General features: G+C 39.3%; 4 protein-coding genes across 6 annotated transcripts; 2 read left to right on the top strand and 2 right to left on the bottom strand.

The window, feature by feature from the left end:
* The first annotated feature begins 16,270 nt into the window (after positions 1 to 16,270).
* AGR3 (anterior gradient 3, protein disulphide isomerase family member) lies at positions 16,271 to 22,622 on the top strand. The gene is made up of 7 exons (XM_062495479.1): positions 16,271 to 16,376; positions 18,278 to 18,341; positions 19,649 to 19,701; positions 20,346 to 20,422; positions 20,681 to 20,744; positions 21,732 to 21,815; positions 22,573 to 22,622. Exons 1-7 carry the CDS (start codon positions 16,271 to 16,273, stop codon positions 22,620 to 22,622), a joined length of 498 nt encoding a protein of 165 aa, XP_062351463.1.
* A 26,297-nt stretch (positions 22,623 to 48,919) lies between these two features.
* Positions 48,920 to 52,202, top strand: AGR2 (anterior gradient 2, protein disulphide isomerase family member). The gene is made up of 7 exons (XM_062495467.1): positions 48,920 to 49,049; positions 49,384 to 49,447; positions 49,524 to 49,576; positions 50,563 to 50,636; positions 51,012 to 51,075; positions 51,475 to 51,558; positions 52,153 to 52,202. The coding sequence occupies exons 1-7, from the start codon at positions 48,920 to 48,922 to the stop codon at positions 52,200 to 52,202; spliced, it is 519 nt and encodes a 172-aa protein (XP_062351451.1).
* Positions 52,203 to 57,620: 5,418 nt separating this feature from the next.
* Positions 57,621 to 73,353, bottom strand: TSPAN13 (tetraspanin 13). The gene is made up of 6 exons (XM_062495454.1): positions 73,291 to 73,353; positions 61,381 to 61,548; positions 60,257 to 60,337; positions 59,350 to 59,463; positions 58,903 to 59,013; positions 57,621 to 57,695 (listed from the first exon to the last, which is right to left on the bottom strand). The coding sequence occupies exons 1-6, from the start codon at positions 73,351 to 73,353 to the stop codon at positions 57,621 to 57,623; spliced, it is 612 nt and encodes a 203-aa protein (XP_062351438.1).
* A 17,668-nt stretch (positions 73,354 to 91,021) lies between these two features.
* On the bottom strand, positions 91,022 to 127,977 carry BZW2 (basic leucine zipper and W2 domains 2). 3 transcript variants are annotated; one of them, XM_062495427.1, is made up of 11 exons: positions 127,752 to 127,977; positions 121,421 to 121,597; positions 120,223 to 120,326; positions 117,112 to 117,177; positions 110,500 to 110,635; positions 106,482 to 106,591; positions 104,494 to 104,664; positions 103,962 to 104,108; positions 99,687 to 99,825; positions 93,128 to 93,250; positions 91,022 to 91,478 (listed from the first exon to the last, which is right to left on the bottom strand). In XM_062495427.1, the coding sequence occupies exons 1-11, from the start codon at positions 127,807 to 127,809 to the stop codon at positions 91,450 to 91,452; spliced, it is 1,260 nt and encodes a 419-aa protein (XP_062351411.1). In that variant the 5' UTR covers positions 127,810 to 127,977; the 3' UTR covers positions 91,022 to 91,449. The 3 variants fall into 3 exon arrangements, with proteins under 3 accessions (XP_062351411.1, XP_062351419.1, XP_062351426.1); XM_062495435.1 differs by having other exon boundaries at positions 99,789 to 99,825; XM_062495442.1 differs by having other exon boundaries at positions 99,687 to 99,740; positions 104,075 to 104,108.
* Between the last annotated feature and the right edge of the window lie 16,202 nt (positions 127,978 to 144,179).

Here is a 144,179-nt window from a genome sequence, read left to right as displayed (position 1 = left end):
ATATGAGGAGAAATAGCTCTCCATCCAAACTGACATGGACTTACTGACTGGCACAAAGTCTTTGTCACTTTTCAAGGTAAATCAGGTTTCTGAGCTTAAGACACAGATCTTGAGACTGAATGGGTTGTACAAGTAACATCCCAGTATATAATGGAAATTTCTATATTTATTCAACACTGTAGTGTTATGTTTCCTGAATGCTGCCACATCTTAAAAGATATGCAAGATGGTTATACTTTCTGCGCATAGAGAAGTATGTGAAAAAATGTTTGTTTTCCATATGCAAGAACTCTATGAATTGTTTTTCTCTAAATGCCTTCAGAGTTCCATGACCACATGTGAAAATGTTTCCTGTCATCCCTTTATGTTTCCTATAAAAATCCAGTATGCTATGATAAATGTCAGGAATGAGACCATATAGTTTCAATTATTTGTTTCAAGAAGATGTCTTTTCAATCACAACTTCATACTTAAAGGGCAGCTGCTTGGGTCACATTACATGTCAAGAGGCAGACTTTGTGATTGCTGAAATTTTCTGTATGTGTAAAGTCTCAGAAGGCAAGGAAACCCAGACTGCCTACATAAAAGAGCATTTAATTGTAAGAATTATTTCAGATACATAGGATGGAAATCTTCATAAGAATACCCCTGTACTGGACCATTTATTTTCATTTGATAGATATCACTGTGGCTGAGAGCTCTGTGGATCAACAGTTACACCATTCCAATGTTCCCAGTAGAGACAAGAGAGGATTAATAGATGTGATTTCTTCATGGCCAAAGGCAGCACCTTCTAAATTCTGTGATGCCTCAAGGACAAGAAATAATTTAGGATGAGGTTGGTTTTTTTGTGGTTTAGACAAAAATTTAGGGAAAACGTAAGCAGCAGGCCTTGTAGATGGCCATGCACATGTACTTTTACTTTTTCAGTTTCTTCCCTTTCAATCTAAAATGCTCATTCTTGGGGTCAGAAGGATCTGGAAGGCATGCATCACATTAGAGACAGGAGACACCCGTGTGGTAGAGCTAGGAAAACTTGCTGAGGCACACCATATAAACTGAATCTGCCAGCCAGACATGGATTTGTATTACTTAACCTCTCTTAGCTCATTAATTGAAATAACCTCCTGAGAAACTAGGATAACACACCCTGGCTGTAGAGCTTGCTGGTGAGGTGTCTACAAAGGAAGGAAGGCTTCATTTCCTGCCTATAGTCTCTAACAGAACTGAGGACATCCATGAACGAAGGCTCTCCTGCTTACTCAAAAGTATATTCTCTGTAGACTCACTGTGGACTTCACATTAGCCTAACAGTCCCACAAGCAGAACTCTTCATTGTCTATTTCTAAAACCTCTTTCTCACCCTGCCCAGATGTGAGGTGTTTCTGTGAAGCTGAAATCTCTCCCACAGGAGCAAGTACAGTCCTCCTTCCATAGCTTCCTTTAAAATTGCTCATCCCTTCATGCAATAACTTAAACCAACAGCAGTACCAGGGATCTCCTCCACCTGTGAAAGAATATGGGAGACCTGACTGACAGTAACCAATGGCATTACAAATCAACTCAAACTTTAAATCCCTTTATTTAAAATTAAAATAATCCTTCCTTCTCTTGTAATTAGAATTTTTCTAGAGCCATCAAAAATGTTGCTTTTTGCAACACAATACTGCCGTAGTTCTAAAAAATAAGCCCTATATAAATATTTTTAGACGTACCTATACTTGATTTATCATCAAAAAAAATTAGGGCACCTTGTGGTAAATGCAGATTGGTTGATACAGATTGTGGTTTGTAAAAGCTCTCTTGCACATCCTGTTCCCTGAACCAAAGAATGAAGCAAATCTAGCTGTAAAAAACTTCAAACAAGTTAACTTTTTGTAGTAGGAAGTGTATTTCTATCTGGGGTAAGGCAAAATTGTCTGCACACAGAACTTCCAGGCAGCACTCTTTTCCAGAGATTTCTGAAAAATACTTTGCCAGTTAATCTCAATCTCATTAATTCAAGTCTTAATTCTTTTCTCTTTGTTTTCTTATACTGTTCCTTACCTGCATTGTATGTTAGAAACTCATATATTTATACAGTTTGTATTTAGACAATTGTTTTTATCACAGCCATTGGTCACAAAAATACAAAGGAATAATTCAGGATGACGTTTCCAATTATGAGGGATACATTAAATTAATTAAACATTTCACATGGAAATTTACTATTACAGTTCATCTCATATAATAAACAGCATAGTGAAAATATTACTGTTGGTTTCTTCAGGTTTCCAGGAGTTTCCCTGAAACTGAACTACAACATCAAGTGCCATAAAAACTCCCACGGACTTTACATCTCTGTGTCAGAACTGTTCAGTGAAAGCACTGATGGTCTAACACTGACTGTGAAACAAAACTATAATTAGAACTGACAGACATTATCATCATGACATGCATATCATGAATGTATTACAGTGAATTTCCCAGGGGCAAGAACATACCAAAAAATACTGAGACACCATAACACATACATGGGTATTTCCAAGGTAATTTATGAAAGTGATAGTTCAAAAAGCAGTGGAAAACGCAGTTCCTGAGACCATAACCAAAAAAGTATCATCACATAGTCACAGAAAGGGTGGCTCAGGCAAACTTGGAGGAAATTATTTAGGCCAATATTACACAACAGAAGATATACCCACAGAAATGATAAAATACTGATTAGCTGGTAAAATGTAACATCAATATTGAAAGATTTAACCAATTCCTTGGAAAGCAAAATATCAAAGTCACAACAACAGAGATTCAAAAGATATTTCCAAATGTCAGGGAAAAGAGGCATGTGAAGCAAATAGTAAATATGAAAAACACCATGAAATAAATTAGACAAATGAATGAAATAAGAGATTACAAGAAATCTACATAGCTTTTTTTTTGCTTTCTTTTTTTTTTTAATTCATAGAAGTTGGTCATAAGTAACCTACCTTAGGTCTTTATTTTTAATGTAGAAAAGATGAATCATTATCAAGATATTCACACATTTTAAAGATGTTTATAGAGAAGATGCAGGAAAAAAAATAATTTTGAAAGTGACATTCTCAATCATTTCTTCACTGATGAAATTATGTTAGAACACTAAGCAGAAGAGGTAGATACCTTTCTTAGTGATAATTATCACAGAAGAGGTTCACATGTCTGCATTCACAGCTATAAAAGATATTATTTTATGTAGTAATCCTTTCAGATTGAGAATAAAAATAATATTCTCCCTTCTACCCAGAGGCAAGGGAAATTCATAGCCTAATCTTTGCCTGTTGTGGAAATGACTGCACCGCCCGTGCTTCCCTCAAACTACCAGCTTCTCTAGTCTGGGTTATTCCTACAGTGTCATGTGATGGTGAAGAAGCCAGTGCTACATGTACTTCATCATTCAGCACCTCATGGCCTCCTCCACAGCACAGGTGATCTCTCTGGTGCAGGATGAAACTCACACTGAAACAAAGAGGACATGGGTAGAGACTGGGGAACAGGAGCCTGGTGCTGTGTTTTGGTGTTGTGGTATTGCAGGCATTTCAGAGTTGGGAGTGTTGTGCAGAAAATAATGTGACAGCTGGGAAAGCATAAAGAAAAGAACACTTGGAACATTTTTGTATTCCAAACTAATGTGCATTTTGAATAGGCCTGGAGAGATGGCTTGAATAACCTGAGTCAGGTTAACCTAAACCATCATTTTTAGAATTAATTAATGCACTTGGGGAGGAACTATTGTTATTTATGCCTCCACAACACATATATTACAGAATCACAGTATCATCTAGGCTGGGAAAGGCCTTTGAGATCTCAGAATCCAACCTGTGACCTCACATTACCTTACCAGCTAAACCCTGGGAACTGAGTGCCTCATCAAGTCATTTTGAAACATCTCCAGGGACAGTGACTCAACCACATCCCCAGGCACCCCATTCCAATGCTAAACCACTCTTTCTGCAAAGAAATTTTTTCTAATACCTAGCCTAAACTGCCCCTGGCAGAGCTTGAGGTTGTATGCTGTCCTCTGTTGCTGGTTTCCTGGGAGAAGAGAATGACTCCCACCTGATTCAAACTGATTTCAGGCACTTGTAGAGAGCAATAAGGTCCCCCTGAACCTCCTTTCCTCCAGGCCAAGCAGGTCTGGCACCCTCACCTGCTCTTCATAGGGCAGCTGTGTTATTTCAACACTGTATTTAGGTACTATGAGTTTGTTTCTGAATTATTTAGGAGCCTCTGTGACTATCAGCAGAGTATTGACACCCTGGCAATGAAGAAATCTGAAATTTGGCTGGGGTGTTTGATATTTTTATTCTCTTCAAGACCTTCCACTATTTCTTCTGCTCTATGCAATAGCTTTGTCCAAATGCTCCCTGTTTATTTTTCCTTTATGTAATTTCTCAGTGGTTTTGAAAATACTCATTATTTGCTGTGTGTAATGATTAAGAAATAGATCAAGTTACATTATTGTCCCTATTTCACAGATAAATAAATAAAATTCAGACACAAAACTCACCAAAGACATTATGTGCAGTATTTTCATAAAAAGCAAAAACTAGAACCAAACAGTAGTGGACTGGATGAAAAAATGCCATGGGAGACCTGTACAGATGCAAAACCAGACAAGCTCAGCACTCGGGGTAGCCTGAGATGACTTATTCTACAAAAAATTCCTCTTTTTTTTTTCTTTATAATACCTTTATTTATACATTTGCAATGGTATTTCTCTCAGTACAGTTAGTTTACTAGTTTCAGTTATGCCTGCTGAGGTGATTTTTTCCAGGTTTTTCTGTTCTTTGTCATGTTAAAAATGCTTTTGAGATTCACCTCTGGGATAAATTCTGATATATATATATATACTGTAAGATATTTATTTATTTATTTATTCACAAACTCATTTTCCATATGTGAGACATGACAATGTCACAGGTAATTTTGAGAGTTTCCTACAGATTATGCCATGGACAAAACAGAAAAACAGTTTGGTTCTTCTCATACCCAAGAACTTTTTTTACTTTTAGGGCACGGTTGTGAAAAGAGCATGTTTGTGGATGTGATGTTGCTGACTTGAGCTTTAAATCTGTAATTGTGAACTGCTAAATCAAGCTGAGACATTGCCTCTAGGTCCCTGCCTGGTTTTAATTGCATAGTTTTATTCTGTGGTTGTCCTGTTCTAACCATTTCTGCTTTTCCACTCTGAGCATTTCTGTTGGTTGTTTGAGTGGGGTGAGGAACTAGATATGTTTTGTTCTGAGTCTAATTTAATGTGGTTATATTTCTGGAGTTTCACGAAATTCCAAAACAAAAAGATGCAAACTGCTGAACCTGGGATGAGCTAACACACTTCAGTGGGGAAGTCTGGAGGCTGAGCAGCTTTAATAGCAGCTCTGATGAAAAAGACTGGGGTCTTGCTTGGTACTATGCTCCACATGAGCCAGCAGTGCGTCCTGGCAGGAAAAAAAGCTAACAGCATCCTGGACTGAATTAATGAGAATCCTGCTACTGGGTATTCCACTTTGCATGGCATTTGCTAGACAGCATATGTAACCCTGTATCCAGTTTTGTACCACCAGTTACATGAAAGATGAAGATAAACCTTGTCAAGGGTATGTAGAAAGATCCTACCAAGAGTCACGAGCTGGAGGAACTGACCCATAAGGACAAACAAGGGGATTTGGGCTTGACTAGCCCAAGGAAGAATTGTGTCCGGAAGGACCTAACAGAAATTGTTGAGGGATTGGAAGAAGGAGGCAAGATTTAAATTGGGGGAAGAAAATGTAAACTGGAACAGAGAAGGTCCTATCTGGATTCAAGGACAAAAGAAAAAGAATCTCTGAAGATAATTAAACATTTAATTAGGTTACCGAGAGAAGTAATGGAAACCCTTTCTTGGAAGGTTTTCAAGACCCAACTGGACAAAGTCCTGAACAATGTGGTCTGAATTCAGTGTTAAATCTGCCCTGAGCAGGAGTTGGACTAAAGACCTCCCAAGGCCACTTTCAAAATGGATGTTTCTGTATTTAAATACCACTAACAAGTTTGGAGTAAGTTAGGAAACAGGAAACACATTTCTCTTTAAATAATTGAAGAAAACATTGATTTCTCCATTTTAAAATGTCGACTTTGGAAAAAGTCAAAATACCATGACCTGAGAGCCAAGAGAGTTTTATAAAGATGAGAGGAAGATAAACAGGCAAGAAATTGCTAGGTTTTAGAGTATCATCCTGTTACTCAAATGCAATCTCAGAACTATAGCTAATGTGGTTTCAGTGAAACATGTTTGGTATAGTTCAGGCACTAACTGATTTTTGCTGTTGCTGTCATGACTGTTGCCTTTGTTTCCTATTTAATTTGGTGGATTTTGTCAAGAGACCTCCCTTCAGTAAGAGCCCAGGGTCAGCTTTCTGTCCTTGAGGACAGGTTCATCCTGGCAGTTGGTTGCTCCGGAGACTCCTCCACCCTGCTCTCCCTCTGTCGTCCACAACAGAGACATGTGGGATAGATTTCCCTGCACAGCTTTAGTACAGATGTCCATAGTGCACACTTCCATATCTGAGCTGGTCAACTTCCATTGAAATGCCTCATTATCAGTGGAAACACAAAATCTTGAGATCTCTACAAACCTGTTTTAGACTTCTTTATTGGAAGGCACCTAATCACAGTGCATTTGCCAGAGGGAAAAATCCCCATGGCATTTGCATCATGTTCATATTGGAACAGGGGTTTTCATCCCACCTGGAATAGAAAAGCATGGTCAGTTGTGATGTGGCATATAGCACTCTCACGCTGGTGAGCTAAACTAGAATTAAATCTACATGCAAAAGAAGAGGCAAGAATTTGTGGACCACCAGCATTCCCTCACATGGTCCAGGTCCCACTGATGATGGGCTCTGCCCATTACCTCTGCAGTAACACTACACTGCAGACCTTGCTCAGCCTTTGTTCTAGTTTGTGGTCTTATGACAAACAACAGACATTCTTTCCAACAGTTTCCAAAATTTCACTATTTTCCTTTTCATCATGGAAATGCAATGCGGTAGAAACTGAACAGAACCCCAGAGTTGTTGCAGCCCACACCACACCACACCACACCCCACCACAAACCACACTTCCTGTCACATTGCACAAAAAATCTTTCAGCCAAATACCAGTTACAATATTTTACATGTATATGCAACAATAACATATTTTTCATTCAATCAAGAGAAAAAATGAGGTCACTGGAATCTCTAACATCATCCTTTGTGCAGCATCATCATCATAAATAACAAAGAACTGTCAGGTTACACCTGTCTAATGATACACCTCACTAATTCAAGCAAAAGGTTATTCTTTATTCTGAAAAAAAGAAAAAGCACATGTGGTAATATACCACAGCTGGAAGCTGTTATGCAGGCCTTGGAAATGATTGTCAGGAGGATATCAGTTAAACAAGAGTATGGTGATATCTAGGGCATATAACAGATTCATTGAGGTTAGGCTCAGTATTGGTAACACGGAATTTTGTGTTTCAGGTTCCTAGATCCTTGGGCTTAAAATCTGTTATGTAGGTTTTGGGTTTGAGATACAATTGTTTTTTGTTTGTTTGTTTTTGGTTTTTTTTGAGGTCCAACATTATCTATTTTGATGTATGTGCTGAAGAAGAAGGCAGATGTAACAATATCTTCCAAAGATGTGACTGGAAAGATATCTAAAGAGGCTAACATCAGCTGATGGGAGCCAATCTCCTAGGATGTCTTCATCTGGTACCTCTCATCCTGATCCAATCTGGCTTCTCCAGATGGTGACTCAAAGTAGATTTAATCTATATGTTTGCAGTCACCTCTGCTCCTTTTCACTGCCCAAAGTAGTGGCTTTAGGGAGACCAACTGCTTTAGGCTAGGCATAGCCTGAGTGAATACTCCTACAGAGGAAAATGCATGATGTTCCAGTTTTCCCCACTGGCCTCAAGGCCAGCTCATCCACATCTTATAAAGATTGTATAAGATGGAAAAGGCACTCATATAGAAAATTCTTTTCACAGAGGCTAGTGGCAGATATTTCTGCTCAAAGTTTGAGCCTCAGAAATTGGCAAAAACTCTGGAAGAAAAAAGATATGGATGTCATAGGATAGATCATATTAAGATTAGTCATTAGTAACCGGTATATTAAAAAATCTGTGAGAAGCAAATGTGACTCAAGGAGAAGTAAGACAACATATTTTCAGAGAGAGAGTTGTTGCAACAGTAGTTGCACAGGCCCATGTGTGAGACCATATCTGTAACATAATGGTGCGCTCTGTTCGGGAATTCTGTGAACTCCTGCTAGAATAGATGCAGAAAAGGGCAACTAGATATGGTAAATTAAGAAATTCAAAATCCTTTCTTTGTTCCATCAAAAAAAAATATCAAGCTGAGATATTATTTCTCTGCAAACATACTTGAGCGCAAGAGAGACAGAGAGACAGAGAGAAGCAGCATTTGGTGCAATGCTGGCAAAAGAACATTTGATCAGAAGTTGCCAAGTGTAAGTTCAAGCCAGTTAAATCAGAGTTTCTCCAAAGGAGTGAGTTTGAGGCAGGCTTGAGAAAGAAGAATGGCACAATTCCTAAGTTATTTTAATGCATATATAAGCAGGATATTATGATGTGGCTGCCTCCAGGAATGGAGGACAGCACTTGATGACTCAGTCCAATATCTCTGTCTGTCTCCTATTAATCCTTGGCTTTATAAAAACAACAGCAAGAAAATACTGTAGCTAGAAGCTAATCTGAAGCTAGACTTTTTTTTTATGCATCAATTATGTGGGCTATAAATGTAACAACAGAATAGCAAAAGGTTATACTTGGCCAGGCTAAAAATATATTCCACACTAAAAGCAAACTGTTACTCAGTGGAAGCCATACTGTGATAATTACCAGTTTTAATGGCTATGGAGATAAAGAAAACCAAGACCTTGGATACCTGTCAGTACTTCAAGATACTCCCACATGTTTTTACATGTTTGCCATCTCCACTTTGCCACTCGAAGTGAAATAGTTTTCAGTTAGGTGAGGCTAACTTCACCCTGCTTTTCAGATGTGAATTGTAGAAAGAGGAGGCCATAGCAAACCATACAGGTTTTGTTTGCTTTGAGTATTACAAATATTGTTATTCAAGTTTTCTGTGTATACTAAGTATGTAAATAAATATATAATACTGAATATAAAAAATATCTGTCTGGACTGCAGTGAATGAGCTCAGCTTCTTAGCTTTAGGGGAACAGCTGAGCATCACTGGAGGGGTTGGTGCAGGCACCTCAGGCTGCAGCTCTACGAGCTGCTCAGGTGAGCAGTTCTGCATTGTGATGGCCAAAGGTGCTAGAGCATCATGGTCTGCTTAGTCAGTGAGGAACGATCTGCTAGAGCCCCTTTTCAGCAACTGGCTGCTGGAGATAAACATTACTGCACCATGACAGGTCCACATCAGAAGAGAGGCTTGTCTGGCTTCTTCAGGAGAAGTCTGCCTGGACACTTGCCAGAGACCTCAATCTCACATTCTCTCATCCAGCAGACACCCTCAAGAACATGCCTAACTTTAAGCATATGAGTGGCCCTGTGGACATCAGTGGGGTTGCTAATGTGCCTAAAGTTAAATATGTATCGTGTGCTGTGCTGGAATGGGACCAAGGACTCAGAAACTTGGAGGATCAAGGTTTGGCCAAAGAACAGAGAGTATAAAGGGAGACAAAAGCTGAGCGATATCGAGTTGCTATCATGCCCCCTTGCGTCAGTCCTTCAAGGAAGAAAGCCCTGGAATATACCCTTTAACATAGTAAAAGGAATACCTGTGCAGAAAGCCGAAACACTGGAAGATCCTGTAAACACTCATTTTGCAGCTCACAGTGTCTTTTGCTTTTTACATGGCATTGCATTTTAAAACAGATATAGTGATGTCACTGCAGGAAAATATTGCAAAAGCACTGCAGCAACAGGATTTCTTTCAACAGAGGCCTGGTTGACTCACTCTCACAGCTGCTGCAAAGTAGTCCAATGTGTTTCTGGAGAGCGTTCTTGCTTGTGAAGTCTTTATTGGGACACTCTGACTGCAGGGAAATGCAGCCGCTTTTCATTTCTTGTGGCAGTCAGAAAGTTTCATTGAATATTTCTAAGCTCTCAATCTCTTCCAAAACACATGCTGAATTTCCTGGCTCTCTTCCTTATAATCTGGTCTGGGTTTCTACCCCTGTCACCTCTCAAATTACTTTATGAACACATATATTAAAAAAAAAAAAAAAAAAAAAAAAAAAAAGAAAAGAAAATGAGAATTCTGACTTTTTCTAGATTGATTTTTAATTTCTTTTTTCAAACTTGGTTAGTTTCTATGCGCTCCAATTTTTATGTTTAAATTATCTGTATTCTGAACTTATCACTGGAACATAGCAAAGTTGGAACAGAAAGAGTTGTCCTTTTGCTATTAGTAATGCAACACTGCCAACTAGAGGAACTGGTAATGATCAAATTTTTGTCGTGTGGAACCCATGGATAAACTTAAATGGATTGCATGCTTATAAATGTTAAAAGATCATATTTGCACTAGAGAAGTCCCACCCAAGTCCTTCAGCTACAGTCGTACTTGCATATAATTTCCTTCAATAGGTCCTTTATAGAATCCAAGCACCACATCGCATCATCCGGAAAATCTCAGATAAAATCAAGTCAGATAGCAAATTACTTTAGGTTCTGCAAAGAGTTATGGAGCCATTTTAACAGCTTTTGGAAATAAACATCCAGAAGACACTGCAAGTATTAAAAAAGACCTTTAAAAATGTACCATTCACAGCAAAATAAATCTGGGTATTTTCTTAACTCATGATTTTAATAAGGCCTTATCATTTATCATTTATCATTTCTAAAGAAATTATAGTCTACTCAGGTGGTTTAAAGCACAGTTTTTGTATAGGTTTTCAGCTCTGTAAGGTGGCATACACTCTAAGGATGGCGTTTGTCCACAGCTGAAGGAGCAATAGTGAAAATAGAGAAAGCACGTCCTTGACCAGAAAGCTCAGCTACCTGTCCCATGTGGTTCCCTGATGTGTCTGTGGTGGTTAATTCACTGTGTGAGAGGGGCCAGTGCAGAGCTGTCAGTGCTTGTACTCCAACACAGTGCTGCCCCTCCTGCTCCCCACAGTGCCCAGAATGGTTGGGCACAGCAGCCCATAGCTGCCCAGAACGCAGCAACAGGGAGCTGGAACGGAGAAGGACAGGGACTTCTGCAGGTCCTCATGCCAGCCCAGGTCCAGAGAAGCCCTGGGGAAAGGCCCAGGCACATGGAGTGTGGGGTACCCCTCTTCTGAGCTGGCAGTGTGTGTGCCCTGGGGTGCACCAGCAGCTTGGGAGCCAGAGTAGCTTCCCAGGCTTTGCCTGACATGGCTAGAACCACACTGGCAGAGAAAGATGTGCTGGTAGAAGGGCAAGTCCTGCCTGCCAGGGCTCTCACATCATTAAATAAACAGTCCAGAACTGTTTGTACTTTTGGAAGGAAGGAGCCAACAACATCTAGTGCTGGTTTCCTTTTATTTACCAAAACACATTTATTCCGTAAATCTCAGCAAAATTCATGAAAAATAATAAATTGCTTTTTTCCCCTTACAGTCTTCAAAGCTTTGTATCTATAAAAAGTTCTGGGAAATCCGAGAAGCCTAGAGGACAGGAAAATTATCTCGTTGAGAAGTGGGAGCCAAGAGACAGTAGTGACTCACAGAGGCACAGAGCTGCAGAGCAGCTGAGAGCGAGGTGTCAATGAACCCTGGAACCAATTTTCCGGGGGCTGTACCACAGGGCAGTTTAAAGATGAGGGGCCAGTTTCTAAAAAATGCAGAGAAAAGCTCGGAGGGGTTGGAGGTGACAGTACTGGAATAAATCGAAGGCTTAGAAGTGAAAACATGGGCATTGACCTGGGAAGTAGAGAACACTGTTTGCAGCCAGTACGAACCACTGTAAAAACTAATCCAATAAATGCTTTTCCAGTTATATTCTTATGCTTATGTTCCATAACAATGTCTTCACAGGAATACAAAGCTAAAAAGGTGCAATGGTCAAGCGAAAGCAAACAACTGGCATGTAGATAACACTGGAGTAGTTTGTTCACTCGAGCAGTACCTAGAGCTCTGCTTTTAGGGAAGGGGGTGGGGGAAAGTACATCTGCTTTGAATCAGCTTGTAATACCAGAAGAACTATTTCCACAATTATGACTGTTTTGAAAGACGCACACACAGAAACAAACCACCATGTCATATCTAGATCTCTTTAAATTATTTTATTGGAATGATCCAGAAATGGATTTTTGGCTGTCAGTCAAGACTTAAGCCAAATGGATATTTGCAGGGTTTTCCCACTTATTCCTTTTACTGTTTGGCAGTGAAAGCTAATGCTCAGCACTCTAAGCCCCAAGACTAGTTCTCTGCTCTTGTACCACTGAGGCCCAGACTAAATCCACACCAAATACCTGCGTTAGGAGCCAGAAGTACCTCCCATCCATAAAAATACATGTTCTGCAAAGTTTTCTCATATTGTTTAGTGTAAAATTTGTTAGGGCATTTGTGGTGGTGCATCTTCCCCCTCCAGGCCACACTATGACCTCTCTTTGTGATCTCCTAATTAATTTTGTATTGATTTGCAGAGGCACATTGATCACGTGTAAAAGTCTTTGTCAGAATTGCCAATAAAGATTGCAAGAATGATGTTGAGCTGTAACTGCCACAGGAGCTGTGATCTCATCCTTGCTTACACAGGAGCTAAGGCAGAGTTGGACAAAGTAAGAGCTTCATAAGCAACTTCATTTGTACAGCATTCTGTAAAGTAAAACTTAAAAGTCAGTTTCACTTTTCATAAATTGGCTACACATAAGAATACTTACCTGGATCTGCTGCATGACTCACACAAAAGCAGCAGCTTCAGATTCCGAGTGCCAGTTACTCTGCAACATCCCCCTCTCTCTAGAAGTCCCTTTTTCACATACTTTATTGCTGCTTTATTTTGCCCTACTTTTGGATAGTTACTACATTTCCTAATTTTGACTTAGATATAACCGTGTATACACAGTTAACCCATAGTTGTTGCTCTAAAACTAATCTTTAGAGTGGAGGAGAAAAATGGAAAGACTTTCCGCCCCCTTTACCCTGGAGACTAAGCTGGCCGAGTTCCGTGAGTGGGAGCACACTAGTTAAGTGAGTGAGTGCACAAGTGTGTGCTCTACACTGCAGATATTGGATATTTGGCTGCTAACTGCTGCTTCACAGGCTGGTGGTTTGACTGCCAGGCAGCACAGATTGTGCCTGGGATGGAGCTCAGGCTTCATGCTCCGTTCATGTGTGGATGCTGAAGAAATGCAGAAGAAATCAAGGACAGGCAGCTGGTAAGACCCACTTAGCAAGCAGTGACTGAATAGGAATACTGAAGGCAACCAGCTTGGTTTTGTAAATTATTACAGTCATTTTCTTTCAGCATTAGACTGCAACACTGTCTTTTTGACCAGGGCTGCCAACCTCTCTGGCAAAACTGACAAAGGCTGAAATTCTGACTTTCAAATATAGAAGCAGATTGCTGAAAGTGATCCTGCTAAAGGAAACTTGCAGGGAGGTCAGCACTAATTTCAGTCTATTTGATTGAATATCTACCCCTTACGCCTTACCTGTGCCATGAAAAACACAATACCTCAGAGCTTAAGAACACAAGATCTCAAAATTACTTGCATAATATTGGAAAAATTCAATATTTCTAAGAAATGTAAACATACAGTCCATTTAAGAGGCAAAAGAGGATTGCTTCTGATTCCTCTGCAAAAGCTATTCAAGGAGGAGGAAAAAGATGATCCAGTTCATTCCTTCTTTGTGCAAAGGTGATGAATAAAGTATTTATTCATCACTTGTATTTATCAAGTTCAGTAAAATTATATCAAGCATCATGTCCAAAAAACAGATATTTTTAATTTACAACTCCCAGGAGTAATAATTAGGTAGTTTAAACCATAGTTCTTAAATAAATAATTTTATTTCCCTCTCAAAAAAAAAAAAAGTTTGTTTTATTTGTTAATAACACTTCTCTACACAAAGTAACCCTTGTGTCTTCCTATTAGGTTCATTCCTATCTTCAAGCACCAGTGAACTCTGCCATTCTCGGGGAACAAAAGCACCTCCAGTTCCAGCTTTCATTGGTGGTTTCTTTTTTCACTGGACATAAGCCAGATTCAAACTGTTTGAGGGGGGAAGTATCAGACACACACAAGCCACTATTTATTTCCAATCCTCATACAAGACACCTGATACAAGCCAAGATGAAGAGAAATGCTAGGATTCAGTGTATAAGCATGGGAACTTGCAAGAGAGAAAGTTGGAGGTATGGCAGAAAAGGAAGGGGGAGGGAGGAAACACATTATTTTGGTTTCCAGCTCAAAGGTTACTCTCATTTTTTCCCAGGTGAATGTGCTGTTATTGCTACACAGAGGCCTGGGCAGCTCAGGTGTTCTCTACTTAAATCACTGATTTTTAACTATAAAATTCCAGGAAAAGGACCTTCAATCAGGAGAATTGGTCGCTGCTGGTGAGCAAGTATTTCTCATTCTTAACTCTCCTTTAGTAAAGCAATGAGGTTTGGTTCACAAATGCCTTACAAGCCTAGGTATACAAAAAGAAAAATGATAGATGCATAGAGATTAGCTAGCAAATGTTTGTTCTGGCAGGGAACTGAAGGCAATCTATGAGGTGTTGGCTGTCATTTTTTTTTCTCTGAATCAATTAAATAACTTTGGATCATGTAGCATCAAAAAATACAGAATATTAAATTTAAACTGCCTCCATGTGCAGTTTCAAAGCCCTCTTGATTTTCTATTGGATAATAATCAAGTATTAAGCTTTAGATTATTCTACCTTTGATTTAAAGAGATTAGCACTTTTTTTTACAAATACATCATGAAAGACTACTTCTTATTACAAAATGACAATTTTTTCTTTTTCCTAGCTTTTGCATATTTTAATGTACAACTTTTTCTCCAATCACATGAATAGAATTAATTTCTCCAGTTGAGATTGCTAGTTATTAGAAATGGACTTTCAATTTGTTCACAAGAAGTTTAACTGCTAACAGTGATTCTCTGATGTGAAGAGATTTATCAAAACAGTACTTTTCATGTCTCTCATTCCTAAAAAGTATGAAGCATTTTCTTTTGCAAGTGGTCAGGGTTTTAACTCCATTCTAATATCAATTTTAAATGCAAGTTAGAGATTTTCTTTATCAGTACAGCCCAATAAATTAGGAGATTTATTTTTCTGTGGGGCAGGGGTGGAGGGTCATTGTTATTATTGTTCATATGGTTTGGGGGTTTTTTGTTTAAGTCAAAGTAATTTCACAGTGGGGCATCCTGGTAGGTCCTAAAGCTCAACTTCTGAAAAGTGGAATCTCCAGGGAGATGACTGAGTGGCATCCTGGCCTACATGCATTACATTCTTAAACTCAGTTGAAACCCTCTGATATCCAGCTGAATATCAGATCTTTAAAGTGACTGTACTGGCAGAAAGTAGACTTATCAAATAAAAAAGATTTGGCTTTGTAATGCTTTTTCTCAGGTCTTGCTTTTGTTCTCTGACTTTTATCAAGGTCAGAAGTAACTGAATTTCTAATAATGATCTTGGTCAGGAAGAGAATACTGAACCAGCCAGAAACACAGATTAATTGTTTTATTCAGGAGTTGAGCTGAAATTCAGTGTAAAAGATGCAATGGGAAATGGGGAAATTTTTAAGTGGAGACTTAAAAATTACCACATTTTCAATATTGTAGATGTATTTCACTATTTAAAGAGTATTATACTTTGGGCAATAAATGCCAATCTTCCTACTTAATTAAGAAGGATATTATGAGACATCTTCTGACAAAAAAAGCCCCAACATAAAAAGAAATACAAATCCTGTGCTGTTACATTTCACTGAAATTACAAAACCTGGATCGGTGTCTTGAAATAGTTGTGATCCAGTACTACAACATTGTACTAGTTCATGAGAATCACATGAGAACACTACCCTGCAGCCTAATTTTGACGGCTGAAAGTAGTGTTGCGCAGTAAAATTAAGCACCTCCAGTTCACATTTGCCTCACAAAGGTAAGCATTTCTAGAAATAACCTAAAGGATCTCTGAAGTACAGATTGTTAGGATGCCACTAATATATTGATTTACACTGTGCCAGGTGACAAATCCATGTGACTAAAGCTGTTTCTTTGTTTTCCAGTCTCCTGGCACTGGGAGGGAAATAATGCTCCATTCTACATTGGCCTTGTCCCTTCTGCTAATTGCCGTCACTTCCAACCTTGCAATGGCAATTAAAAAGGAAAAACGAGCACCTCAGACACTTTCAAGAGGTATTGCATGTTCACTGAATGTAGTTACCTCCTTACCTCACCATATAGATCAGCAAATATTTTTATTTTGAACGTACATTTACAGAATGTGCATCTATATATATGTGCACACATATATATTTATAAAACATACATAGAATGCACATATGTACTTCCTGAGGTGTGTTTTATTTAGTTTATTTATTTAATTAATATATGTTCTTATTTCACATTTGACTACATCAGTTTATTCTTAAACTGATTATTCTTCAAATATTCTTCTGATATTTTTCTTATTCTTATGTGACTGAGGGCCTCATATAACCTGCATAATTTATGTAACTCATAGTGATCTAACAGAAGCAAATAACCTAGAACGGGTCTCTCAAATCAAGATGCACATGATGTATCAGTGAAAAATATTCTTTCATAGACCATTTAAAATTGTAACCTACCATTATTATTGTAACCTAACATAACATCAGTTGCTATGGAACAAATTATCTATAGACTCATTTTTGCACACAGAAGAGTTTGAACCACTTTTTCCTGCATGACTTTCTTTCGGCATTACTTTTTCTTTGCTCTTCATCAGATATCCACTGCAAAGAGTGACTGTGTGTAATTCACTTCCCTGTGGTGCATAATTTTCAACCTGGATGTTAAATAAAGACCCTGTTTTAATTTTTTTTTAATCTGATCAGTCCTTAGATATACAAGCAGGAAAACAGCTTGGCAAGCTCTTTTTTCCATCCCCATCTTTCTTTTCCTTTTGGGACTATTCAACAAAAAAAAATCTCCATCTCCCTTCCTAACCTCTTCTGCAGGCTGTGCATATAAGCCTGCATATTTCACAGCTCACCTGTTTTCCCTCTCCTTGCAAAGTTGCACATTTTTCAGAGGTTCCATCTGAGCCTAATTACTCAGAGACCACTTGACAAAATCATGCAACACCTGGACTAGCCTAAGAGAAATTTCAAAACACTTCTTGTAAGCAATATTCATGGGGAAAGGTTATTATCAGTCGGGGATGTATTGTCTATTTTGCCTAGATCAGGATTTATTTTTTCCAGTAAACTTAAATGGACAAAAAAGATAAAATATTTTACATTATGTCAGTTTTGGGGGGAAAAGAAACCAAACCAAGCAAACTACAAAGCAGTCGCAGAAAACAGATGCAACTTTTCTAATTCTGATTTCAGGCCAATTGGGATGCCTTGAGCACTTTACCTGTAATTTTCGCAGACCAAAGGGAAATTCTGATATGTGCTGAAAAACTCCCCTTGCTGACTCCTGTGTGTAGTTGCCTGCATCAGGAGCTGGCAGCATCCAGGGCTGGGAAAGCACTGGTCAGCATGCCAGAGTCCCACCCTCAGCCAGACAGACCTATGTACTGGAAGAAGACATGATCTAGAAGCATCACAAACAATTGTCCTATGAGAAATCCAACAGCAAATCTGGGCTGGTCCAAGCACTGTCCAGACAGCACAGAAGACGCAGAGCTTTAACCTGGTCTAGGACCAGAAATTGTTCTGCAATTCCCATGAGAGTTGCCATGAATGGAGCCACACTGCCTAGGATGCAGAAAGTACTTGAGTGGTGATTTAGGGACCTCTGAGCATTTAGAAAGATTAACAAGTCTGTCAAAGGACTTGAACTGGATACACAACCAGATGAGACTTCTTGGGGGGTTGGGTTGTTTGGTTGAGGTTTTCTAACTTTTTAGTGTATCCTTCAAGAGATATTAAATTAGCATATCCACAATGTTAGAGAACCTTCAACTAAAAACCCCAAATATTATTTGCATACAAAAGTTGATACACATGAATAAAAAAGAAAAAAGAGGAAAAAAAAAAAAGAAAAGAGAATTTATTATTAGTTACTTGCCTGGCCAGCAGTTAGTCTCTTTGTTTTATTTCTAGGGTGGGGAGATGAAATCACATGGGTACAAACTTATGAAGAAGGGCTTTATCAAGCAAAGAAAAGGTAAGAGTTTAAAAAGTAGTGTGTAGTAGCATGTAGTAGTATGTAGTAGCAGGAGACAAAATTGTTACTATATCTTGCCAGAATACACAATAATTAGACAGAACAAAGAAACACCATAAGAGGTGGTCTGCAGACCACTCAGTTAAATAAAAACAAACAGTCTATAAACAAAAGGACTTGTAAGACTCTTATAACTCTGAAGTAACATCATGGGTCAATAATGTAATGCTGTCATTTCTTTGCCACAAAGAGGGGTTGTCATTTAAACTATTAATCATAAATAGATACCATAACTTTTTAAAATACATCTATTGTGTTTTAATATCATATACTTCTGATTACTTCCTTGAATCTATTACATTTACTCTTGCATGGTGATCTACTGCCTTTGATGTTTCCCCCAACACTTTTATTAGCTGGAATATGTTCATGATATATTTTCTCACTATCTTAATAGAAATGGAAGTTCCAAACTCATTCTTCTCTGAGACTCAGCTGCAAATATATTTAAGAATTAATAACAATATAATTATTTCAATATCTTTTGCAGTTTGTTGTATATCAAAATAGTGTAGCATGAGCTATGGCTAAATTTAAGGCAAATTATTTGTAAAACAAAAGACAATTAATTTCATGTATCCTGTGTGAAAATGGTTAGAAATTAACAACTTCTGACATTGAAACCAGACCAAGAATTAGTAACCAATATGCTGAACAGTAAATACAGTTTTAAAAAAGCATGTGAGAAAATGCACAGAATTTATGTTTTGACATCCAAAATATAAAATTTTAACACTTTAACAAACTATTTACAGAAGATAAGTGATATACTGTAATATATACCTGTTCAAGAAAGCTTAAAACCCAAGAAAATTTTCGTGGAAATATTTGATGATAAACCCAATCTTATAAAACCTATTTTGTTCCAATTCATATATATTGTTTTTATTTTCTTAATTCTGGAGAAATTCACAACTAAGCAGCATTAAATACTTATTTTGTCTGATTACTTACTACCTGGGAATGAAATTATGGTGGATCTGTTGTTTCTTCCTTCTAGAATCTCTTACTATTGACAGCCTATTTAGACGTAGAAACTGTGTTTCTCTATTTCTTTCTTTTATGAAGTGTTTATGTGCTTTTCCTCGCTCAGAAATTTCTGTGATTTTTTGCAGGACTTCTATATGGTTTTACTGTGGGTTAACATAAGATTAAATGCAATTTGCCTTTTTCAGTCTGCTAGTAAAATCACCCCTCTGAATATAAGTCAAATGACCTAACTACATCTTTCATTATTATTAATAAAGTAACAAGCCACTGATGGTAATTCATCATTTGGAAGACTGTCAATACTGCCAAGGTAATTTTGATTTTTTGTGTGTGTTCAAATTTTGGGAATACTTTTATAAGAAACTGAACCTATCTATATATTTACATTACACTGACTGAAAATTATTCAGAGAAACAGGTAAATGGAAATGTATCTGAAAAGTGAAAAATTTATTACCATTATTTACAAGAACTCCACTGTGAAACTACACAACAAAGAACATGAAAAACTCTCACTGCTGCTGTACTGCTATCCAAATGCAGCACTGAGTTTAAATTAAGAGGCAAAGATTGGCTACTGACTCATTGAACAGATTTAATATTGTTTAGCTCTCCTGAGATGGTAACTAAAGAAGGAGGCAAGGACAGGGCTGCTGAAATTGATCTAACAAGAATTTTCTGAGAATAATGCACTGTTGTCAAGCCAAGACATGGTGTTCATTGAGACAACAGGCTCCATAAAAGAAGAGAGCTTCCATTTTCATAGTCAGAGGTTGTACTGCCATAGGCCAAAAAGCCCCCAAAAGCAGTGATAGAGCCTTTAAGTGTCCCCTGAAGAATGTGAATCAGCAGAGACAGGAACAATGTGTCCCAGTCTCTGACAAATGTGGTGCCCAAGCACAGATGGAAAGGCAGCATTTGAGATGGATTTCAAAGTGATCCTGTCTTTTCTAGCACTGAAGAAAGCCTTTGCAGAAAATGAAGAAATACAGGAAATGGCCCAAAATAACTTCATTATGCTGAATCTCATGGTATGAAGGGTTTGGGGCAATTTGACTGGTATTGTTTCATGGTCTGTTCTTTCTCTTTCTGTTCTTGTTTTTTCATGCCATTTTAGATAATGTATCTGGCATTTTAGTTATTTAAGTAGAGGCATTTTTGTGTGTATATTCACACATGAGTAGTATCTATTTTTTTTTTGTCTTCTGGTACAAGGTTATTCATAAGTGGTACTATTTCAGCAATATTTGTAGAAACATTTTAACAACTAGCCTTAATTTTTATACCAGCATGAAACCACAGATAAAAACCTGTCACCTGATGGACAATATGTGCCTCGAATCATGTTCGTAGGTATGTAAAATATTTATGTATCATCCAAGTTGTTACATATGAATTATGCCACTGTCATCCTGTGGGGATCTTAAAAATACTCATTTTGACAAAAGAAAATCTCTCTGCCTCTGTTGTATACTTTGGCTCTTGTTAACTTCCTCAGATTGCAGATATATCCTGAAGGGTACTAATTTGGGCTTGAGAGCAAGATGTTTAAAAGTCTGTTAATATCTGGGCTTTTGCTCTAAGTGCTTCTTGCTAGTGCTGTTACAAAACAAAATTTACTGAAAAAGTCAAATATCTGACTGAATGTAGATGGGTATAAAGTGGACATTACCACAGAATAAATCAATAGTCAGTGGCATCTAAGGATTTATTCCATTGTAGAGCTGACTTCTGGAATGGACCAAATTAATTATGCCCCAGAGTGCCTGTTCCTTCTCACTCTCTGTATAGGGAGCCTGGAGTGATTAGCTCTGTGATGGCATTCCAAGTTTGGCCCACACTCAGACAGAGCAGCAGTGTAGTTACAGCAAGCAGTAAATTAATAAAAATCTTGGAAGGGTAATTGGGAGAAGAAAGGTCCACAACAACTTGTTCCCACTCTGGGAACATTAGGAATCAGAAGATTTTCATTCTGAAGGCTCTAGGTAAGTCATGCTATCTATTGCCATAGATAGGCATGACCCCCATTATGTGTGCATCTGGTCAGATTAACCTCTTCTGATGTAGCCTGAGAACCTGGAAAACAGGATATTTTTCTTTAAATGCAAATGAAATGCATATATAACCTATCACTTAAAAATAGCTGTGTAATATAAAAGTGAGCATTAGCTTTTGTTCAGGAATTCTCCAAGCAAAGAGCAGTTGTTTGGAACAGAGCGTAACGGCCTCATAATTGCTGCATTGATGAAATCAGAAACAGGGCTGCCAAAGTAATGTCACGCCACCATCCTCAGCTCTTGTGGGAATGGAAGGCAGTGTTTAACCCAAATACTTTTTCAGACCCGTCTCTCACAGTAAGAGCTGATATCACAGGAAGATACTCCAACCGGCTTTACACCTATGAACCACAGGACATGATGTTCCGTAAGTGCCCCTTTGCCATGTTGCTTTGCATTTCACATTGTGAACAGCCAGATACCCCCATCCTGATCACTTGTGCTTGAGAATCCATTAGGATGTCAAAGTAAAGAATAAATACCGTGTGAGAACATTTGCAATAAATTATAATGGTCTAACCTGTTCTAGCAAAACAATCACACACATTGTCCCATTGAATTTATTGGGACTACTCAAGTAAGAAAAATTGAAAGATCATGGGTGAGAACCTTCAGGATCAAGATCTAAGTAGTTTTATGGAGAATGGTGAAAGCCACTAAGCTCAAAAGTATTCGACTGCACAATATAAATAGAGAGTGGTGGGAGGGAATCAGTGAAGAAATGCAGGTGGTTGTGTCCGTACCCCTAACAGCTATATTTCAGGAAGGAATGTGATTTTTCAGGTTGAACCAGTTCTTACTCTATGCCTTGTATTTGACACGAATGCAGTATCTCACCACAAATACACACATCACATCTCATTACCAGGCTTGCTGTTGAGAAATGAGGGAGCTGAAAGGATTCTTGTCAAGTCCCTTAAGTTAAACGCTTTGATTAATGAATTTTTTACTTTCTGTTTTAGTATCAATGACATAATTTTCAAAATGGAAATCTCTAAAATAAAATATGTGACCATAAATCAGTTTCAGTGTGAATTACTAAATCAAACTAGGTGACTTTTTTTTCTGATTGTACAAATGCCCTTCTAATACCTTTTCACAGTTCTTTTTTATTTTTCTTTCAGTAATAGAGAACATGAAGAAAGCACTACGTCTCATTCAGACAGAACTGTAACCAGCAACAGTGAAATGACCATAACCTCTACGAGGTGTGGCTGCACCTTTGTGTCTCTACTTGCAAACTGAACTTTTATCAAGCAGATTTGGTATATCAGATTTTATAAGAAATGCATATGTATAACTTGGAGAATAAACATAGAAAGACTAAAGCATCTGTTTAGAAAACAGAAGGAGAAGTATATTAAATGATTTGAAATTAATTATGTAAACAACTGAAAATTATGGTTTTAAGTGCAGCAAATTTGAGTTGTATTTTAGCAATCTAACTATGACTGTTAGATCAGCTATGACTTCTGAAGAGGATTTATAAAAATCTTTTTGATGTCTATTTGCAATTTATTACATGAGTTAATATCTGCTTCTTGCCTCCCCATTTTAACTTTTATTGCATGAACTTTATTAATTGTCAATTATTAGAAATGTATTGTCTTTACAATCAACGTGATGTTTTTATCCTATGGGGAAAATGCTAGAAGTAAAAATTAACTGCAAATCTCATTCCTTTGATTTGTGCTGAGCTTTACTCATTTATGTTTTATCTGTTCCAGATATGGCAAGATTTCCCTGTCTGTGGTCATAACCTCTTTTTGAGCACGCCAGAGATACTCTGGAGAAAGGAATGCAAACTAGCTGCCAGGATGACCCATGGCAGCCATTCATCTTCCTTTTCTCCAGGCTAAACAATCCCAGTACCCCGGCCACTCCTCATGAAGCTCTGTGCCCCAGACCTTTCACCAGCCTCATTGCCCTTCTCTGGACATGCACCTGCCTTATTGGCCTTCCCCCAGCTCTCACCCATAAACACTCAACCCTGTCATCACCATCACCCAGCTCTAGGCAATCAAAACTCCCTAAAATACAGAGCCACCCCACTGCCTCCCCTCCCTTGCCTATCCCTTTTGAAGAGTTTTTAGCCATCCAGTGCAGCACTCCAATTGTGCCAGTCATCCCACCATGTTTCCGTGATGGCAACCTGTTGAGTTTGTTTTGGGTTTGTTTTTTTTTTTTTTTTTTTGTTGCCAGGGTTGGGATTAAATGCACAAGATGGCATTTTTTGTTCAGACTCAAAGGTTCTTATCTATATCAGTCTTACAAACCATGAGTTCTACAGTACTTCAAGCTAACAAACTAAAAATGGAGCTCTATTTCTCTCTCGACAAGGCCTTCTAAGGGTAAATTGTCCAATTAAGAAATGCTACATAATTTTTTTTTACTTTTAACCCAATAACTAGCCACCCGTGGCCCGCAATGAGGGCTTTTTTATTCAATTACACAATATTACCTAAGCCCATGAAGAAGAAGGTAAAGAAGAAGGACTACCTTCCACCTTTAAACCCCATTCTTATTTTATATATATTACTTTATTCTAAAACCTCAACATCTAAGTTTTTTACTATGTGATATTACACAATTTTATTTAAACTACACATTCATAATCCTTGTTTTAATTATTCAATTTTGGAAACCTTTTCCACAGCCCCAGGTCAAATGCAGTGTCCTCCTGGGGGACATTGCCTGTCAGCACAAAAAGTCTAAAATTCTCAGTGACCAGGGTTCTAACAGCAACCTACACCAGTTTTCCTGCTTCACAGTGGCTTCCAGTTCTTTCTCTTTGCTGCCCATGCTGTTTTCATTGTTTAGATACACTTCAGCTGGGCTACTGATCCTGCCATCTTTTTGAGGGGAGAAGCCCTAATTCCTAAATGACCATTCCCAGGCACTTTGTGCTTTCTAACATCAATAACCCTTGTGCCTTTGCTGCCACATGCCTCTATCCTCTACCTCCACTGAGAGAGCAGACCAAAGAACCTCACTAGCACCCTGTCCCTCAAACATTTGCGTGCCACTACCAGACTTAATTCCAGGGAGTCTGGTTTTATCCCTTTCTCTCTTCAAATCCAGTTTAAAGTCCTTTATTCCATTCATAAGCAAAGAGGTGGCTGTCAAGAATGCACAAAGATGGAATCCCAAAAGATTTGTGATACAGGACCACAGTCCTGTTCTTGATCTCAGGAAAGCTTAACTTCATAAACTTTCTCACCTCAGTGCTATAAAAAGAAATAAATGGTAGAATTACCACTTATTGAAATTGTGGAAGAAACAAGTAATTCAAACCTTAATCCTGGAAGGTTACTGTTGTTCTGCTTATTTTTATCATTTGATATTGAGCTAGCAGACAGGAAACAAACTATGTGAAGTAAACAAAATAACCAAATTTTCAGAACAATGCAATGATCACTGACTTAATTGTCAGATTAAAGCTAGCATTTAGACTTACACTGCAGTAAATGTCATTTCAACATTTGAAGAAAATCCAGATTAATTTCCAAAGGGATTATTGATAATGTTTGCATCTGTAACCTTGAACAGTATTTGCTGCTGTGGAAGTTTGTAACAGTTTTAACAAACCACTCATTCAAGTAGAGAGAGTAGCCACTTTCTAGAGACATCAGGCACATGAGTTACGCTGTGTCAGATGACATCTCTTTGCAAAGTAAGTAAAGGGGATTTCACCTTCTTCTTTCCCTTCTCAAATTCTGGTAAGTACCATGCTGCAATCTGTTCCCAGCCATAGCCTTCAGAAATGGGACTAAATCTTTGAGATTCTTAAACAGTCAGATTGAGTCCATTTGGTGGAGCTAGATATTCAGGTAAAAGACACCCTGTATGCACATATTTTTTATTCACAATTTAGTTCAACAGTCATCCTAATTTTAGAGCTGTTACTACATTTCTGTCTCTTTGAAGACTTTTTTGCCAGGTAATATTTCTGCTGGTGGAACAGAAACTCAGATCTCAGATTAAAGTCTCACTGCTCTAAGATAAGATAGTAAGCCTGTAACCTGTTCAATAACAGACATAACATGATTCTTTCCCCTCTTTTCCCCTGAAATGAACAGCATGATAATCTGCTCCCTCTTTTATTCCCTGCTTCTCTGTTTGCACACCACACAAATGTATCCACAATGTTAGTGGGGCAGATTTTATTTAAACTCTTTACTTTCCATTTTCTTAAGGAAATAATTGGAAACTGTTCCTTTTGTTCCTTGGTTATCTGGAACTAAACCAACCAGGTTGGAGCTGAAGGAAGAGAATAAAAGACTGAAAATGTGAATGTGAGAGCAGAAGTAGTTTTACACAGAGTAAATTCAGTCACAGTATAAGGATCAATAGATGAGAAAACCTATCTGTGTAGACCGTATAACATTTATACAGTCTATAATTTATAGGATTTATAACCTGTATTCTCTATGTGTAGATGTTAATATTCACATGGGAATAATAAGGCATCACCTGTGGAAATCCAAATTTTATACAAAAAAATTTCTCTGAGTTTTGCCTTTGGTATGAACACAACATATTCTGGGAAGCAAAATTACTGCCACCTTTTCACATATCAGTCTCTACTTTACTGTCTGGACTTATCTGGTGTAATCAGACCAAGTGTAGACAAACAAACGTGGACCTAACGTCAGTGAGGTGAGGCTCAGGAACTGAGAACTAACAGAACAGGATCCTCCCTGTGTATCCGTCTGAGCACAGAAAGGCGTTCCCTTTTCCAGGCAGATGGCTGATCTATTGGTCTGTGGAGCTAAAACATTTTCCCATGTGCAAATATTTGCACCTGACCAGAACAAAAGGAAAAGCACCATACCTTTGTGTACCCTGGAGGTGAGAGGCTGTGGGACACCTCAGCACTTAAAATGCAAAAGTAACTTGGTCTTGCAGAATAAGACTGATATAATTAGGTTTGTTTCATGTGCTACACCTGTTCTTGCCAAAGGCTGACACACAGAAATTTCCAAATGCTGAGGTGTCCTCCACAGGATCAGCCAAGTCACTGATCTGCTTCCTTTTGTTTGTTCCTTCTTTCAAATGGATGTACAGATCTACAGTATAAGTCAGAAGGAAATAAATAGTCTCCATGGAAATTAAAAAGTCCAAAAGCATCAAATAGAATGGGAGGAATATTTACTTTTCTGCCAGAAAAATCTACAGAATTTGCAGTCTATCTACTAATTCCTTTTCCTTGTGCTTAAGATGCTCATGCAATTCATCACTTCCATCTTTGGTTGCTCCCATGTATTGTAAAGTAACTGACCCCCTAGTCACTAAAAATGCAACTATTTCAGCAGACTGTTTTCTCTTATGAGGTATCTGATATTTGCTGATCCCTTTAGAATCAGAGAAGACACACAAAAACTGCTGTTTACCCTGTTTTTGTGTAATTAGGAGAAAAACCCAAATAAGATGAGCAGAGTCATCTTTTAGTTCATGTTGCCATATCAAGAGCTGCATTTTGAAATTTCCCTATAATGCCAACTCCAGCAGACTTTCATCAAGCCACCCTTCGTACACATCTAAGCCTGAACAGTGAGAAAGAGAAAAGATACCATACACAATAACTTTTCGTTTATAACACTCAAAAGACAACACTTCACGTGGAGCGTGTTGGTGCCCAGACTGTGTTACTGTTTTAGGAAAGAGCCTAAAATGGCTTCAAAAAGATCTACTGTGTCTTCTGATACTTTTCTGAGGTATCACTCATTACTCCTCAGCACACCCTGGCTACATGTCTCCAGGTGATTGTTTGTAAAAGGCACACCAGAACCCACCCTGCTATTTAGCACCCAGACAGCTGCAGAGACAAGTCCACGGATGTATAAAAACCACCAGCCTCATTGGTTATGATCACATACAGAGAAGAGAGCAGTGACTGCCTGGAGGAGAAGCTACACCCCATGGTGAGGAATATTGCATAGGATGGAGAGACAAGTAGCCTTGCTCTGCTAAGGAATGTTTTGCTTCAAGCCTACAAGTAGTTGGGGCAGTGATTTTACGCAGCTCTTGAGCATTTTTACCAGAGCATAAGAGCAGAAGAAGAGCATTCATCTTCCAGACTTCCATTGCTTCACTTGGAAGACAACTCCACAACTGATATATCAAATTGTTATGTTATCAAACATTTTCGTATATATATTCCTACTGAGGAGCATTCTTGCCCTAATTAAAAAAAATATTCCCTCAATGGCTTAGTTCTCAGTAACTTGTATACTCTTGACTTTGACCAAAAAAAAAAAAAAAATCCTAAATCCCATAATGAATTCCCAAAAGGGAATGCAAAGATTCAGAGCGGCAGTTACCCTGGACCTGGAGATTAAATCTTTCTTTGCTTGGAAAAATGCCCTTTCTTATTTACCTACCAAACAAATTAATACATAGGGAGTCATAGTCCACTAAAAAAATGTATTGTGGGCTGTCCTGCATTCTTGACTAAAGATAGGACATGTGGACCAACTCCATTAAAGAGAAATAAACCTTTAGTGTTTGTTTGGTTGTTGTTTATAAAGGCCGAGAAACAGCTTTGTGGATATCTCACAGAGAATTTTAAATGAATAAGCATTATTTCCTGTGCTATTTCTAGAAGGCAACAGTGCAAATGTGAACCTATCTGAAGTGTCTATGTGGCAGCAACTTTATTAACACCATCAGGTATGACCACTAGGGATACCTTCAGGCTGCCTTTCCTGACCAAGTGTGTTGATGGCCCAGATGGAGACATGAGCTTGTACAGCCCTAGGTACAGCTATAGGGCATCTCTGGAGCACAAAGGACCAAACACCTTAAGCTCTAGGCAAAGCTGTATCCACAGGCAGGTGTGCTGCCTGAAGGTGTCCTACCTTAATGGAAGCAGCATTAAAGTGACTGACAGATCCTTTGGTCATTTACCCTGAAGTGATCTGCAGGAGCTAAGGATGTTTAGATTTCCATATTTTTATAGAGAAGGAGCTAAAACACAAGCAGGTTAAGATCACACAAAAAGCATGTGGCAGGTCATGGAACTGAGGGTGTCTTTATCCAGCTAATATTAATGGAAAGAGCAGCAACTAACCAGCACTGCCTCTTTCTGACTGTGGAATCTGTTCTATCAGGCATTTGAATTCCTCAGATTAAAGGAGAAAAGGCATTTTGCTAAGAAAAATGAAAAAGAGCATCCACTATTTTGTAACCAACACATAAACCATAGAACCTTTCCTTCCTCCACTGAAACAAATCAAAGGATACATGTCCTTTGAGAGGACGACTCACCAAGAAAAGTCTCCCTGCTATGTAGTTTCATAACATGGTCTACTAAGCCATAAACCTAAAAGCAACATTGTCTTTGAGAAAGAGTGAATTCCCAAAATAATTCTGGTAAACATAACTCCACAGTTCTATCTAGAGTGCTAGAGGTTTTTTAGTAGTTACCATGTCTCCAGGTAAATCTGAAATTCATTCAAAGAAACTGTGGTTCCAAGTCTGACAACAGCAAGCATTGCCAGTAAATACTTTGACGTGACACTATATGTATATTTTAGTCATGTAGGGTCAATATGTTTGTGGCAGTATGCTGATAAATCATGAAAATATTCAAACTACATAGGGACTACAGGGGCAAGTTGTCAAAAAGATGTCAGGCTCACGGCCACATTTTGAAGCAGCAAAGTTGAAAAACAAGCAAAATCCTCCATAAAAGTAATTATAATAATTTAAAACTGTGCAGAGAAAAAATAAAAATCTTACATACTTGTATGCACAATTTGTGAAGGTATTGGCTTTGCTTGCTAAATTGGGAATAAAAAATACACTTTTAGGGGTATTTCACTTATGAAACGGTAGATTGCTTTGAATGCTGATACAGGGGTGGGGGAAGGATAGGTGACAGGATTATGGCTCCCATCTCCTTTGTGGGTAACCAACACAACTGAGTGCTTCTCTGTACAGCCTGTCCACAGACAACACAGCATGGGGAGCAAATGGGAGGAATTAGATGTCTTCATGCAGTTGCTGGTCTTAGTAGGACTCTAATGGATGATCCAAGGCCAGCTTGGATGGGGTCCTGAGCAACCTGATCCAGTGGAAGGTTTCCCTGACCATGGAAGGGGGTTTGGAAATAGATGATCTTTAAGGTCACTCCCACCCCAAACAATTCTCTTATTCCACAGAGTGTGGATAGAACTCAGCCCCAACAGCAGCACATATTCCTGACATGAACCCCTTTTTGGCCATTATGCTCCTCACAGGGTACTTGAGGTGAGTGATTACGGCACAAGTAAAATGCACTCTTCCTACTCAAAAATACTGGCTCTGCCCTGATGAAGGGAAGCTATGGTAGCTGTCATCATCATTGTCCTTTGCTCATTTTGACACATTATTAAACAGTAATCATAATCCCTTGATTGTTATGAGCTTAAATTGACCTTATATACTGGCTAAAAGCTAGTTGGGCTTGTACAAATTAAAGGGAGAATCTCACGTTTCAGGGGCAGAGTATCCACTACAGCATAAAGCAGGTGGCAGGAGAAATAAAGCCTTGGCACTGTGTCTACCAAATATGAAGCTAATTTCTATTTGGAGGGCAACAATTGCCTCAGAGCAGAGCCCTGGCTTTCAGTGTGCACCAAGCTATAGAGTCCTGAACTTTCCTTACAAGTTCTTTTCTCTTATTTTTTGAGTATTACTCCAAAATCAGATAAATTGTAAGCATGAAGTGCTTTGGTTTGAACAGAATTCCTTGAATTCACCGCTGATATCTCAAGGGGAGTGTGCACAAGCACATGAGGAGCTATCACTGCCTGTGATTTACCTACACATCAAGTGCTTTCATGCAACGCTAATACATATTTGGAACGTGTTGTCTCTCTTGTATTAGGTGGCAGTATTTTTAACGACTGATTTTATTACTTCTAAGAAGGATATAAACTTACTGTATGAAACATCAAACATATTGCCACTGTGTTTCTGCAGCTAAATTGTGAGTGGTTATAATCCCTTGCTATAAAAAGCTTGATATAGAAAGGCTGCCTCCTCCTGGCATATGTTGGTTCTAATCACTTCTTTATGCACCTCTTCAGGCAACAAAAAAACATCTCTAATTATCCTCAGTTACCAAGGCATTTACTGTGTGATCATTACAGAAAATTTTCAAACTCATCTCCTGTATAAGACAGACTCTGTGAAATCAGAGTAGAGCAGCAGATAGGAATAAACTTGTTTAATAGAGAAACGACAGCTTTTACACAGTTGAAATGACAATGCTAGGCAAGAGTAGATCCTGAATGAAACACAGATTTCTTTGTTAATTTTAGGTGCAAATTGATGAAGTAAGTGATAACTTATATAAGGAACTTACATAAGTGTAGCCATTCTACACATTAAACTTGAAAAATGTATTCTCTATCTATAGCTGTGTTATTTCCTTTTCATGTTGACAAAACCACTTATAACATATGGAACCTAAAATTCATCTTTATGTTTCAATTAATTATTTGGATAAGACAGCAAAAGGGACTATAGGTGGGGATGATAATTTAGCAACTCATGCTACGAAACCATGAGTTACTTTATTGCAAAACATTGCATACTAGGGAACATAACAGTGATGTACTTCTTTAATTTGTTTTAAAATGCTTACATGCATCTTAATTCTCCTGTTCACTGTTACCTTGTCTGCACAAAATGTTTATACTCTGTTGATTTAAGAGGAAAAATACGAAAGAAAGCAGTGTCAAAAGTAAGACTGAATTTGGAAGACAGAGAAAGAAAGAATAAGCTATTCACTGAAAAATTCCTCTGTATATCTTATATGATATTTTCCTGAACTCGAGTCAGAATTATGCCAAAAATTAAAGCCTTGAGGCTGTCATTCTCTAGGAAAAAAACATGAGTCAGCTGTCAGTGGCTGCCTGGGGAGGGGAGGGTCATCACTGACAGGTATTTAAGACAAATATTGTAACATAGAGTCTGGACCTAGTCAACAGAGCATGGAGTGACACAGTCTGTAAAGAGCAACAGTGCAAAATGTGCCTTCAGAGGTTCTTTTCTCCAGGGAAGGAAAAAAAAGATTGCGTCAAAGAGAGGCTAGTCTGAGCTACTTTAAATTGCCATTTCCCATCACAGATTGGGAATTGCTCTCTCTCTCTCTCTCTCGTATCTCCAGGACAAGCAACTCCCTTGTGTAGGCAGTTTGTGCCTATGTCTTGGTCCTTCCTGAAATGAAAAAGGAAAGGAATTGTGGTCATGACCAAAGGAAGGCCACCAGGATTAACTGAGCTGGTAAATGAATCAAAGAAGTCAAGAATGTAACTTCCACAGCAAGGGTATAAATAAGGAAATACTTCTCCAATGAATTTCACTCATAAGCAATAAGAAATTTATGTTATTAGCAGGGCACATTAAGTAATATTCATAAATCAAAGGAGTTTTCACAATCAGAGAGAAACTGATATAATTAAAATAATTATTTTTAGGTAAAACTATAGGTATTATAGGGTGGGTTTTTTTACAAAAACAGCACTTTTCTGAAACATAAATTTGATTGCACAATTAAAATAACCCAGAAATGGGCATGTGTCCATGACAGCAAACTTCCAGCTTCTGCCCAGAATTTTGACTGTTGCTCAACCTTTCTTTGTCATTGGTTTACTATATCACTGATTCTATTTATCTTCATTTAGAGATCCCTCTTTCTGAAACACCTAGGAGTGCAGAAGTGAGCCAAGCCCTTCACAATGCAGCTATTCACCTTGGGCTCTGCTAAGCAGTTGCTCAGGGTTAGTCATGTGAGGAGTGGTTGCAATTGTTCCTACAGGGCTTGTGGGAGACAACAGCATCCTTTCCTACGCTACAGGAAGTTCACACGTGTATCACCACCCTGACTTTTCATTTCCTCCTCCAGCACAAAAGTACACCCAGACAGGAAGAACTGTCAGTGACCATCACACTCTCCCTTTTTGGCACAGAAAGCACAGGGCAGCTTTCATCCCTTTTCACCACATGATGATTCCTGTGTTTCATCAAGGACCCTGTGCATGGTGGGCAAACCAGTCCAAGGTCCTGTCCACCTTGCCCTTGTCTCCAACATCCACCCAGCTACGCAAACAGGGCAAGGCAAAGCTGTGTTCAGCTGCAGCAGCAGCTGGCCTGCACAGTAATGCCACTCCCTCTGCACAGGCACAACTTAAGCTTAGTTTCCAGAATGCATCTATCCTCCCAGGTCGGTTTGCACAAAGCACTCTGTGTCCCTTAATTCTTTTCCACAGATAAAAAACCTTCACTGAATGCAGAGGAGGGCCTCAGCCTCAGCAGTGAACTTATTGTGACCAGCTCAGGGATCAAAGGTCTTACTGCACATTTACAACACAAAAAGAGTTGTCAAACAGTATGACAAGAATGATCAAGCATTCGAGAATCATTCCCTATCACTTCATTTGATAGGATAAGCTGTTTCCTATACTCCCTCAAGACCAGAATATTGCAGGGGGCAAGAAGGCAGAATATTAATCTTCTATAATCAGGCAAGAAGGAAACAAATAGTCGGGGTCAGAATGACAGCCATGCCCCAGCGTGGGTATATTTAGGGGCTTTGTTGCACAGGCTACCATGTGAAAACCCTCCTAATAGTCCTCCCAGCACAGCAGCTTAGTGCAGTTGTTTAGTCTCTCATTTCTGAGCCCCTCACCACAGGAGCACAATTAGAGCCGGCACGGAGCATCCCTCAGGCTGGGCTGGCAAGGCTGACCTCCTGCCCTCCCCTTCACCAGAAAAGCAGTGATCTCAGCAAGCACCAACCACATCATTGACATCACGCTAGGCACTGTAATGAGACAGCATGTCCTTTGTCAAGGGGCAGATTCATCCAACTTGGCAGTCCCCAGTCCCAGGCATGGCTTACTGGTACGGAATAAATTCACACAGAGAGGATCAGGGTTATTTGATGACCACAATGGAAAGACCCTCTGATGGACAGTCTTGATGTCACTCCTCCCAAAAAAAAAATCCAGAAAAGTCCATGAGGCTTTTCAGTTTTGCAACAGTGAGCAAAACCACCACAAAAGAAGCTTGTTTCCTGTTCCCAAATATTAACTGAAAAAGAGGGCTTCTGCAACAGTGCTCTGGCAAGACCCTTTGTCCTTTCTGGAGTCTGTATGTGTATAGAGATAGCTAGCTAACTAAGATAGATAGATAGATAGATGATTGATAGATAGATAGATAGATAGATAGATAGATAGATAGATAGATAGATAGATAGATAGATGTTTTTAAAATGCAGATTTGACAGACACAGCAATTCGAAATCTATGGATCAGATTTTAATGATATATAAGTATTTGCCTTTATAAAAACAGTAAACAACAGGAATAAAAGTACACAAGATTTGGCACAGTCTGAGATTTAGGGCAAATTATTTAAGACTAATCAACCTAGAAATAATTGCTTAATACTAAAGGAAGTTCTTTGCAACTTAAATTAGCAACAGCTTGACGAATTGAAACCATCATGGATAAATATAGCATGGGTATATTTATTCCCTGAAACTTCTTGAAAACATCAAGTCAGTCAGGAACAGGCAGGCAGCCCCTCATAAGCTGACATTTTCTGTCCATCAGTAAAAGTGATTTGAAAGGGATTTGCATTACAAGAATACTCAAGAGATTTGCTATTGCTTAGCACAACATGCTGCAAATAGAACATTTGCAGCAGACTTATTATCTGACCTAGGTCATCTCCTGATTAAACATATATAGATTGGAAGAGATTAGTCATTAAACAAAGTGGAAGTACAAGCCAAGCTACTGCTTACATGAAGAAACTATATCCAATTAGCTTTGCAAGTGAGCTAAATGGAGGAATTAAGAGGAAGGTAGTTCCAGGACACTTCCGCCAGCACATCCTGTTCAGGATGCCTGAACACACACCTGGTACACTCCTGCATTATATTGAGTATATTTCCATATTCTGTGCCACAGGGACAGCTTTTCAAAGATTATTAAATATTAACATCACTAAAATCAGGGAAAATGAAGGCTTAATTTTGAAACCTGAGTCAGTAACAAAAAGTTGCCCTGCCACATTGTTTTCAAACCAGGACTTATAATCACAAACACATACATCATCATGTCCCCAGGTCATTCAGGGGCTGGGTTCTCACTCTAAGCTGGTGCTTCTGTTCAAAGCGAGTCCCCAGGAACTGGAAAGGAACCAGGACACAACTGAGCACTAACACATGACACACAAGATGTACCTCAGACAGCTTAATCTTAAAAACAAGTCTGGCAGAAGTGAAATTTTTCATATAGACCTGGCAAAGGAAGGGCTACCCAGCACTATGGCAAACTCACCCAAGGAAAAAGAGGAAATTCTTCACTGACTGGAGAGGAGTTTAGAAAGGAAGGCACATGGTTAAGCAGTTAACTGATTACCCATAATGATGAGCCCAGTGCATCCCATCTGTCAAAAGGACAGTAGGATCACTCTTGTGTCCCAAATAACCACAGTGGTGCTTAGGCCAATTTTTGCACAGTATTATATCAGATAAGCTAAGATTTACCCCTCAAAAGGAGAAGTTTTTCCAAACATTTGTGTGGCTATGCTGTGACCTGCCAATTCCTCCACTGCTGTGTGTACTTGCAACAACACTCTGCTCCAGTAGCTCTGGTGTAGGGGACACCGTCAACCTTACAAGCACCCTGTGCTCTCACATCTCCATTTATATAATTTCTCCTTTTTTATTATAAGAGTAGCAGTTTGCCAACACAGCTTCATTGACACAGTTTCATAACTGCATTGATTTATGTGAATAACTTTGGAGATTTACAGTTGATTATTTGATTTCATCTTTGGAGGCATAAATGGTAGAGCCCCAAGGAAAAACTGGATTAGAAGTGTAGACATCATATTAAGATGCCCCACAAGAACTCTGGAATGACCCAAGTTCATGTCCAAAACAAACTCCTTCAGAATGGTAAAAGCTGTAGTCATTGTGCAGTACTAAACACCTAAACCACATTTAACAAAGTGTTTCTAATCAACAAGAACATGAGGGTGACTTAGTAGAAAGTCACAAGTAAATTTGGTAATAGTAGGCACAAAATGCAAATACAGGTCGTAGATCCAAGTGTTGAGTCCAATATTGCTTAGATTTCAGGGGCATTTTGTCCTGAAGTTGCAGGTTGAATGAATAGCAATTTCAAAAATTTGTTCAAATAATTGTTCTTGTTTTAATAATTTTTAAACCCTCCCTATGCTTCAAGGAGCACTTAAGTTCTCCATTTTATTCTAGAAGGCAAAATTCCACTCGCTGATTTTTTACCAGGAGTGGGAGACTCTATGGAAAATTACAAATTTCATGTCTCAGGCTGTATCTTACCCCATCATATAGTTATGTTTTAACCTATTTCATCTTACCAATCTCCCACTAAACTGTTCAACTGGTTAAGTCCTTTCTAAAACATAGACTTTGTAACTGACTCATGCTCTCACTTAGAGAATTATTCACACTGTGGATCTCCACAAGTACAAGCAATTCTCTGTGACAGTCTCATTTTGGGAAGTGAAGCCAAAATAATTACTTTTTCTAAACAAATTTTTACTTCAACAAGAAATTTTGCAAAAAATCTTTTCATATCCAAACAGGTTTTGGTTTTTTGTTTTTTTGGTTTTTTATTTTGCAAAATGACAATTTGATGCAGCAAAAATGCAAGTCTTTGATCAAGCACCTTTTTAAGTTACATTTTTTGTCTAAAAGGTTTGGTTGGCAACAAATAACTCTCTGGATCCCCCGTCACCCCTTCTAAAAAGCTTGCCTAAATCATGTTTTTCATCCTTCTGCAGAAGCCTGAGGAAAATAAATTTTAAATTAATGAATGAAAAAAATTGGTCTGAATCTGACTCCACTGTCATTTTGAAGTTTGATGGTGCAGACCCTATGAAAAGACCTAAGGGCAGGGATAGCTTCACCGAAACAAAGAACAAGTGCTACTACTCCAGCCTGCAAATATCTGTTTATTTTCCAAACTATCAAACCTGGCACCTGTAGCAAATAGGCAAAGAGATGTTGGTGGGTCTTTCATTAAGATCTTTGCTAAATTCATGACTTAGTGTGAACTGGTGAATAATACAATCTTAAAAAACATAGAATAATATAACAAAACGCCTAAAACTGTGGAGTGGAGCTTTTGTTTGCATTTAGTTTTATATCCAATTAATTTCCTGTTAGAAGAATTGCAGCAATATTTTTTGGTACAACTTAGCTGCAATCTACTGTTCATGCAGCAGAGTAAGCCCAGCATTAACTTTCATCCATCTGAGATTTGCTGACTGAGAGCAGCATTCCTGCATTAGGATGCCATCTCCAGCACATTCAGAATGTAATACCATCTTGCATAGAATACACAAAGAGAAAGTAAAAGGGTGTCTTCCTTCATGGACAGAATAAACTCTTTGTCATTTATCTGCCGTAATATTTAAACCTCATTACTGGTATAAGCCACAGGTAGGCTTGCTCTCTCTTTCTCTCTCTCTCCCCCTCTCCACTTCTCTAGTCAAACTAAAGGTAGCAAGTAGGAGATTTTGATTATGAATTAAACAAAACCACTCCCAAATTGCTATGGTGCCACAGAGCAGAGAACCAACACCCAGGGCTACTGCTATTAGAGATTCCTGCTCGCCAGCTCTGCAAGTCATCCTGGGCAAGACTTATACACAAGGCAGACTTCAGTGAAACCAAGCAAATTGGAGGGCAGCACTGCCCTGGAACTGGTTAGAAGGCTTTACAGAATTCAGCCCCAACACAATGTATCTTCCACTTGAACTAAAGCACTTTATCAGGCATGGTTTCTACATAAAGCAGTTTGCAAGGAGAGCTGAATTTATCATACCAGCTGATGAAGTCAGAAAAAGCAAAGGGTGTTCAGTTTGAGATTCATTTAAGGGCTGACTTTAACATTTCTGTACAAAATTTTTAAAGTTACCTTTTGACAAGTGCCCAAGGATAGAGCTTGGCTTTAAAATTTTTAGACGTAGCAGTAAGACAGATGCATAAAAAATTTGGAAGCTGAAGTCTCTCTACTGAGTGTGAACCAGATCACTGAGTGCTCAAAAGGTTTGTTTGCTCACCAAACAGGCAACAGGAAAGAAACATGCCAACATGGTGCGCTCTCATGAAGGCAGAACTCTTGAGACTTTCCTGGAGGGGTCTTTGCTAATAGATTCACCTTGCTAATGGAATCAGGTACTGCAGAGCAAAAACAGTAATTTTTCTTTACGTGAGCAATGTTAGTGACAGGAAGAAAACTTTATGATTGTGCAGTAAGAATAATACCCCTGGAACAATTTTGCTTTTCTATTTAAATTACCTGTAAACACAAAGCACCAGTTTCATTTTGCCCAGACCCTTGTGAATTCAACACTTATTCTTTTAAATTAACATATTTATTCTTTTGATCTGACCATAGAAATATAGAATATGCTGAGTTGGAAGGGACCCACAAAGGTCATCAAAGTTCAACACCTGTCCCCAAACAGGACACCCCCAATAATCACACCATGTGCTCCTTTCAGCATCTTTAGTCTTCCAAAGCATGTGTCAGTTATCTGAAAAAGATTTGTTAAATTAAACTCTTTTTTCTCATTTCCCAAATCCAAAGGTACTAAAAAGCCTGTGAGTAATGTAGACCCAAGCTCTGCTAGACAGATGCACATTCAACAGCAAATGTCCCAACTAACTTTGCTGGAGTGTCTCACAACATTAAGGCATCACCCAGAAACTCTTACAGTCAGCAACTGAAATAGCTAAAAGGTAGAGTTACTCGTATCAGGAGTTTTCTATTCCTACATTTTCTATATTTAACAGAAAAAAAATGGGTTGGTTTTATTTCTAAACCAATCTGATTGACTCAATGAGACAGTTGGAAAATTCTTATTATTATGGTGCATTCATGCTTTAGTTTCATTGACATAGCAGTGTCAATCACCAAAAGGATGGTCTCAAAATTCAAGTTGCAGCTTGCTATGCCTTACAGTAATTCTTAGACTTTTATTATGACTCTAGTTTAATTTACCAGCTATAAGAATGCTATTTATTTTTTGGGCTGAGCCAGGACAGTCAAGACCAAAAAGTAGGACTAGTTCTGCTTAACAGCTACATGAGAAATGAAGTCAAGCAAGCTAGATGCTGATCTCTTGCACACATCAACCAGGAAGTTGGCAAGAAAATACAGGTGTGACAATCTCATTGGTGAATAGAAAGAAAAAATACAACTATAAGGAACACCTCTTAAAACTGTGAAGGCATCCTTAGTTGAACCAAAAGTCTGATAGATTCCTTTTCTTCTAAAAGAGGAGGAAAAATAAAGATTTTATAGGAGATCATGCCAAAGGTCTCAACTCCTAAACATAGAGAGCAACTTTGCACACCACAGTGTGATGTTTGCAATATCAAGTGTCCACATGAAGCTCATCCTAAACTGAAAAAAAATTTTAGTTTTTTAGGATTTTCATTTAGAAAGTACAGGGAGCTAGAACAGATAGTGGAGCTTATAAATTATTAATAGTTTATTGTTTAATCATCATATGAATCAGATGAAAGCAGTGCCTACCATATAAACCTGTAGTGAAAATAATAGCAATAATTACTAACTCTCATGCTTGTGGTCCTTTGGCATGTTGCAGCCACATGAATATAGCACTGAATAATTGCTTCTCTCCAAAAAACTGACATAATCTACATCCATAACCTTCAGCTTGCTTTTTAACATTTTCATATTTGACACTTAAATCTTGAGATCACTGGACAGATCAGCACTGTGTCCTGAACTAGCATCTTGGATTCAGCCCTGATAACCAGCCCACCAAAGTAGCAAACAGCAGAGCTCCACAATAGCCAACCAAAGACAGGCATTTCCTCCATTCTTCCTGTGCTGCTGATTTATATCTCTTCCACTCATTCCAGAAAAGACAGGACGTGGGTGCTACCAGCTGGTCCCTGGTTACTTTTGCCCTGCAATGCCTGCTGAATGTAGGAGGCTGCTGCTTGCAGGCAGCTTTCCACCAGCTGCCTGTTTGCTCTGCAGCTCTAGCAGCTGCATGATATGAAATAGGAGGGCAGGAACTGAAATCCCAACCTGCTGGTGTTTGTAATTACTCAATGCATTTAACTCTGAAAACCTAGCTAGCTCTCTCATCACAAAACAAGAAATTACACCTTATTGTTTCTTCTCATTCAGACATGTTAAAAGCAGAAATGACACAGGAACTCTAGTATGCGCATTTTTACTTACTTATGGCCCCTCATGAAGTGGTCAACTTTTGAATGATCTGCTTTCAGATCACACTCACATCTCTGTCTTTTTCCACACCATTTTTTTGGCACACAGAGATTAAACTACCTTTGACTTGACCACGTGGGAATTGCCTGCCTCCCAGGGAATCTCCAAGTGATACAGTTAGATATAGGGAACAGCTGGATGCAAAAAGACCACAGTACTTAAGCTTGCTTCTATTTCAGTCATTGTCAGCTGCTGGAATGACCTTGTAGAGAGGGAGGGCAAAGGGGAGTCTGCTGCCCTGTCCCAGCTCCTGTGCCTCTGCACTAAGCATAGCTGAAACACATATCAGCCTTTTGACCACCAAGTATTTCACAAGATTTGGGATAGCATTGCTCATGCCACCTCCAGCAATTTTAAGTGAGGGTTTTGCATTTGAATGGCTAGATAGAGCCACGTTATCATCAAGACATCAGCTGGAACTGGGCCAGCAGGAAAATGGGAACACCCATCCTCTATCAGCTCCCTGTGACTGATACTGCTTGTTTAGTGTCACCACCTGTGGGGGTGTGCTTACCATTTCCAGGCCATGACGTTTAAACAAAAATTTAAGTACACGTTGCCTAAAGTCTCTTCAATTGGCTTGAACAGCCAGCTAGCCATCCTGATAGGGACATTACAACTGTATTTGTACAGTCTATGACCCACACCATGGTGAAACCTGAGCACCTCATAGTTAAAAGTTAATAGCCATTCATTACTGTTCCAGCAATAATATTCTAACCTGTGACCATAGTATGGCATTTTTCCATTAATTTAGCTTATATTGGGCAACATATCAGGCCTAGCTGAGAGTAGGATATGCTTGGGTTCAGTTATAAGTTCACCTTTGTGCTATTTAACCTTTCTTTTATACATACTACATATGTAGATTCACCAATTGTTGAATTTGGCAGGGACCTCTGGAGACGGTCTTGTCCAAGTTTCCTGCTTAAAGCAGGGTCACCTACAGCAGGTTGTTCAGGGCTATACCCAGTTGAATTTTGAATATGTCCAAGGATGGGGATTCCACAACTTCCAGTCTTCAATCATCCTCACATTAAAAAGGAAAAAAAATCTACTTTATATTTGCATGTAATTTTCTGAATTTTAACTGACTGTCATCTTGTCACTTGATATCAGAGAAGAGTCCAGCTTTTCCTTCTTAACTTGAGTCAAAGAATCATAAAATTATTTGGGTTGGAAAGGACCTTAAAGACCTTGTAGTTCCCACCTTCCAGACGTGGGCAGGGACACCTTCCACTAGACCAGGCTGCTTAAAGCCCCATCCATCCTGGTCTTGATCACTTCCAGGGATGAGACATCTACAGCTAAAACTCCAAATGAGTCACTTGAAGACATGGTCCAGCCTTCTATTAATCTGTGTGGCCTTCCTCTGGACAAGGAGTCCCCACAATCAGGTATTGCAGCACACTGATGAGATCCACCTAAGCCATCTCTTCTGCAACTGAATAGTCCTAGCACTCTCAGACCCTCCTCAAATGAGAAATGTTCCATATTTTCACCATCTTTGAACCCTTTTGGTGGACTTGTTCCAGTATGTGCATATCTCCTTTACTGGGGAGCTCAGAACTGGACCCAGCACTGTGGATGTGCTCTCACTTTCTTTGTCTTGCTGATAATGCAGTGGTCTGCAACATGTCATTAGAGTACTGTATAACAGAATGAATTAAATTATGTCAATATTTAAGACAAGGATTGTAGTGAGAAGCTTTCAGAAGTACGTTCAACATTCTGCATTAGGAAGCACCTCACAGCATGAAGCAGCTGGAACTGGGTGCTGTGTTATTTCAAAGTTCACATTACAAACAGTTGAAGGTTGGGCAGGATAAAAGTACTCTTTCCAGCCCCATTCCTGTGCATAATGAATAATGGCATTCATAATCAAACAACAAGTTTGTTGAACAACTCTTTGAAACCTGACAGAAGACTTGTCTGGGTAACTTGTGCCAGTGGTAAACTATTCTCTTCACAAAGATGAAAAAACGACCCTCACACCCCCCTACAAAAAAAAAAAAAAAAAAAAAGTAAGGGGGGGGAAAAAAGGTAAAATAAGAAGGTGAAAACATAGAGGATTTTATACCTACATTTGGAGAGTTAGTTTTACAACTTCGTCACTGATCCAGGTAAAAATATAATATTCAGGATCTGGAAAATCCAGCTCAGAAGTGAGACTGCTAAATCCCAGATTTAACCTTGACAAGGCAACTGGAACTGCCCAAGCAGAGACCCCCACCCAGTTCTTACTGAAGCAGAGAGAGATAAACCATGGCAGGTTTGGATGTGGTGGAACATCTAAGACATGGGAGCTGTGAGAGCTGCTGCAGAAAGGACTTAGCTCTGGGGTCTGCTAAAACTGTGCAGTCTCTGTGGGTGACTAAAACTGCACGTTCTGTGATGAATGCACAAGCCAAGAACTTGGGAGAAGATGGAGGGGTCTGTGGAGCACACCATGCAGATAGTGTCAGCACTACGAGAGCCTGCATGGCTTGGAGAAAAAGACCAACACTACTAGGAAAGAGAGAAACTCAGCAGAACAAATTCATACATTCCATTGCAGAGGATGGGATATTGCCCTCGAAGCAAAAGCAATGTTTAAAAAAAAGACATTAGCACACAAGAAACAGTGGGGCTAAAATAGCAGTTGTGTCAGTGGTTTCAGCTGGAATTTCACTGAGATGTGTTTACTGCTCATTGAAAAAATAAAAAATAAATAAAAATAACAGGATGGAAAGCTTCATCTTTATCTTTGCAAACTTTCAGGTAAGTTAGCAAGAAAAAAGAGAATAAAGAGAGTTCCATCCATTATTACTGAAGGACCATGAATTCTGGAGGGAGATTTGGGACATCATGTCACTGATACTCACTAGGAGCCAAAGGTTTCTGATCTTCCAGGCAAAGCATTAGGAAAACTAAAAGGATCTGGGTTAAAGATAAATAGATATAATTTTGAAATAAGAACAATGAATACAAAGATGGCCTACAGAGAGATCACAGCAAGGTGGCAGCTCTGGGAGACTCACTGAATTATGAATGTTGTGGCTCAGCTGCTTGCCTGTAATAGAGTTTAGCATCCAAGGATCAAGGCAGGCCAAAAACAGAAGGGGGCTTAATTAACAGAAAGGGTTATTTTTAAAATGCCCGTGTGATACTAAGTACATAAACAAGCTGTTCAAAACATAAATGCTTTCCCCACTGTTCTCAAATATTACAGTATAAAAAAAAATAGGAACTGCTGGGGCACAGATTTCAAGTTATACTGAAAATTGCACATCAGTTAGACAGGGCAGGAGTCATTTGCTTTAATTTTGCAGTACAGCAAATTTTCTGGCTTTAGATAGAACCAGTTAATTTATTAAAATGCATTTACTTCAATATAAAAATTTCAGACATGAAGCATTGCTGATGACAACCGATTTGCCCAGTTAAAAAGACCAGATAAACAGTCTTCTTCACAGGCTGTGGTACAACCACAGCTTCCCAATCCCTCTCATCACAGAATTCCTCTTCACCATTCACTGCTTCCCTGTGGGACGGAAAAAAATATTTCAGAGTTAAATCTAAATGCTACCAGGATCAGGCTTTCTCTTACAAAACACACCAGAGCAATTATGTTCCACATATGCTGGAAACCTTGAAACTCCTTGGTGTAATAGACCATGACAGTTTCCTTATTGCTGTGAAAAGGGCATTAAACAATACAAGAGCAAGTACATTTAATATGGCTCTTCAAATGACTTTGTGATTTTAAAACATGTCATTCAGCAATGCCTTCCAGACATCACATCAAGACTCAAAGTATGGGATAAGAACTGGCTACATGACAAACCCACATCTTCATGTAAAGCAATGTAAGAGATGCTACATGCTTTTCATGACAGCCTGTATCAAGTGGTGATGATTTGTACTATAAACATCCACATGTAAGTGGAAAAAAATGCCTCTAGAGATATCAAAATCCTCACAGATTGCTCTTTTCTTTTGCAAGCAGTAATTAGAGTCAGATTATCAAATTATTATTATTTTATCATTATCATAGTATCTCTATTATTTTAAATCCTTAGTGTCACTTCTGCTAGCCAAAAAATATTACCAATAAACAGTTGGTACTGCAAGTTAATTGAGTAATTTATCAACTAAAAAGAGGAAAATGTTGGGCTGACATATTTTGGAAAACCATCATCCTTCAGGACAAAACATCAGACTCCTAGCAAAAATTTGCCTGAGCTCCAGCTGCCAGCTTTAAATGTTCAGCAACAGAAATCTGCTGAACTTTTGTCTTTCCAGCCGTATATTGAAATGTGGCTTTGTAATGAAAATAAAGTAAATTGGGGTTGAACTATGGCCTTTCAACTCTCAAGAGAATGTCTGGACCATTTATAAGACACAAGTTTCTCCTTTAGTAATGCTTTCCATTTGCAAGTGTTAGCAAATATTTCCTGATCCAATGGGAGAAAAATCACTTTCTTACCTAACAGATCACAACTGAACAGGTCTGGGATTAAGTGTCTGCTCCAGCATAAATGCTTATTACACAAATAAACAGTCCTGGCATGTGTGACCAGGGACATGGATCATCGTGGCATATCCCAGTCCAGACAGCACCTACCTATAATATTCATGAAAAAGATTTGAACTATTTCAGGGCAAGAAGGAAACAAAATAGAACCTGCATCTGTCATAGGTGTAAGAGGATGTCTCAGCTCCTAAATTTTGGGGTATAAGGCTTTCTGGAAAATTTTAGTCAAATTTCACCCGAAGAGCGATAAAAATTTTTCAGGCGATAAAAATCCTCTAAGGGGTTAAAGCACTGACAAGAGAAATTTGACCAGTTCTCAAATAAGTTTTGTTTACTTTCAACCACTATGTCTTACAATATACTACTACTTTAAGAGCACTGGAAGATTGATAATTTCCAGATATGTCTGTCTCTGGCTTTGATTCAGAGCATTGCTAGTGTGGGACTGACTACACAGCTCCTTCATTACTTCTCATTCCTCCCATGTAAATTTCTGATATTTATTCTATGCAGTAGATCATAAGACTTGGAAACATGTGTTTATTATCAAATTAGGAGAAATGCCTGAATTCTAAAACTTCTGTATTGCAAGAAAACACAAGAAAAAAACAAAGCACATCAGAGAATGCCTTCAGAACAGATGCAACATTGGCCACCTGAAGCTTTGCAAATTTCTGTATAATATAATGAACAAAGACACCTCAGAGCAGGGGAACCAACATTCTATTAAAAATTGGATTACTAGTTTTGTAAAGATGTTAATATTTAACAGTAATAGGATCTACCAGATCTTTATAGACAAAGGGGAAAACATTCTGGAATAGTCCTATTTGGTTTGAAGCTCTGTGGGGCAGTTCCTGAAGGATTTAGTCACTGAGGCAGAGAAAGTAGCCCATTATAAAAGTCCAGAAGAAAGCTTAGCAGCTGGGTACTGCTCAGTCTCAGGGCGCAAGCAGGGAGCTGTGGGAAAGACAGAGCTCCCCACTCTCATCATTGACAAGGCACAAAGCTGTTTTGGAGACAAGCCTAACTGCATCAAGGCCACTGGGTTGGAGCTGACAGGAAAGACCCTGTGAGAGCTGTATTTGAATTACTGAGACTCTTACAGGAATCAGTTCTGTCAGAGTAGAACAAGGCTATGTGGACACAAGCTAATATAAATGCATCCCCTGAAAACAGGAGAAAGCAAGGGTGCAAATGAAATGGAGATAAATCTAAAGCTGTTGCCAGGAGCAGGTAGGGGCTTGGCTTTGGGGATGCATTTTTAGAGAAAACCCTAATTTTTTATAAGGTGAGTGAGAACCCACCTGCTTATTATCTCTTCGCAGCACCAGAGAGCAATTACAACTTCTTTTACAGGCTCTAAAACTACCAAATGCTCTTAGGTGTGACCTGAGAAAAGAGTCAGCAAGAGCGTGTTAAATTACAATTATGAATTTTCTAAGCTGAGACCAAAATGAGTACCCAAGGTTAACTTCCAAATCTGCACTAAAGTGGATTTAGAATATAACCTAAATTGCCCAAAGTGAGTGGTTCCATGTCCAAATATGGACCTTGGAGACATCTTTTAGTGTATGTTCTGGAAGAAAAGCTGAATGGATGTAGTTTGGATAGACAATATAGGAGCAAACTAATTACATCAGTAAATCTTCAGGGACAAGTGCTGGAGGACAAGAAGAAATTTACATGCATATTCTCTCATGAAAACATTCTTATTCCATGAAACATACAGAAAGGGCAGTTAAAATCACTGATGTGCCTGGGAGCTTTGGTTTCACTCTCCTAATACATCAAGCAGTTAAGCAAAGCATGGTAGAATTCAATTTTTTTTTTTTTTTGCTAGAGTTCACCATCTTGCTTCTGAATTTTGTTTTCCTAATTACTATTCACGAAAAAACAAACAAACCCCCCCCAAAAAACAAGTCAAATCCACACTAAGATCCAAAGCTCCTAATTCTCTCAAGTATATTTGTAACAAATGGCTGCTTTTAGCAGCTATCAGACAGCACTGTGAATTTCAAACAGGAAAATCCATATCTGATGGATTTCATCTACCCAGCTGAGAAATGTTAAGCATTTACTGCCCATGAACACGGGATTTTAATCTCACTGAGATATATGAGGCATGCAGCAAGGAGAACATACTGTAGCTTCAGCATACATTGCTGAGCACAGACTTGCAGTGACCTCTGCAGAAGGATCATGTGTGGTCAGTGCAGCAGTGGGAATGACCATCCAGGTCTCATTTTCCTGAGCATTGCACTGTACTGTATGTGCATCTGAAACCAAAGATGATTGGTTGGGTTCATGTTATAGTTAAAAATAAATGTTTACACAACCAATTAATTGTGGAATTTAAATTAAATGTTGGCTTAGATCTCTGCTTATGAACAGAGTTTTTTAGTATAGCTTCCAAATACATTTTTGTGGAGACCTTTACCAGACTTTTTTAGGTTTGATGACAATTCTGTTTGCTGTTACCTATGTGCATGTGTGTACACATATCTGTATAATGTGCATAGTTATTTATCTAATTAACATCCACCGTTCTGAGTCATCAATTAACTTTTTCTAAGGACTAAAAGGACAGCAACCCATACTGATTTTCCAACCAATCAAAAAAAGACAAATCACTCTTCAGGCAAATCAGGAGTCTTGACTTAAGCTTACCTGTACTTGGATCTTTGCCAATCTTTTAAAATCACCTTTCAAGAAATATCCCAAAAAGTCTACAGAAATGTCTCTAAGCTTTCAGTACAGTATCTGACAGGAAACAGAAATGTTATTTAATTACAAAATTAACTTTGACCATTTTTGTGGGGAAAAAATGGAAAGTTTAGCTCTTTGAAAGTAGTATTCAAATTCAAAGATTGTGGGCGGAGTTGGGGTGTGAAGGTGCATAAATAGGCAGTAGGAACAGCAGCATTCACACTGAAATCAGGAACACCTTCACATCTTGGCAAGCAACTGAGAGAGTAAACAAGGTAAGGCATTACACACTCCCTGCTTCAGAAGGTACCTGGGGATGGGAAATCTGATCAGTGCAAAGACTGCAGCAAAGCAGGCGAGGTCCAGCACAGCTTTATATGAAGGAAAATGTCTTGAGAAATACTGGCTTTGCAGGTTGGGGGGGGGGGAGAAAGGAAGAAAAACAAGAGGGGTTATTTTAGAAAGCTTTTAAAAAGTGCGCATAGTCTTCCAGAGGTGACGTTTTTAAGGAGTAGGTTTAATGCTCCTCTTTCTTTATTTTCTGCATGTTGCCTCTACAATAGCCTGAAATGTGCCTGATCTTTGATTTCCTGGTTGTCCAATACTTTTTTATTTTTTCTCTTTAAGAAAGCATTAGTTCTGTCATACAGCTCTAGCCAAAACAATTCTTGAGGCAGCCCTGACAATCCAGGGTTTAACTGAACTTCATGCAATTTTTTTCCTTGCCAAGGAGACTTTCCTTGGGGCAGAAAAACAGTCTGCTGCAAAAGTTGTATTTCACACCTTAGAAAGAGACTCTCTCTGGATATCTGAGCTCTACTGGACATCCCACTAGCAAAGAACATTGTATCACTTGTGGAAACTCAGATTCTGTCTCCTCCTGCAGTTTCTACCTGGAAAAACATTTCTGTTTTCCTGGAGTCCAGTTTCCATTGTCTGAACTTTAAAAACAGTCAACCTGCTGTTGTGAGGGGGTTTTTTTTGTAGGCTTCTTTTTCCTTTTTTCTTTTCTTTTTCACCTGAATCTTTTCAATGTTCTGCAGTGTTTTTGGAACATCTTATTTTTTCTCTTTGCAGCCATTATATTGGTTCTAGTTTCTTAGAGGAAATGTAATGAGAAAACATAGGGTCATGTTGCTACAATGATTTCCCCCTTCAGAGAAACATCCCAGCTGAAATGCTGAGGAACTTTTTATCAGATGTGTCTTGTCTCCATGCCCCAGTCTGGCTCAGGAAAAGCTCTCTGCTTTGTGCTGCTTTCACCCTCAAACTCCAGTTCTCACAGGGCCACACATCAACTCCTCCCAGCTCTTTTTGTTATGCATTCTGCTAGGTTTAAGGATTAGATGATATATTTAAGGGGAAAAACTGGATTGGAAGTATCGACAACACAGTTAAGCTGTGTCTATGCTTATGTTCATTGTAAAGCCTAGTTTAAACATTCTGCTTTCTCATTTGAGCTGCTCCCACAGCAAAATGGGGGAAGACCTGAGACAAATTAACTTTTCAGCACCTACAGCTGGTTACTCCAGCACTGGGTGATCAAGGTAGAATTATGAATTTATTAGGAACTTGCAAGGACTTCGGGAATTGCTGTAACTCGCTTGTTTTCCTGAGCACGTTCAGTATACGTAAAAAAGAGGAAACTAACAAGCACAGACATGCACACCCTAAAAGGGCCGCGGCCCGATGGCAGGGCCAGGGGAGCGGGCAGCAGCCGGGTGCCTCAGGGCGCTGTGCTGAGCAAACCTGAGGCTTCCGTGCCCTCGGGCCCCTGCCTGGAGCTGCTCCTTTCAGCCCCGGCTCGCCCCGCTGCATATTTGTGACTCGAGCTTTGCCTGTCCCGGGCCTCGCCGCCGGCAGCCACCTGGGAGGCGCTGCCACCACCCGGGGCTTCTCCCACCTCTTCCAGGAGCAGCCATGGAGAGAAGTTACGCGTCCTTGTTCTTACTGCTCATTGTCATCTCCTGTGCTCTGGCAAAGGATGCGGGCAAGAAGGATTCAAAGGACACTACGGCTAAGCCAAAACTGCCTCAGACACTCTCCAGAGGTAACAAAAAAACCCAAATCACTGAAATAAAACCTCCACCAAAATTTTTTAAAAGTGCAATTTTGTGACTATTTCAGCTACTATGCTGCTCTAAAAAAATTAATTCTCTTACAACTCATTCTGCAAAACCTTTCCTAGTGTTTGCCAGCACCCTCTCCTCCTTCATCCCCGATTTAAAGCCCTGTGGCAGCGGGTTTGTCCCAAGCCCCTCCCGGCAGCGGTGGGCAGGGGCAGCACTCGCAGCCGGGGATCGCGGCCCCGCTGGTAAGGCGCTGTCTGAGGGTTGTGTGTCTGTGTGTCTGTGTGTTTGTGTGCGTCTCCTGTCCCTCCGCAGGCTGGGGAGACCAGCTCATCTGGACGCAGACCTACGAGGAAGCGCTTTTCCGTGCCAAGCACAGGTACCTGCCCTGCCCTGCTGCGCCCGCCCTGAGCCCCCCGTGCTCCCCGCTCCTAACCACGGCTCTTCTTTTCCAGCCAGAAACCCTTGATGATTATCCACCACCTGGAAGACTGCCCACACAGCCAAGGTAATCCTTTTGCACTCGGGAGGGAAAAGAAAAAAAAATAGAAAAAAAAGTGTTTTAATTTTCTGCAAAAAGGCTGCTTTAAAAAAAGAAAATCAGCCCCGTTCTGCTTAAACCTTAGTGACTATTAGTCTGTAGCACTAGCTTGCACAAGCATGGGGAGTGTTCTTCAAGTTACTGTACCATGAAGGTGTTCTCCAATGTGCAGAAATAAAATAAAAATAGTAATTCAGTATTGCATGATACAGAATGGATACAGAAATGAGTACAGGTCAGTAGGTTTTTACCTCTGACAAATTTGAATTTGGTTCACAGCACAATCAGCCAAAATCAATAGCAGGACCAGTAGCAAGAAATAACAATTTGTTGGAAAGATCATATTCGGCTCTTGATATCACCAGTGATTAAGACTGAATCCAGCCAAGGACTAAATCAACCCAGGCTGAAACTGAGCTCTTACAGGATTTCTGGTATCTGGGATTTCTCTTTTCCCAGTGTCTTTGAATTTATGTGAGGCCCCTCCTTCCTGCAAGTCAATCCACATGGCAAGATCTTTGCATCCATCCATAGCTCCAGAAACACCAGAATGGTCTTTGTACAAGCATTTAAACCCTTCCAAGCACTTTAGTCTGAAGCCCTCCATCCTGTATTTTCGAGAGCTTTAAGATCTGGGGCCAGAAACAACAATAGTAGAAGAGGAGGTTTGAAGGGTCAAATGCTCAAATTCAAACCTAAGCAGACAAATTTGACAGCCAGCTGTACTCTTTGAAGGAAGATGGGACATTTTGCACTACTGCAATTGCTCTTTAATGCAGAATGTAAATGAATGGATCATGTTCCAATGGAATGAACTGAAAAATCTTTGTTTGCTGCAGTTGTAAACTGGAAATTCTCATTTTGTTTCATCAGTTCGTTTGAATTTCTTTTTGGAGGACAGCATATTTCAAAGGCATCTTTTTAATTTTCTTTCCCATTTGTTTCTACTCTAGCCCTCAAGAAGGTCTTTGCTGAACACAAAGATATACAGAAACTGGCTGAAAAATTCATTCTCCTGAACCTTGTGGTAAGTTCCCCAGTTACACTTAATTAAGTGAAAGCTTTTAATTATGGCTTCTCTAACTTGAGTTTAATAGCTAGGGTTGTCTAGGAAAATGGCCACTGCTGAAGCATAACAGATTTCATAGTAAGTCTTTTTCATTTGTAGCTACCATAAACTTAGAATGTGAGGGAATGTAAAGTTTAATAACAACATGAACTGTTACCAGTTTGCAATTCCAGCTTTTAAAAAACCCGCATCCCAGAGAGTGAATCTCTTAAACTGCAAAATTTAATTTAAAAAATAAACTGCCTATTTCATAATACAAAGTATGCTGAAGGAAAAAAAAATATTTATGTAACATGCCCTCCTTGACTAGGAACCTTCTCTGTTTTCTTTAAGTATGAAACCACAGACAAGAATCTTGCACCTGATGGCCAGTACGTCCCTCGGATTTTGTTCATAGGTGAGTACCTCAAGCAACAAAGCTGATCTCAGCACAGAGCCCCTGCTGCACCATACATCTCAAATCCTCAGGCTGATTAACAGGAATTTATTTCATGAGAAATATAGAGATTTATGTTGGTTTTGTGGATTGATACCACCCAGCTTCACAGGTCCCGCATTTCTCCCTCAAAGGCTAATGCCACAGTTGCTGGAATGGGTAGCTCATCCCATTCCTAATAAACCAGCAAACACAACACCTAAAACTGAAATGTCAGTAACCCTGTTAGAACAATCTCTTAATCAGCGGAAGCAGACATGTATCACAGAAACACTTAGGAAGCAAGCAAGAGTGCAAAAGCTTTATTTCCTTCTGCTTAAAGGTTAACCTCTACAAATTCTCCCACCCTTTTTTTCCCAGATCCTTCCCTGACTGTGAGAGCAGATATTACTGGAAGATACTCAAACCGTCTCTACGCATATGAGCCCTCTGACATTTCATTGTGTAAGTAGAGTGTTCTGACACATTCTGGAAATATTCTGAAAGCAGTCACATTTTTCATGTGACAAGGAATAACACCAGGCATTACAGATTCTCACCATCAGTACTTGCTGAAAGACATTTAAATAGTTTTAAAATTATACGGGATGCTAGACTTAAACTCAGTGAGATGAAGAAAAAGATGGCAGAGCCCTGGAGCTTTAAGCATCCATCTGTTTTAAAAGCAAGCATACGTCAGTAGGAGCTTGCATAATTCAGCAGCACTCACTGCAAGCAATGGTGAGAATTCACACACGAGTCCCAGCAGGCCAGGTCAGGAAACCTGGGAGCAGGGAAAGATGTTTGCTACAGCCATCCTTCACTGCTGCACAGCTCCAGTCTCTGCCCATGTGTTTGCATTAATGAATGTTCTCACCAGTAAAAAATTAAACCCATGACGTTCACAAATTGCTCAGAAAAATAAGTGCATCTGAATCTCTATATCAGCAGGCATGTGATTAAAAGCTTTAATAATAATGACATTTTCTCTGCAGCATTTTTGGTTGCTGGCAGAGGAAGTTGCAGCAAAAATAACATGCATGAATATTTCATTTCTAGTGTATTCAAATATGCAGAAAGCACTGAAGCTTCTGAAGACTGAACTGTAAGAGGAAGAAGAAAGCCCTTAAATATTATGGAGTCTTATCTTCCATCTCTTCTCCACACCTTGACACTGGTGAAGAGACTATTTAGAGTGACATTTAGTGATGTGTAGTGATGGTTTCTATACATAAACACTACAGTTTTACATTGGCACTTTTGTACTGGGAAGCATTTTTAAAAGCTGGAGGCTTTTATTTTAAGCCAGCGTACAGAAGAATACTGTATGATTCAACTGTAAAAATGATTTTTTTAAAAATAAATTCAAGTGTTTACATACAAAATATTGCTGTGTTTTCAATTTTTCCCTTATCTTCATTTACCATTTTTAGAAATAGTGAAATCACCATGATGCTTGAGACCACAGCTCGCATTTTACATTCAAGCAAATTGGAAGGAAAAAAGCTGTTGTAGCTCAATCCCAGCCAGGAGCCCAGCCCCACACAGCCACTTGCTCTCTCACTCCACCCCAGTGAGAGAGAATCAGATTAAAAGTGAGAAAATTTATAGGTTCAGATAAAGACAGCTTAATAGGTAAAGCAGAAGCTGTGAGCACAAGCAGATCAAAATGCAGGATTAATTCACTGCTTCCCCCAGGAAGGCAGGTGTTCAGCCACCTGCAAGAGAGCAGGGCCCCACCAAATGTAATGGTGACTTGGGAAGACAAACACCATCACTCCAAATGTGCTCCCCTTCCTGCTTCTTCCCCCAGTTTGTAGGGTGAGCATGGCATATCCCCTCATTCAGCTGGAGTCAGCTGTCTCAGCTGTCCCCTCTCAACTTCTCTGCAACTCAGGGCAACTTGCTGGCAGGGCAGTGTGAGGGAGCAGCAGACCTCGACTCTGTGTCAGCAATCACAGAAAACAACCTTGTGTTATCAGCATCCTTGTGGCTGCAAATCCAAAGCACAGAACCACACAAGCTACTGTGAAGAGAATCAACTTCACTCAGCCAAACCCAGCAGAGGAAAGCAGCTTTTTATCTCCAGTTTCAGCAGCTAGCTAAGCTCTCTATTACTCAGGCTACTTCATCTCCAATTATTTTCTAGCAGCACCAGCCCATGTGGAGCTTTCATTATCAGCCCTTTCTTTACAGCTAAGACAGCAAGAATTCAAAATCTTTCACAGAAAAGTACTTGAGACTAGAAAATGGGATTGTTTGCATACAGAGCTTGTTTTTCTTTTGAACTGGCAGTATACTGAAGTGATTTAGGAGGTCCCTACTTACATCAGATTTCAGTAAAGCCCTGAGATGATTAATAAAGGGATACCACATTGACTATGTGGCTGGTTTCATGATTGCTTATTTTTAAGTCCAAAAGAGACAAGAGAAGTCAGAAACAAAACAAACACTAATGAATGCCTTGAGAGTCTATATTACATAAAGACATACACAAAAGGAGAATTTCCAGCCTCAAATATCTGCTATCTCTGAACTCAACAGCAGCATCAGTAAGAGACACTTTGGCCATGACCATAACTTCATTATTTTCTCAGCTCTTTGGCAATAGCAACATTCATACCACTTCTATTACCATTACTGCCACTACCAGTCATGGTGAGAACTACAAGAGGAAAACGCTTGGGAGGGCAGGACAGGTGAGAGAAGCAAGGGTTTCAGCTCAAGGGAATCTCTCAGCAAAATCAGAAGGCAGGTACTTGCTAATAGGTCATTGGCAAGCTGTGCAAACCCTATCTACCAGAAAAGCCTAAGAGGCACCTGAAAAGGGTCCCAGACGCAGAACTCAGCATTCCTTTAGCACTTCAGTAAGATGTTACTTTCTATTGCAGCATCCAGGAGACAGAGGAATGCAGGGGAGGGGCAGAAATAGTCCCTAGAATCATGTATTTGTCAGAAAAAGCAAAAAATGTGGTCATATAATTTACCTGAGGGACAGCACAGAGGGAGGTCAGAGCAGCTGGTTATCAGAATCATCTTTACCTACTCAACCCAAGGTGCACTTGCTACAGCTATGTGACATAAAACAAAAACAAAGGCTGTCTGTGCCATCATGTTTTACAAAGCTGTTTTTATAACACTATGTGAAGTAGCATAATTTTCTTAAGCAGAGGTACTGATGCTATGTATAACATCCAGTAAATGGATAAAAGGCATAACTACAAGGGTCTTGTAATGTACATGTCTAGATGCAAATACACAAGTTAGTACTGCCTGCAAACATCAAGAAATGTTTCTGAAACTGAAATTTTTGATACATAAATGGTCAATTTAATCCTGCTCTTTTAATCCTTTCCTCTAAATACAGATGAATTTTTTTTTAGGCTCACAGAGGCATCAAGCCAAGCTGAGATACCTAAAAAAGCCTCTTTGCACTTCTTTGGAAAACCTGGGAAATCACTGCTAACATATACATGATCATTAAATAACCTGAAGTACATAGGATGGATATGGGGGTTTTAAGAACATCACTACCATTCAATCTTCTAATTAATTAGGTCTAAAATAATAATGCAAGTTAAGAACACTAACACATTCCTACTCACTTGTCAGCTACAGTTTTTAAGGTACATTTTTACAGGTATCACTTCCAGTTATACAAGCTTTCTCTTTTGTAATAGCTACTTTCATTGGAAATGTGGGAGATACTGTGCAGTAGTACCAGGATGTTAGTCAATACCTGGATACACTTTCTCACACAGAGGGCGAATTAGATTGTTTTATACCCTATTATTTCATATGATAAAAATATGTATGCATTTTGAAAGAAGACATCTTTCTAGATTTTTCCAGAATAACCAACTTGAAGAAAGCACTTCAACAAACCAAGGCCAAAAGACATATAACATAAGCAGCAAGAATGCTCAAAGTTAAATAATTCCATTACTTTGACACTGTGCTGCTGTAAATATCTTCTAGAAAATCTGGTGACAATGAAGTCAACATCTCGATCAGTCAGATGAAAATTAGAATTAGTCTCTAGGAAACAAACAACCAAAAAAAAAAAAAAAATCTTTGCGCTGTGAAAAAGTTTTTCAAGAAGAAAACTGAACAAAGTTCAAAGACAAAACCCACCAAGAACAGGTATAAATTAAGTTTTTAAAGTGCTCTAGTTTGGCATGTTAGACGAGTATGGCATTTCTTGTATACTCACACAAATCAGACTTAGAGAGGCATCACTCTTCACCTTCCAAAAACGAAGTCAGACTTATTGTGTTTTACTGTTCTCTTCAGAATCAGGTTTGGAAAGCAAATCCACACCTCTGATTGGGAATTTCAACATTTGTGTGAGTGGATGGGTTTGTTTAACCATAATCCCAAAGAGACAATATATTATTAATACGATAGAAAAACTTTAATCATTCCATTTAATCATTCCTGTCTTTTGACTACTAAAACAAATTCACATTATGAGACTTGAGTTTTGGAAGCAGTAATATTTTCAGTGTTTTTGCATTGGTGCACATTTACACTCCAGTATCATCTACCATATTTATGAAACCAGATCCACCCAAAACTAAGCACTACAAAAACAATCAGAAAAAAAAGTCAAAATTGAAGCAGCAAGGTGGTAGTTCAAGCTTCATTAACCCTCTCCATATGACAACTCCTTGCATTTATTACTGCAATGCACAGAAGACAGAGCCTGTCTAAACCAGGAAAATGAACTGTTCCTAAAGGCAGCCATGTGATCACCACTGTCCTCTTGTGTATTGGGAATGGCTGGAGAGCAGCTGGGGGAAAACAGGACAGCAACTGGAAGAAAAGTACTGTGTACACTTTACTAGACTTCAGCAGGCCTGAAGGCTCTTAAGGTGTTTCAGCACACGAGTGGGCTTGTACCCTGGCCCTCCAGGTATGTGCTCAAGCCAGACACAGCAGCTGGGCAGGCACAGCAGCAGCTCCCAGAGGAGCTCCAGGAGAAAGTGCTGACAACTCAGCTCCGCTTGAGGAGAAGCAGTTCTACAGCAAGTTCTTGACATCCCTCTGCTTTCAGTTTCTGTTCTTCCCCTTCAAAACCTCAAGATAATTCCTTCTTCAGGAGCACTCAGCCTGTGCAAGTCTGAAAGCACTTTGATGGGCATGTGTTTCAAGTTCTTTTTGCCTCCTCTGCAGGAGTCAAGAGTGATCTCTCTAGTTAAGGGCGACTGTATGAGAACCTATTTCTGTATGCCTCCGGACCTCCTTTCCACCTTGCGCAGGTGCTGTATTCCTTGGCAGAGGGCCTTAATACTCTTCTCCTTTTCTTCCTGTAGACTTGTCTTTCAGACTACAGCAACTGCCTGCTCTTGCAAGCAGCAGCGAGTGAAGAATGAATGAAGAAAAGGTGTAGTGCAGATCTGCAATTCAGTATGATTAGAAATAAATGAAACATTGTGCACCTTGCATGTTCAGATGTCTGCTGTTTCAGCTGACGCACCACTTCTTTTACAGGGAGCAAGAGGGACCATGTTTTCCTTCAGTTCAGACAGTACTTCCTACATGGATTATGTACCACTCTAACTTGAATTTTTTGGTTTCAGAAAACAAACTACTGGAAACCATTTTTTTGTTGCTGTTTTTCTTTTTTTTTTTTTTTTTACACATCATTCAATCTCTCATGAAATCAGGACTGTATCTGGATGACACAGAAATATACACTGCTGAGTTATTACAACAATGACTTTACACCACCTAAAAAAAAATAGCTGTACAACAACTTTCCAGATATCAAGTTTCTTACATCAGAGATGACAGACATTGATTGTGCAAATACCAAACCTCATTCACTTGTCAAGGGAAAAAAACTTCAAGTTAATCAGCTGCAGATTACATTCTCCTAGTTTTCTTCATTCATTGTTCTCATAATGACAGTATTCCTTAATACAGTTTTTATTCTCAACAAAATTCTAAAGCTACAAGAAAATCAAAACAAACAGGGAAGGGGAGGGGTGAAGACTACAGTAGTCATTAACATACACTTATGTGCACTATAGAAAATAACATCTCTAGTTTCTATTTTTGTTTTAGCAGGAAAGTGGGAGACAAAATAGTTTACTAGAGTACATCCTAAAACCTAAGTAAATCATACCCAACCATCCACCATAAATTTTTATCATTTTAATAAGAATTCATGTGAATTTTTGTAATCAATGAATACAGCAGAAAATACCTTTGGGTTTTTTTTTTTACACTAGATAACCCAGTAGTGCTATAAAACTCATCGTATAGAGATCACCATATCAATTCAAAGTCTTAACCAGCAATTCAACTTTGCCCAGCTACTGAATGCACCCATCTACTTTAAGATAGAGATTCTTAGAAGAAAAATAGTAAAAATTAAATATGAAAACTACACATTTCTTACAGAACTTGAGTTTTATTTGGGGTACATGTAGAATACCTATTATGAACAAATACCAAACTATGGAGAATCAGTATTTTTAAGTAGAGGGTGCAGAGAGAAGATTTAGTCCTTTATAAACTTATCAAATAAATGCACTAGGGTTTGCACGGGGATCCTTCTGGTTCCTGTATCTGTAAGTCAGCCAGACTCCCAGAATCTGAAAATAAAAACCAAAGATACTATTAAGCAGAGGGTCTCCACCCCATCCTCTAGTTTTACAAAATTTGTTTTAAACATAATATCATGACAATGAATTTCCAGTATACAAGTTTAGGATACTTTACTGTTGCTAAAATTGTACAACCACACTCCATCTTTTTTAATTAGAAAAAAGAATGCACCCTCTCTCTCTGAGAAAAATCATACCCTAGCAACAGAGAAAAATACAAAACCCACAAAACTATATATAACTAAAGCCAAATCCATATTCACAATGCAATAAAAAATTTCCATTGTTATAACAAAAGTTAATTCTTCTCCTCTTCCCAAATGATAAATACTCACAAAGCTGCTTTTAGTATAATGATAAAAAAATTCTCCAAATTGTTTCATTTTACACTTACTACTTAACTGTACAGCTATTCTTGTGCATTTTCAAATCTTGCTATTCCCCCTAACTATCTTCCCTCCCTCCCAGCACCCTCACATATTTAGCTGAGAAGGCTGAGGTCAGCATGATTCTGTTTAAGTTGCTGTATCTCTCTTGTTGCTGTCATATGTACAAACCTTCTAAAAGCTCCACTAAGTATCAGGAAGAACATTTCCACATGCTCAGCTCTGGGATTAGAAAAGACCTGTTCTGAGGATTTTATATCCCAATCAATAAAGCAAGTTATGCATTATCATGGCACTAAAGCAAAGAGCCTAAAAACCTTTTTAATTTTAACCTACTGTTAAAAATACAGTCCACTCCTCATGCAACTCTACATTTGCACTACAGGTGGCATCCAAAAAAAAAAAAAAACCACAAAAAAAAAAAAAACACACACAAAAAAAAAAAAAACCTCAAAGATCTTACATGTGCTACAGTAAGGAATAGGTAGGAAGAAGAGGGATCAAGGAAGGTAAAGCAACAGTACTCTTTTTATTACTTTTAGAGAATGGTACAATTGAACAACTAACTTTCTGAAAAGCTTAAACTTTACAGCACTACATTTTAATGCTGAGGTTTCTTGTCTAAATAACAAAGTTGCAAGAAAGTCTTCCTTCTGACAGACTTAAACAAGCTCATATTTTTGAAAAATTTGGCCTAATTAATTATTTGACTCCTGAGACTGGACTGCAATAAACCCCCTAAAATTGTTTCATAAAACAAAACCTGAAAAGTACGGAAAAAGCACTCAATTTTCCAACCACCCACTCACCTCTGTGAAACTGAAGAAGAGTCCTATCCCTCCAACAAATCTCAGCACCATTCCAGAATATTCCTCCATTATCGGTGCACATGGTCTACAGTGGAGAGTTCTAAGACAATCCTGTAGCAGATACAGAGAATTGCTTTCCATTTGCTGATGACACTTCATTGTTTGAAAGCATCTAGTTTGCTCTAGAAGAGACTGCTACCCATGGACAAAACTCCAGCAGTTTTAAAAGACTCCAAGAGCACAATTATATATAAATGACAGTGGAGTACAAATTCTGCAGGGTGCCCTTTAATTGTCTTTCCAGTAAGTTAAGAGAAGAGCTTAGTATCACTGTAACAACCACGACACATCTGTTAAAATGCTTTCTGTAACTGTGAAAACAGCTGTACACTTTTTGAACAAATGCAGTGTGAAAAAGTTATGGTTTCTCACGCTTGAAGGACTTACAGCAGCGCAGGTTCCATTCGAATAAAAAACTCTGAATCCACAACAATTCAGATTTCTCTCAATATCTGATCTTGCACTGTTGGTGTTAGTCCATCCCACCTCTAGAAGTTCACTCTAGAAGCCATAAGCAAATACGTTATATTAACTGAACTGTTTCACAATACAAGCCAATGTACAAAATCAAGTTGATAATGCTCTAACTAAAGCCTTCAGATCTTGATGATTAACAGGAGAATATAAATATATTAAAGAATGGCTGGGGTGTCCCAAGAGGCTGCTTTCCAATGAAAGAACAGCACCTAACAGCAGCACATTCACAGGTACAATTCCTTTCCCTCCTTTGTTTTTGCTAAACCCAACAAGATCACTAGTAAAGGGACATGCGACTCTGCCCAGGCTATACACAAAAAGCACCCTCACATGCAAAAACTGATTATTTAGTCACTGGGCCCTTACTCACTTTAAGAACTGGTCTCCATACCACTATTTTACTTTCATACATTAACTGCCTAATGTAGTTATGACCTTTCCAGCTACACAAGAACAGCTCAGTGATTTTATCAAATTTACATGATGATTACTGTATCATCAGCTTATCTGAAATTGCTGAATACAAGATCTATTCAAGATATCATGCTGCTACACCTGTGACCATAGATCTAGAAAGGAAGTTAAAAAAAAAAAACAATTAAAAAAATAATTTTGGGACCCAGATGTTTTTCTTTCTAGCTACCAGAGCCCAGCACTGACCAATGTCTAGTCTTTAATAAATAGGACAATGCTGATTTTCTTGAAATATGCTCTCTCCATTTTATGGAGGACCATATACAAATACATGTGCCCGTGTACATATATATTTATAGTGTTATGCTATAGACTAACTGAGAAGTCAGAGAAGTTTTCTTACCTGCTGTTCCTCATTTAGTGCCAAACAGGCACAGGAGACAGAAAACTGGACAATAAAGACTAGCAGAAGAATAATCATGTACTGGAAACAATCAACAGTTAAGGATATACTCTCAAATTATTTTTGCTTTTATAACATATACATCTAATGGTATTCCTTATTTCACTGGGTAACAGTAAGTCCTTTAAAACAAAAGAAATACGGAAGTAAGTTCTGACTGGATGGGAGAAGATGACCTAAATAATGTTCCAAAACCCAACCACCATGTACTATCTCTTTTTGGCTACTACTATATGTAGCTGGTATTTCCGTGTTAGGTATTTCTTGCCTAGCAAGAAAACATGAGCAGAGAGGTTAATAAAAGGAGCTTTGAGAGAAAAATCTCCAGGTATGTTCTCCAGCTTTAGGGACTCGCATAATTTCAATTTAGTTCATTTAAATAAAGTAGTAGAGAAAATATTTTTCCTTGTATTGCATATTCAGATAACATTATTTAAATAAGAGAGTCCTGCAATTATTTAAAGAAAATAACTTTAGCACAGATTAAAAATTTTAAAAGTTAAAGAGTTGCTTTTGGAACACAGCCTCACACACTTTTGGACTACTGCATCTGAAGATGGTATAAAACAAAATGAATAAATTTTGATACTAAAGATCATTTTTTGAAAGTTGGGGCGTACTTTCAAAATTTGGCTGCTGTGTGCAGAGGCAGCTACTTCACACAACTAAGCTGTTTGTAAAGTGGAGGTCAGTTCTTATTCACAGACCACAGAAGTTAAACATTAATAATTCACCTACTTCAGCTCTGTGTAGGGCTGAACACACAGCAAGAGGCACCTGTGACACAGTGAGCTACCATAAAAAGCTCTCACAGAATTAAAATAGTCTTATTTTAAAAAAGATATGTGAATACTTCTATCTTCAGAGCACAAACAATGGAGGAAAGGAAACTGAAATAAAGTTAAATGGGAAGGAAGTCTAATTTAGACTGCACTTGACCAGAATAGGATTGTGAATTTCTGTTCTGTTTCTGAAGCACTTCCCCCAGTCATCTCAGCTGACAGAGGAAGTTGTTTACATGGCTTAAGCCATGCTGTAATCAATGCAATGCATCAGAAGGATACAAAGAATAGCAATACTTGATGATGTTTCACTGCACCAATCAATCCAACTAAGGCAATAAAGAAGAGGAAGACTCCTACTGCAATTACCACTCCAACAACTTTGAAACTAGAGATGAGGCCAAAGCCAATTCCCCATGCTGCAATTCCAATCAGCAGCAGGCTCACCAGCTGCAGGGAAGAGAAAACATAAAGTTAGACTGCATATTAAAATAGGCTCCCACTCACAGATATTTTTTTTACGTTACAGTTGATTTTAGAAAGGTATAATTTTTCTTTCTGGTGCAAAGAAAAGAAACACAACCCTAAACAAACCAATCCTCCACATCATTGTGTAGGTAATTTCAGTTCCAGATGTTTTAAGGCATACATATTCTTCCACACTGTCAATATGGAACTCTTACAACTCAACCTACCTATAGGTCAAGCCACGTTGTACTATCAATGACTGACTAAAGACACTAAACTGTAGATCATAATGTAACTGACAAATAAGCTAAAATCATCAGTTTTAATTCAGAGTGGAATAAGAAAAAAAATTTTGGAAGTTTTGTGAAACCGTAGCAGTACTTTTAAAGAAAATAAAATATACAGCTGCACAGCTCTGAATGCATAAAAAAGGGCATGTTGCCAAAACTTACTGTAATCAGCTATATTAATTCACTGAAGAAGTTTCTATATACTTGATGATGTAACACAACAGTTAACATGATCACACAAAAATACATTTTGGATCCGAATTTCGAGGATGCTATGCAGTAAAACAATAAGGGCATCCTGTCTCCTCTGCACATTTTTTCAAGAAAATAGCTCTACCATTAAGGGAATCCTATTTCAATACCCAAAACACTTATGTTGTTTCCTTCCTTTTAAATGTGGCATTCAGAAAGGCAGGCAGGAATCTGTCCCAGTTACTTCACGGAGATTTATTGTTTATATGGGCAGGAAGCTCCAGCCTTTCCTGTTTCCACACCAAAAAACACAACCTCAAGAAAAAAAAAATTCAGCATGAAAAGCTGCAGAGAAATCTGTAATGAAGTCCAGCAGGAGGGAAGCAGCAGACAAAGCCAACCCAGATGTCCAAGGCACAAGATGCCCAAGACTCTCTGGTTTGAAACAGACCTACATGCAACATCACTCATTGCATTCTCTATTAAATGACATCAATCCATCATGCGAGCTTTAACTTTCCAAAACTCTGATCCCACAAAAAAAAAAAAACCCTAAAAAAAACCCAAAAAAACCCACTTTATAGCTATTTCAAAAAAACCCAAATCAACAATATAAAACAGTAGGCACTTAGTCTAGTCCTACCATTTGGCTTTGTTTAACAACAGGTATAGCACTTAAACTTGCTCACTATTTCTATCCAAACAAGGCACATTCGCATGACATTTTCCTGTTTAACCAGAGCCAGGAAGAATTTAAAAAAAAAAGAAAAAAAAGGTAATTTCCAACTTATCACTTTAGAATTCCCCTACAGCTGGGAATTCTTGTTGGTTTTAATGTCAAATACATGTGTACACTTCTTCTATTTAAGTACATTTTAGAGGACTGACCTAGGTAATGCAGCTCTTGAAACATGGAAATCCAGGATAACATCGAGAGAAAGCTAGTAAAACTAGAGATGCTCATCAAGATCTAAACACAGCAGGTGGATTTTTTTAGTGTTCATACAGGAATACATCTCAAAAAACTTTTTACCAAAAACCAGTAATCCACACAAGAAATTTAAGAGCCGCCAAGAACAAAAGCAGGATTATTTGTCATACCTACACTTCTCTTTTAACACACAGAGACAAAAAAATACATACAATTCAAACAAATTGTTCAACACCAGCAGAGTTTTAGGATGATTTCACATTTTTATCTTAAAAAAAGCCTGAATTACCACGTTTATTTAAAACAAAAACAACAGGCCAAGGTGTCATGAATCAAAATTACAGGGAGGACTGAAGAAAAAAAATAAAACACCTTGTCTCTAACACAGACAAATTTTCTAAAACCATGCTGCACAAGGGTATAAACTTCCTGATACCAGCACATTAAATATTAGCCTTGCTAATCAGTTTATTGCAAGACCTACCTTTTCTGATCTGTGCCCATCCACTTAATTTCACTGTCTCATTCCACTGGAAAGATTTCTTTTTCCATGTAAGTATCAGAAGCAAGTAACAAAAGAAACCCCACAGCCCAATTTCCAACCAAAAAGTGCTGTCTGACATCCCATGCTCTGCATCAGCTTCTAAGCACTGAACTCACACTGCCACTACATAGGTCTGAAAAAAAAAAATCTCACAAGCAATGACAAACTTCAATTTATTTCAAAGAGAAGAACAGATTAAACTTTGTTCCTAAAGATTTTCACCAACGGTTTTCTTTAGGAGGACATCTCTTTCACTGATTTGCCTGCAAGCAAACACCAAAATGTGTGTTTGCTCACCTCTTTGCTCAGTTCATAAGAGTTCCAAAAGAATTAGATGTAGTTAGTTTCTCTTAAAATACTGAAATCAAAACATGTGACAAAATTTGTGCCTCTAAGACCTACTGGATAAACACAGTCCTTGAGGTGCAGAGTACCAGATACTTCTTGCTGTCATTACTGATCTCACCTTACATTAATCTGATTACCTATGCATAAAATTAGTTGCATGACACTACACATGTCCTGACACCCTGGCACAAAAAGCTTTTCTGGTAGACAGACACATGTAGAATCTAGAACAGCTCTGGTTTTAAATCATGTGGGGGATGTGGGGGGGAAGCTTCTCCAGATTTTAATCCTATTACTGAACTCCAGATATTCAGGAAATAACAAAATGGTTTAATTTCACATTCCATCACATTCAAGTTTTAGAGTTATCAATCTCATTTTCAAGAGTTACCCCCATAACACCAGGGTCTATTTTCTTTCACTTGACAAAGCTGTCAATTGCCAAATTCCCTAAAACACCAGGAAATTCATTGTGATCACAGATCCATGCTCCTGGGCTCTGGCTGACAAACTATGTGAAAATGCTGTATCCAGGCAGACAGATCCATGATCTGGAATAAAATCATTACTGGCCATTCATTTCTTGCTACTTGAAATTCTGGAAAATTGACTGTTTCAAAACTGAATTTGAGACACAGATTTACTAACCACTCCAGAAACTGATTTAGTATTAAGTTTCTGTCTCTTCCACATGTTTACTGAAAGATGAAATTATGGTTATTCATTCATATTCAGGTTTGGCATATACTATCTGAATGAGAGGAAAAAAACTGAAGTAAAACACTACTGCAAAAAGGAAAAGTAACTTGTTTTGAGAAGAGTTTTTACAAGTCTGTAAAACAATGCAAGGCTCACAGTGTTAGGCACTGTTTAGCCACTAGAAACGGCCACTTAACAGTGTTTATTTCAGTGTTTTGAGATGAAAGGATTTAAATGCAGTATTTCTAAAACTGAAGCTGCTATGGCGTTATAGTATAATGTACTTGAAACAAAATTAGTGACCCTAACCACTCCAGGTGAGTAACATGTACATTCTAAACATACAAGCTTTACTTACACACAAAAAGGCCATGTATTTCTGTTAAATAAATGACGAAAGACTCTCTACAGAGCTTCAGAATGTCACATTCTATTTAACTGAGACCATATTTCACAGCAGCTGAAGTCTCCCAGAGTAAAGAGCGTCATCCTTGGAAGACTGAATTATCTGTGAAATTTCATTTTACCTATACTAATTTACTTACACAAAGCTAGCTTTGGTTAGCAACACTTCAAATATTTGCTTGATGCATTTACCAAAAATATCTGAAATCACAGTCCAGTTTTTAGTGATTAGGGCTAAGCCAGTTTCTCACAGGAGTTTTGGAGAAATGGCCTGTTAGACTGAATGTCCACAGGCCAGACTGCTGAACTTGAAAAGCAGTAATTGATGGCTCAGCATCCAAATGGTAGCAGGTAAACACCACCACAAAGGCTGATACCAGAACCAATATCACACAGTAGCTTCATCAACAACCTAAATATAACACAAAATGAATTCTCAGAAAATCTGTGGATGATACTAAACAAGGAAGAATGGCTGACTCTCCAAAAAGAGATTTAACTCAGATATACCTTGATAAACTTGAGGAATAAGCCAACCTTAGGAACCTTGCAAAGTGAAAACTTGTGCTCCTGGGTGCTTCACTGGAGCCTGGGATCAGAGCAGTTGAACAACAGCCTTAGTGAGACAGATATGGAGATCAAACTGTTTGTCAGGTTGAGTACAAGCCAGGAGTCAGCTCTCACTGCAAACAGGGAAAACCAAGAAGACTGCAATCAAAGGAAACACAATGCTGGTGAGACTGAAGCTCAAATACTGTGTTCTATTTCAAGTCCCCCAGGCGGAAAGGGAATTTGAGAACCCTGTATGAGTCAGTAAAATAGCACAGAGCCTTGAGAATGAGAGGTTTGAGAAGAGGTGATGGATCTGGGTTTGTTTAGTATGACAAAGAGGCTGCCTAGGGATAATCACAGAGTAAATGAACCTGAAGGCACATTACATAAACATGGAGGCAAACTCTTCTGGATATCACAAATAACAGCTTGGGAGGTTCAGACTGGACATTAGAGAACACAACTTCAAGGTGGTTTGGTGATGATCTTTGTTCTCAGGGGTTTCCAAGACTCCACAGACTAAACCACAGAAAGCAAGCTACTGTTATTCCTAATCCTGCTCTGAGCAGGTACCTGGACCGATGAGACCCAAAAATACCTTCCAACCAACACTCCCACACACCACAGCCAGCAATTTGACCATGCCAATCTCTCCACACCAAAAATCAAAGTTTAACAGGGAGATAAGAGGTGGACTTAGCACTGACCAAGGACTTTTCTGCACCATCTAGCTCACTACGTAACTTCTAAATCATCTATCAGCAAAACACCTTCTTACAAGCAGTAAGAAAGTCTCCCCATAAAAGGCCAACAAATGATTCTTCAGCAGTACTTACACAGTTTCTAAAACACGAGTACAAGTCTTGTTCTCAGAAGTAATTTAAAAGGTCACACTCACTTAAGGCATGTTCACATAAAAGCCAACAAGCATTACAAGCAAAGAATTTATAATAACATCGAACTGCAGTAATTTTTGTACGGAATGCTGCTATAAGCACATACTGTCCACAAACCAGAAAAAATGGTATAAAGCCACGTAAAGTGCATATATGTGGAGGGGTGACAGTATTTTGTATTTAATATCTTCATTTACTATATATTATCTTCTCCACCAATTCAAGCCCTAGCTACCTTACTTAAAAGGCACACACAGAAATACAGGCTTAGCATAATTCAATATATAAGATAGTAATTCTGACATTAAGTAAATGCTTTACCAGGACAAACCTTTAGGTAGCACCAATTCTAAGTGAAGATCAGTCATTTTCCCTATGAGATAAAAGCACTTCTATTTTACAGTTAAAAAACAGGGAAAAAAAAATCAAGCATATTGTCAGTAGAAAAAACATTACTCCAATGCCAGTGTCTGTATAGGGAAAATTTCAGGGAAGATTTCAGTTCAAGATCAGTGGAAGAGATCAGACTTCAGTTTAGGTGACTGCCCTTCTTTTTATACACATATATACACACATCTGAACTTCAGAGATGTTCCAAAAACAACAGTTCCTCTAACAAATCTCCTAATTTGCTCTATTCTTTAAATCTAAGTTCTCTTGCAGCACTTAGCTGCTCATTCCCTTCATTCTTCTACTGGAAGAAACATAATTCTCTCCACAGGTGCCCCTTCTGTACTTATGTGCAAGTTTATCGTCTACACTACAAAAAAGAAACAAAGATACTGACAAGCTATTTCTCTATACAATGCCATGAGAAATAATTCAAATGCTAAAACCACTTCCTCCTTCCTACATCATCGAGCCACAAGCAAATCTGCTGTCTCGACTAACTGGCAACTTTTTGGTATTTCAACTAGCTTGGACTACTGGCTAGGAAGGAAGTCATACGCAGAAGTTGGTATTCCCACTGCTTCCTTACCACGTCAGTACAAACAGGAGTTGGTAAAAACTACATTTCAGAATTTAAATTTCACGAACTACTGACTCACCATTCCCAGGTAAAGAGATTATATAGCATTTATACTCTTATCAGCAAGGGAAATATTTACAGATTAGCTGTCAGGGTGAACATGGAACAGGAACTAAAACCAGAGAGACTACACAAATTATGAAATACATACAGAGAGAGAGGTTAGAGAGGATGTAAGTTCACATTCTGCTACTTTTAAGGGTGCTTTAAAATTTAAATGCCAAGTGGCATAAAAACTGAAGGTAGAGGTTTCCACCATCTGCCCTTCAACCTGGGCAACCATTTCTGCACAGCCATAGAGAATCTAGAAGCAAATTCTGATTCCTGGCACTTCATTCAAAACCACCACATTAAAACACAGGCGGTACATAGCAGTGTAACCACAACCTTTAGTGAGCCAAAATGAAACTAAATTGGTTTCTATCACAGCTGTAAGTTATTCAACCTATAAGCAACTTTATTTCCTTCCAGTACTACTTCAGCTTTACTGAGAGCAAAGGAAAACTCTCCAAAGGATTTCAAGCAGAAAGCAAAATCTTCCACCTTTACATGACTTACTGAAATGAAGAGTGATCAGTGGTCTGATTACTGAACAGCCTTGAGACACATAGCCTGGAACAAGCAATTTATGTGAAAGGCAGCATTCCTGACTCCTATCACAAAAGCCTGTTCTTTCAGTTTCAGGTCTTGTAAAGACTTCTTCACCTTATTGGCCATGTAACAAACTACTTACACACTAAAATGCCAGTTAGATTTAACCCCTGCTTAATACTCTCTGGTCTTTGGAAATGGAAGCTTTCTGCTGTGCAGCAGGAACAATTATGCTCTAAAATGTTTACTTTTATCCATGTGTTTGCTTATATTTTTTAAGAGGTTATGAAATGTTTTCAGAAAGCCTGGTGAGCCCACAGACCCTTCCCCCATACATCATATCTCCCTCAACACAAAAACAAGAGCACAAAACCCCACAACTAATGAAGTATGCTACAAGGCTTCTACAGGGCATTCAAAGGCGTTCTCAATAATTGTGCTGGTTTTAAAGTGCCCACCTGCATTACCAGGATAGCTGAAAAGATCAGCAGTACCAAACACACCATGTTCCATATACCCTCCTCCTCTGTGCCTTGTTCTCCAGCTCCTTCCCTAAGGACAGGCTGCCTTCTTAGCTCCAAACACCACTGCACAAGACAATGCAAAACCAAAACTCACTCCCAGCTGGTCTGTGGACCCAGCATACACCTCAATTCTGACCCACCACCACAAACGCTGTCACTTTGGCTATAAACTGACACACAGTACAGCCAAGGGCCTTTCCATGCCCTGGGAAAATAAATATCTATCTGTACATTCGCTGTACTCTTCTGTGTTTTCAAGTGTGAGTATAGAAACCTTTCCAAAATGCCAATGAGAACAAAAAGGCCACAAGACTGACATGACCAACATTATTTCCTTGACTAATACCTCAGAGCCTCTGTACCAATTTTATTTACATGTCAAGACTAGATAGCCCAACTTACACTGCCATCTTTAAAGTGTTCCTGAGAATAACAAAAACGGCTCCAAGGCAAACCCTCCCATTTGCTGACCATCCAGTCATGACAATGAGGGAGACCAGCAAAGAACAGGCTGGTACTGGGGCAAACTCTTGATGCTGCACATCTAAACGCTGAGCCTGTCACACAGGGCAAGCAGTGAGTTATTTACTTCTTACCGCTGAAAACAAACCTAAGACAAACCAAAATGGAGTTGCACTCAGAGATCGCAGGCTCACTCACCAATGTGAAAGAAACTGCCACTTGAGGCAAGATCTGTACTTCTCTAACTCCTGTCTGCTTGTACCTGGCTCTGTGTAGAGCCACTGCACCAGTCAGGAAATATCAGAGAAAACAAAGGCACATTCCCTTTCCTGAGGAAAATCCAGATGTTCGCCCTGCCTCTAACACCAGGTTTCCCCTATGCAGCCAAAAGATGAAGCAAACAGATTTGCATGGAAGATGCAACATTTCTCTGCATCAGGAACTCTGAAAGTATAACAAACATCATTATAAAATAGCTTAGTAATTAAAAACCACCTTAAAATCTTCAAGGCCAGGTTGGATGAGGCTTTGAACAACCTGATCTAGTGGAAGGTGTCCCTGTCCATGGCAGAGGAGTTGGACCATCATGATTTTGAAGGTTCCTTCCAACCCAAATCATTCTACTATACCAAGCACACACAGTCCAAATCTGAGAATTTCTATACTTATCTTTGCATATTTCCATTATAGAGGGAAAGCAAGTTTGACAAAGAGGGCAGAAAGCCCAAATGCACCTTCAATAATTACACCACCAAGAGAACAAGAAACAGTGATAGGAAAAACAAAACAAGCCCAAAAAACCACAATGCATTGAAAATGGATGCAAAAATCAAGTCACTTAATAGGCAATCAAAAAAAAAGAGGTTCAGAGAATGAAGTAATATAAAAAGTGAATTATTTTTATATGGTACTTGGCTACTGTTACAAGTAAATGTGGATGCTTTTATGGAATAAGTTCTGTGCTACTAAAAAGATACACACTTGTAATGGAAAAGGTACTGTATGTTTTAACTGAAATCAAATGGCTGCTCTAGGTGTAAGAAAAACAGAAAGCCTGCTCATTGAAATGTGAGATGTTTACATACTGACAACAAACATTTCATGTTTCTGGCTGCAGCAGTAATTAAGTAGCTACTTGGGGGACAAAACCAGCACACACCACCCAAATGAACTGTCAGTATTTTTTTTTTTTTTTTAAGTATCTAATCTCATGGCTCACCTACCACTTCACCCTTTCACCACTAGTTAGGAACTTCCCTTTCTGAAAATCAGATCTGAACAAAGATATTGACTATTTGCACTTCAACACAAACACTGATGGCTTCCTTGGAATTTTAAGTTTTAAGCTACAAACACATCTCTGAATTTGGACTAATTCTGTGGATAGGCACTTTAAATAGTTTGTATGGATCTGCCATTTGATGGGAAATGCAAATATAACTGACTAAATAAAAACTAAATAGGCCAGATAGTCCAAGTTACTATTCTAAAGGTTCTTGTATTCAATTATTCCATGTAAGGCTTTATTCTGACAATTTACATCATCACATACCCAGAGTCAATAAATAGTCTCAATTATTTTTTTTCCTACTCTTCCTCTACATGCAAGGAACCATACTGAAGTCAGCAAGACTCAGCACAGATGCCAGAATTACTCATATAAAATAGATTGAAAAATAGAATTAGAGCCTAAGGACACTAACTTAGTCAGGAAAAGAACCAAAAGTCATCAGCAAAGCAACACTGGAAAAGAACATTAAGTGAGCAATTAGGTTACTGAGTTTCTGGTTTTCTGCCTTAAAGCAGCAACTGATTTATTAATGTCAGGATGTCTATTTTTCTTGGTGTACTACAACAAAAACCTCAAAAAAGGGAATGCTAAAAAATAAATTCAGGTACAGTAAAATATTTTATCTTGGAGTGTTTTAAAGAAAGGCGGAATATAAACTGAAACCTCCAATATACAGTTTTCAGGGTTAATTCATGTAATATAGATACATCAGTGCTGGCAACAAAAACATGCAAGTGTTACCTGTCCCTTCTTACCACCACTACTCCCTTCTCTTCATTTATTAGTGAATCAACACTATTTTAAAGAGATAATTATTAAGTTATTGCCCTGATTGTTTTCTGTGCTTTTTTCCAGCTGGGAGAAAATAAGTCCATCATTCACTGTGATGCTCCAACCCTTGTATTTCAGGTTTCTGTCTAACCAAGGAACAGAGAAGCCCACACATTTTACTAGATCAACTCTACCAGGCCAACTAAGCATCGTGCTATTTCTCCAACTGTGGATTTAACAGCATTAAGTCTTGTAACTTGTCTACAATTAATAAGCAATACTAGCAATAACAATTGGATATTCTTGTAACTATAATTGAAAGACATCATTCCTTCCTTTCAGCAAAAACATATGCTCTGTATAGGTCAAGTGACACCCACAAAGTAAAGTCTACTCAGAGACATCAGAGATTAAGGTCGTAAATACACTGTACAGGTACCACAGACAGAACTATAGAAGTCCAAAAGTTCAACCCACCCTTGCTGAGGCCAGATATATCCAAAAGACCTACCAGACTCATTACACCTGGTTAACGTATGGCTATATGACTGCAGAAATAAATTATGGAGTCATTAGGAAAAAAACACCTGCTGTCCACATGACATCACAGTAAGATTTGTGCATACATCTGAGAAGGATCCAGATTTCTCTCACTCTTCCGTCACTCAAGGAATAATAGTAATAATGACAAAAGAAGTCTTGCATTAACTGAAAAGTGAAGTTGGGATGGGATAATGCATCATAACCCACCTTCTGGGATAGGAAAATTCCATGGAAAGTTGACCACAATTATCTTCCGGAGCCCCTTTCAACCTGAGCTATTTCATGATTCTAACTTAGCTCCACCACGACAATCTACATACATTAAACTTACCTTCAACTACAGATACCAAACACTTACCTGCTCCCCTCTGTTCTGGCTGGGTGTAGCCCAACAACATGAGGCATCACAGGGATCCAGGCTGACTTTCACAGTGGGTACACTGGGCTGCCTAAGCATGCTCCAGACTTTACCAGGGACATATTTCACTCCCCAAGCTCCTCCAAGGATATAGACCACGTAATAGTGCAGCCACTCCTACATAAAGGTTTTCCTTCTACTCTTTTCTGACGAAAGGAGGGGTCGGGTCACCTTGTATGCCCAAGAATATAACATAGACCAACTCTGGCTTCAGCACAGGTGCTCCCAAATCCCTTCGTGCTCCATCCTGGTGAGCACCATCAGATCCAGTCACTGCCAGCTTGGTTTTCCTGTCCTACCTTCAGCCGAGATCAGGCAGTGCTTTTGGAAAAGCACAGATACAACTGCCCACAAGAACTGGCTGACCCCAATTTCAGTCTGCTGAAAGTCACTCCCAAGCACAGTTAACTTGAAATATTAGAGGACATTCTACCTCTCCAGATGTGCTGTGAGAGGAAGCCGTTGTACTTACTCCCATTTCTTGCTATTTCTGAGCCCTTTGAAAACAGATTGTGAGAAAAAAAAATTCCCGTACCTACACCACAATTGGAGATTTTATTCTTCTCTGTTGAACATAAGCCCTCCAATATATTGGAACAAAATCAGGCACCTACCTGGAGCTCCCCAGCAAATAATTTATTTAACAACCTACTTTTTTCCCCCCTTCGTCACGTATGTTCCCACCACCCCAGGCAGCCCGACTTGGTAACTCCCTGGTCCATCCCAGGGAACACCGTGGGTGCTGGGGGCCTTGTCACGAACCCAACTCCACTCATTTGTGCTCTGACCCTTGACTGAGGAATAACAAATTCCCTGCTTCACGCCTGGATTGGCGCAGCGCCCTTTCCGGACGGAGAAAAAGGGCACCAGCGGGCCAGGCCCCGGGGCCGCTCCTTCCAGGAGATGAGCCAGCCGCCGCCCCGGGCGGGCAGCGCTCCCAGGCCGCCCTGGATTTTGATCCCGAGTAGCCACGTCCGCGCGGTGACAAAGCCCGGCCTAACCGCTGTCACCTCCTCACCCCTCCAACCCCATCCCCCCTTCCCAGCCGGAAGCCGCGACCGCCCAGCGGCCGCAGCGCGGACCCCCCCACACCGCGGCCACATCCCGCCGGGAGAAGGGCGGCGAACCCCGCCGCCTCCCCTCCCCGCTCCAGCGCAGCTCAACCCAGCTCAGCCGGCGGCGGGAGCGACAGGAGGAGCAGAGCACCGCTGGGAGCTCAGGGACGAGGGGCACGCACCGTGTAGAGCAGGTTGAGGGCGCACAGGCAGTTCTTGGAGCAGGCGAAGCCCCCGCACGCCATCGCTCCGCCGCCACCGCCGCCCCGCGCGGGTGCAGCCGCTCCGCCAGGAGGCCGCGGCCCCGCCCCCGGCCGCGCGCGGGTGCGGCCGCAGCAGGTGAGCGGCGCCCGCTGATTGGCCGCCGCGGGGCGCAAAGGTAAATGTATGTAAATGAGGGCGGTGACGTCAGCGCCGTCACCCGCTATCCGGCGGCTCGCGCTGTGCGGGCGGGGCCCGGTTCCTGATCCCCGATCCGCCTGTTCCCGATCCCCGATCCCTGATCCCCGGTCCCCGCTGCGGTGACGACACGAGCCCGGGCCTCGCCCCCTCCCGCCGGACGCCGCCGCCTCACCGCTCTGTTCCCCGCACGAGCGGCGGCGCCTCGCCGGTGATGGCGCGCCCTTGATAATCCGTGACCTGTGTAATCCCAAGGAAAACATCCAGGGATTTACATGTACGGACCGTGAAATTACTCGGAGGGTTGGTGGTGTTACCGGCGCTTCAAGGTTGGATGAGATCATCAAGTCCAGCACTGCTATTGTCCTCTTAGTTCTATTTTTAACATATTTTGTTTATTTATTTTCTCTAGTATCTTTCTACTGTGCTTCCTTACATATTTGTATATTTCCTTAATTTGAGGGTTAACTATTTTCAATTACAATTATTCTGCTTTGCAAAACCTGCCACCTGTATCAATAATTTCCTGCTATTCACTACCTAGTTTTTATTGAATGTTCACACTTAACTTGAATAGTGGTTCACTACAATAGATAGAATAGATGGTTCACTACGACCATCCAAAATCCTCTCTTCGCAGTTCCTGTGGGCTGCAGCCTGCTGAACGATGCTTTGTCATAAATACAACAGGTCTAGTAATATCTGCCAGCCATTCCAGTGTAGCCATGTGTTGCAGGATTAGTGTCCAAGATAGTTTCTTATCATTTTTGCTGGGCTTCACAAAGAAACAAGGACACGCCTGTTCCTCCCTCGGGATGTCTGTAAGGGTACAAGGCACTGTAGTTTTAACTATGTCAGGTTTTGATGCAGGAGAACTTGTGGTGATCAGTTCCTAGTAAGCAAAGGAAGCCATATCTATTTTCTGATTAATTCACAACAATTCTTAATAGGAGCTTGTCATCAAAACAGTTCAGGGAGGAAATTCTGAAAGCATTTTTTTTCCCCTGTGATTTGGCTGGCCTTCATTTGCTAAGGGAGCCCCAGCAGGCAAATAATCCTTGCCAGCAGTCAGATGTTGAACAGCATCACACTTTGTCTTTCCTAGACTGTCACTCAGATCTTTTCTTTTTAGTTTTAAGCATCTTTTTTCCATGCTCTTCGGTATTTTGCTAGACTTCTCCGATTATATACAGTACACATTTTTTTTGTTCATGCAATAACAAAGACCTATTGCTTTTCTGTTGATGTATATCTGCTTTTCAGCTGCTTGATGGAGAACAAATTCAAATTCTGCAATATTTGTGACTACAAATTAAATCTGAATGCTCAACAGCTGCTGAAGCTTTATGTTTGTTTCTAAACTTGACATCCCTGCTGCTGGAGCTTTGTGAAATGACAGGAAGTGTTAAAAATATGTTGAGATTTTTTTCTTCTCTGGTAATTAAGCTGACAGTGTTGTGGCTAGTTTGGCCTATTGGATATGCAAATTTACTGACTGGAGCTACTGCCTTTACTGGGCCATGCTTCTGATCCTTTGGGCCCATCTCTAGCAGAGCATAAGCCCTCTATAAAGTCACTTGTTTCAGCTAATTTTACTAGCAGCTTATAATTTTATTGTAAAGACCAGTTTCAGACATTGTCCACCTGATAGAAAAGTGTGTTTTGGATGTATGTCTTTTCCTGAACACAAGCAGCCGTCGGCATATCAAATGTTTTTGTTGGATTTTGTTGCAAATGCTAACATCTAAAGTTACTGTGCCATTGTTGCTTTGGCTATAGTCCTGAATTATTCAATATGATCATCCACTACCCTTCTTATTAGAAGATCTCTTTCACTATTAATTATTAAAAGTGTACCTCCACTTTGTTAATTAATGCTGGTGTTTCTTATTAAAGGACCCATCTCCTACAGCCTGTTGTGGGTGGGAATTTTTTTTCTTTTGCACATTCAGTGCTTCATGCTCAGGTAGGCATCTGACTGTGTGTGATGCAACGTGGTTCATACCTACCTCTGTCCATAAACTGTGGGGCATAGTTCAGCTGATGTCAGCACTCAAGGGCTCCAGTTAAGTAAACAGATCTATGACAAATGTAGCATCCATCCCCCTTCCAATTTTCTTCACAAGCTATAGTAGAAACTTGGAATAATATGGTTTGGATTTAAAGTAGCACTTTTGGTGATACAGCAATCAGCTGTGCTGATGTCTATCATTTCTAATGGTGGTCAGGAGTATGTCTGTGCTCCCATTTCACATGAGGCTTCACTACTTAGCTTGTATTCTGGCTAGAACTAAATTGGCTCAATTCTTTTAAATGGCTTATTATGACTTGCTAGTTTCGAAAAGACTCTCCTGCAGCTGGAGGGAAATCTGTCTTTCTTTGTAGGGAAAATATAGATAGTGATTTTTTTTTTTAATTAATACCTGGTCCAAATGAGGATCCTAAGTATTTGTCTTCTCAGCCTTTGTCTTTATAGGGGATAAATTCTGCACTCCCATTCTGTTACACAAATCCAGAGCTGATGGACATAACCAAGAGCAGAACATGCCTTTTCCTTTTCTTTCCTCACTTTTTTTGCCTTTCTGGTACTTATTCTCCGCTTCCTTGCACACTCTTTGTTCTCCTGTCCTTCTATGGTGTGTTTCAGTGGTGCTGCTGGCAGCAGGAGGAGCTACAAACAGTGTGAATTAGTTTTTCTTTCATGGGAAACTGCAGTGGGGGGAGAGAACCCTGGGCACTTGTAATGCTGCTGACGTGCACTTACAAGAGAATACAAAAAGTAAATGCTTGTGCAAAGGGAGAGGGGAGTGGAAACACAGAGTTACTGGGGCTCAATGCTGGCACACTGCTTACTAGTCTGAAAAGCTTAAAATGAAGCTGTTTGGGTAGTTTACTATTGATTTCCCAGTAAGCTCACATCAGCTGGATTGTTTTCCAGAGGATTGCTGCATGAAGCCTTTTACTGAAATACACTAAATGAAAACTCAGTTCATAGGCAAATCTGTTCTGTTTCTGTAGGCTGTGGCCTCACATGGGTGTGTTTGTTTCTGTTACCTATTACGTGCCTGAAATCTAAAGGTCTGTGTCACTTCTGAGGCACAAATTTGAAAGCGAAGGCTCAAGTATGTACAAAGTTCTCCTAAAGTGTATACTATTGTCTTCAAATTAAGACAATGTGACCTTTTATATTACTCTCTATTATTATGGAATGTCTAAAATGTTGTAAGTGAAACAGAGTTTGCAGAAACTGATTTTTATCGCTTTATTTTTCTCAGGTTTACAATAAGTAATTTACAGCACTTTAGGTATTTCATTTCACTCTTTTGTCTTGTAAAGTAATTTTTCTTCCCCTCATTTGTATAAAGTCTCTCATCAAAACCAGGGAGGGGGAAAATAAGGTTTAAGAAAGCCAGGAGTAGTACTTATTGCATACAGTTGACATATTTAGATGTTAGTCTTGGTGAATAGTGTATACACACAACAAGACAGGGTTTCAGCTGGCTTTACTTGGAGTAAATAAAGTGTCTATCCTTCCGTGGCAGTTGACCATTAAGTACGTTCCTATGCCAGTTAAGTATGCCTGAAGTTTGGTGACAACCATGGAATCTGTCAACAAAATCTGTGAAGTAAAATGCTTTTTATCACCAGTCGTGCTTCTCCATGGATGTGGAGTTTCCAATATCCAGTAATTTCTTGTGTCACTGGGCAGGAAAATCTGAGTCATCTCAGTCACCTGAACTGCCTCAGTTATTGAGTCATGTTAGTTAGTCACCTCAGTTGTCAGTAACTTATGACTGAACATATGGAATCAATTAAACGTACACTTAAAATGTTATCTGCTGTACCAATCAAGATTTTTTTTTTCTCAAATTCAGTGCAAATATCCTGTGGACATACCCCAGTTATTTCCTGAGGTGTTAGTGATGAATTGACTGTGCTGTGGTGTTTGCTTGTAGTCATGAAATTCTTCCTGCTTCCTGGAACAAAACCAGTTCCCAGCAGTGCTACTGCACTTGTGCCATTCCATTGCCAACCTTAAAGAAGCCCTTTCTGGCACTAGGCAGTGAGGAATAGCATGAGTAGGCAGAGCTGTTGCATGGATCTTTGCTGTCTTACAGGTTGCCACACAAGGTGTTATGGTGCTGTTTCTTGTTAATGATCATTACGAGCCAGACACGATGGAGGGGCGAGCCTGGTATGTAGAATAAATTTGTCTACGTTCTTTGGATTGGAGAACCTTCTCTTCAGAGAAAAAAAATGTACAAAACTGTTCGGCATTTTTATTTATTTCTTTGGTAAAGTGGAGCATTGTAGATAGAGAAAGGGAAATTAGGACAGGAAAATAGGCTGCTTAAATACTGTGGCTAGAGCAACCCACAAGTAGGTCAGAAATTAGCTCCTCCAAAGGCACAAAGACATAGCTCCTGTTCAGTTTAATAAATCTAACAAGTGGTTACAAAGGAAATAATGGTTTGTTCATCTTTGCTCTTGGAGAGACAGATAATGACTGTATTCTTTGACAAACTTCCTGACCAAAATCCAAGTGGCATAAAGGTCTTGGATTGAGCCTGGGAAGCTAAATTGCTGTGAGGAAACTACCTAGAAGGGAGATTTACTCAAGTAGCAGCAGCAGCAGCTACAGGCAAGTGCAAAACTGTTGTCATGGATGGAATGGCAGTTTGCTTTTTGAGCCATTCTTTATGATTCCCACCATATATACTGTGAAGTGGTGGAAAATAACATTGGAGTGTAACAATAGCATGTCTCCTTGTTAACTCAGTTGATGCCCACATCTTTTGAATTGTCTCATGAATAGTGCTTGCCAGAGAAGATAGGCTTGGTGAAGTTTGTCCCTCTAAAGTTTGTAGACAGGTGAGAGGGGGAAAAAAAGCAAAACAAAACAGCTGCAGGACACAGACTTTAAAGGGAAAGTGTATTTCAGAGTCCAGCCTGCTGATAATAGTAAAAGAGGCAAATACTTGTAAGTTCAGAATCCATGTCTTAGGATTTCTAAAGATCTTACCTGTAAGAATCACCTTTCGTGACATTAAAAATCCATTCTGAATTAAGCTGATAGGAGATTAGAATAAGGAGAGTTCATTGCATCTAATGTATTAAAGAAATGACCAGAAGCTGAAAATAGCAGTATATTGGTATTTTAATAGTAGTTCATAAAAGGCTTGACCTAAAGCCCAGTCCTTCTGTTCAGGACCAGGATTCAGAATTGTTCTGGAATTGGGCTGCTTTTAGTTAAGTCTGGAAGAGAAAAAGGCAGAATTCTAGTTCTGGAAGTGAAATGGTCTAGGGCTTCCTTCAGACAAATCCAAACTTACTTGGCCTGGTACGTATAAGGCACTTGTGTGTTTCTCTGGAGGGTTCAATAAAAGCAGGAAAGTAGCTTCTCAGAGACTGTGTCTGTCATTCTTTGTTTCCATGGGAAGTGGATCATGGTGACATGCTGGTACCTGACCCACTGCTACATCCGTTCTTCAGGTCTGAAATAAACCCAGCAAACTTCAATGGCAAATATAAGTTAATAACTCTGTCGTTAAAAGGACACTGTAATGCTTGTGGACTAACACTGGGGTATAAGCTGTGGGAGAGTAAATAGCTTTCAGATTAATTGCAGCTTTTATTTGGTTTATGTTATGTCTGCTATGTGTTCTCATTAACATTGCATCCTGAAGAGTTCCTATTTATCACATCCTGGTGGAAACCACCACCTCTTCAAGGGAAAATGGATACCATCTGCTGAATCCCCTTCCAGGTGATTCCCTGGGAGACTTCCAAGAAATTCTAAGAAGCAGAAATCCTAAGCCATTATAAGTATATAGCAGAACAGAAGAGGATGGTTTGATCAGGACCTTGTATGGTGGAAGCATAAGGGTGGGGAGAAAAACTGGGCATCACAAAGGAAATTTGAGCACCAAGGTTCTGATGTAAGTTGATTTGCTAAGTGGTGTGTGTGTTGGTTGTGTCACTGTTCCTCCTGTGCATGTGAGCTGTGTGATGAGCTGTGTTGTGCCTGTCATAGAACCATGGAGAGCACAGTTTGGAGGGGACTCCTGGGGGCTGTCTGATCCGACATTCAGCTCGAAAGCCAAAGCAGTTTTCCCAGAGAGACATTCAAAGTTTGAATATCGCTAAGGATGAAGGGCAACACCAGCTTGTTCCAGTGGTTGAGTACTCTCACTGTGAAAACCTTTCCATTATCAGAATTAACCTTGTTGCAACTTGTGGCCATTGTCTTGCTCTTTTGGTGTGTCAAATGAGAAGTTTGGCTCTGTCTTCATTCTAACTCCTTTTTGGAGTTATAAGAGTCTTCCACTTTCTGGAGTGGAAGACTGCAGTAAGATCTACCCCCAGCCTTCTTCTATGGAGACTAAATAAACACAATTCCATTGTCATTCCTATGTCATTTGTCCAGGAACCAGAACAGTAATTTTCTTCCCTGTGATATCATGACTGGTACTTTCCTTTGATATCCTGCTAAAGAACAGAACAGAGAGAGAGAGATAGATATATTTCATCCAAATCAACAATCCCCAGCGAAACAAATTCACAGGGCAAAGAGAAAGACAGAATGCCAAGTTTTGGGTTATCTGTTATTTCTTTCTGTGGTTTCTGTAAAGCACAGTCTGTGTTCTCACCATGCTCTATTTGCATGGCTTAGCTGTGGTAAAATTAGCTGCTGTGCTCCTTTTGTGAGGTAAGAACTTTTCAGAAATGGACATTTGGTTATGAACAAAACCTTGAAATCATGAACAGTAAATGGTTCAAAATTCATATGTTAACTTTAAATAACCAAATTTCTTTCCTAATATCAAATCCTAAACCAGTGTAATAACTAATTTAGACACCTGACATTCATTTTGAAAGAGTTGGTTCAGTGATAATGCTATATGCCTCTAGCAAGTAATCTTTCTTTAAAATATCTCATTAGAGTAGCTTAGGTTCTTTCCTTGCAAACAGAAGAGCAATGGCTGTGAGCTGCCAGTAATGTGAATTCAGCACTTCTGAGCATGCATGATGAGCATATAGAAAAAGCTATGGCTTTTTTGTTAGGAAAACAACCTGCTGCTGCCAGCCAGTTCTGCTGCGTCACCACCATCATGTGTGTGCAAGCTGGGGACAAGCTGGGAAGCAATTTCATCATTTGGTCTTTTCCGTTGACAGCACTAAAAGCTTACCAGGTCCTCACATAAAAATTTAAAGCAACAAGAGTGCTCAGGAGTATGTTAATCTATAGGAACAGCTCTTTATTTTTCAGTAGTCTTCTTGCAAGCAGATGACACTAACAGCAGAATGGGTATCTAGTAACATGGAAATGGAAGAAGCAAACCTTGTTTGTTACTTGATGTGTCATATGGTAACCCAGGGTTTGACAGTGAAACCCTGACGTCTCATGCTTACTCTGAACTCTCTGCTTTGCTCTTGAGCTATATAAATCCAGCTCCAGTGCAGTGGCACATATATTACTGTGAAAATCAGCCCATTTATATTGGTGTGGAGTGCCTTTCTGGCTTTATGTGAGCTAAGCAGTATATAGGCTTACATATTTAAACTTAGCTTTCTTTTTTATCCCACAAGTTAGCTGCTTATAGAGTCTACTGCCAGTGCTTTTTGCTATCAGTGCCCAAACATCTGCATTAGGGACAAGACACAAGCTGACAGTCAGATACTGGTATCTGCAATAAGTAATTAATCCCTTAAGCACACAGGAATTTTCTGTCAGTCGAATTTTCTTGGTACAATTTCTCTAAAAGAAAGATAAAGCTGATAGGTCATGGCTTATCTTTCATCAAAGTTTCTTCTTGGCGTCACAAGATTTCTCTCTTTTTACCATCTGGCTTCCCAGCCTGCAATTCAGTTTAGGGTTTGCCCTTCTGAAACTGTGGGTTTCTGTCGGTGCTGACCAAGACAGCCGTCAGTTGAAAATGGTTTTATATTAATTGGCCAGGTATTAGCTTTGGTTTATTTTTTCTTATGTACAGTTGTTTTTTACTGTACAGTTTACACAAAGAAAAGTGTTCTGCCAATGTGCTAATACAGTTTCCATTTAATTGTGTTCTTCACATGGATCAAGAACCCTTCTGCAAGAGGGTAAGAGAAGCAAACAGTTCAGAATGAAGGAAGAATAAAGAGGCTTTTAAACTTTTCTACTTTTTTTTTAAAATTAAGTGAAGAATCCTAAAATAGAGTATTTGCAGTTATTGTACTTTACAGAATGTACACTGAAATCTAAGCAAATCTAAAGGTAAACCTAAACTTAATTCTGCAGACCATTTTAAATGATGGTGGATTTTCATAAAGTTAATAATTAGTTTACTTCCTAGTATCAGCTGGAAAGTAGTTTTGACACCATCTTGTGTTTTATTTCCACCTTCTATGTACGGGTGAGAGATGGCAACTTGGGAACTGCCAGCCTGTTGCCACAGGAGTGGCTTGTCTCCTAGAGGTGTATTGAAACTTGATGGCACAGTTTCTCTAGAGTGCCCAAGTCATGGCAGCTGGCAGTACGCTTGGTGCTGCTTCCTTGTTGATGCCACCAAGACAGACGCAGAAGCTGACAAAGCAGTAACTGGGGTGCTGATGGAAAACAAGGCTGCTTCAGCAGTAGGAGACCATTTTAAATATGAACCAGTCTTTTTAGAGAATCCAGCCTTAAATTAATACATACTCTGAATAAAGTGCTCTTGAAGGCTGCTTTTCTTCCCATGATTTAGGGAGAGCAAGAAATCAGTCATGTTAGGACTGGAGAGATGTGGAGCACTGGCACCCTCTGGGTGCACTGTGGTGCTGCCTTGCATTTGTTCAGTGGGATTGCAGCATGAGGGATAAAATATTGCTATCAGGTATTACAAGTGATGATAGAAGCAGGCTGACAAAAGTGGGACAGACTTACAGCCCTCTTCTCAGCACCAGCAGGCCAGGGTTTGTTTCTCGTCTCAATTCTGGCTATGGGTGCAAAGAAGTTTTTCTTTGAGAAAGAAAGGAATGGACCTCAGGTCTCTTACTGGCTTTTCACTGTTATACCTATGTTGGGGCTAAGACCACTTCACCCTGCTAAATCTCTCCTGTCAGAACTCATCCAGCATTTACAGGCATCTTATTGTCTTCCTTAAGTGTCATCTCCATTTCTGAGTCAAAGGACAGCAGGGTCACAGGTCTGACAGAACAAAGAAGATCTCTTAAAGGATTTACTCCAATGCTGGGTTAAACCTTAACTACTAAGACAGTTCTTAATTTCATTATTTTATTTGACACTCTTGTGTCAAAGGCATGTGCCCTTCACTAACCAAATGCTGCACCAAGGCACCTCTGCATTTGGAGAGTAGAGCACACGTGATATTTTTTTTTCAGCAGTTAGGTTTTTTTACACAGTACTTTATCACTTTATGTGTTTAATATTATTTTCCTGAGCTGGATGATTCCTTGGATATTTTTGCCTCTGAAGAATATATTTCTGTCCATTACAGACTAGCACAGCAGTAAAAAGTGGTTGGTGAGAGGTGGCTCAGTAATATAATGATACTATCTCCAAACACCTTCTCCAAACAGGAAGGTGTCTCTGGCTGTGATGAGAGAATCTTGCTCATCTTGGGGGGTTATCTGGATTCTTCCATTTTATGGACTGAACTAAAAGCTCTTGGGAATTCAGAGTATCTCTGGGTTTCTGATATTTTAAGTGACTTCTGGTGAGAAAAGTTAACATGAATTTCAGTATGAAAACAAAATTCCATCTTAAATGTCATCTACAGCATGATTCAGACTTCCCACTGTAGCAGGACTGGCAGGTTGTTGCTCTGCTGCATGTTGTTTGTAGAAGGCCATGCTTTTTTCCTTCTCCTCTAGTTTACATTTAGGTTCCTGTCTATATTATTAACATTGTCCCTAGTGGATTCTTCCTTTGATATGGGAAGATGCTGTTCTTTTGATTCCTCTCTGAGGATTAATGTTCCCCAAAACACCACACTTATCCTCTGTGCTTTTTTTCATGTTAAAACTCCAGGGCTGCTTTGCAGCATCAGCACCACCATGTGTTTCTCTTCAGTCAGTTGCCCATACAGCTTTCAGACCTCTCCCACACCCTGCTGAAGCCATTTGGAGTTTAGGGTCATGAGAACCAGTTTCTTTAGGACTTTAGTAAATATATCCATGTCTTTGATTTATCCATGCTGATTCTTTTTGCCTGCATCTGATTCTTGAATTTCATCCATCCTACTCAAGTTTAGTAATGCATAAAAGTGAAGTTAGTAATTATGAAGTAATGCATAAAGGTGCATAATCCACACAGGCAAAGGATAAACAAGTTTGGATTTTTAGTAGTTGAAGGAAGGATAGTTTTATTGCATTTAAGTAAACCATCCAGATGTGTGCCTGTATCATCTGAGCTGCATTTTGCCTGAAGAATCCTTCAGTTTAAAGGATTAGTATGAGCTGTTGTTTCAAGAAAGTTTCTTAATAAATAAATTAGTTTCTGTAACAGCCACTAAATTATAACATAAATATGACACAAATGCTACAAAAATCACTAAGTTATAGCCAGTTATTCTAAAAATACTAAAACTCACCCTCACAAAACAAAAGTAACGAGAACTGTGGATGTGATTATGCACAAAATGCTGTTAAAAGATGAAATAGAAAAAAAAGAAATAAAGTAGTCTCTACTGATCAGTAACAGGGATCTGGTGTGACTCTAAGAGGGCAACACATGGGAGTGTTACATAAGTGCTGCTTGGTGCAAGGGACAACACATGACCTTGAATGATGCAGTTATTGTGAATTATCTTTCTGTCCTGTTTTTTGTGTCCTGTACTTCTCCTGGGACTCCTGCTTCTCTCTCTCTCTCTCTGTCTTTGGAGTGTTTTCTGGCATTTCCCCTGACAAGCTACTGGCCTATTTGGGATCTCTAGGGACTGCATCCCTACAAATGTGGCTGCTGTGATTACTTTAGTACTCGTCACACATTTCCCTGAGAAGCAGCGGAACTGTGCCAGATGTGGTTCATGCACTTTGCTTCCCCTGGGCCCAGCAGGAAAGCTGTGTGCCAGCTGGAAGGACACCAAGAGGGGGCTGAAGCAATGGCATTGGTGCCTGCCTTAGCCCCTGGGAAAGGGGGGATCTTCTTTCCTTCCTCCAAGCAAGGGGCTGCAGGGCATCTCTCTGCACAGACTCTTCAGTGGCATGGGGGAGAAGACAGCTCTGATTGCAGGTGCAGAAATTTAGCTGAGTGTGACAAAATGCTTTCCCAGTCTTTCTGGAAATCTAGGCCAACCTGTGAGGTTGAGGAAGGTGAGAAACCACAGTGAGCGAGAGGTGATCTGTCTGGGAGCAGAAGGCATTTCCATAGTGGATTTATTGAATTATGTGTAGTCTGTCATGGGAGAGAGATCAGGACTTTCTCAGCTGGGTACAAGATGAGATACCCTTTGATTAGAAATCATCATTAATGTTTTTTTCTGGAACAGCTTTACAGGTTCAGTTTTCTGGATTCACTAATTTCAAAGCAAAATGCAGAAGATACAAAGTCTGTAATAATAATAAGGGAAAAAAAAGTTGTTTCTATTAATCCCAGAATACCATTGTCTTGATAAAATCACAGAAAACTGGGGTTTATTTTCAAAAGGTAGGAAAAGTATAATCTTCTAGGTCTTCAACTACTTCCATTTATTTAGACCAGAAAAATTTCTGGTTGTGGAAGTAGAGTGTCATCTCCATTCTCTTTCAGAAGACGTCTTAGCATTGCTGTTATCCCCAGGGCCTGGACTGTAGGGACTGAAAGGAATAGAGTTGATGTATGGATGGGCAGCAAGCCTCATGATAAATTCACCTTTTCTATCTGTGTCATTAGTAAAAGAGAGAGATTCTGTGACAATTTTTTACTTTTTCTTTCACTGACTGTCCTACTTATTCCACAAACTGCATATTATCTGGCATCTCATTTCCCTTTAGAATCTCCTTCATTATCACAGATACCATCTATTTTCTTTTGAGTGATCTTACTGATACAAATTGAACTAAATTTTAGATCAGTTTTTCTCAGTTTTTATTTTTCCAAGGCTGCTGCTTCTATTTTGGACCTGGGGAAGGAAGTGTAATTGAAAGCTTATTGATTTTTTTCCCAGCTAGACAAGTGGGTTTAATAACATAGGTCTGGGTAAAAACCTTATTTTGATGATATCCTGGGATACATCAACAATACTGTTTTGTTATTCCTTCTAGCATAACTTATGGCTGTCAGTGTTATGCAAATATCCCAGCAATAAGTAGTAATGATATGGAGAGTGTTATGTTAGCCTATTTCATCAGAGAAAAATAAACACAAAAAATCTCAGGCAATTGATGCACTTTGAGACTGCAACACAAATATATCTTCTTGTTATGAAGTTGCAATGATACAGTCTTCTGTTCACTGTGTATTGAATAATTTTTTTTTAATTATTTTTGTGTGTTCCTAAATCACGGAAATTTGGTGTTCAGGCTGTGTATCTCCCTGCTAGTGACATTCCAGAGCAGTTTGTAGTTTCCCTGCAGCCCTGTGGGGTGAAGGGTGCTGAATAGCATGGAAGCAGACACTCGAATCTTGTAACACCATCAGCAGAAGAGCTGTGGTGAGTGTAGGACACAGTCAGCAATTGTTAATGTTGAACTCTTATATATAAGAGACACTTGGGCTGAGGCAATTGAGTTTCTGGCAGCCATGGGAGGGACAGATCCAAGTACCAAAATGTTACTTGTCAGTATGCAGCTGTGTCCTATTAGCAGCTCCAGCACTGTCCCCTTCCCTCGTGTTGACTTAGAGGTGATGGATCTTGGCATATACAGTCCAGCAATGCCTCTCCCATGGGTGGGGGACATGTCCTGCACGTCTGCAAAACAGAGATGTGTGGGGTGCTGCTTGCTGATGGCTGAAACCAACAAGTGCATTTCTCTCCTGCATGAGTGTGGGACAAGCAGTGGGAAAACAAGCATGTACCCTTCACTCTCCTAATCCAGATCTCCTCAGATAAGTACGGAGGACAATGCTCTCCCAGCATGGCCTCTGGGGCCCAGGGCAGCAGGGAGCCATGGTGAGATGGACTCCAACTTCCACAGCTCCTACTGAAGTTCCTGAGGTTTTGTAAACTCAGCACTTCCTTCTCATCAGGGAATAAGGTTGGTAAACTGGAAAGGAGCACCTGAACCCCCTGCTAGTGTGTGGCATGACATGAGCTACCAGGCCTCCGTGGGAGGAAAGTGAGGCTGTCACCATGGTGTTAATCAGATTCCTGCCAGGAAAACATAGCAAGTGAGCTATTTTCATCATCCAGGACACCAGTGCACTGGCTTTGTGACATGGACCAAATATAGGTTACATGCACAGCCTGGGAGTGCTTGCCTGCCCGAATTGTGTCTTCTGCAGGTGTTGGCATAACTTCCCCTCCTGGGATTTGCTTTCATTTACATGAAGCTAAAAAGACCCATGTGGCTGGTAAGGAGCAAGAATTAACTTTTGCTAAAAATATCATAGCAAAAACAAAACCAAAAGCCTGGTGGAAAAGTAGAAGTCAACCCTTGCTTTTTTCCCCCTTCAAAATCAGAAGATGTGGCTTTTCTGGGAAAAATATATACTTATGTAATTTGTCCTAATTTTGGTTCTTAATAACCAGCACTAATCCAGTGAGAGCTGAATGGTTGCTGCAATTAAACCCATGTAATGTTATTTGTGGCTCTTTTTGAGAAAGGACTGGTTTGTCTCAGCCCGCAAGACTTATTTTATATAATCACCATTTTTAAGTGCAAATGTGATTTTTAAAGGTAGTTATTCTTATCCATGAACATGACAGGAGTTTAAAAGCCTTTGAGATGCCAGAAGGGACCTGTTAGAATTATCAGGCAGTTTACCAGTGCCTCAGTTAAGGGCATGCTTGCAAGAAACATTTTATTTAATTTATTTAAAATGTATTTAAAATTTATTTTCCAAATGCTGTTCAGACAAACCTGGCATGAGTGATTCACCATGTGCCCCCATCTGCAACCACTCTAGGCTGAACCCGCTGGTTCTGGTAGGTCACATTTTGAGGAAGGGGTCCAAAGCAGAAATCAAGAGTTCAGCAACCCTACACCCTTACGTTAGTGAGCAGAAAGGATTGGGCCACCTTTTCTTGCCCCCTGCTTGCCTTGAAGTGCTGGCCTGTTATTGCTGAAGTGCACAAGCTGCCCTGAAATAAAGCTGTGATGTTCAAATACAGACACGAAGAAGCTTCTTTCCTGCTGCTAATGGAATACCAAAGTTACTTGTCAGTGCCCTGACCCAGGCACCACCCCTGGGGAACTGTGCTGGGAGCAGGAGCCCCACAAAGAGCTGCAGCAGACACCTTCAGCCTGAGTGTTACCTGGAGTGGGCAGGAAGGGTCCCCAACACTCCCAGTCCATCAGCCCCTCAGCGCTGCTCGCTCAGTGCCCGGGTGTTTGTTCTGATCAGAGCTCTGCCTCTGAAACTGTGGATTATTGGCAGCGTTAAAGGAAAACCCGACTCCCACACCCACTCATTTATGAGGCCCTGTTTATCACTACCTTGTCACTAAATGGACCGGGGAGGGGGAAGGCTTTAAAAGACTTGAGAAAATGGGTCTATACTGCTTGAAGAACCACTTTCGTGGAAAAACCTTAATAGTGCACACACACAAGACCACCTACATAGCCATCCCTCTCCCAAGAGTGGTCATGGAGCAGACCCTGGGATCTCCTAGGGGATCTCACCCGGCAGATGCTGGTTTCTCTGGGTGTTAAATGCCTTCCTTGCTCAGCCAGCCTGCAGCTGCCAGAGGGATGAGGTTGGCATGTTTTCCATCAATCCTTTTGGCACAGGTCTGGCTGCTGGGTTTGGGATGTGTTGGCCATGCAGAAAAGGGGGTTGCTGGCAGAGCAGGTCATCACCTTCTTGGAGGTAAATCTCTATCAGCCAAAGCATAGTAAGGGTAAAGCAAGATTGCTGTTGAAAACAACGCAGGGAGTGTCAGCCTGATGATGGTTTGTGATCTGTGGGATTATGACTGCAGTGGGCTGCAAGCCCCCTGGCTTGACATAGTTAGACAAGCCTGCACTGAAAATAGGTAGCTGGAGCAGCAAGAAATAGGAATTGTGTCAGCCCCTTTCAGATTCATAACCACTGCCTTAACCAACCTCACTGTTGCATCCCAAGGATGATGTGGTTTCTCTCCTGGAGAGCACTTGTGCACCAGAGGAATGTTTTAAAGCAATATAATTGGCTTCCTTAGTTAAAACCTCAGCACGATTTCAGAAGGGAGAGGCCAGAAGAGAAGAATCACCTTCAAATTCAGCAATCCCCATTTTAAAGTGCACCCTATTGCAATTATTGTAAAGTAAAAGATGTACAGTTCTGACATTAAGATTGCAGTTTCAAAATTGAATGCAATATATTATCTGAAGCACATTTTCTATGAAGTAACTTTTTAGTTTTACAAGATAACTGATTCCTTTTATAAAACATGTATTTGGTGCTGACTGTACCTTTGATTTCTCTAGCAGAGAAACAGTAATTCAAGAGCTGCCTTGAAGAAATGCCTTGGGTTAGGAACATTTTAAACTGAAATGCAGACTCTCTGAAGGCTTCAAGGGAAGGGCACTTTGCCTGAAGGGAGTCACATCAAAAGCTCTGCCCAATTTCTAATCTACAGGTTTCCTGAAAAACCTTATCAGTACACACTTTTGTACTGACATTCAGTCTGATGCAAACCAGATCTATTTGTATTTGTGCCCCTACCTAGTTCAGTTACCAGCATATATGCGAAATGCTGGATGAAAAAATACACATGTAAGTTCCCATCCAAACTGATCTCAGAGATTAAGTGGGAAGAAATCCTGAAAACTGGATGCAGAAACTGTTAGTGCCTAATAATTTCCCTGGGGGAGGGCAAGCTGAGAGGGGCTCCCAGGAGCAACACATTAGGCATGATACGAACACAGAAGATACAGGGTTTTGGGTATGGCCTGACTGAAAAGTGAACAACTCCTGTCAGCCCAGAGTGCAACTCCTCACCCTGCTCCAAATCACAAGTCTCAACTTGGCCAGCAGCCCTGTGCTAAAAACACCCATTTCTCTCCAACACAATGTCTATAAATGGAGCTAGGGCAACTGTGTCAACAATCACAGAATATCTCAGCTTGGCAGGGACCTGAAACAATCATCAGGTGCAACTCGGGTGCCTGGCTTGGAGGCACCTGAACTTGAATGCAGTGGATCCACTCAGCTTTGCTTGCACCTGCAGTGTGCTGGGGGCACAGTTGCAGCAGGCACCCCTGATTTGCTGCCTTTGGCCTCACAGAACCCTTGCAGCCGATGATTTCTGTCTCCAGCAGATGGCCCAGCCAGCCTGCAGCCAGCTGTGCCTGGCTCTCCCTGGCAGTCTCACTGCAGGGAAATAGGATTGGGATCTCTGCACATTACTCCAGACTGGCACCTTTGAGATGAGCCTAAATTTAAGATTATACAGAAAAGTGGGTTTATGTACACCAAAATAAATACTCATTAGTACCTCAGGAAACAGCAATTTTGAATTCAAGATTTTTTTTACCAAGTGGCTGCATATCAATGACTCAGTACTACCATGTCACAGCTGCAGAGTTCTGTGCATGTGTTTTCATGCCCAGCAAATTTGTTTTCTGTAATAACAAGGACCAAAATGGAAAGTATGCAGCTAATGCATCAGTTCTGCTTTTTAATTTGACTGGCTCTGATCTTCTTGAACTTATTGGAAACTTCACCATGCTATATTTCCCCTTCCAAAGATCAATACCTGTTAGGAAAATAAATGCTGTACTAGATGGAAAGCTGGCACTCAACAGCACTTGATTTCCACTTGCTAACTGCTGTTTACAGTAAAGCTAGATACATACTGAGACATGACACACTTATATGATCTGTGGTTTATATGAAGTGCTGACTTTCCCTCAGAGAAATCTGTATTATCTTACCTTATTGGTTCCTAATGACAAAATACACCATTAATTGATTATGCCCAGTCATGCTTTTCTCCCCTGTAAGAATACAAGCCTGGCTTTTCTAAACCTGATGCAAATAAATTTCAGATTTCACACATAATGACTTCCAGTCATGCATGTTTTGAAGCTAATTTTTTCAAAATTCAGCAGTCATCAATAACTGAGTGTAGTTTGAATGGAGCAGAGCATATTATTCTATATATCATTTGCATACATTGTACCTGCAAAACAGGGACGCTGCAGATTTGTTCCTGTACATTTTCTTTGATTTAAGGAACAGAATGGATCAATATTTCTTTTATGGAATATGGTTAATCTGTCCAAAGTTGTATGTAAGGATGGGAATAAAGATTTAACAGTGATCTCTACACCAGTTCACTACAGCTGCTGATTTTTTGGGGAAGAAGTATGAAAATGGTCTGCAGGCATTCTTATGTAATTTTTACTTGAAGAATCATAAAAACTTTGGCAAGCCAGAACTTTACATACACATTAATACCACAACACTAAGATATAAAAGCCATTTATTCAAAAAAATGTGGTGGTGTCAAATCACATACACAAGCCAATATTGAGCTACAAACACAGACCAAACAGTTCTATAAACAGAAATTGGAGTGTTCATACACGATAGTACCTGAAAAAGACTGTTAATAAAAAGGAGTCCATAAGTATTTAATTTCACTTTTTCTATATGGCTCCTTGCTGAATGTCTTTGCCTAAGTTAGTGTACACTGAGCCAGAGGTAGAGTCCCAAGTAAAGCATCTAATGCCTCAGGGCTCCATTAAAAACCATTATTCTTCTAAACAAAAGGAAAGTCTAGTCTATAGTTTTCTGTATGACACTGAAGTAAAGCCTCTTTGCTTGAACAGTATGGCATTCCCAAGCGCATTTGGCATTAACCTAGATTGAGACTGTGCTTTGTGGAACCACCTCAGTTCTCCTCCCCTTCAGACTCCGACTCTAGAAGAGAAGAGAGTAAAATGTTTCATGTAGGTTGCACAAGGACAGTGATGTGAATAATTCTATAAAATTAACAAGACATCCTTCCAAAATGAAAATTAACATTTACACCACACCTAGTACTTCCTAGGAAAGGTTGGCAGAACAAACAAAGAAATATACAGCTTCAGGAGATGAATGCTGCCCTCCATGGTGGAGCTCTTCATTTACAGATCTGTCACTAAAATTTTCACCATGTTGCTATGAATGATGCTATGAATGATTCTGGTCCTCATCTACAGAGCCACACAATGTGTAGCTGAGTTTAATAAAGCATCAGCATTATTTGCTTACTCTTCTAATCTCTATGAGTAGACTGTACTGCTCTCATCAAGGAAGCACCCTTAAAACTATTTGCTTTGCAAATGTCAATCAGTATTACCATCCAGCCTATCTAGAAAGGCTAAGTGGTCTTACCCTACAGGAGGTATGAAACATGTAAAAAACAAATTTTTAAATTATTTCTATAGCATCAGATACAGTTCATTTAGTAATAGAAGCAGAAGAAGTAGGAGTAACCTAGAAGCAGAAATACACATGCTGGTTTTGTAACCTAAAGCTACTTTGCATCATATTGCATTTCTGTGTTCACCTGACAGGAAAGGGCTCGCTGCCAAAAAATATTACACCATAGATCAGATTTCTGAGAGCAAACATGGTCTGCATGTTCTTACAGAAACATTTTGTCTCCGTTTGTACTGGACTTTGTAATTAAGGACATCTGGCAGAGGGGACATGCAGGAAGGATAAAAATAAAGAGCAACCAAGGCATACAAGCAGAAAATTAAAAGGGGAAAAAAAAAGGCATAATTTGACCAAGCTTGCCCACCCAAAATCTCAAGTGTGAAAGCAGCTGCCATTTTTATACTGCTATCTGAACATGTGAATTGCCGCTAAGTTTTATCTGTTCCTTGTCACTAGTACATATTCCCTCCTAGTTTATAAAATTAATTATATTAAATGGATGCAAACAATAATTCTATCCAATAATTCTATCTCTATCTATTACACATTGATTTATATTCCCAACTGATTTGGGAATTCTTTTTCCATGCAAAAAATGATAACTTACTTATTCGGTGGAAGTATTTTCCTATCAAGAACATGATGAAAACCAAGTTAGGGACTAAAGAAACTAGTTCCGCTTCTAAATAACCACTTTAAAGCAGCAAATACAGTCCACATAATGTTAACCTGACCATTCAGCTAAAGCCAGTTTCAAGAGCCAGGGTGCAGACAAGCTCTTGCTATGTGCCAATTAACATGACAATAGCAAAAAAGGCACTGAGACAGAAAACTGTTTGGCTGCAGGTGTTAGCACCAATGTATTTGATGCTGTCATCAGTGCCGAGTTCCTCCCTGCAGAAGATAAAAGAGTTCGTCTGTAGACAAGTGGTACCCAGTGAATAGAGGATTTCACAGGGAGACTATAATCACTAAAAAAGCAGCAAGTGTTGTTAGGCTTAGGCATGTCTGGAAACAACTGAGATGGTCATGCCTGCTGTTTTGTATTTAGAGTCCTGAAAACGTCATATCCTGGTACAACTAAAATGTGAAAAAAAAAATTGTTTTGCAAAGAGACTACCATAGTTCTTCAAATGAACTCATACCTTCTTCAGCGTTTTGCAGCCACTCCACAAATTTCTTCATCTGGTCAAGAAAAACACTTTTGCCTTTAGCAACATGTGCTTCTTTATACCACTTGAGGATAGCTTCTTCACTCAGAACATCAGCTGAAATACAGATCAGTGTTTGCAAAAAAAAAAAATAATTCAGGGATTAGAAGATTTTGAACGTGAGAGGAAAAAGATATTTTTAAAGGCAGCATAAAGCTAATATGATTGCAGCGGAACAAGTTTTGCATGATCTATATTAGGCTACAAGTACAGAATATTTGATGCATATAATGGATTCCAGACACAATAAAATGTGTAATGAATTAGGCTTAAAACAAAGTAACAAATATTGTGCTTCTGTCAAGAAGAGTTCTTTATCCATCTGTTTTAAATATACCACATAAGATTGCTGGATAAAAGAAATATAATAATCAGCCTGCACATCTTGGAAGTTAACACAATAAGAATTACCATGCTTTTTCTTGCTGTTGTATCACGGAATTGTGCATGGTTCTAGAAGTCTGAAGTGACAAATACCTCCTGACTGAGCACTTAAGAGACAGTCAGTAGAGATTGTTTGTAATCATTTCCCCCTAAAGGTCTTATGTTGTTTGCAGCTAGTAAGTTTTAAGGTCACTATTCAGACCACCCGTTTTAAGGGGCTGGCTTGGATGGACAGCACAGATGACATTTTTATGTCAAGCATCAGGAACAAAATAGCCGCCAGTGAGGACATGTGAGGCTGAGTACAATTCAGAATAAAGAAATGCTAATAAATAGCAAGGACACTTATTGTTACCAACATATGCAAATTTAGGTCTAGCAACAGACCTCTAGCCCTAGGACAAAGCTCCTGTGATCCAGCCAAGCCAAGTATCTCAGTAATGGATGGCTGTGGAGACAAAATCTGGGATCCACAATGGCATTTTGGCAGTTATGTAATACAAGAGGCAAGAACAAACAACATCATCATCATCAACAACAACAACAACAAAATCAAACTGTATCTGTTCTATAAAAAGACTAAAGACAGCTTTCTACACCTCATTAAAATTTCCATTCTTTTTGTCTTTGAACAAACTACCCTCCCTGCTCAAAATCAACACATTTATGTACTTCACTGCTTCCCTGAGCTTCTTGGTGCTGTCCCACCCACTGGGTATTTGCTTGCCAAGGCACCGACCCTGACCATCACCTTCTGCTTCAGCCTAAGTTAGAGCAGATGTGGCAGGGAAGGGAAGAAGACAAACTGAAATAAATGACACTAAAAACCCAAGGCATCTGATCAAATGAGACAGAGGAGACACATATCACATATGCTGTTGAATAATAAACAGATGGAAGCAACCAAGGATACGTTTGAACTTAATCAAAACTATTCCAAGACATTCAAAAGCAACTGAATATGAAATCTCCCTGAAAACTAGGAATTTACTAAGTGCTTCTGACTGGAAATTTGCCTTGTCTGTTAGGCACTTTTCCAAAATAAAACCTCTTCTGCAGTTTACTGCAGCTGACAGTAATGCTCAGAAAATAAAGGGAAAATGGGACTGAGCTGGCTCAAGGCTTTTACATACAAATTGTACATATAAATTGTGCTTAGTGAACCTACAAGAGGCACAAAATCCACCATCTTCCTGAAATCACAACCTGTCACAGTGAACTTTTTCTCCAATGTTACAGAAATGCTGGAGACAAGAAAGAGGTTTCAAACATGTTGCATTAAATACTTGCTGGTAGTCCTTAGCAGCAGCTCAAAGGTATTACAGTATTTAATGAATCTGGATTTATTTCAGCAAACCTGAAAATACTTTACATGGACTCATGAACCTGCAGTATAATATAAAAGTGTGTGTGAAAAGATTACATTTACCTCAGAGCCCTGAAGTTCACACAACTACATCTACAAATTACTCAGGGTATAACACATAAGGACAGGCAAAGAAAATCAGGAGAGATTTCAGAAAAAAAAAAAAAAAACAAAACCATCCAAAAAACCCAAAGCAGAGCAACCCTGTCCCCAGGTCAAGCTCTGCGGCACTGTGGACACTCACAGGTATGAAGCAGCTGTACAGAAGTGCTGAAGCCTGTTGTTGAATGACAGGTCACATTATGATACTGTACAAGGAAGCACCTCCAGGTAGGCACATAGCTCAGTTCAAAAGTAATAGGACTCAATCTGTTTTTTTTTATTTGAAGCCCATAAGCTCAACTGTTTTGTTGCCAAAGGGGAAAGTGCAATTTCTCCCTCCCTTCCTAAAACCCCAATCTGATAAAAGCAGCATATAATCTTACAATGTGCCTCAAAGTTTAAAACATTAACCAGTCTGGAAGATGAAAAATTTGCCTGTATTTAACTCCATGGCAATAAACCTCCTACCCTAACAGAGAAGAACAAAATGTCTTGAACTACAAAAAGGACAATTGCAACGCTCCTTTAATTTCTGCAACGCTCCTTTAATTTCTAAGAAATATGATGTGTAATACATTCATGCTTCCAGTGCTCATAAGGGATGGCATTCTCCCACCAGCACAAAGATGCTCATTTCAACAATCATGCAGGACAGGGTGTAGTTAATCATACCTCTAAGTTGCTTTGAAGCAGTGGGAAGGGAAAATGGCAGGAGGATGAAGGGAATGACTCATTTTGTATATATATAGTTATTCCTCATTAAAGTTGATTATAGATATATTTTAATGGCTGAAGCTGAGCACTGGGTTTGCGCACATGCTTTTCACTGCAGTCCCAGGTGATGTCAGCCCCAGAGAGCTGCTTTTCCTGCAGGTGCAGCCAACTTCCACTCAAACCACCCACGGCCAGAGCCTCCAGGGACATCCCTCATAAAAGGGAGAAGCTGCAGAACAGAGACTGAACAGCCCAGTCTCTGTTCTTCAGGGTTAACTGGAAAGTTACCTGAAGTTCAGGTCTTGGCTTTGCACTCAATCACCCGGTTCAAGTGAACTTCTGCTTTTAACTCAAACCACATAGCCACGGGCAGCAAACCACATAGCACACCCTGGCAGCTGCCAACACAGTCAATCAATCTGCAAAATTCAGCTGAATTGCAGCTAACTCAGCTGAGAGAACAGAGCCTTCAGGCAAGTGTTCTTTCAGTGCAAGGAGTGTCACCCATGGTACAGTTAGGACCTTTCTGGTTTTTTTTGGGATTTTCCCAGGAAAATTTTGTATCAAGTACCACAAAAAGTACTTGAATATTGAAGATGCTTAGAGACAATTGTGATCCATCAAAAAACAAAAACCCTGTATGAAGTGGAACTTGAAAATTCCACTCTTCTAAGTGTTTCCTGCAGAGTTTGAGAATCTGTCAGTCTGCATCATTTGGTTGCTGTATTTCTGTACTGCAAAAGAATATCTCTGAGGCTTAATTACGCCTCAAATCAGAGTCCTACTTCACATGTACTGGCAATCAGTTATTTCTTCTTGTATTTTGCAAATGTTGTCTTGAATTCTAATGAAAAAGTACACAGAGGCTTTGTGTTTGCCATTCAAAGGATGGAATTCTGATCCTCGTGAAAGGAACAATCATTAGTTTCAACAGTGTCAAGATTTCACATTTGAAATTTCAAGGACACATAAACTAAAAGAAAGGGGATCAACAGGTGAACGTGATATGTAGCATGAATTCCAATAACAACAGTGCTTGTTTTACCAACGGTTAAGGGACACTGCAACACAGAAGGAACTATCAAACAACACACATCTTACAATGCAAGCAAGGAAACCAGCAAACTGACCGAGTGCCACTCAGAATTCAGCAATTCTTACTTTGCAACTGGCTTTTAGATCTTGGTCAAAATGCAGCTGTAAGATTAACAACTGTACTGGCTTTAAGTGAAAACCAGAGAAGCAACATCATAGCTGGGGATCAGTATAGAACTGGACAGCTTTTTTTTCTCTATACTGTCTCAGGAACACAAGGCTACAATAGTAATAGTAACAATTACAAAAAAAAATCCCCAAGAAGCTTTAACCAGCTGTGGAACTGCTTTTTGTATATTATACCTACAAGCTGGTAAGAAGCTGCTGCTACTTAAGGGAAAACAGGGCTTGGATTTACATTGGGGAAAAAACAGAGGCTCCTTCTTGTTTAGAGACAGAATAATAAATAAAATCAACGCCACAGACTTTCAAGATCTTTTAGGTGCTAATGAGCCCCGGCTGTCAACATGTTTAGGTATTTCCAGGTAATTCACAGGAAGGTAATCCAAGGGATATTTCACAATGAAAATATGGAAAGCACTGGGATGGAAGATGTTGGGCATGCTGACGAGAGTAGTCATAAAACTAAATTAGTCAAAGCGTGACTGGCATTAGGTGCCTATCATCACTACTGACTATTTTTATGCCCAGGAAGCATTCCCTCATAATGAGTAACAAGCAACAAACTGTCCACATTCATGCTGGTACAAAGCTGCATTTTTATCTGCCCATTCACAGATATTCAGGTACCTTTATTTGTCATTAGATGAAGTTCATTAGGGACCCTGAAACCTCTCCAGATCTTGTGCATGTTACACTTAAGAACAGAAAGGGGAACAAGGCTGTCAGCTGTTCCCTCACCACTGACACAGCCAGTAACAGCTTTAGGGGGCTTTTTTCCTCAGCTTTTAGGAAACAAAAGATACGCCGTCATTGGGAAGTTATCTAAATAAAGTATATGTCTCTAAGAAGACTTGATGGCTTGTTTTTAATGAACAGATACGAACTGGGGAGAAGGAGAGGGTGAAATCTACCAGCACAGAAACAAAGAAGAGGCAGACAGCAAGACACTGCACAAGCCACACCATGAGCCATTAAAACCCATTATGGTCATGTAGAAGAAACAGCAGTTGAAGGCCCAGTGCTCCCAGAATCTTCCCTGGTTGACAAAGTAGCATGTCCTCACCAAATGAACACTGTTTAACTCCAAAGCTGCCAAAACCAGATGGAGCTGATGCTCCCAGCATCCAGCACCCAGAAGGGCCCTACGACAGTGGCTGTAAGGTCATGCAAGCAGTTGCCAGCAGGCAGCAGGTCTGTCAAACAGGGCAAATCCAGCTTCAGCCTAAACGGGGCCAGGATGGGCTGGCAGCAGTGCTGCCACATGACTGCATCAGATGGCAGAGGCAGGTGCTGCAGCACACCCGCCCCAGATATTCCAAGCAGGAAATACAGGCACAGCACATATTGCACATACTGGACAGACCATACGGTAGCTCCAAACACTCCTCTAGACATCACGTAAATCCTAAACAGTATTGCAGCACCTGTAGTGCTGAGGCTGAAGTCTTCTCAGCCCTCTGAACAAGCCTGCCCAAGTAATCTCCCGAGTAAGAACAAGGGCACAGGGGTGAGCACAGTGAATGGGAACTAGGTTCTTGATTCAAGCACGTTAAGTTTAATATACAATTCAGTGATTTATTTTCTTTTTAATTTTTAAATGCTTTGGAATGTCGGGTTGCTCTTGCAGGCTAACACAGTAATGAATCTACAAAAATTCTGAAGCCAATCCTACACAGGATTATTTCTGGTTTGACCATCAGTTATGCTCTGAGTGCACAGCAATTATGCCACTCATTCACCATGTCCGAAGCAAATGTTCTTTCCCAAAGAAAATTGAATCAAGTGATTGCTGCAGCTTGCAGCTTCAAGTTGTTCTGTGGTCATTAAGCGTATTTACAAATTGTAGAATTTGAGGGCAGAAGGACAATGTGCATTGCTATTTATTTTATCATTGAGGCCATACTACATTGAAAGAAGGATAGAAGTAAATCCACATGACTCACTTCCTTCTGTCTTTTGAAACCATGAAATTATTTTAACAGCTGGAACTCATTTGCCTTGAACATGTACCTGGACTTAACAGGGTGAACAAAGACCAACACTAGGCTCCTACTCCTGCTGATTTTTCTCCTCCAACTATTTATAGCAAGAACGTCAGAACAAACTGTTTGGCACCCACCCATCACACGCAGTGTAAGACCATTAGTCTCTATGACAACCTGATCAGAATAAACTTGTGAAGAAGTCAATTTCACAATAAAAATGAAATCCATCAAAACTATAGCACCTGCAAAAAATTGGCAGGAAAAGAAGAATAAGAAAAGCTCCTTCTGGTAGGGAGTGAGTAAAAAAAACTCCAGCACCAAACCCCTGAAAAATCTTCCTGGTAAGAGGGTTTACACTTTCAAGGTTTCTTAAAACCAAGCTCTGATGTACTTTTGAAATCTGTCAGAAAATTACAGAAGTATCTTCCTAGAACTGGTTTTATACAAGGACTGAACTGCAGTGACTGAACAATTGAAGTCACTGGACACTGCTTGATCCTGCTCATGCTCCCTGAATGTGGAATGAAAGGAACAGAAGGAGAGAAGGGCTTGTTTTGGCTTTTCCTGCTGCCACAAACTCCTTTGAACTATCAAAGCACAAAGTAGTCCAGAGTTCAACACCAACAGAGCCTTCTCATATGCATTCAGTGGTGAAACATGACAGGAAAGTGGTTGACACTGACAATCCAAGCACATAATACAACAGTGGATTGTACACTTTTACCTTTATAAAAGAGTACCACTATCTTTTGAAAGGCTTTCATGAAGTGGATGTTGTCATAACAGTACTCCTGCACCTTCTGGAGTAGGATCAACTCTGACTGGCCTTGAGTGCTGAACACAGCAAGCAGGGGGGCATATTGCTGAAAGGAAGAGAGGGTAAAACCAAAATGCATGTCAGTATACTTAAAAATAAATAAACTTTTTTAGAATAAACATCATGAATTTCACCCTTGACAATGTTTCACTGAAACCTTAGATTTACTTGCACACTGCTATTTCTAAAATACATACAATGCATATACACAAATATCTATGATTTTTTTGTAGCATGTCCTGCATGCTGTAAACTAAAATTCAGTACCACTTAGTTACTGAATTCTGTAAAATCAATTTATAAAGCCCACAATCTGGCATTGCTTCTGTCATACATTTCACAATGCAGCATTCTGTTCACTCAGGAGTGATGCTTTACAGATGTTCATAACGTAAGACATCCCATGATGAAATACATGAAAAAAGTCTCCAGTTTCACAGGGGTTTTCGAAGTCCCAGGAAACTGAAATAAAGTAACTATGTTAACAAGTTAACTATGATCAACAGTCCTTATTTTTTCTCATTACCACAATCAAGAATATCATGAAACCCTTTGGTAAACAGCAACATTTTCCAAGCACAGTATTAACTGCTAATGTTACTATGACAAGACAGTAGTAGTACATTTAATTGTCTTTTCCTAGACTTCATAATAAAAAATACAGCAAAAACTTACTTGTTGTGCAATCTTCCCCACTTATTTCAGATCTTAAAACTAAAAATTAAACTGAAGGACTACATATTTCCTTAAAAGCTAGTGTTTATATCCATCTCTCTCCAATTTCCTGTCATCTTAGCCTGTGAAGAGTCCAGCTAAGACTGCAATCTTAAATTTAAGTAATATTAAGAGCATTTTTCAGAGATGAAGTTAAATTATCTTTGATCTTCAGAGACCCTAGTCAAATATACATTGCATATTACTATTTCTTTTGGTCTTGCACTAATCAGCTCAGCTTTTCTTCCCAGTTTTCAGTAACCCACAGTCTGGCATTCTCCATCTGGATTTGCAACAGCCTGGTATCACAGAGTTCTGGTCTGAGTGACCAGGGCTGCTGCTTGTCTTAGGTGACAAACCACCCATCACTCACAGCACTGATGGGCATGTTTTAAAAGTTCAGCCCCTCTCTGCAAGGGGCTAAATCCTGAGGGGTTTACCCAATATGATCCATGGAAATAATTACTAAAAGACATGAAAATCAACTGAAATTTCAAAGGTTGTTCCAAAGAGTGTTTTTCAATAATTATCAGCTATTTAAGAAAGCACAAAATCACAATAGCAATGAGCAGCTCAGCAGGCTGATGATATTTAGTACTTTGGGAAGAAACTCCCTTAAAATGGCTAGATATAGCTAACACCACAGGCCAAGTTTTTCTACTCCTGGCAGGTATAGTCACATCTTTAGAAACAACGTCAGGGCTTTTGGTAAGAGCACTGAAAAACTTGTGCAGGCTGTGAGTAGCTCTTTTTCCCTTTTTAGCCCTTGCAGCATCAAGCTGGTATCTAGGCAAATTGCAGGGAGGCACGGAAATATACAGTGCAGTTGGTTTAATACGCTCAGCAGAACTCACCCCCATCCACATGCCTGTGAAGCACTGCTGTCTATAAACATTAATAACTTCTAATAAAAATCCCATGTTTTCAGTTTGGAAGTAAATTGTCTTCATTTTGCCACACCTGACTTTATCCCCTTCACATTCCTCCCTCACTTCTCAGCTGGTACAGGCTCGCAGTTAGGACTTTCACAAACATGACTGACTAATAAACTGTCTTCACATGGCTGGCTGAGCAAGTGGCATTATTTTCCATTTGTGTCATGTTAGGGAGCAGGGAGGGGGTCAGTACCCACACTGCTGTGAAGCTCACCAGCGCCTTGCCTCCAGTGAGAATTGTCTGGAAGATTCTCCTCACCCATTCAGAACATCTCTTCTCTGCACTGGAGGAGGCCGAGGCACTAAGCCCCAGTGTCACAGCGAGGTTACTGGGACAATGAGGAGCTTATTCTGTGAGATCCAGGGTTGAACAGCTTGCCCTGTCTCCTCCTGAGGTCAGCTCCTGCTGGTCCTGCCATATGGATGGCAGATATGACTTTTACTGCACTGCCTGAGTACGCTGGTTCATGGCTGCCTGCCTCAACCCTGTCATTAGGTAGCCACCCATCCAGCAAGGCTTTTTAAGATCTGTAAACTAGGTCAATACTCTGTGTTCTGACACATTTTTACAGGGGTGCCTTGTGTACAACTTACTGAAAGAATCTGGTAAGTTAAAGACTGGGACCCAGATGTCAAAGCTCTGACAACGTGCTTTGTGAAAGTTACCTGTCAGCTGGAGCCATACAAGAATAAATCCCACCATCTGGCATGTCACACAAGTATGTATTTATACACACCCCAATCACAGCACCAGGTGAAAGCTGACCCTGACTGTTTCCTGGGACACTGACACACAGGAGGGCACAGAACTGAGCTCTGTATCATCCTAACGCTGTTAACCCATTTTCTGGAGTTGGCTCATATACTAAGGTAGCTGAGAACCTAAGAGAAGGATCCAAGATCTGTCTCCACCTATCCTAAGAGGAAGAATGTGAAAAATGCTGTTTCCTTTTTGAAGACTGAACTGTAAAAAAGCAGCTATCAAAGTCCAAATTTCTTTTTCTATTGCTTCTATTAAAATCTTATCCCCGAGTGCAAATAGTAAATACCCCATACAAAATTTCCTCCGTTTTTAGAAAGTGGATGTACCCAGAAAGATGCCTATCTTATATAGGCAAGATGCCTTACTTAATTCACTGGGCATACATACATAGCTGATGGAATTGGGTCAGTGAGATGCATAGACTAGGCATTCAGACAACAGGATTTGTACAAAGCCAGCAATGTTTCTCTTTTCCCAGAGTTCAAATATTCCAGAAAGTGTTTGTTAATTTGCCCTGCAGTACTAGACAGTAAATCTCAATGGATACTTTGTTACAACTCAAAGAGAGATAATCAAATTTTACATCAAAAGAACAACAATGTCTCTCCTCCTTCTGGAAACTATCTTGTCTTTTCCCTGCTATTTGATCCACTTGAGAAAACTTGAAGGCATTCAGTCTTACCATCAAAGACCAAACAACATCCCAAGTGGCTGCATTTCTAGGATTACTGATTGGGAAACCAAATTCAGACAAAAGGACAGCAGCAGTAGGAGCTAAGCCAACATGGGAACACCCAAGTATGGAGAGACATTCAATATGAAGAAAGATCTATTTTATCATAAAGAATAAAGCCCAGGTTGCTTCTGTTCCAAGGCAAAGCATTGGAGCCCTGGCTATGAGGGAGTATTCTCCTGGTCATAGATTACCTGCTTAAAAGGACTGAGTCTTCTGAAAAGAAAGACTGAACTTCTCTGTTCTCAGATCCAGTGTCTAGCATTGCACAGTTACTTCAGACTTAGATGAGGAGTACCAGTGATGGCAGTGATTGATGCCTCTGCATTGCTTTGGTGTTTCTTTTCTATCCCAAGGTCTTTAGAGTTTTGGTATCAACATGCAATGGTGGTACTGCAATATTGGAGTCTGTCTTTTTATGTATTCAGTCCCCTCATCCTCAAGGAAGCAGTTGGATCACAGTAACTACACTGTATGTACACACAGTCCCAAGCCAGCTCCTGGCTTATCACTTGACATGTCACAGAGTATCCAGCTACCACAGCAAACATCAGCAACAATCGATTCACAGACTCTGGCCTCAGCATTCCTGTCTGGATCTATCCAGCCCTCTGCAAAGCCAGCACAAGTGCTGCCCCACCATGCTCCAAAAATGTCTTCACTTCTGGCAAAGGCATTGCAAAGACACTGCAGGCTTACTAGTCAGGTCTGAGCAGGTCCCAGCAGTTGCTTAGCCCTGCCCCAGTGCAAGGAGCCTCTCAAGGACCTGGCACCCTGGGAAAGCACAAGGAAGAAGTGCTCAGGCTGTGACCACCTTGGCTTGCCCTGGCACTGTGGGACTCAGGGCACTCTATGAGCTGAACTACTTCAATTTTGCATCCATTTGACTGAAGTTAGACTATACGCAACGCTTGGTTTGCTCAACCTCAGCCTTCAAAAATCTAAATCTCCTGGATTTAAACAGGTAAAAACTTGACAGCCAAAGAATGTATCTTGTGAGTTCACAGCTCTCTCCTCCTCTTCACCCATGCACGTACCTTAAGATGTTTGAGGGCCTGCTCTGCAACCAGCTCTTCTTTCTTGTTCCATTCCACAGCATTCATGACACAGGTCCAAAGGAGACCAATCACTGCTGGCTCTGGCAGCTCATTTCTTTTCATTTCCTCTTTTACATACAGCACTACCTGGAGAAGGAAATAAGGGACATTTCCAATGAACCAGAAACGATGCTGACTTTCTAAATACTTGTAGTCATTTACAACACCATGGTGTAGAAGTATTAAGAAACAAAATTAGAACAAGATTTTGTCCCTCCCCTCCAACCTAACACTTAGTGCAGTTAAAGGAAATACATTCTCAAGGATAAATGAAGGAAAACTACACTTGGAAATCCAGAGAATATTTGCCTGCTTTAGTCTTAAGCACAGATTGAACTGATGAATAAATTATCTTCAAGAAAAACAGAAGAAATCTGTTCCTCTCTACCGAATGTTGATTTAATTCTTCGATTATGATTATATAAACAGAAAGTTGAAAAAAAAAACCAAAAACCAAAACCAAAACTTTTACCTCTTTAATTGGGCATTCCTGAGAGAGACGTTCTTGTAGTTCTTTTTGAAGTTCTTTACGAGTCCCCAGGGACTGCTGAACTCTAAGGAAATCTGAGAGTTCTTTTAGACCTGCTTCAGTAAAATACTTGGCAAAATGGTCCACATTCTGCCGGTTGGCTGGAAAGAGTTCCTAAAAAGACAGGAATGCTCCCTGTTAAATAACCAACCATGAATCTTGACAGAATGGAAAGAATTTTTTTTTAAGAATGAACAGTTGAAATAACCTGTTACTCCACTTAAAATACAGCTTGTATCTACACTGGAAAAGTTAACACTTCATTCATACTGTAGTGTTTCATTGTAGTGGAGGGAAAAAATGGCATCCAATTACACAAATAAGCTAACACCCACTCCATGTGAAGTGCATGTACTTATGACCATGCTATGAGTTCAACATGTTGCTCAAAACAGTCCTAAGAGGAACCATACCTTTTCCAGATTCCAAGAGTCTTTTAGGGAAAGTACAAAGGAATAGATGGCAAAGCCGTTATAGGCAAAGCACATTTATCACGCCCTCCCAATGCATCCACACATTTATCTCTTAAGAGAAATACATTCAACAATACATAAGTAGGCCTCACACCCTGGCCTACCACCAATGCATCATTTAACAAAAATCACAAAATCCACTACGTACTGCTAACATTAACTCCTGTAGGCATTTCTAATTCAAAACGATTTAATTCAAAAGTCCAGCTACTTTGAAAAGTTAAAATTATTCTTAAAAAACACTACAGAAATGCCCCATCTTGGAAAGCATTCAATGACATTTGCTTACCATCCATTCTTGGTGTCTTAACAATGATCTGTGGGATGGATACCACTTCTTTTTAACAAAGAAGCTGGAGACTTTCCATCTCTTTACTTACTGACTAATGAGATTAAGAAGAAACTTTCATGAGGGTATCTGTGCTAGGCAACATCATCTGATACTTTACAGTTGTTTAACAGAGAAGAGTAATGAGAGCCAACAGCTGAAAGCTTAAGTCAGTCAAGCTTGTAATAGGAATAAGATGCAGTTTTCTTCCTCAACCCCCTCCCCAATAAAGTGTAATTAGCCCATTTCCCATCTTAATGGCAAATTATTTATGACTTGGGCATTTAAAATCAAGTACAAATTGAAGAGATGAAGGGACGTGGGAGGCTGCTTCACTTCTGAAAGATACTTGCTTAATCATATGTTATAGAGGTAGAAACAGGAAATACTACAGAGTCTCCAGGCAGTGCTATACAGCAAGTGTATTTAACTGGATTAGAGCAGCAGCAATCCTTCTGAGGATTAAAAAACCCCAAATGATCTTCAGAAAAACATTGTGAGAAAAAGGCACATGAAATTGCTATGTATTCATATATTCTCTGAATACCTTGCTACAAACCCAGAAGACAGGTTTTGAGTCCTAAGGCTGAAAGCCTTCCTGCACTGCACCTACTAAGTCTGCTGTCACCACTGCAGGACCATTTATGATACCTAGATGGCTACTGCTGCAGAAAATTAGCTTACTATTCATTCACTACACTATTTAAACACTGCTGCTTCAGAAACCTACACTCTAATCATAACTTCTTACACTTCATGTATTATTTACAGAAGAGAAACATATTTAAAGAAATATAGCTTCTTATGCCCATTTGCTGGAATGTTTTGCTAGGAGTGGTTAGAAAAAAACCCCACATTTATTTAATTCCCAAGCCCCATATATATAGTTCTCTGAAGGCATCTGATTACAGGAAAAATAGGGACAGAATGTAAAACCATGTGATACTTAATATTCCCGAACCTGTATCAATGCTGCAGCCATAACAATATTGCTGTGTTTAAAAACATTTTAGAAACACTAACAGAGTCTGAGGGGGAGTTAACATGCTTACAGCAAACTACCATCTGCATTTAATTTCCTTCTTTTTCCCTGGGAGAGATAAAGATTATTGAAAATACATTGTACTTACTAGCAATCTCTTATCGAGGTTGGCTTTTCTTAAAGCAGAGGTAACAGAATTGGCATCTTTCTCTGCCATCCATGCTTTAAAAAGCTTTACAGCAAAAGAGGCTGCAATCCCTATTAGAGAAAAGCATAAAAGATGTTTCAGCAATTTTCAACATAAATCAGAGTTGACTATAAGAAGTTCAAGGTTACAAAAAAGTTACAAGACTGTAGAATGAAAATACATTTATGACAACAGAAACAAACACGTAGCGCTGAAACGCCTATTTTTTTCTTAATGCAAAATTAGTTTTTTGAATTAGGCTAGATTGCTTGAAAATCTTTTTGCCCATCTCCATTCAGTTGTTCAAAGATTTTCTTTGCAATCATTTTTCCCACATTCCCAATTCACAGACTGAATACAATGCAAAAAGAAAAATTATGCATTAAACCAATAGGAAACTAAGGCACAAAACAAATGACAATCAGGAACAAGAACTAAAAAAAAAAAAAAAAGCAAAAAACAAACATCTCTTCAAAAGTTTTGCTAGCGAATCCTGGAATAGGGTTAAATAACTTTCCAACTTCAAGGTGTCTGATAGTACTATGTTTTCCTAAGAGGCGTTTTGTAGCCAGTCGCACCAGGCACAAACACTATTTTAAGTGAAAAAATTCCTTCCTCGAGGCACAAATTAGTATTTTGTGTATTAAATCAAACAAACTCTACCTCCACTAGCTGTGGATTTCCCAGGGGAGTTAAAAAAACCATTCAGCCCACACCTCCTAACTCCTAGAGCTGCACCACCACCGCAGCTGCTCCGGATTCTCCACTGCAGGGAACTGAAAGAATCTGAAAGGTCTCAGACATGGAGCTCATCCTTGAGGAAGGTCGCCTTAGGTTAGTTATGATTCTCCATACTACACTCATACCAACACCAGTGCTACTGAAGGCAGTGATAATGGTAATGCATAATGAAAAGCACAATCCTATGCTACAGCTGGCCACTGTAGTTTTCTGTGTCGTCTCCAAGTAGTCCAGAAGCTCTTAGAGCTAATGGACCTCCTGGTGAGAAGGAGCTTCATCACTCTTAGCACCTTGATAGATAGACATTAATTATTTTTACTTTTAGGATACTTTGACTAAATGAGTCACCAAACAAGAAGAGAAGAGACTACTCCCAGACCACTGTAAAGTTCACTAACAGTCTTTAGACTGTTATCTCAACTGTTATGGCAATTTTGGCAACCTTATTTCAGGAGTTTAGTCATAAGACATGATCCTTAGAAAAGCACTGTACGGAACCAGGGATGCACAACGCCAAGCCAAAAGAGGCTGGCAAATACTTCTTTGGGCTTGTTTTACATGTTGGACAAGATGCAGCAATCCTAAGTGCTGCAAGCTGACTAACCAAGACTCACAAAGCTTGGTGAGCCAGTAGGTGACTTAGGCGTAACTTCCACTGCAAAGACTTCAGCATATCCATGTTCTTATGTGTGTACCAAAATTGAATGGAATAGTCTCTGTCACCAAGCATTGTCCCAATACACTCTTGCTACACATTTTTTCTAGTTTTATCTTAAAATAAAATAAGTTTTATGCCAGTATCAGTATTAGAGGGTGTGCTGTTTTCAGCTGGGGTACAGTTAATTTTTTTTCACAGTGGCTGTACAGGGCTTTATTTTGTATTTATGCAGAACACAGGGTTAATAATACAGATACATTTTTGTTATTGCTAAGCAGGGCTTATAAAGAGCCAAGACCTTTTCTGCTCTTCCAAGTGCCCTACTGGCAAGGAAGCTGGGAGGAGACACAGCTGGGACAGTTGACACCAACTGCCTACAGGGATATTCCAGACTGTATGACTTCATGCTCAGTATATGAACTGGGGAGAAGAAGCAAGAAAGGGGAAACATTTAAAGTGTCTTCTTAAGCACCTGTTACATGTGATGGCACCCTGCTCTCCTGGAGGTGGCTGAACACCTGCCCATGGGAAGCAGTGAAATAATTCCTTGTTTTGATTTCCTTGTGTGTGCAACTTTTGCTTTACCCATTAAACTGTCTTTATCTCAACCCAAGAGTTCTCCAGATTCAATCCTGCTGCTGTGGGAGTGAGTAAGCAGCTGCGTGGGGCTTGACTGCTGGCTGGGATTACACCATGAAAGAGGGAGGTTGTTTTAGGGCTTCACTACCCATATATTTTCAAACTTCTCACTTAGAGCCCAAATTTATCACTGGCCTGTTCCCAAACTCTGTGCATATGCTGCCAGTCTTTTCCTTTAACTCTCTCTTCTCTTTTTGTTTGCTTTGTTCTCTTCCCCTCTTATTTGCAGAAAGTAATTTCAGCCATTTATTTTATTGACTAACCCCATTAGATGCTCTTTGTATTTGCATAACTTTGCCAGCACAGGGGACAAGAAGGGTACACTTAATCCTGAGGAGACTGCACCACCACCTAGACCTTTCTCTGTCTCTACTGCAAGTATGTCAGCAATCCACAAGAGAGTATTTTGTTTTCCGTCTATATATAACAGTAATGACAACACTGAAATAAGGTAATCTAAAAATAAATTAAATTTGCACTCAAACTTGACAGATCTCCCATCCACACAATCCACCCTTATCTCGCTTTCAGCCATTTCTCAGCCAATATTACAAGTCCCATGCTGATCAACAACTCCCTCAGCTCAGCTAATTGTTTCCTCAATGTATTTTAACCTCACCTGCCTGCAGCAATGTTTTTTGTTTTTTGTAAATCAAAACTACTTGCTTTGTTCCCCATTTTTAAACTACATTTGCTTCAATTATTATCACATAAAATATCTATCCCATATTCTGACTGAAAAACCTTTCCTCAAATTCTGTCACAAATGCATTTTCAGTACATATAATACAAGAACTAAAAGTATATGAAAGATCTGACATAAGTTTGGGCTCCTAGAAACATAAGTTCATAATGCAAATAAGAATTGTATTCTTAAAGTGCTAAATTTAAAATATAACAATTTCCATGTTTTTTAAAAATTTGGGTTTTCCAATGCCTCTTGTCTTCCCATAACTAGGAAGACTTTCATGTAAACACACTGCAGACAATCGCCTTAAAAAGATGGATTAGTGCTTTTGTTTGAGATTTTTCCTAGTTTAATTCTGATTCCAAAAGCCATGAGTGATGACAGAGCAAAACTGCAGCTGTGGTTTTTCTTCCTGCAGCATTTAGAAAACAAATGTAGTGGTTGGCATGCTGCAAATGAGAACATGAAGTCAGAATCATTTTTTTAAAAATGAAAATTAGAATACATTTTAGCTGATACATAGCTCTTTAATAAAACCAAAAAGAGGTCATGAAAACTCTCAACACTACCAGTATATTTGCAATCATGCCAGGTAGTCAGAACTGTCAGAGAAAGAAATTGTTGAGCAAGAAGCTGCAAAACTGGGACTCCAAGGTAGATGGCTATAAATATACAACAAAAATCCTTTAAAAATCTCAAAAAGACATTGTACCTTAAGACTGAAAGAACTCGTTTACTCATCATATAAGAAACACAAATTCATGAGAAAGTTTATCAGTCACTGACCACTAGTAGTATGAAGGCAAAAGAAGAGATTGATTTTTCTTCTGCAATATCCCACTGGACTGCATGGGAATCTCTGTCCCACTTCTCACTCACAAGATATTATCAACACTTGAAGAAATACCAGCAGAGCTATCTCAGGAATAGATATTATACTTCACACCTTTATAATACCACAATAATACATAAATTCTACGATTCTGCATACACAAGTATGATTTCCAAAAAACCATAAATCCTTTGGGGTTTATTTTTTTTACATGGCTTTTTCCATCTGACTGGCCTCTTACAAGACTTCACAAAGTATGTTGGGCACTGCTGTCAGTATATCCTCGTGCTTTAAAATACTGATCTCTGCTGTACAGTCACAAGCTTCCAAATTTCATTTTATTGCAACATGTATAATACGTTGCAATAAAATACATCTCCTATAAAAAAGCTAGGATAAGAAAAAAGATATGAAAAATTACCTTCTTTGACTATATTGTCAGTGAAGAGGCTTGTTAAAATTGTAGCAGGAAGAGTCCCATTGGCTAACAGGATGCCAGAAAGCATTGCCAGTTTTGTCTGCTCCGTCTCAGTAAAGGCTTTAAGAAACAACAGGAGCTGTAGACCAGACAAGGAAGAAAAAGCATATATATGAGGCACAGGTAGACAACAGGCAGAAATTAATATTAACAATTTAATTTCTTATTTCTTGAGAAGTCTCAATATAGATGATAGCAATCACATCAAAATCTATCCAGAAGCATGATAGTGTCATTTCACTGATCCCTTGTAATTTCACTTTCTGTAAGAACACAAGACAGTACCTGAAAGGAGCATACAAAAAAGATGTAGACTATTTACAAGAGCAATACTGATAGGAAAAGGGGGAATAGCTTCAAAATGAAAGAAAGCTCATTTAGATTAGATATTACAAAAAAAAAAATCTTTACTGTGAGGGTGGCAAGGCTTTGGGATAGGTTGCCAGAGAAGTTGCAGATGCCCCATTCCTGGCAGTGTTCAAGGCCAGTTTGGATGGAGCTCTGAGTAACCTGGTCTAGTAAAATGTTTCCCTGCCCGTGGCAGGGGGTTTGGAGCTAGATGGTCTTCAAGGTCCCTTCCAAACCAAGCCATTCTGTGATTCTGTGACTGTGTGTGGAATATGGCCTTAGTCAGGTATAAAACACCTGTCTTCTCCAAATATATGTATATATGTGTAAAGACAAAAGTACTTGCCACAGGCTTGAGACACACAGAAATTACAAGAACACAGAGAGAAGCCTGCCCTATTCACATCTTCAGACTTCCAGCTAAGCCACAGAGATGCAGGTTTTTTTTTTTCCTAGCTTTCAAAAATTGTTGCTCATGCAAACAAGGATGGGAAAATATCCTGGTTTTCTTTCAGGGAAGGGAACACAGCACAATTACAACAGATTCAGACACTATTGATAAAGTTGACAAAGGATAGACAGGAACACAGGCTGATTTAGATGTTGCCATTCCCAGCACTAATTACAAGAGAAAACAAATAGCATGAGAAAAAATTTACAGATCTCATAATCTTGGAAGATCTGAACTACATAAACACCTTTTAATTCTAAAAATAGCAATTAAGTCTATTGTTAAAATCTTAATTTCATATGTTAAAATTAAAATTATGCTCTTTTTGCTTTACATCGGAAAAAAACATCATGCAAAATCAGATTTTTTCAATGGCATTACTGTTGACAATAATGTTCTCCTAATGTTTTTTTAGTGATCACAATATGGGTGATGGGAAAATGCAATGCAAATGCATTCAATGCAAAAAGATGCTGATTCCACCAGAAGCTAGCTTACAAATTTACAATCACCACAGAAGAAGGGAAAAAATGGAAGTACTGCAGACACTATTTTCCAGAATTAAAGAGAATTCTCATTTTCTTCATCATAAGGAAGAAGAAATGGCACCCCTCTGAAAAGGTGTCATGACCACCAGCTCTCAGGACACCCTTTTTTCTTTTCTAAATGAGCAACAAATGCAATTACAGCAAACCAGCCTGTTTTGATTGAAAATTCCCACCAGGTTTCCACATTAAGGTTATTTCTTAATTACCAGATTCTACCCATACAAAGGGACAGAATATTACACATGTCCCTGTCCTTGTTTGTTACCATGGACAGTGAGATCTTTTCTGAGATATCTAAGCAGCTTATCAACAACTATAAAGCTTTCTGAATGCCATGATGTTTTAAAAATCCAGGTAACTAATTAAGTTATTACATCTCATGCAGTGTTTTATGAATAGTTCTGCTCTGCATCTGTGAACAGAACTAAAAAAACCTCATTCATATGGTAGTACTTACATAATAACAGCAGCTTTAAATTACAGCTTACATAGGCCTGAATGACTCAGCCACAGACAAATCACTCAGAACCTTTTTTCAGTGGGCTTCTGCCTTACACTTTTAGCTTAAAAGAACAATTATGAAACTACCGAATCTTAAGGTGTAATTTTATTTCAGCAAACTGTGACTCAACCACAAAATGTAAGAAAATTTGGGATGCAGAAGAATGGAGTTATTATTTCTAAATATATGAATGAGAAACAAATGGTGTGCTGTATTTCCAAATGCAGCAACTAACTGGTGTGTATAATGGCGTAGGCAAAGGAACTCCAGGGCCACATTTAATGGAAAGCAGAACATTTTTACAGAATTTCAGTATAATCCTAGTGTAAACTGGAAGCCTATGGATTTAAAGGTTTCTTTATACAAACTTTATCAATAACACTGCACTAAAATGAGATCTGAACAAGAAAAAAAAAATCAGAATTAGACCTCTTTACTTGAAGTACTAAGACTGTTAACAAAGGAAACGGCTTCAGATTTCTGTGTACTCCACTAAAATCTTTTTTTCTTTTGCTTCTATATAAAAAATAGATCAGGATTTTGATTAGAAAGTGGTCACACTGACCACTTTAACACAACAGACCAGGTTTATACATACTTCTGAGCTCTAACTTCCATCCTTTTATCAGTAACATATAGATCATGAACAGTTACACCTATTAATGTCAAATTTGAGCCAGGAAAGCCAGAACCCAGAGGCAAAGCCAAAGTTACAGCTGCAGTCCAAGACAGAGATACATTCTATGAGACGGACACACAAAAATTTATGAACTCTAATTTTGAGAAATCTGTATTTGTTTGAATGTTTTGGAAGGTCTGAAAACACGTCTGTGGAGTTTGCAGTCTCATCTTCTTCCCCTTCCTCTGAAACACGTTCCTTGCAAGCCTCTTAGTGGTTTAATGTGGTTTCTGGTGTTTCTGAACTGCATCCCATTTCAGCATGTTTTAAACAGAACCCTCATCTTCTACACATCCCTTGCTACTTAAAGTACTGTTGGGCTACTAGCCTAACTTTTGTTTTACTATTATTTTTCAAAAGTAGCTCAAACCTAGACTTGTCCTTTTCTGCTGTTTAAGGATACTATTCTATGCTTCCCAACAATTGTAAAACATAATTTAAGGGGCGACTGGGTGATAGGAAAACCCAAAACCTTTGATAAACCCATTCTAAAAACATGAAACAGAACCTAAATTTCAGTTCAAAGTTGTTACTTCAGATTTTTATTGCTGATTAATTTAAGCATTCTTCTTTTACCATCACAATTACAAACCTCAGTCGGGAAATCACAAAACATCCAAGACATTAAAGAATAGTTCCTAACCACACACAGAACATTCTCTGAGCTAATGCTTCCCTGCTGTTAGCCAAGCACAGACATTGCTGCCTTCGTTAGATACAAACTGATTCCAGGCATAAAAAGGGCAGCTCTGGCTCATAATTTTGTATTTATGGTATCTGTAAGAACTCCCAACCACATAAGCAGAAATTCAGAATACCTAATAAGCACAAGCACAGATCTAACGTGATGTTCTATGTTGTTTTTGTCATAAAAGAAAAAGTTTTATAAGCACAATTTCTGGGCATAGAAAATACACACAAGTAAACACACGCATGCAACATTAAAAAGCACACAAGAAAAACAAGTGCTTTTGATCACCTTTTGTGATCTGGAAATCTCAAATGGTGAAAACTAAGGAACTCAACCCACACAGGGAGTGTGGTGTCTTTCTATGTCTTCATTATCTGAACTGGTCTGCTGCTGACAGTTTGTCAAATCTGCAGACAGCACTGAATTGTCATCAATGGAGAAGGGAGCTAAAATAGCAACAGATATCTGCTGACTGAGTCCTGCCTTTCATTTAGCTGACTTAAAGCATTTCTGCTTACTCCCTATTCAATCTCAGAATGTTATTCTCCTCTTACTTCCTAATTCCTAGCTTAATTTATGGTTCTTTCATTAGGAAAATAGGAACAAAAATAGCGGACGTCACAACATCTCCCAGCACTACAGATATCCTCTCATGACTCAGCAATATTTACCACTGTTAAGACAAAAATAAATTTATCTGTAGTTTATCCCAATTTTGATATTAAAAAGTTTATATAGAAAACTACTAAACATGCAAACATACTAAATAGACAGATAATAACTACATTCTTCATCCTTGGAAATTCATATGTAGAGAAAGACGAACACAAGTTTGGAACTTGGAATTTTACTGAAATTATTGCAAAATGTCATGGCCCTATGCCAGTACATTGGGCCATGCTCACATGAGCTCAAGCTGCACACATTAAAACACAGCAAGTGAAACATCTTTGTCTTCTGTTGAAATTGCTTGCACAAAATAATTTAGATGCAAAACTTTAGATATTTGGTTTGCTTATGCAAACCAGCAATTTTGAGGAGAGGGAGTTAAGAAATGAAACAACTGAAAGCTAAAAGCAGGCAAAAAGGGAAAAGATGTTAGAAAATAATGTCCTAATGACAAAGCTGTGATCAAGAAAACAAAGCAAATACTTGTGCAAATACCACTATCTAAGATAATCTCTCCTGAAAGAACAATCCCACTGCTACCATCTGCTTCTTTAATATGAAACTTCTGGTATTGCCTTGGTTTTTTTGGCATACCTTTTTCTATGAGAAGGGCTAATTTTCCCCCAAATGCTCTATCTGCCTAATGAATCTGACAGAAACATCACTTTCATTGCTGGGACAATGACACACAAAAAAAGCCATCAATGAGTCACTGTCTTACACATCTAACCACTGACTAACTGCAGCAGTCTCAGTTGTAGCAGAAACACCTTCTGGAAATACAAACGTATCTATCTTCTGGACCTCCATGGGCAGCTACTCCTGTACAAATTACAGCATGCAGGGATTAAAGGATTAAGTGGTTAAAAACCCTGCAGCCTCGTAAATGAGAAAACAGCCACTTTGTGGGTTCACACAAGCAGGGGGAGGGAGAAGGCAAGCAAAAGGCACCTACAAGTAGTCCTCAAGGTGTTTAAGGGCAGCGGAGGTGCAATACACAGGCACAAACACCCTCACAACCACCTTCCTAGTTTCTAGGTCTCTAAAAAGTGGATTAACAGAGGAAGATAATACACCCCGCATCCCCAGGAGCCACACCAAGATTCACACCAGCACCATGGGAGGTGACGGATGGGCAGATGGAAAGATTTCCCCATGGGCGAGGACCACTGCAAACCTCATCTCATGATTTGTCATACAAGATGCAGTCTGACACTGAAAACTATCCAAAAAGCATGTACATAAGTGAAGTTTGCAGTCTGCAAGATGAACAAGCCTGCTCTGCCCCCACACTGGAAAGGCTAGGATATTTCCAATGAGTAGCTTGGCTCTAGCCACACTGCATCTCAAATGACTGCTTTCTCTCAAGCTAGCGTGTGGCTAAATTTCACATCAGAGGCACTTTTTCCTTAACTAAGAGTTAAATTATTATTTATTAACCATAGTCTCATCTTGTCACTAAGAGTGCAAAGTGAATTTTTGGAAGTTAAAGAGGATGCAAAGCCAAGCAAGTTGCAGAAATGAGCAGAGGTGGCTTGAATTGACATGGCATTTGCTTAATATGCTGAGCACTCTCAAACTTGAATGCTGTGAGTCAGCGCTTCTCATGTTAGTGATTACAGTAATTAACAGCAGGAACATTAGATTTGTGTGGAGATAGAGGTAAATTTAGGCCTTTAGAATGATGTACTGAGTAATCAGCATCAGTTGATAGGCATGCTGGCCACAAGTGTAAAAATAATTTCCTGTATGAGCAAGAATGTATAAATCAGAGCCAAATTAATTCAGGCACAAGAAGTGCTGGTGAAGTATCAAGCTCCAAATGTGTCCTTATCTGACCCTTGCAGCAACCTTTCTAATATTTAAATAATATGGAAACACGTTTTTATGTAACAAACATGATACTTTAGTATCATGGGACAGGTTTTGCCACTACCAGCATGCCTATTAAGTTACAGGACAGTACAGTGTTTATTACTTACTCAGGCAATTAGAAAAAAATATTTACATCTATCAGTACTAACTCTAAATAGACAAAATAAATCTGTACATTGTTTTTTTTTTCAAACATTTTTACCCTGGCTTCTCCTGTCTCCTTAAAATTCAGTATCACAAAACAAAATGGTATCCACAAATAGCCACTACAGTCTAACAGGCAAATCCTGAGCACTCTGCCACTGGTGAGCACTTTCTCTTACACATATCTATGGCCTCAAATACAAAAAACTTGCAGTTAGGATTCATTCCACTGTTCAAGAGTGGTTTAATATTCAAACATCAAGAGACAGTCTGCATAGCAGATCTGCATTTTTTGGGGGGAAAAAAAACCAGAGAGATGTTCTATTTGCAATACAGTAATACCACTTCTCATTAAGAGGAATATCCCAAAGTGTATCAAACTTCTTCACAAAAAAGTCTGGAATAAGAAAGTGAGTTTGGTCAGAGCAATGAAAGGAATCATTAATTCAGAAATACTCTACAGCAAGTGCTTCCTGCAGTATTCCCACAGAGTTGAATTTGCAGAGTAAAGCTGCCTCCTGTAGATTCCATCCTCTTTTCCAGTAGAGCTAAATAAAACCTAACAGTACCACATTTGTACATATATAATTATGTTAGAAATACAGTAAAAAATATTAGGATTCCAGTAAAGACTACAATCAACATTACCTTTTTGATTTCATCTTCAAATGCTTTCTCCAGGTATTTATATCTCCTGATAAGTTTATTGAAGACCTAAAGATAAACACAGATTAACTTAAAAAGTGCAACAATTACAGCCATCTTTCTTTATTAAAAAAAAAATAGCAAAGAGAAATAAGCAGCTTGCAGTTTGGTATTTCTCTAGTGTTGTCTGCCACAGGGAAAGCATGAAACACCCTTCTCTCAATTTTGTGATTCTTAATTCATTGAGCAATGCTTCAATCAGAGAACTTACTGTAGCTTGAATCTTCCCATTATTTCTCAAAATTTTTTTCCTTCTCTACTTTTCACCCTATCCATAGATAAACACAGAGGAGAGGAGGAAGAGGAGGGTAACTGCAGCCTTGCCACAGTAATGCAGCACTGGGGAAGCTCTCAGCTGTAGGCTGGTGGACTGAGGCAGTCAGGATGCCAGGCATCGTCAATAGATGCAGTATCTTGGCAAATCAAGTAACATAAGTGTTTACAACAATACACACTACTGTCAGAGAAAGAGGAAGAACATTGGCCAAAGTTTCTACAACAATTATGTTATTGGAACCACTCGTTCTCCAGTTTTGAGATTATGAAACCAGAAGCAGCACAGGTGCAGAGTTCATTCAGGGTGAAGAAGGAAGAGATAAGAAATTAAATAAACAAATCATCGCTTGCACTGCTGTACAAAGGCACAAAGCAAATGACTCACTGGCACAGGTAAAAAGGTTTATGTGGGGAACAAATGACATTATTGCCACACTGGATGGGCGAGGAAGGAAAATGAGGTTTAGAAAGCTTCAATTCACTTTCCAGAATACAAAATACATCCAAACATCCTAACTGGTAGTATTTTGGCTCAGAAAAAGTGGAAAATCAGGCGTGGCACTGAATCCTAATAAAATAAGATAGAAGATGAAAACATAAGATTCTTGTTAATTTCTTCAAACAAAATTCTGCATATTTTTAAGTCTGTGTGAATGACAGAAGCATGACTTCATATGCAAATAATCTGCTAAAATATCAATACTAACTTCAGTCTTTTGACTTGAAGACTTTACACTTTTAATTGTTTCCATAACTAAAAACCAGCCACACTACTGGTTCATTTGGCAGACAGAGAAAGAAATTATCTTCTAGGTATCTTCTGGATAAAAAGAGATTTAAATACTATTTTAGACTAATTCCACATTTTCATAATACAGTAAGAGCTCTATTTTTCATTATGCATGAAAAAATGGCAAATTCAATAAAAGGACACATCTCTTCAGGCATTAATTACAAAATGTTGATTTATTTTGGTTGCTTTAGGTTTGAAGTGCAGAGAATCCATTGAAAATTCCACTCCTTCAAATGCTGAAGTGAAGCTTCCCTTTCCATTTTTCAATGTGCAATCTTTTACTTTAAATTTCTCCTTGGAGGACTGGTATTGTCAATTTTTGTTCAAAAAATTATTAAAATACTAAAATTCAAGAGGACAGAACCAATGCCTTCACTGACAACAGAGGTTTTCCCAAACCAGAATATCCCGTTTATAAGAGATGATAAAGCTGATGCATAAGACATATTGACTCCCTTTCCAAAAAAAAGTATATTTCACTGATTTAGGTTACTAAAGTTATTTTTTAAAGGAGCTTTCTGCTATTAAGCAAACTTTTTTTTTTTTTGTCAATGCAGATTTTGATCCCAGCACTCTTTAAATCAACTATGCACCCTTCCAGGAACTTATCACCCTAGACACCTTAGCAGGGACAGCAGCATTTATACTTTCAGTCACTGTATCCAGCATTCCGATAATACCTAGCAATTTAAAAGGATAAATATATACATAATTAACAACAGAGTTTTGACATATGGGCATTGCAAGGGTATTGCATTTTTATGCAATCCTGCTGTTATCCAGAACTTTCCACAGAATTCTTACTGTATTTTCTCATATAATTACTACCTTCCATTAAGGAGTTATGCAGAGTTAGCTTCTTTTCAAGAATGTTTTAGGGTTCACTGTTTTTTTTTATTGATTTCACATAGGCCTATTTATGCAAGTCTTATTCCTGCAGGAAGAAATTATACATCACATATGTAGGAGAAATAAAAGCTCTTGGAATACACGCCTAACTCCTAACTAGTTATGCAACTAAAGGTTGGAGGTGTGAGCTTTATATTTTTTGTCATTCGTGTACTTTATAGAATTGTTGAGCTTGGAAAATACCTTTAAGACCACGGAGTTCAACTGTTAACCCAGCACTAAACCATGGCCCTAGGCTACCATGTCTACAGATCTCTCAAATATCTCCAAGACTGGTGACTCCACCATTTCACTAGGCAGTCTACTACAATGTTTGACAACTCTTTCAGTGAGTAAATTTTTCCTAATATCCATCCAAACCTCACCTGGCACAACTTGAGGCCATCTCCTCTCATCCTGTCATTTGTTACGTGGGAGAAGAACCTGACCCCCACCTGGCTACAGCCTCCTTTCAGGCAGTTGTAGATAGCAGTAAAGTCCTGAGCCTCCTTTCCTCCAGGCTAAGCAGCCCCAGCTCCCTCAGCTGCTCCTCAGAGGGCTTGTGCTCCAGATCTTCTCCAGCTTCACTGCCCTTTTCTGGATTCTCTCCAGCACCTCAATGTCTTTCTTGTAGTGAAAGCCCCAAAACTGAACACAGGATTTGAGGTGTGGCCTCAGCAGTGTGAGTACAGGGAGATGCACACTGCCCTGGTCCTGCCAGCCACCCCACTGCTTATAAAAGCTGAGTTTTTGATATACTTAATGTGTTTTTCAAAATACACTCATGTAAATATTACAGTCTGCACACAGAAAAGGTCAACAAAATTAATAAGGGTGGTGTCTAGAAACAGACTTAACCAATGGTAGACTGCAATAAGACTGACTTTTGTAAAGAATGCATTGCCAGCTGTGATCAGATTATTTTAGACATCCTATTTTCTTACGTAAAATGTATATGTTAGGGCAGATTAATGATTAACTGGATTTTCAATTGGTCTGTAGCTAGCCTAGTGCAGCCTAGACAGTCTGCAGATGTTCCACTATAATCCCTTTTGACACATAAATGGAAAACAGTAATCAGCTATGCCTTTACAGACCTGAGCATAATTTCGGATGGCATCATGATCTTCATCTGCAAAAAATACACAGTGGTTGGTCATCTTGGTCTTGTCATTGTCATCTATGCGTGTACCTCCAGGAGCTATAAGAAAGGAGAAAAAAAAAAAAGGCAAGGAATTATTTATTACTTTAAAGAATGTAAGATTTAATAAGCCTAGTAAGTCTTACATTAATACCACTGAGGCAAAAGGCCACAGTAACAGTTAGCAGGGGAGAGGGAGAAACAGATATAGACCAAACTTCGCTAAGAAGTGGTGGCACCTGACAGAAGGGACACCTGGCTGATATGCTGTACCACAGATCACACAGTCCTCACAAGACTGAGTGATTCAGTTCACCCTAAGGAATCTCAGCTGAGAGCACTGAGAGTGATCAAGTTAGTATGGGTTGGAGCACAGCCCTGACACATTATTTTAACTCTTACGTTAAACACCATAATAACGTAAATCCTTCCCAAAGAGAAAGTATTAGTAGTGTGTTAGTAATCTGAGTACTTGGAACATCCTGCTAAGCCCCTCTAATGCTTACCAGGCTAATGTAAACATTCAAAACACTGGCTCATTTTGTTGAGAGTTTTTTTTCCTAGGTATTTCCACTAGCTGTTGTTTCCCACATTACCTCAAGTCTTACAAAAACATATTTTCTTCTTACATACCAAAGAGCAGGAAGCAGAAGCCAAAGCAATGTGACCAGTAAAAGCAGATAACTTACTCAAAATAAAGAGGAAAGTGAAAAGTATGTTTTTGCCAGAAGGCACCACTGATACCTGGTAGAAATGTTCCATGAATATCCACAAAGCAAGCCTCATTATCCTTCACTTCCCTGAGCTACTTTTTGTCGCAACATCTACAAAGCAAGATGTGCAGCAGCTCTTAACCCAGAGTGCACCTTTCCATGCTAATAAATCCTTCTGTTTCCCCTAGTTTGAATCTCTCTTATTCTCTTTGCTGTTGCAGTTATATGTGGGTTTAGCTCAGACTGAAGGCTTCTCAGAGCATTATCCAGAAAGTACCAAGGTGTTACTGCACAACAAACAACAAACAGAGCTATGATATGAGATGCAAGCAGTGAAATTGTAATACAGGTTATAATTTCCACTGTAGAGGAAGATAGCATCTTAAAAGAAACAAGCAAGTCTTATCATCAAAATTCTCTGTCAGATATTCTGCAGGTTACCTAACATGCTGCCAGCTACCAAAATATCAAAGAGTGTGTCAGCATAGCGGCGATAATCAAGTCGTGAGCCTGCTGCATCCAGAAACTTGGCTATGGCCTCCAGGTCATTCCCAGCTTCATTGAGGCCTTGGACAATCGTATCCCTGAAGACTGTGGGTTCAAATTTCTCCTTTTCATCTGAAACAGAGAGAAAGAAGAAGGAGGAGAGAGAGTTTCAGTTTTTAAATCTGTTAAAATCCTGTATCAGTCAACAATTGAAAGGACCATGGCATCTAATATACTCTTCTCATTCTGGTGAAAACACCAAAAGTTTGTTTAGCTTGTATAATTTCTGGAAATTCTGCAGTGTTAACTCTTGCTTCCCCTCCTCCTCTTCATCTCCTAACACCAAAACAAACACAAACATATGGGGGAAAAAATAAATAAATAAATAGAGGAAAAGCATCTATTGAAACTCTTTTCAAACTTCATACACTTCACGTGCTGAGGACATTATCCCATGTGTGTAGCACTGTGCATTGCTGAATCGGAGACAAGAATAAAGGCAATGCCAAGCTATGAGTACATAATCTCCCTTTTCATCTCTTGCTATTTTTCTTTTAATAACTACGGTCACATAACTAAAATGTTTAAAAAAAGATGAGTCTTCAGGCAAAAAAGGAGATTGAGTTAATAAAACTAGTTTTTGAATAAATATTTAAGGCAACACAACATAACCAAGAATTTCTTTTATATTCACAGACCTAAGCAGCACCAGGAACACAGCACCCACATTGTATTTTCCACAGCTGTCCCTTGCTGAATTCAACTGAGGTCAGCCTGACCCCTAGACAGTGTCCCTGTGTCAAGGTCATTAGTGACAGCAGAAACAACTGAAACCTCCAGAAAATGCTTGTATAGATTTACCCACACATCTTCTGCCTTTTTGCACATGCAGTTACCAGCTTACCATGGCCACTTGAAGTTTCTTAAGAAAACCTGCCCTGGCATTATATAAGGGCACAAATGAAATGCCTGTTACTGTTAAAACAACTCTGAACTTCAGAAACAAAATTGCAAGCTGCTCTGTACACTTAAACCCAAGGTTGCTATCACCTGCTGACACAAACACTGATACAAGCTCTTGAAAAACTGGAAAATATTATACCCAGAGATTTTTATTTATTAAGATAAATTAGGATAAATTTCTGTCTGAACATGTGCTAATACAGTCTGAAACATGCCAGCTGCAACTCTTGCAGGCTTTTTGTGACAAGAGGTTCTGGCCTTTGTGCATCCTCTGGCTGCAGGCTTCTGTTCCCTGCTACTCATAATGCAGCTTTTCATCCCAGGCCTTAAACAAGAGACCTTGCTTTTTAACAGCCTCTCTCCCCTAATCTCTTCCCTCCTGCCACAGTACTTCCATGGCAATTAAATAACTATTTTACAGACAATTCCTATTTTTGATAGCTTTTCTATTTCTCAAACAGAAAAGCTGTCTCTCCTCTGCTGTATGTACCCAGGGTGGGCTTATTCTAGCACCTTCAGTACATCATTTGCACATACTTCTCCAATTCCAGTGCATCCCCTTCTCCCATAGCAATTGTACCTGGAAGGTATAAAGCAAGTCCCTCCCACTGAGTGTCCCAGGCCACTGGAAAGCACAGAGGACTTGTCCTTCCAAGGAGCCTGGCTGCACACTGCCAGCTGCAGTTCAAGGTCTGTCTCTGAAGCACTATGCTCTGGAAAACTGAAGCATTCCCTATTTTCCAAAAAATCCCCTGCTATGCCTAGCTTGCTGTGACTTATTGAGTCTACCACCCATCTCCATTTGGACTGCTTCCCCATGCCCCAAATCCAACCTCCTCAGACCAAAACTAAGACAACTCCATGGATACCCATATATATGCTCATGCATATATACACAAACATAGGGCCAGCCTAGATTCTCCACTATCACGCTCTTACCACCCAATACACTACTCAGTATGTCCCTTCTCTGGACTGCAAATGATTTCTTCCCAGGTTTTACTTCACATCACACTTTGGAGATATTCAGGCTCTCAGCCATGTTACCTGAACTTTGGCTGTGATGAAAACCTGGAGTCTGTGTTTTGAGGAACCACCTCTCCTATCTGCAGGGCACGGCCGTCCGGGACAAACCAGAGGGTTGAGAGGGGAATTGAAGCACGTGCCTTTGCTCCAGGGAAATGCCCACAGAGCAACATACTGCTGGAATCCCATCTGAGCCACCAGACCTGTTACCAAACACTCACTTGCAGCTCTCCTCCAACTTGAAGTACAAAAAACAATCCAAAACAAAGAACAAACCAGCCACCCAACCCACAAACAAACCAGTCTTTTACTGAAATAAGTACTTCAGGATGTGTACTTCAGGCAGTTTTACTTGTGCACAAGAAACACAGTTCCACCCATAAACAAGCATCTGAGTATAATTATTCTCTTTCGGATTGCCAAATAATTATGTATTATTTGAAGAGTAAAAAAAAAGAAAAAAAAATGATATATCAACCAGCAAGAGCACAGACTTCTCTCTTAAGGGTTAAAAAACCCATTTTACTTTTTCAAATATATCTAACCTAAAAACTTAAGATGTTCCCATCTAAACTGGAAGATATTATATGCTTGGTATCAGGGGTACACAGTGCTCAGTACAAACACAAAAGCATAATTAATATTTCTTAGCTATTTTAAATAGATTCTTCCACTGCCCCAGAATTCCTCCTCTCATCTGTAGTACCCTACTATTTTCTTGTCTATCACAACCAAAAAATTTACACAGGAACAGGAGGTGAATTTATTGCATGAAAATCAATTTATAATTTTATTGAAATTTTCCTACCAAACAAATGCACTGAAGAGGAATATGCTGATGTAGTACAAGAGGGTGAGTAAGAAGCCATCACCAACAAGGGGTGACAGTCTGTTGAGCTGTCAAGTGCAAAATTACTAAACTAGCAGAGCTCTAATCATGGGCTAGCAGAGGCAGGTGTAGCTTGCAGATGTGATGCACACAATATCCACTGCAGCAGTGCTATATACACAGCTTTTCATTTTCAGCATGTTCCCAGGCCCTTATTTCCTATCTTTTGCTTCCAAGAAAATCACAAAGTACATTCATAACCCTGTCTTTAATTCATTTTATCACTTCAACAGAAGGCCCACAACTGTAATTCTGTGGAAGAAAGAAGATAACATGAAGTAAAGAGGAGGGGCCGAACAAGGTAATATAAAGGTGTTAATACTGACTTTTTATTAGGTAATTTTCTTACCTCCACAAACACAGCTCCATAAACACAAATACTACCCAGACACCAACTACTGACCCTTAATGAAAAAGGAATATTTAACAGGTACAGAGATTATACTAAGAACTAACCAAACTAATTTATTTGCCTAGATTGACAGGAACTGCGAAATACCTCCTTTCTTTTAAAGGCTCTTCCTTTAACAGCATCATTTTTCTTCCTTCAAATCTTTTTAAAGTTATTTGAATATCTGCCACTATATACGCTGCATGCAACACTTATTTCTTTCATTTGGTTAATCAATATAACTAGAAAGAGTGAGATGTGCAAGTTCCTGCTTCATGGTTCTTCCAAAGATATTTTATACACTAAGTATACTTTCAAACTTTAAACTGAAAAACACTGTATTATTCTTTTTTGCCCTCCTTGAAAGTTCAGAAGTTGTTCCCAACCTGAGATTAGTTGCAGCTAGCTGACTAGTGATAAGAGCTCATATATGCAATTAATTTTACTAGATGCCTGACTGCAGTGTCATACCTTGCTGAGAAGGCAGTGCTCCGGGGATCTGCAGAAGGTAAAAAGGAGTATCATGGGACAAATGGGTAAAAACAAGCAGCTCACTGTCCCCAGCACATGCATGTTTCAGACCCCCTACCTGCCTGCCTGTTACACACCACAGTACAGTCTCCAAAAACTGAAATGTCATGGTCAAAACCACAGCTACTGCACTCTGTCCTACCTGGGTGACAGGTCGTGACTCCCTGATGTATTGAAACTCAACATAAAAAAACCCTAATGGTATAGTTTAGTCTTAAGTCAAAGACCTAACAACCTGTGACACTGCCATGATACAAAAGTATATGGAAACCTAAGGGAATAAACATACTTGGAAGCCATTTCTCTTCCTCAAACACTGCCTCTAGAAAGAAGCAAGTATCTACAATTTTCTAAGAAGGATATTAAAATATTAAGGCAACCAGGATGACATGACTTTTGAAGAGATTTTATGCCTTGAGTACAAGTGTTTTCACGTTAAAATTTCTATATTAAAGCAAATTTATATCCACAATCCCATTTAAATAACCTCTCTCAAAAGAAAAACCCCAACCAATCTTTCAGACCACCCCCCATGTCTTTTCATTTTTCCATGTAGTCAGTGGGTTACCTAGGGCTACTTCCAATCGCTGTAAGCAGAAATCCAATGGATTGGCACAGAACTGCAAATCAAATATCTTTACTTATTCTAATTATTGCTTGCATTAAATAGGAGTCAAAGACCAAATCTGTATTATGAAACATGATGCCAAACTCAGTGGAAAACATAAGGTGAAACTCTCAATGAGAGAGATTGATTATTTTCTAAGAGAAGTTTATCAAATAATACATTTACCACAACTGACTGACCTAGACCAAAAAAATACATGGGATCAATCCAGCAGTGTGCATGTCTGAGTGCCTTTACTGGCTGATCTGACAGATGGATTTCTTTAGGGATTGTTAATTCCACTCCTCTGGCTACACCTATATGATTGTGAGTGAATGCAAAGTATAGCTCCCACTGCATAATGCTCTTGACCATGCTGATAGAAAGTTAACCCCACTATTACTGGACCACCATGATATTACAAACAATACTGGTTTCTTTTTTAATTAGTTATCCTTACAAATGTTGTATGTGCACCATAGGAAACACAGTTTGCATTTAAGAGACTGTACTAGTGAAACAAATTGAAGAAGTGCTGGGTGCAAGGGAGGAAAGACAAGAGAAAGCTGGCACTGCTTTTTAACATGACTGAAACCAAAATATTTTGCAATTCCTACCTAAACTTCATGATCATCTGAGATATCTAGACACTCGTCATTCAGCTCTTCAGACTTATGACAGAATTTGCAATTTTCTGAGAAAGGTTACCAACTCTTTGATTCTCTCATCCATACTAAGAAAATGCTCATATTTACATTTTCTGTCGCAAGACATTCAGATAAGGTGTTAGCTTTTGATCAGAAACAGGAAAGTCAAGATGGAAAAAATCTGCTTCATGACAGATAGGAACCCCACTGGGTCTGGTGTAATAATCTACTATTAGATCACCAAAAAATATGATCCTTCTTTTCATGAACCAGACTTTTGGTTTTGTTGTTTTTAGTGGAGGAGCAGGAAGGGGATAAATTAATTAATTACATATATTTTGTCTCTCTGCTGCAAACTGTTGAGCATTCATCCCAGCCACCTAAACTGCAACAAATGAATTCTGAGTATAGTATGACTGAGCATGTTAGGATAACACCTGCTGTGCCAGAATACCTGGATGGTCAGTACAATCAGTACACTCAGCTTTCTTTAAAAACTGATGCTCTACTGTACTTAATGAAAGCTTTCTTTAAAAACTGTACTTAATGAAATAAAGTGTTGGTCATATATACAGAAAATCAGTATCACAATGAGTAAATTTGGACTCACACAATTGCTTTATTTTAACAACTAAAAAAAAAGACTACACTTACACAGGAGAAATAAATATTTGTGAAAAAGGAAGTTTCTGACCTCCTTCTTACCTGAAAGCAGGGCCAGTGAGATGATCTGACCATCTCATGGAAAAGAAAGGTGAGAAAACTCCTTTTTAGATATGAAAGGTTCACTTAGAGACATGGCATTGGTTTGAGTCAAAGAAGTAAAATGAAAATCAAACTAAAAAAGCCCAGGTAATTTCTTTACACAACCTTTAAATAAAAGCTCATATTTTGCTTTCTTAGTTGAAAAGGACACTTTAAGAAACAACCAAACATCTGGTAAGCTTTCTTTATCATATGTAAATTCACTGTAGATTCACTTAACATCTAATCTTTAACTGAAGCCTCTGCAGGACTTCATAGCTAATAAACTCAAATTTTAAATAAAGTTCTAGGGTATATAGCGAAAATAACAGAATTGATAGAGCTTAGTTCAAAGTAACATCTTCAACCTTAAGATGGCTGAAAAGAAGGGGAGAAAAATCCTTAAGATGAACTTTCAATTATTCCACCTCCTCTGTTTCTAGTCAGTTTAACAAAGAAAATAAAGCAAAAAATGCAATGCAACCTACCCCTCTTCCTAGTTTTGAACCGCTGGCCTGTTAGCACCGGCTTCTGATTCTTATTCATAAAATTTCTGGAGAAAGAAAAAAAGGGAAAAAATATTTATACTTGAGCATTAACAACAACAGTTTAAAGGCAAAATAAAGACTCCTGTGGCAAAATCCCAACATATGAAAGGTAAAGAAAGTTCTTAACACATACTCCAAGTGTAACTGACACTATCTTTAAGATGAAGAGCACTACAATCCAAGGATAACTTCAATGAGATGTGTTTCTCTTAAAACCTGGCTGTTGGCACCTCTGTAAAAAACTGAAGATTCAAAACTGAACAGGAAGGTGATGAAGTCACTGCTCTTACTCCTGGGGCAGGGGTACAGCACCACTGCCCAGGCAGCTCATGGGGATGCTGGGAACACAAAAGCCACGAAGGCAGAGGACTGGGAACCATCCTGGGGAGGCTCAGCATGGCACAGGTCTCACCCTCTGGCACAGTCACCAGGCAGACTGATGGCCAGGGTTACACACTGTCCAGTTCAAGACAAGATTTTGTGGTCTAACCAAAAAGACAGTGCTTTAACCATCAAATTCTAATCAAACATTTCTTACAAGCATCACTGCATCTTAGCAACTTTTAGTTCTGAAAAGCATGTGGGTGTTGTAAAAATAACAGAAGATAAACAAATCCCTCACCCCATCAGCTTTGAGCATAAATACAGAGCTAAGGACCTACATGGCACATCATACAACAGTAAAAAACACTGGGCTTGTATTACTTCAGACCTTTACAGCATTATCTCAACAATGTCAAAAAAACTGGGAAGTGATAATATATTAATGTCATTTTACCTAAAGAAAACAAAACTATTTTTAAGCTTTGGATGTAATAGTTTTCATCGCACAAAACACAGTTTATACAAGAGCAGCTAAACCAAGAGCTGAATGCAAACTGCAGCAATTAAAAGGAAGCTTTGCAGCACACAGGAGTCACCGCAGGTCACCATGCTGCCCTGCCCACAGCAGATGCCAGCCCTGAGACTTAGAGCAGACCTACTTCTCACCCTCCAGGCCATCAGGTCACTGTTACATATGAGTTGCTTGTCCAAAATTAAGCCTTCTCATGCAAGACTTTGTGCGTGTTCTAATAACTTCAGTTTTACAGAAATCTATATGATTTGTATTTCTTCATTGTGGACTCTGCAGGTCTAGTTTAGAAGTACACAGATTTCCCAACACGCTTCCCACCACAAATGAAAAGAAACTCAAGCTCCATGGTTGAGAAAGAAGCCATCAATCATGTTACTATCCAAGCAGTGCTTTCTCTACCCCTGAGAGTTCATTTAACAATGCTCCATCTATACAATATATTCTCATTCAACAGACTTCTAGTGGCAGCATCCCTAGCCGGCCACTTTTTCAGCATTTCAAAAGTTTTACTTGATGAACCACTTCCTTCCAGTACAGGGTTTAACACTTGTCCACAGTCAAAAATCGTGCATCCAGGCACATGAACTGGAAATAGCCTGTAAAGTTCAGAGTCAAGACTGGGTTTGCTTCCTGTAAGTCACAAAAACACAAATACACAACAAGCAATTCATCTGACATTCACACTCATCACTGAGATTTAAAGCTGCAGTTGTAATAGACCAAGGAGCATTTCCAAACAACTGCAACATTAAACAGCCTTCTGGAAAAACGTTCTGCTCATCTGCAAAGAGAGTTAAACATGGCAAACCAGGATCTTTGCAAGTGCTGTAGGATCCAAGAGTGCCTTCACAGCAGAGCTCAAAAGGCTCTCTCCCCTGATGAGACAGCTCAGTGTTAGAGGAACAGGAGATTGTTTGGAAATTAATTAAGACAGATAATCTAGCAGTCTACAGAGATAAGCAACAGCCCAGCCTCCAGCCAGTGACTGGCTCGATTTGACATACTTACCTGCTTTGTCTTTCTGACCTTCAGTTATTTGTAAAGAGAGTGATCTATAACATTCACCTAAGTATTTCTGACTTGCAATGAAAGTCTCAAGCGAGCCACAGCAGGTAAGAACTGTAAGAATTCGCTTTTCCACAGCTCTTCCTGAGCACAAACATGCTGTCAAGCTGGGGTTGACAGTGCCCACTTCCTTAAGGAACAAACAAAAGCCTTCAACCCAGCATATGGATAACAGTTTCCCAGTTTCTATGAAAGACAGAAATACATATGCTAAATTTCTAACACCAGACTTCTTTCCTTGGATGCAGTGCATTTTTAAGCTGCATAAAAACTTGCATGCACTTGAAGCTTGACTACAGATTTTAACTGTTGCCTGTGAACATAATATGTGTCCTTTAATACAGCTGGGGAAAAGATTTTTTTTAAAAGAGCACTTAAAGAAGGACTCACAACTTGTGGCAGATTTAATGACTAGAAATTCAGTGCAACAGAAGAGACTCTTTAATTACCAGGAACACAGGATATGCCTTCTTCTATATTTAGCTTTAAATGTACTGTGCTTTAATCTGCTCAACTGAGGGTCTGGGTTTATAAGGCACTGCCTCAAGCACTGGCCCAGGATCCTTCATTAAGAAACAGCATGTTGAGACTGGGCAAAACCAACCCAGTGATCTATACAACAATCCAAAATGGCATCAGCTCCTGAAAATGAGATTTTAAAGTGCTGTTGCTACCACAGCAGATACCTGAATAATAGTTTTAACATTTACAAAAGTGAATACAATGCAAAAACTTTTTTTTTTAATCAAGAAGAAACCAACAACCGCACAAAAATGGTGGCTGAAAGGCTGTAAATTCAGGGTGGCAGCATATAAGCTTGCACAGCACATTTGCATCAGAGAGTGCAGCTGCTTCCTACGTGTCAGACAGCTGTAAAACCTTGAAATCACATAAGACCTTGAACTATTACATATACTCTCCATTTTGAAAGTTACAGCACCTGGGTGACTCAAATCCAATTTTGAAATGGCAGCTAGAGAAGGCATAATGGTTTCAGTGGAGCAAGGATCTTAAGGACAGATATGGGTAGGAAGGGAATAGCCTCCAAAAGAAAACCCAAACCACCAGTGAAACTTCTATCTTGCAGCCCAACATCCTCCAGGATTCATATGAACTGTCAGCAGGAAAGCAAGCAAGAGATGCAGAAATGACAGCTCTCTCCTTTCACAGACTCTATTCTTCACCAGAAGATGGGAAAGGCCCAGCAATAGAAGCTTTACTCTCAATTTACTGCTCAGTACTCAAGCAGATGTCAGAGAAGTACAGAACCTGGCACTATTCTTCACAATGGGCTCATTTTCCATACAAACCACAAAATGTCTAAGTCTGCTAATTACTAACTTGCAGCTACAAAATTCATCAGAAAAATTAAAAAATGCATGACTTTATAAAGTTACCAAATTCCACTCCCACTCTTGTTAACAGGCTTGTATAAAACAGATTCATACTTTAAAAATTCATAAATTGGTGAGTTGGCACATTCTCCTGAGACTGCCTGAAGTCCAGGAGCTAAGCTTTCTCTACAGTTGCTCCTCATTTTCATGCTAAAGACCCTAAACAGATAAAATAAAACTGAGGAACACCTAAAGTTGTAGATATCCAGATATATATTATACAGCAGTTACTCTGATCAAACAATCCTTCTCACACAATTAATAAAAAATAGTAGGTTTTAAAATAGGTTTTAATCAATAAATCCAGCATTAATTAATAAAATTAATTTATAAAACCTGCAACAGATGAAGTAAAAGTTTCTTCACTGCTTCAGCAAGTATGAACTCGCTTAATAAGTTAGAAAAATGTAGCCTTTTATCCACACCACAGGGAAATTCTTATGATGATTAATTCCTGAATTATTAAAAGCCTTGGTAAGGCTGAAGTTTCTCCCATTTGTTCTTGGAAACATTTTGCTGAAATTGAAAAAAAATACTGAAAACCTTTATTCAAAGCAGCACTATTTTTCTAAGCATCATTTTACACTTCTTTTGACCAAAATATCAGAATCATTGGAGATTCTTCAAACATTAACATGCTCAGATGAATCTGGGAACAGTTGCTTCACAGCAGCGAAACTTCACTGCCCTAGTTAGAGAGAAGGGAATCAGTGCCAGACAACACAAGAAAAAGAACGACGTTTTAATAAAAACTACCAAGCTTTTATGACTCTGTGTGTGCAAGGCACAAAACACAGCCCATAGGGCAGGCAGTGACCCTCTGGGCAGCCCACTGGATTTTGGGGGGGGGGGTCAAGCAGCACTGCTAACAGGATGCTGCTGCTGTGGGGACTGGCGCGGATGGCATTTGACTGACAGGGCGATGGAGAGAACTGCCAGAACACCACCAACACAGCACCACCAGCTTTCACAGGAACAGATGCTTGGCAGGAATTATTTCCATCTCCTTCCCTTGCTGAGATATCATGTAAGACGGGGGCACTCATCACAAAGGCAAATAAAATAGAAGCATAGATGGGTAGAGTTGCTATGAAGGAAGCATCCCAACTCACACATATCAAGGGCAATCTTTTCTTTACCCCCAAAGAATATCCAGAACATTAAAAGGCTTCCCTGGATCTTTTTTATCTAGCAATGTTATTGGATGTTTTCATTCTTTCACAGTTACATTTCCAGGCTGGGGGGAAAAAGGATTTTCCACCCCTTCCAGCAGCAAGCCAAGAAGTTACATTAAAGGCAAATTACTGAACTTGAGCAGCATAGAGGAAGAGCTGCCCTTGTACTTTTGCCAGAGAGGAAACATGTCAGCATGCAGCCAGCAGCTGTCTCTGCTCTCTGAAAAGCAGCAGACAGCTAGATTATGAGCTAACAAAATCTGTAGGTGGAAAATTTATAAATTATAACCAGTAGAGAAGAACACAGCAATATAAGGGGACAAGAAGACAGAGCAGATGCAATGCAGACACAGACCCTCAACAAATCCTCATCAGGCTTCCCACTTGTCACTGGAACACTGTGCCCTTTGTTCCTAAAACCCAGGGATTTTTTTAAAGAAGTGACTAATAAGCTGGAGGTGTGTAAATTCAACCATGGCACAAATCACCAGGAAGTGCAGCACTGGCAACCAGGTTTATCTTGCAAACTTGCCACAGAGGCACCAGCACAGCTGCCATGTTTATGAAACCTTTAACCCAAAGGTGCTGGTTATTAGTAACAATAAAGCCAGAGCCAGGTTCTTGCCACATTAAAATACCTTTCCTGATTTTATAGCCTCAACGGCAACGTGCAGGGACAAAACAGTAAAATAAGAATCTGCAGGGTAAATACAATCAACATGGGGTTTTACTGTTTACATGAAACACAAATATTGCTGAACCACACTCCTTGTATGTCCCTAAAGAGCCTCCTAGAAGCTCTCAAGGCACTTAAATGTTTTTAAAAATGTTTATTTTTTAATCACAGAACAGTACTGGTCCACAGTAAAAAGTGTATTTACTTCAATAAAAGTATTTGTCCCTTATTAGCATGCCTAGTGGGAGAGAGAAAACAAAGAGATGAAACAAAAGGAATTGATTTAATTCTACAGCAAGTAGAAACAAATACCTGAAGAGAATGAAACCTACCACATGTTAAACAATAAATAAAAACCTGTGCTCATGCAAGATTCTCTAGGAACAAACTGGGCATTCAGCTTGTGAAGAGTTATCCTGGAGAAGGAGGGGGAAGGGAAGACCTTACTGTTCTTTGCAGCCACATTAAAGGAGGCCAGAGACAGGTGGGGCTGGTCTCTTCCAAGTAACCAGCAGCAAGACAAGAGGAAATGGCCTCATGTTACATCAGGAGAGGTTTAAATTGGGTATTCAGAAAATCTTCTTCACTGAAAGTATTGTGAAACATTGCAATAGGCTGCCCAGGGAAGTACTAGAGTTACTGTCACTGGAAGTATTTAAAAAATATGTAGATGAACTCAGCAGACATGCAGATGTCACTTAAGGACATGATAAACCAAGAAAAAAAATGAGAAGACAGACTCACTAAAGTCTGCACCATAAATCACATCAACTAACAGCTAAACCGGAATGCAGAGGAAGATGTTTCCAGAAAAAAAGTCAGAAAAAACCCAGTTCCCACTGCCAGCAATGAATGTACAATCACACACTGCACTAGAGATCCACCTCACTGCACTTACTTCAGGACAGCAGGTATTTCATAGGTCATTACCCAGGAATTTGTTCAGAAGTGGCTCAGATGAGTAACACTACTGAAGCATTTTCAGTGCACTTCACAGTGTCAAGAGAACTGTAAACTGCGCACTGAGACAATGGACTTTTCTGTCATGTCACCAGGAACCACATAAAAAAATGTGTGTGACACAGCACAGTCAATGAGAGAAAATTAAAAAAGAAGAGTAAAAAATTCCTAATAATTGACAGGTAGAAATACAAGTTAAGTAAATTAAATCACACACTCAGGTTGACACACAAAAAATACTGTCTTTCAGTAACAAGATTTATTCCAGCAACTAAAGAGAAGGAATTAGATGTAATTCTTTAAGAATAAGGTATTAGCAGGAGCTTTTCTCACTGTTGAGAGCTCTCTTAGGTGCTGTACTCTTAACTGGAACAGGCTGCAATAATGGAGATGGTGTGTTGTTACAGATCAATTCATATCCAATTAACTTTCATCTTAAGGTAAAATGCCAACTCCAAGCTTGCATACCTTGCCAACAGGAAAACCTCTTAGAAAAAGAAGGGGATAAAAAGCATCAGGCAGAGATCAGGGCCAGGTGAACTGAGAAAACAAGTGGAAGGAAGACAGAATTCTTCCAAAGCTAACAAAGTTTCTTCCTCACTCAAGACACCACTTTCAATGGACCATGTAAATGCTAAAACAAGGAGCGTTCTCAAATTTGGAGACACTGAATGTCCTGATCATCCTGAAAAATACAACTGTCTTAGCAATTGCCATAGAAATTATTTTGTTATGGGAAAAATGGTGTAGCTTAAATTCTGCAAAAACACAACTGTAAAGGTACTGCAGCAATTTAGCTCAATCCTTTATTAATGTTTGGGGGAGAACTGCAGTAACCACTGTTCACAGTACATTTGCATGAAATTATTAAATGAATTACTTTACAGGCTTCCTTTGAACCAGGTCTCTGATAAACCAGGTCTCTAAATTAGACTGGCTTCATTCCCAGCAACAAAGCTTGTTAAGACACAATACAACACAGTAGCAGTTCAGTCATGAAGGCAGGAAGAACACCTTTCTCATGTAGAGTACCACTCTGTTCTGTTCAAGTCCATCCTGCTTCTGTTTTCTTTAATGTATCAGCCTACTGGAAGTTTTTACAATGTTGACCCTACTCACAATTTCAGAATCAACAATAAAATCAGAAGATGCACCTCTTCCATTCTTCTTGCTACCACAACGCTCTTGAGAAGCAGCAGAAGCACTGGACATCACTAGTGCCTCCAGGACACAGCACTGCAGCACTTGAAAAATAACTGATAAACTAAGGGGCTAATGTTAAAAATAAAAAAAAAAAAATACAATCTGTGTATTCTGCAGAAAGCAATGCCCCCCAGATGCTAGCAGTTCATTATTTCATGAACTAAATACAGTAATGGGAGGAGGGATGTATTAATAGCTAGCACCTCCTACACACCTGCAATTGGTGAACGCCTTGATTTTAACACAACTGCTTTAAGCATTAAAGCAAGTTTCAAGTCAGAACTCCCTGATTATTTCTTCAAAGCATGTGCAAGGAGTTCACCAAGATAATGCCATGTTTTTGGTTTATTTTTTTACCTGAGGGAAAGTGAATCAGCTTCCAGGTATCTGAATTTTGATCTTTCTGGCACAAAGGGCCAGCAGTGAAAACATACAACACTTTGCACTGCATCTAGTTTCAAACATACCAACTAACACTGATTACGCTGTTTGCAGTATTCTCTTGGACAAAAAAAGGAGTCTGTAACTGACTTGTGTCATTCTGCAAGTAATCCCGTATTCCCTGCAGGTGGTTCTTCCTCAGAGCAGGTGAACATTTTGACAGAACACACTAGTCCTGGGTAAATAAATTCCCAGAGTGGGTAATCAAAGCAGTCAATGCTTGGACTGCTTCAACCTGCAGTTATTTTCTAGGCAACGGTAGGTACAACTCCTCTCAGATCTAGCTAAAATAATCCCATGGCAATAGATAGTGATTCACATCCAAGTTAGGTGCTGGGGTAAAAAAACAAATAAAGGCCATCCATGAGGTGCCTACACAATCAACTGTTATGCCAGGTGAGTCAGAAAAATAGCTATTACAGACTGAGCAGACACTTGTTATCCTACCCACTACCTGGCAGCTCCCATACCAGCACTCTCAGCCTCACTCCAGAACATTTCTTCACCTCTATGTGGAAACCTGAAAGCTCTTAGATTAAATCCTGGAAGAAGAGTCTATTAGGGGCTATTAAACACATCAATGATACAACCTTCTGAGCTTGACAAGACATGAAAGAAAAATGCAGAACTCCTTTCTATCTATATTGTTGCTGGGGTTTTTTTGTTGGTTTGGGTTTTTTTGTTGTTGTTGGGTTTTTTTTGTTCTCTTTGTTATTCTTCTCTCACCTACCAACACTACAGGCTACTTCCAGAGATGAGACTATAGACCCAAGGCAAATTTCTCCCAGTAAGCCAAGCTTTGGTATGAGAAGGCTGTCTCTTAAATCCACAAACACACAAGACAAGCATTACTCAACCATGACAGCATACTCCACGGGAGACTATTATGACAACAGCTCTGAGAGCTGGGTGGGGGACACCTGAGTAAGGTCAGGTTAGGAGGAAAAGTAAACAAAAATCCCAAGAGGACTATCCTGGCTCAGCTTGTTCTATTACTAATTTTGCAGGACAACTTTAGTTGCTTTTTGTAAGATGAGATACTGCAGATACCCCTGTGAGGGTCCCTTGGTATTCTCTTTGAGATAAGAAAAACCACTTAATTAGGATGACTAATGCTAGAAAAATGTTAGAACCTCGTTATATTTTTAGAAGATGGTTGGTTAGAACTGATTCTTTATAATTGGTTGTTTCACACAAAGAATCTTAATGTAGTTGGACAGTGTTTCAATTCTGTACCTTATTGGTTTACTTCTGATACCCCCAAACCCTATACAAGTACACATAGCAACCCATGTATTCGGATAGCTGCTGGATCCCCTTCATGGAAATAAAAAAGCCTGTGAAAAAAAAAGTCTGAGCTGCTCTCCCAGTCTCCTTCTGTCAGCTGAAGAAGGTCCTTGTGAGCAAAGATGAAATCACATAAGAACTGAGTAACTACATAGGCACTGCTTACAGACCTTGTAGCTTAAACCTGCCCAAGAAGAACAGGGGGAAAATGTTACAGGAAAACAGTCAAACCAGTTTTCTTCAGAGAGCAAAAATCTTTGAGACATATTGTGATTCAAACAACGTTATTTCTCCCAAAAACTGGGGGTGCCCAGAGAGAATATTGTCAAGACTGGTAATAGGAATCACATAGGTATTATGACTGAATTGTGTACTGCAACTGCTTTACTTTGTTACATGCCATTTACAATTGTATGACATTCTCTGTATAACTTTTATTACTCTGCTAAATCAGAAATCCCACATAATATCAACTATCTCCAGTTGGGGAAATTAAACATCATACCCTCCACATGTGGAATATCTAAAAGATGCTGATCAAAGAGTACTGGACTCTGACATTATTCACATACCAAAACTGAGAGATCAGTTCTGGTGTGGTAACCCAAAGCACAAATGCCAAGCAATCACGTATGGCAAAGTTCCCCTTCTTTTGGAATATCATACACAGTCAGTCCTGAAAACTCTCAAAGCATTGCACCTTCTCTCAGTTTTGACACTTGTCTTTGCTTTTCTTAAACTTCTTCCATCCTGTATCTAAATATAAATGACATTGAATGTAAGACTTACCTGAAAATATAAATGCATAAAACCAAGAACATGTCTTTGATAGTAATCTATATTCAGGAGACTTTGAAATACATCAAACTGAACCCAAAGAATTCACAGTCTATCTACAAACACAGCACTGCAAGCAATGGCTATTATGAATGCTTCTTAAGTTTTGCTTCTCAAAAAGTGGTAATTATATGCAATTTTGATAATTGCAATCAGATGAAAACTTGGTTCTTAAAAACAGATTTATATATACAAGTGGTCAAAATCTCAGAACTGAGAACCACTGCCACAAAAGGAAGTCAAACAAAACAACAATATGAATCACTCGAGGTAGAAAAAAAAAATTCTATGCTAGAGCAACTATCCTGTTGTGTCACTAATTTGTATTTATTTTCCAGTAGAATCATCATCTCCTAACAGTTTAATCACATTACAAGAAGCTAGTAGATGTTATTGAAACATGTTTCACTCACAAATAGATCAGAACAGGTATGTAATATTTTACCCCACTCCACCACTGAGGCAACAGGCAGTACTGAATACACTGCAGTGCTTTGTGCCCATGCATTGGTAATGGAAGCACAGAGAGAGAGAGCTGTCAGTCAGCTCAGTTCAATGCAAAACCCAGCAATTTAATTGATACCACTGGTTGTGAGGACCACGCCCTGTTTCCCTGTCCATCATTTTAGAAGGCAATCAGCCAAGCCAAAACAACTATCCACTTTTCTTGACTAAACAGCCAACTGTCAGAACCCGAATATGGGGTGCATTTGATTTGCCTTTGAAAATTAATGATGACACCTAGTCTGACCCTGCAATTCATGCCTAATTTCACCATAAGGAGAAACACAAACATTTCCAGAAAATAGCTTATCTAAAATATTCTGCTTGCCCATCTTAGAGATGGCTAAACAGCTTCACAGCTTCAGATTTAAGGCAGTTTTTAGGTATCTGAATCAGATCAAACTTCACACCTGCAGATTGGCCATCTGTGTGAAAGTCTATAGATCGGTGATACCTATAAACCTCTCAGGCAGAGTTTGGAATTTAGTTACTCACACAAAATTAACAGTAAGGCAATTACAATTTCTATACTCTTCAGTTCTACCATTAATTCAGTACATCTGCTTGTTTATCTCTCTGAAATAATTCACAGAACTTTCAATGCTGGTTGAGAAGTTTCAAAATCCAGCATACCACAAGTATGTTGAGAGCATAGTCTCAGCATCAGACCACAGCCATCCACCCACTCCCAACCCAGTTTCTGAAGCCAAGGATTACTGCAGGAGTTAGGGATTTCTAACCAGAATATGCTTAGTATCTTCTTTAAAGGGCAAAAAGCATCACTATGCCAGACAACCTTGCTTCCTTCAGAGAAAGCATGCACCCACTTTGTGGTTGTTTGGCCTATGTCAACGTCAGCTTGGCACAATGATATCTGACACTATTAATAGGGAAATCTATTTTCTTGTTTACAGCATCACTGTTCATTCACTGGAAAGACCAATATCAGCAACCTACTCCTGCAGATAACCTAATAAGGATTCCATGGAATGTCTATCTGTTGGTGTACACATACATACAAGAGAACAAAGACACCAGTAAAAGCTACATTAGATTTCTACAATTCACTTCCTAAGATGCAAACTATGAAGAATGTATAAGGTTTACTAGACATCTAAAGGATTTGGTTTTTTTGCTGGACTGAGAAACCACAATGAAAGGTTTGGCTGGTCCCTCTGAGGTTTCAGAATGTCATGGCAGTTAACCTAGCTAAATCCTAGAATGCAGAGCTGCTCAGTCACTGGATACAGCCAAACTCTCCAAGTCAGTGAACTGAGTGCTGAAGGCCATGCAAACCTAGGCATTTGTATCCCACCTCAAATGTTGCTCTGCACAGTTTGATACACTCTGTAGAGCTGAATAACTAGCAAAGTTAGCATATGTTCTCTGCTAAGGGAGGATAAAAATGCAAAAGTAAAAGTGACAACCTAATTTTTTTTTTTCAATTCTAAAACAGAAGAGAGCAGATATTCAACGTGACTCTCAACTGGGGGCTTTGCAATAACTGGTATCTTTTTTGCTATTCTTGACGGTGCTTCAAAAATAAAGTTGGTATTTCAGACAAAAATATGTCGATATGAACCTTTACTAACCAAGTGTTAGCAACATGAATTAAGGTACTTCACTCAGTAATTCAGTAGCCTAGTTTTCAATGTAATTTAAGTAATTTATCTTGGGATTACAATAAAAAAATGTAACACGTATGATGAAAACAATAAATGGGGAACATGGCCTACAGTTCTCGTCCCCATCACCAAGATCTTGCTCGCCCTCCTTCAAAAGACTTTATGTTGTCTCCTCATACCATAACAATGCTTCTGAAGTGCCAATACCTACTAAAAAGATCAACAATTATTTAAACTGTCAGGACAAAGGAAAATGGGGAAAGAATGGTATGTTCCTATACCTCAACAAAATACATCATAGGGAGGGCACTAAGATACTAATCTAAACCTAGCATCAAACAGGCTACCCATTAAATGCTTTGGCTTGACATATTTGGCTTCACCGCTCACAGATAAAAGTTGAAGAATTGCACAACTTCCTCACAGAAGAGACCTGAGAGACTGATGCCTTGACAATTCAGCAGTGTGACTCACCAACCAACCAGTCCACTGACAGTCCACTGTCATCATGAAGCCTCTTAGAGGCACAACAGCAATGCAAATTGACATAGGGATGGTACAGTACCTTCAGGAAACGGCACTTTTCAGCATACACCAATAAACAATTTAACAGGAATAAAACAACTGAAAAAATGAAGCCCTTCCCTTGGCTCTTCTAGAGAATTATGTGTATTCTTTCCTTTTTCTAATTCAAGAAGCCTTTTAACAAGACCCCACAAAACATAATAGCCAAAGTCAAGACCTGGCAAAAGACCTCATGCATGTGCTTGAGCACAGAAGTAGGTGTTTCCTCATGCTGGGAAGGGAGGGGAAACTGATGGGCAGGATAACTTAGAAGGGCAGAGCTAAGGATTCACATGGCCTGGGGGCACACTGACTAGGGCCTCTTTTCATACAAAATGTAGAGAAAGAAACCCACAAACATCTTGGCAGAATATGGTATTTAAAAGAACAACATGGGTTTCCATAGCACTGGCTGATGATTTTGGGATCCTCAGGTCACAGTCACAAGAAACCACACGTTAAAGAAAACATAGTCAAAGCAGACCTAAGACAAATGAGACTTAACACAGGCTTCAGAAAGTACAGAGACATGGAAAAAACCAAAAACCAGACTCATATGAAACTCACATCAATACTGATGAATACAAAGAAGGTTGTAGATTGAAAGGAAACTCGTCATCCCCTCTTCTAAAGGGCTGACTTCCCCTCAAGCATTTAAAAGAAATAACATACTTCGTTTTTCTAATTTTCTGTTGCTTAAGGCATGAAATGGTAGTGAAAATAAATGACAAGCCCTGTACCTAATGTTCAGTAGTATCTTCCCAAGATTGCACCCCTGTGTCTTATCAGAAGAAAATGACTAATCTGTAACTTGAATGCACTGAATGTATCTTCCCTCTTAAAAACATTTCTAGAGAGCTAGAGGTTTTTATTTATGGAAACAAAACCTAAAATGAAAGGATCACTTTAGCTTGCAAATTACAAACTGTTGAACTGCTTAGACTTCTTTTCTGCACGAAAACACATCTAAGGAAAACACATGAGACAGTAGTTATTACAAGCAAGTACAACCCCAAAGCCGTATTTAATTGTTCTGCTTGCAGTAGCTGAAGGAATTGTAGAAGGGTGTAACTCGTTGAGATTCAAGACATCACAGAAGATGCTTCCTTCCAATGTCCCTGGCCAACCTCTATCCCAGACTGCGTCTAGCATTTCCTTTGCTTGACCTGTCTGTCCTCAGACTTAATTCTCACTAGGTAATCCATCATCTTACAGGCTGAATAAAAGCAGTAATCTTTGTCAGCCACTACGACTCTGCAAAAACTGTAAGTGATCTCTATACAAAACTTCTCAATCCAACCTAAGAATAGCTCAGACTTTGCAGAGCAAATCCTTATAGAGAATGCCAAAACATACGTACGTACGAAGGACTCAGTGCATTTTAAAATTCACTCTATAGTTTCTCTAGTAGAAAAAACCCACATTTCTATTTTCAAAAGCTCTTAGACATATAGCAATTAAATGCTCTCATATATAAAGTAGGCATTACTTCTGATTTACTTCCTGGAAGTATTTTCCTGACTGGCTGTAATTTAAAAGCGAAAACAAGTAACTCAACATTGATCGTTTGTTCTATACAGCACACAGGAGGAAGACTTGTTACTTCATTAAAACCATCTTAGCCAACATAAATGTATCTAAAGATGGAGTGAGAACAGTCCTGCAATGATCTACATGAGCTGCCACACTTGGATTTAACCACCCCCCATCACAAACAGTGATCCAAGTCCGAAGTTTTACCAGCAAACCGTTACAAACCTATGAGTTCCCTCTATTGTGCTTGCACTACACAACCACACTTTACAGAAGACCAAAGCTGTTAAACCCTGAAACTAAAGTGTTTCACTCTGCTCTCTGCTGTAGAGCATGCAAGAATGGTAAAGAACACTACGGTGCAGTAAAATGGCCACCACACCACTGCACGTGGGTACTGGACTCTGTTTGGCTTTTTATTTTGACTTTTGCAGTGTCTTACAAGATCCACAGCTACATTTAAGAAATATGGTATGGCAAGTTCAAAATGGTTTTCAGGGATGGCAGAGTATTACTGCACTCCATAGACTTCTCTCTAGGGAGAAAAAATACATTTTTTTTTTTATTTGTCACTTTTCCTCTCACACACCAGCATTACCTCTGAGATCCTTGAGCATTTTATTTATCTTTGAACATGTAGTCACTACTTTAACATGTAAGTACTGCTGCAGTTGAGAGGAAGAATAATTTTTAATCAACACTGGATCACATGGAAATTTCAGAAATCAAATCCACAGTTTAATGTGCAACCATGGCAGTTCACAGGTGATTTATTGTTCAAAAAATATCAAAATGTAATTACTTCACCTGTAAGCTCAGGCAGAGAGGCAGATGTGGGTGACAGCCTATTGCCTTATGAGCAACACAAATATAGGAATTCTTGAATTTGCACAGGAGGAATACGGACGGAAAATAAGATGAGAAATAAAAGATGATGTCTCAAAGCAACCTGAATTTAACAGCACACATCCATTCAATGCATGATCTAATTCCTCTGTCCTAAACGATAACCTTAAGCCTGCAAAGAGGTACATATATCTACACATGACTGTAAGCAGAGTTTAAATAATCCTGTCTGGAGGTAAAAAAAAAATTACTCACTAATTAGATCTAATTAAATGTTTAACCCAAGTGCCTCCACCATTCTTCACCAAAAAAGTCACTGACTAAAATGCTGCTAACACTGTTTTTCCCAGTATTGCACTTATGAATCCCCAAACCCAGTAGAAATTCTACGTGTGCTGTAGTTTTTCAATCTCCTTCTACACACAGATATATTTCCCTTGCACTTGTATATAATTTTATTTGCTTTATATCTCTGAAATTTGGAATTTATTTTAGGAACAGCCATCTGAAAAGCCACTGAGAACCAACTATTACAGAAGCTCTACTAATGCTACCAGCTGCAAAGCTTAAGTGGGAAATAACTTAGTTTTGCAAAGGTCACTCTCTGACATGTATTTCTCTGCTGTCACTCAACACATCTCAGTCTTTAACAGCAAAAAACTGCTTGCATGCCTTCTCTTCCAAAAAATGCAAGTACCTACCTACATGGAATTCATAGGCATGAAACAATTTGTTTAAAGCTTAGATTTCTTTTAATTCAATAAAACCACAGTGACTTAGAGCTACACATGAAAAGCACAAAACATGTATTGTCTGAGCAAGCTGCTCATACCAGAACCACCTAGAACAAACAATTAAGAGAATGTGAACACAGCCTGCAAAAGACCAATTTATTTTTTCCTATGCTGGATATATAAAAGAAGAAAGAGGTACAGATATCTGATTTTGCTGTGAAGGCAATGCTGACTTTTTCAAAGGAAGCTTTTAACCAGGTAGTACAAATGCACATTCATCTAAGGCACTTAGATTGCCCATGATCATCATCACAATACCTGAGCACCTTGAAACTGCTTCTTTGCTCTGCTAATCCTCACTCCCTGTGGGAAGATTCTGGTTGCCCGGGCATGACTAGCAGTTAAAGACACAAAAATGAAAGCATATGCTCAAAAATGTGCTTCGCAACATATACAAATAAACTCGTGAACAGTTTTCTTAGAAGAAAATTCTATAGGTGACTGCTATTCTGGATATATTTTAGGTGCAAAACCACCAAAGCTGGCTCTGCTCAATCAGATCAAGCCTTGGAGCAAACCAACACCAAGTTAAATCAGACAACTAAGCCCAGACAGGAGTTCTTTGCCATTATACAGTCATTCAAGCCCCAAACTGGTACTTTTCACAC

Source organism: Cinclus cinclus, chromosome 1, assembly GCF_963662255.1.
Source record: "Cinclus cinclus chromosome 1, bCinCin1.1, whole genome shotgun sequence".
Taxonomy (NCBI): Eukaryota; Metazoa; Chordata; class Aves; order Passeriformes; family Cinclidae; genus Cinclus; species Cinclus cinclus.
This window is presented reverse-complemented; position numbering and strand designations above follow the sequence as displayed.

Excerpts from the sequence above, each read along its gene's own strand:
- AGR2 (XM_062495467.1), top strand. The coding sequence starts at position 48,920 with ATGGAGAGAAGTTACGCGTCCTTGTTCTTACTGCTCATTGTCATCTCC. Across the intron at positions 49,050-49,383 it reads GCCTCAGACACTCTCCAGAG|GCTGGGGAGACCAGCTCATC; the intron begins GTAACAAAAAAA and ends GTCCCTCCGCAG. Across the intron at positions 51,076-51,474 it reads CCCTCGGATTTTGTTCATAG|ATCCTTCCCTGACTGTGAGA; the intron begins GTGAGTACCTCA and ends TTTTTTTCCCAG.
- AGR3 (XM_062495479.1), top strand. The coding sequence starts at position 16,271 with ATGCTCCATTCTACATTGGCCTTGTCCCTTCTGCTAATTGCCGTCACT. Across the intron at positions 19,702-20,345 it reads AGACTGTCAATACTGCCAAG|CACTGAAGAAAGCCTTTGCA; the intron begins GTAATTTTGATT and ends TGTCTTTTCTAG. Across the intron at positions 21,816-22,572 it reads ACCACAGGACATGATGTTCC|TAATAGAGAACATGAAGAAA; the intron begins GTAAGTGCCCCT and ends TTTTTCTTTCAG.
- BZW2 (XM_062495427.1), bottom strand. The coding sequence starts at position 127,809 with ATGAATAAGAATCAGAAGCCGGTGCTAACAGGCCAGCGGTTCAAAACT. Across the intron at positions 106,592-110,499 it reads TGACAATATAGTCAAAGAAG|GGATTGCAGCCTCTTTTGCT; the intron begins GTAATTTTTCAT and ends TTTCTCTAATAG. Across the intron at positions 99,826-103,961 it reads AGGCCCTCAAACATCTTAAG|CAATATGCCCCCCTGCTTGC; the intron begins GTACGTGCATGG and ends TCTTCCTTTCAG.
- TSPAN13 (XM_062495454.1), bottom strand. The coding sequence starts at position 73,353 with ATGGCGTGCGGGGGCTTCGCCTGCTCCAAGAACTGCCTGTGCGCCCTC. Across the intron at positions 59,464-60,256 it reads CACTAAATGAGGAACAGCAG|AGTGAACTTCTAGAGGTGGG; the intron begins GTAAGAAAACTT and ends TATGGCTTCTAG. Across the intron at positions 59,014-59,349 it reads CGAATGGAACCTGCGCTGCT|GATTGTCTTAGAACTCTCCA; the intron begins GTAAGTCCTTCA and ends TATCTGCTACAG.